This window comes from Bombina bombina, chromosome 6, assembly GCF_027579735.1.
Source record: "Bombina bombina isolate aBomBom1 chromosome 6, aBomBom1.pri, whole genome shotgun sequence".
Classification (NCBI taxonomy): Eukaryota; Metazoa; Chordata; class Amphibia; order Anura; family Bombinatoridae; genus Bombina; species Bombina bombina.
Genome location: NC_069504.1, coordinates 808,337,654 through 808,481,832, shown reverse-complemented (window position 1 = coordinate 808,481,832; position 144,179 = coordinate 808,337,654). Strand labels below are relative to the sequence as shown.

The 144,179-nt window shown below is 40.9% G+C and overlaps 1 protein-coding gene across 1 annotated transcript; it reads right to left on the bottom strand.

The window, feature by feature from the left end:
• Positions 1 to 23,530: 23,530 nt before the first annotated feature.
• NUDCD3 (NudC domain containing 3) lies at positions 23,531 to 132,734 on the bottom strand. The gene is made up of 7 exons (XM_053718149.1): positions 132,620 to 132,734; positions 122,742 to 122,943; positions 122,376 to 122,653; positions 88,465 to 88,597; positions 71,595 to 71,738; positions 25,697 to 25,885; positions 23,531 to 24,965 (listed from the first exon to the last, which is right to left on the bottom strand). Exons 2-7 carry the CDS (start codon positions 122,931 to 122,933, stop codon positions 24,855 to 24,857), a joined length of 1,047 nt encoding a protein of 348 aa, XP_053574124.1. The 5' UTR covers positions 122,934 to 122,943; positions 132,620 to 132,734; the 3' UTR covers positions 23,531 to 24,854.
• Positions 132,735 to 144,179: the final 11,445 nt, after the last annotated feature.

The following is a 144,179-nucleotide window of genomic DNA, read 5'->3' as shown; positions in this document are numbered from 1 at the left end:
GCCCAGCTGCAGGTAAAAAATAAATAAATGAAGAAATGAACAGCAGCCAATCAGCATCAACAGTGCTGAGGTTTACTGTGATCTCATTTAACTCTCATGAGAATTTCATTGTAAACTTCCTTACACTGAATAGGGAAATAACATGAGTGTGCACGAAAGCTCGCGCCTTCTGCTGTCCCAGGACAGACATACTGATTTGTTGCTTAGAAGTCCTTTACAATGGGATGTGGCTACTGAGAAACTTTTGAGGTAAAATATCTTTCTTTTTTTACATAGAGATGTTCAGATGATATTTATTTTCTAGTCAGCTTTTTACAGCTATACTGCATCACTTTCAAGTGTTTAAACATTTGGGTATTATGGCCCTTTAATCAATACAGGAGAATCTGGAGTGTGGAAATGAATAAAATGTGTATTCTCTATTCTCAGGGTACAGTACCCTCTAGACATCATGTTCCACTATATCCTTAAGATGATATCTGATTTTAGAAATTACTCTATGAGGGGTAGAAGACATAGCTAAAAAAATTATCTATAATTGGGTTCATGGTAAAGTAAAAATCTCCCCCATAATTAGGAAACATTTAGATGTTTCATGTATCCTATCAGCCAATTGTTTTTTGGTTCACGTTTGGAGTATATACACAGACCTGGGTCACTACATCATTATATAATTTCCTTAACTAATTTAATCAACTGGAATGAGATATCTTGTTATATCAGTATGGCAACTCCATTGGTCTTGGCTGTGTTGGAGGAGCAATAGGAATGTCCGAATTTATATTTGAAGGTTTTAGGTTCTTTGCCTAACTTAAAGTGCATTTCCTGGAGGAATACTAAATCTCCACGTTCATCCCTAATATCGCTTATGGCGATACTCCTTTTATTTAGACTATTTAACTCCTTAGCATTTACAGTTAGTTGTTTCGCACTATACATTACAGTAGAATAATGAACATAGATGTATTACTCGACAGTAGTGTATGAAACAGAATTTACTATATGAAGTCAGATTGTGGTGAGTATAACCCCCAAGAAGTGGAAAGCTCTATTGGTCACAGTTATTCATGTGTAGAGTCATAAACATAGTTCTTATGTAAATGTGCAAACAATTACATAAACATAACAAAAACAGTGTACTGTAAAGAAGTATACAGAGAACAAACAAGTAAAACATTTTTATTCACGGAGTTGTGGTGAACTACCAACTAGGGAGATCCCAGCGTTTAACTATACCAATATAAGACTAAATTAAACCGGATTTGATAAAGTATACTACATATAAATTTTAACCATTTAGGGTATCCTCTATGATTTATTGAACTACTGTCCAATAACAGAGGGATACAGAGAATAACCTTTTGTGGATAAAATATGACCATTTTTACGAGGTTTCATAATAAATAACAACCCGTCTCCTGAAAGTGGCTCTTCAGTCGGAGCCATATAATTGCATCAGCTCTGCATTACACAGTGATAAGGTGTTCTCTGTTGGAGTATTGACAATATGTCTTTGCGTTTCTTCAGCGAGACTTTTTGCTAGTGTGGGTGCTGATTTTGTGGCTGTTGGATGTCTTCCCTGTCTGGGAATTTGAGAAACGTTATGATGTCTGGGTGGTGCTTTCAGTGATGGAAGAGAGCATAAAGCCGTATAAGCCTTTTCCAGCTCAATTGGTGGGGCATGTGGGTCATTTTTAATACATTGGAACAATCCTTGAAGGTAATCAGGGAGAGCAGATGCCAGTATGGTCTCTGGTGTGCCACGTAGGCATAGATTGCTTCTTCTTCCGCAATTCTCTAAATCTTCTTTTCTTTCATGTAATTAGCAAGAGTCCATGAGCTAGTGACGTATGGGATATACATTCCTACCAGGAGGGGCAAAGTTTCCCAAACCTTAAAATGCCTATAAATACACCCCTCACCACACCCACAATTCAGTTTTACAAACTTTGCCTCCGATGGAGGTGGTGAAGTAAGTTTGTGCTAGATTCTACGTTGATATGCGCTCCGCAGCAAGTTGGAGCCCGGTTTTCCTCTCAGCGTGCAGTGAATGTCAGAGGGATGTGAGGAGAGTATTGCCTATTTGAATGCAGTGATCTCCTTCTACGGGGTCTATTTCATAGGTTCTCTGTTATCGGTCGTAGAGATTCATCTCTTACCTCCCTTTTCAGATCGACGATATACTCTTATATATACCATTACCTCTGCTGATTCTCGTTTCAGTACTGGTTTGGCTTTCTACAAACATGTAGATGAGTGTCCTGGGGTAAGTAAATCTTATTTTCTGTGACACTCTAAGCTATGGTTGGGCACTTTGTTTATAAAGTTCTAAATATATGTATTCAAACATTTATTTGCCTTGACTCAGAATGTTCAACTTTCCTTATTTTTCAGACAATCAGTTTCATATTTGGGATAATGCATTTGAATTAATCATTTTTTCTTACCTTTCAAAAATTTGACTCTTTTTTCCCTGTGGGCTGTTAGGCTCGCGGGGTCTGAAAATGCTTCATTTTATTGCGTCATTCTTGGCGCGGATTTTTTTGGCGCAAAAATTCTTTTCCGTTTCCGGCGTCATACGTGTCGCCGGAAGTTGCGTCATTTTTTTGACGTTATTTTGCGCCAAAAATGTCGGCGTTCCGGATGTGGCGTCATTTTTTGCGCCAAAAGCATTTAGGCGCCAAATAATGTGGGCGTCTTGTTTGGCGCTAAAAAAAAAATATGGGCGTCGCTTTTGTCTCCACATTATTTAAGTCTCATTATTTATTGCTTCTGGTTGCTAGAAGCTTGTTCACTGGCATTTTTTTCCCATTCCTGAAACTGTCATTTAAGGATTTTGTTCAATTTTGCTTTATATGTTGTTTTTTCTATTACATATTGCAAGATGTTCCACGTTGCAACTGAGTCAGAAGATACTTTAGGAAAATCACTGCCGGGGCTGGAGCTACCAAGCTAAGTGTATCTGCTATAAATTTTTGGTATCTGTTTCTCCAGCTGTTGTTTGTATTGCATGTCATGACAAACTTATTAATGCAGATAAAATTTCCTTTAGTACTGTTATATTACCTGTTGCTGTTCCGTCAACATCTAAATTTCAGAGTGTTCCTGATAAACATAAGAGATTTTATTTTTTAAATCCATTTAGAAGGCTATGTCTGTTATTTCTCCTTCTAGTTTACATAAAAGTCCTTTAAAACTTCTCTTTTTTTCAGATGAATTTTTAAATGAACATCATCATTCTGATACTGATAATGGTTCTTCTGGTTCAGAGGTTTCTGTCTCAGAGGTTGATGCTGATAAATCTTTGTATTTGTTCAAGATGGAATTTATTCGTTCTTTATTTTTAAAGAAGTATTAATTGCTTTAGATATAGAGGATTCTGGTCCTCTTGATACTGAATCCAAACGTTTAAATAGGGTTTTTTAAATCTCCTGTAGTTATTCCAGAAGTGTTTAATCTCCCTGATGTTTTTTCTGAAGTAATTTCCAGGGAATGGAATAATTTGGGTAATTCTTTTACTCCTTCTAAACGTTTAAGCAATTATATCCTGTGCCATCTGACAGATTAGAGTTTTTTGGGACAAAATCCCTAAGGTTTGGGGCTGTCTCTATTCCTGCTAAATGTACTACTATTTCTATGGCAGATAGTACTAAATTTAAGGATCCTTTAGATAAGAAAATTGAATCCTTTCTAAGAAAAGTTTACTTATGTTCAGGTAATCTTCTTAGACCTGCTATATTTTTACCGGATGTTGCTGCAGCTTCAACTTTTTGGTTAGAAGTTTTAGCACAACAAGTAACAGATCATAATTTTATAGCATTATTATTATTCTATAACATGCTAATAATTTTATTGGTGATACCATCTTTTGATATCATTAGTGTTGATGTCAGGTATATGTCTCTAGCTATTTTAGCTAGAAAAGCTTTATGGATTAAACTTGGAATGCTGATATGTCTTCTAAGTCAACTTTGTTTTCCCTTTCTGTCCAGGGTAATAATCATTTTTTCGTTCTTTTTTTCATAATAAGGAACAAAAGCCTGATCCTTCATCCTCAGGAGCGGTATCAGTTTGGAAACTTTTTCCAGTTTGGAATATATCCAAGCCTTATAGAAACCTATAGTCAGCTCCTAAGTACCCATGAAGGAGCGGCCCTTTTTTCCAGTTCAGCTGGTATGGGGCAGATTACGTTTTCTTCAAAGGAATTTGGATCAATTCCGTTCTCAATCTCTGGTTTCAGAACATTGTTTCAGAAAGGTACAGAATTGGCTTCAAGTTAAGGCCTCCTGCTAAGAGATTTTTTTCTTTCCCGTGTCCCAGTTAACACAGCAAGGCTCAGCATTTCTGAAATGTGTTTCAGATCTAGAGTTGGCTGGAGTAATTATGCCAGTTCCAGTTCTGGAACAGGGACTAGGGTTTTATTTTATCTCTTCATTGTACCAAAGAAGGTCAATTCCTTCAGACCAGTTCCGGATCTATCAATATTGAATCGTTATGTAAGGATGCCAACATTCAAGATGGTTACTGTAGGACTATTCTGCCTTTTGTTTAGTAAGGGCATTATATGTCTACAGTAGATTTACAGGATGTGTATCTGCATATTCCGATTCATCCAGATCATTTTTAGTGTCTGAGATTCTCTTTTTAGACAAGCATTACCAGTTTTGTGGCTCTACCGTTTGGCCTAGCCTCAGTTCCAAGAATTTTTTTCAAAGATTCTCGGTGCCCTTCTTTCTGTATTCAGAGAACGGGGTTTTGGTATTTCCTTATTTGGACGATTATCTTGGTATTTGCTCAGTCTTCTCATTCGAAGAATCTCATGCGAATCGATTTGTGTTGTTTCTTCAAGATCATGGTTGGAGGATCAATTTACCAAAAAGTTCATTGATTCCTCAGTCAAGGGTAACCTTTCTGGGTTTCCAGATAGATTCAGTGTCCATGACTCTGTCTTTAACAGACAAAAGACGTCTAAAATTGATTTCAGCTTGTCGAAACCTTCAGTCACAATCATTCCCTTCGGTAACCTTATGCATGGAAATTCTAGGTCTTATGACTGCTGCATCGGACGCGATCCCCTTTGCTCATTTTCACATGCGACCTCTTCAGCTCTGTATGCTGAATCAATGGTGCAAGGATTACACAAAGATATCTCAATTTATATCTTTAAAAACCGATTGTTCGACACTCTCTAACGTGGTGGACAGATCACCATCGTTTAATTTAGGGGGCTTCTTTTTGTGCTTCCGACCTGGACTGTAATTTCAACAGATACAAGTCTCACAGGTTGGGGAGCTGTGTGGGGATCTCTGACGGCACAAGGAGTTTGGGAATCTCAAAAGGTGAGATTACCGATCAATATTTTGGAACTCCGTGCAATTTTCAGAGCTCTTCAGTTTTGGCCTCTTCTGTAGAGAGAATCGTTCATTTGTTTTCAGACAGATAATGTCACAACTGTGGCATACATCAATCCTCAAGGAGGGACTCACAGTCCTCTGGCTATGAAAGAAGTATCTCGAATTTTTTTGGTTTGGGCGGAATCCAGCTCCTGTCTAATCTCTGCGGTTTATATCCCAGGTGTAGACAATTGGGAAGCGGATTATCTCAGCCGCCAAATGTTCCATCCGGGCGAATGGTCTCTTCACCCAGAGGTATTTCTTCAGATTGTTCAAATGTGGGAACTTCCAGAAATAGATCTGATGGCGTCTCATCTAAACAAGAAACTTCCCAGATATCTGTCCAGATCCCGGGATCCTCAGGCGGAGGCAGTGGATGCATTTTCACTTCCTTGGAAGTATCATCCTGCCTATATCTTTCCGCCTCTAGTTCTTCTTCCAAGAGTAATCTCCAAGATACTGAAGGAATGCTCGTTTGTTCTGCTGGTAGCTCCGGCATGGCCTCACAGGTTTGGTATGCGGATCTTGTCCGGATGGCCTCTTGCCAACCATGGACTCTTCCGTTAGACCAGTCTTTCTGTCGCAAGGTCCTTTTTTCCATCAGGATCTGAAATCCTTAAATTTATAGGTATGGAGATTGAACGCTTGATTCTTGGTCAAAGAGATTTCTCTGACTCTGTGATTAATACTATGTTACAGGCTCGTAAATCTGTATCTAGAGAGATATATTATAGAGTCTGGAAGACTTATATTTTTTGGTGTCTTTCTCATCATTTTTCTTGGCATTCTTTTAGAATGCCGAGAATTTTTTTCAATTATCTTTAATTCATCTTGCCTATGTTGAGTCGGGTAAAACTCCGCCTCAGAGGATTCAGCTCATTCTACCAGGTCAGTTTCTACTTCCTGGGCGTTTAGGAATGAAGCTTCGGTTGATCAGATTTGCAAAGCAGCAACTTGGTCCTCTTTGCATACTTTTTCAATTCTACCTTTTTGATGTATTTTCTTCTTCTGAAGCAATTTTTGGTAGAAAAGTACTTCAGGCAGCGGTTTCAGTCTGAATCTTCTGCTTATGTTTTTTATTAAACTTTATTTTGGGTGTGGATTATTTTCAGCAGGAATTGGCTGTCTTTATTTTATCCCTCCCTCTCTAGTGACTCTTGTGTGGAAAGATCCACATCTTGGGTAATCATTATCCCATACGTCACTAGCTCATGGACTCTTGCTAATTACATGAAAGAAAACATAATTTATGTAAGAACTTACCTGATAAATTCATTTCTTTCATATTAGCAAGAGTCCATGAGGCCCACCCTTTTTTGTGGTGGTTATGATTTTTTTGTATAAAGCACAATTATTCCAATTCCTTATTTTATATGCTTTCGCACTTTTTTATCACCCCACTTCTTGGCTATTCGTTAAACTGAATTGTGGGTGTGGTGAGGGGTGTATTTATAGGCATTTTAAGGTTTGGGAAACTTTGCCCCTCCTGGTAGGAATGTATATCCCATACGTCACTAGCTCATGGACTCTTGCTAATATGAAAGAAATGAATTTATCAGGTAAGTTCTTACATAAATTATGTTTTTTCTCCTGCAATGCTTCTATGTTTAATTATTGTACATTCACTTGAGTAGTAAATGCTCCCAGCATTTTATTAATATTAATATTCAACAGTTCAATAGTTATTTTGGATTTAAGTGATTTAAATTAGCGGGTACTTTTGCTATGTCATTTTTAAGTTGCAAAGCATATTCCACAGGGAGAGATATTTTAGAAAATGCAGGAGGTAGGATAGGGGCACCTGCTTGTTCTTGCAACCCCTCATATGCAGGAGGTGATTTCTCTGAATGTTGTAAAAAAGAGATGACTGATTTTGGTTGTGAATTGGATGCCTTCGCTACTTTAGAGTTCTTTTTTGAAGTCATCTTTAGAATTTGAACGATTACAAGATAAGAAACCCATGCAGCTTTAATTACTCTGCTTTATACGCCATAGGAGACAGATCACCTCCTGTATGTTACTGAGCAAGAGAGCTTAATTGTAATAAGGATTCCAAAATGTAGTATAATGAAACAGCAGTATGGCAACTATGAGGTATAAGGCAGAAAACATAGTCACTGTAGGTTAATTGATCGAAACCAGGCCCCTTCTAATTCATAGGAGCAGGTTCAGTGGTCTGGTTTTGCAGCAGACTGAGGAGTCTCCTAGATGGCTGTTGGTACTGAGGTGCCCACTCATTCCCAGGTAGATCCGGAGGAAGCATAGACCTAACATACAGCTGGTCTGAACTGTGCACTGTGGCCTAAACTGTGTGTGCTACAACATGGTGGCGATCTGACTGAAGCTTCTCCGAGAGGCCCTCTGTGGAGTTGTTAAGGAACGAAGAAAACTTTATTTGCCTCAGATGAGGTCATATTGGCTTCCAGAGGCTCTGTGAGCGGTTAGTCAATACGAAGCTTTAGACCACCTGAAATTCCTACTTTTCTATTCCGTGGCTATTTACCTGCAAATTCTGCCCCTATATTTTCTTTTGCACTTAAAAACAACCAACAGGCAAATTACACAGAAACAACAACACGAAAGACGTTTCTACCAAAAGCTGCCTAAGTAGCGAAAACATAAAAATTGTAAAATTTAGTTTAAAGGGACACTCAATCAAAATTAAACTTTCATTATTCAGATAGAGCATGCAATTTTAAACAACTTTCCAATTTACTTCCATTAACAAAATGTGCATAGTCTTTTTATATTTAAACTTTTTGAGTCACCAGCTCCTACTGAGCATGTGCAAGAATAAGTGTGTATGCATTTGTGAATGGCTGTCACATGGTACGTGTATGCATTTGTGATTGGCTGATGGCTGTCACATGGTACAGGGGTGTGGAAAAAGACATAACTTTTAAAATTGTCAGAAAAAAAATCTACTACTCATTTGAAGTTCAGACCAAGTGTTATTGCATTGTCTTGTTATCTTGCATTTGTTGATTATGCAAATCTACTGTGTTGACTGGTCCTTTAAGTGTGCAATTGTAGCTGTCTTGCAAATTTGGTCAACAAAAGCTTCATTCTTGAAAGCCCAAGAAGTAGCTATAGATCTAGGAGAATGAGCAGTAATCCGATTAGGAGGGGTCTGGCCTGCCTTCAAGTAAGTTCCACAAAACAAAAGCTTTAACCAAGAAGTCAGATACAGCAGAAGATTTCTGACCTCGCTTAGAACTAAAAAAGTGAACAAACTCAAAGTTTGTCTGAAATCCTTAGTATCATCAGCATAATAAACAAGGCTCTAACCACATCAAAAATGTGAAAAATCCTCTCTGAAGAATTAGGACACAAAGGGACAACAACTTCCCTGTTTAGATTATCCGAGGACACAGCCTTAGGGAACAAATAAATCACAATTTGGTTCTTAAGACTGCCTTATCTTGTTGAAAAATCAGATGAGAATCACAAAAAAGAGCAGAAAGTTCAGAAACTCTTCTAGCAGAGGAAATATCTAGAAGAAAAAGGACTTTCCAGGAAAGAAACATAACGTCCACCTTATGCATATGCTCAAATGGAAGCGCCTGCAAAACTTCCAGCACCAGATTAAAGTTCCAAGGTGGAGAAATTGGTTTAATGACAGGACTAATATGAACCAAAGCCGGAACAAAACTATAAATATCAGGAAAATTAGCAATTTTCTTGTGAAACAAAACAGAAAGAGCAGAACCCTTTATCCAAACCATTTTGCAATATTCTAGGAATCCTGAAAGAATGCAAGAAAAACTATTAACAAGACACCAAGAAATAAAAGTTTTCCAAACGTTATAATCCATTTTCCTGCTAATTGGCTTTCGAGCCTTAAAGGGACAGGAAACCCTATAATTTTCAATCATGGTTTGGACAGAACATAGAAGTAAATTTGAACGTTGTTTAACATTCTATTATCAAATTTGCTTCATTCTTTTGTTATTCTTTGGTGAAGGAGAAGCATTGCACTAATGGTAGCTAGAGGAACACATCTACTAGATCTACTGCCAGAAGACCCCAAATATCTACACTCTGATTGAACACTTCCAGATGAAGAGACCATTCCCCTGGATAAAGCAACTGACAGCTGAGAACATGTGCTTCCTAATTGAACACCCCTGTTTAATGCTCAAATTAAACAGCAATTGGTCTCTGCCCAAGAGAGAATTAGAAAAACTTCCCTCATGGCTAAAGGACTGTGAGTCCCTCCTTGATGGTTGACATAAGCCACGGCTGTGACATTGTCTGACTGGAACTGGAGAAAAGTTTCTCCTATCGGTAAGGGCCAAGCTTGAAGAGCTCTGAAAATTGCACAAAGTTCTAAGATGTTTATTGGCAACCTAGTCTCCCAAGGAGCCCAAACTCCCTGCACTGTCAGAGATCCCCAAACAGCTACCCATCCTGAAAGACTTCTATCTATAGTGATCACAGACCAAATTGGACGAGCAAAAGAAGCCCCCTGCAAAATAAGCTGGTGATCCTGGCACCAAGACAGAGAATATCTTGTTTTGAAATCTAGGTAAATCCTCTGAGACAACAGAGTATGATTTCTGCACCAGTGTTGAAGCATACAAAGCTGAAGTGGTCTCATATGAAAACAAGCAAACAGAATGGCATCCAATGCTGCAATCATAAGATCTAAAACCTCCATACAAAGAGCAACAGTGGGAAACTGGAGAGACTGAAGATTTTGACAGGGCAAAACAAACTTTAATCTTCTTCATCTGGAACCCTAGAAAAGTAACCTTTTTCTGTGGAACTAAGAACTCCTTAGCAAATTGATCCTCCAACCATGTTGACGAAGAAACAACAAAAAGTCTGTTGATGATAGTTTCTGCTAAATGTAAAGACAGAACTAGTACCAAGATATCGTCCAGGTAAAGAAACACACACCCTCAAAAGCTTCCTTAGTCTCATGAGACACATGAATATTGCTACTAGTAGAAGGCATATCTTGCACTGACCTTTTACGCTTACTTGAAGGCAGAACATTTCAGACACTGTAGCCTTAATAAACTCTTTCATGCCAGGAAAGATTTGAGCTGGACCTTCCTGTAATGAACAAACAGAAGAAGCGATAATACCTCTGGAAGCAAGTATTATTATTATCAGGTATTTGTAGAGCGCTAACAGGTTCCGCAGCGCTATGAACATAGGTGGTATATAAAAAAACAATTACAGGGATCAAATAGGTAGAGGGTCCTGCCAAAAGTTGACTGTTGTAGTCGGCTCTTATGAAGGTGGAATAGATTGGTCTGAATCCATCAAAACGTTTAGACAGGTATCACAAAAATAAGGAGGGGACACCTCAGCCGGTTTTCAATAAACACATGTAATATTTGTGTTCAGAAACTTCAGCATACAAGGGAGGATTAGGGACAGATTCAGAAGATTCCATAGTGAAAAACACAGACATAATAACCCCATTAAACATAGGAGCTCTTGGGGAAGGAGTATGCAATACCCCCTCCTGGGATCACATGATAGATGGAGGTGCTCAAGCAAATTGCAATTTAAAAGTAACAAAAAATGTCAAAACGCATGCACAAACCGATAAGCGCACCCATGAGCACACGTGCAGCCAGGAAAAAAACAATGGTACTGTACTTTACAAAAAAATCTGAGGTTTTAAAATTCTAAATAATAACAGCAAGGAGGATTAATCCAAGAGACCCCCTTACATATGAGCTGTAATTAATCTGATCACAGGCTATATAAAAATGGTATATTACAAAATTTCAGGTATGGGTTTTAAAAGAATGTTTATAGTCACTTACCTTGATAACAGGAAAACCAGTCCTATCATGAAAATATATCAGAAAAGGACACACTATAGGAATTAACTGCAGACCCAATAGGAGGAGGCAAAAGATGAATCCCTTGGGAGAATAGTGACTTACATTTTCATGGGAAAGAAAAAAATAAAGCACTCTAAACTCCTTAAACTTCCCTCTTGACAAACACTGTACTCTGATGGGAAAAGGGCCTCAACTCAGTCTAAGAACCCCTCTCAACAAAGAAATCATGTGCACATTCCCATTATTCACCTTCCTCCACTGGAAGCAAATTTTAGACTATATAACTACCATAGAGGTGGGAGTAGTTATATAGAGCTCTTGGGGTTTGGGAATCTTTGCCTCCTCCTAGTTGCAAGAAAGGTAGTTCATGTTAGTTCATGTGTGCTATATAGATAAAATTGTGCTCACGCCTGTGGAGTTACCTAGGAGCCAGCACTGATTGGATAAAATACATGTCTGTCAAAAGAACTGAAATAAGGGACAAGTCGGCAGAGGATTAGATACAAGGTAATCAGAGGTAAAAAGTATATTAATATAACTGTGCTGGTTATGCAAAACTGGGGAATAGGTAATAAAACATAAATTATACTTACCAGATCATTTCCTTTCCTTCTGTATGAGAGTCCACGGGTTCATTCCTTACTTGTGGGAAATACAGAACCTGGCCACCAGGAGGAGGCAAAGACACCCCAGCCAAAGGCTTACATACCTCCCCCACTTCCCTCATATCCCAGTCATTTTGCCAAGGGAACAAGGAACAGTAGGAGAAATATCAGGGTATAAAAGGTGCCAGAAGAATAAACAAAAATGTTGGTCCGCCCAACAGAGAACACGGGCGGGGGCCGTGGACTTTCCTCATACAGAAGGAAAGGAAATTATCTGGTAAGCATAATTTATGTTTTCCTTCTTAATATTAGGAGAGTCCACGGCTTCATTCCTTACTTGTGGGAAACATATACCCAAGCTCTAGGAGGACACTGAATGAAAACGGGAGGGTAAAAAGGAGAGGCGGACCCTATTCTGAGGGCACCACAGCCAGCAAAACCTTTCTCCCAAAAGCTGCTTCAGCCGAAGCAAACACGTCAAACTTGTAAAATTTTGAAAAACTATGTGAGGACCAGGTAGCCACCCTGCAAATCTGCCCATAGAGGCCTCATTCTTAAAGGCCCATGAGGAAGCCACAGCTCTAGTTGAATGAGCCTTAATTCTCTGAGGAGGCTTATGCCCCACTGTCTCATATGCTAAGCGAATAAGACTCCTCAACCAAAAAGATAAGGAAGTGGAAGAGGCCTTCTGCCCGCTACGCTTCCCAGAATAGACAACAAACAAAGAAGAAGTCTATCTAAATTCCTTTGTAGCTTGAAGAAAGAACTTCAAAGCCGGAACCACATTCAAATAATGAAGTAAACGTTCCTTTGAAGAGGAAGGATTAGGACACAAAGAAGGAACCACAATCTCCTGATTGATGTTGCAATCAGAAACAACCTTAGGGAGAAAACCTAACCCAGTACAAAAAAACAGCCTTATCAGCATGAAAAACTAGGAAGGAGGCTCACATTGCAGGGCAGCCCTCTTAGAAACTCTGTGCGCCGAAGCTATAGCCAGCAGAAAAAGAACCTTCCAAGACAGTAAATTAATGTCAACCACATGCATAGGCTCAAACGGAGCCCTCTGAAAAACTTTAAGAACTAGATTTAAACTCCAAGGAGGAGCAGTAGATCTAAACCAAGGCCTGATTCTAGACAGAGCATGAACAAAAGACTGAACATCAGAAAGATTAGCGAGCCTCTTGTGCAATAAAACAGAAAGAGTTGAAATCTGTCTAGCAGAAAGGCCCTTTCCCAGACTATCCTGGAGAAATGAAAGAATCCTGGAAACCTTAACCTTATGCCAGGGGAATCCACACTCTTCAGACCTGAATAAGTAGGTCCTCCACACCTTATGGTAGATGCGACGAGTAACCGGCTTTCAAGCTTGAATGATAGTATCATCAATATTATCTCTCAGAAAAACTTCTCTTAGCTAAGACTAAACGTTCAATCTCCATGAGGTCAGCCTCAGCGAATCTAAATTTTGATGAACAAAAGGACCCTGTTCCAGCAGATCCCTGCGACAAGGTAACCTCCATGGAGGAGATAAAGACATCCCCACCAGGTCTGCAAACCACGTCCTTTGCGGCCACGATGGAGCAATTAGTATTGCCGAAGCTTGCTCCTGCTTGATGCGTGCCACTACCCGAGGGAGAAATGGCATCTATTAGCTCTGCCTGAGGATCCCTGGACCACGACCCGTATCTGGGTAGCTTGGTATTGAGCCGGGACGCCATGAGATCTATCTCCGGTGTCCCCCAGAATTCCACAGATCTGGGGGAGAGATGCAGATCTCCGGCTGAAAGGATTGTCTGCTGAGGAAATCCGCTTCCCAGTTTTCCACACCCGGAATGTGGATCACTGACAGCGAGCAGCTGTGGGCCTCCGTCCATTCTAGAGTCCGAAATACTTTCCTCATTGCTAGGGAGCTTCTTGTTCCTCCCTGATGGTTGATGTAAGCCACCGAGGTTATGTTGTCCGATTGGAATCGGATAAACTAGGACAAATCCAGAAGAGGCCAAGCCTTCAGAGCATTGAAGATCGCTCAAAGTTCTAAAATATTGAACGGGAGGAGAGATTCCTCTAGAGTCCACAGGCCCTGTGCCTTTCAGGCACCCTAAACAGCTCCACATCCTGATAGACCTGCATCCGTAGTCACAATCTCCCAGGATAGTCTCAAAAAGGATGTCCCTTGGGACAGGTGATCTGGACAAAGTCACCAAGAGAGCGATTCTCTCGACTGGTTGTCCAGAGAAATCTGTTGCAACAGATACGAGTGGTCGCCGTTCTACTAATTCAGCATGCACAACTGAAGAGGTCTGAGATGGAATCTGGCGAATGGAATGATGTCTATGCTGGACACCAAGAGCCCAATTAGCATCATACACCGGGCCACAGAGGGCCCTAAAGGAGGTCTGTAGGGCAAGACAATTGGAAATTATTTTGTAACGTCTCTGGTCTGTAAGAAATATCCTCATAGATATGGAGTCTATTATCATACCCAAGAATTCTACCCTGGTACTGGGAACAAGAGAACTCTTTTCTAAGTTATCTTCCATCCATGAGATCGAAGAAGATCTTTTTAATGGGCCGCTGCCAGACGACAGGATGGTGCCTGAACTAGGATGTCATCTAAGTATGGCGCCACTGTGAGTAGAGCCCCCAGAAACCTTCGTAAAGACTCTTAGGGCAGTAGCTAGACCAAATGGAAGTGCGACAAACTGGGGAAGAATGGACCTTATCGTCTCCATCTTGAATGATGGGACCAACAGGAACTTGTTTAAGCATTTCAGGTCCAGAATCAGGCAAAAAGTTCCCTCCTTCTTTGGGACCACAAAAAGGTTTGAGTAGTATCCCAGACCTCTCTCTGCTAGAGGTACCGATACAATTACTCCCAGGAAGGAGAGATCCCTCACACACCCTAGAAAGGCCTCTCGCTTTTCTGGCCTTGAAGACAGGTTTGACAAGAGGAATCTGCCTCTGGGTGGTTGAGTTTTGAAACCTATCCTGTAACTCTGAGTGATGACCTCTAGGACCCAAGGATCTTTCACGTCCCCAAGCCAAGCCTCCAAAAAGAGCGATAGTCTGCCCCATACACGATCCAGAGACGGATCAGGGGCCGCCCCTTCATGCCGACTTTGGCTCGGCGGGCTTCTTGTTCTTCTTGGATTTATTCCAAGACTGAGTCCGTTTTCAAGTTCCCTTGGACTGTTCAGGCTTCGTGGAGGGCTGCTGACGTTGGGATTTATCCGAACGAAAATTAGGACCTTGTCCTTTAGGTTTGTTCTTCTTATCCTGCCGTAAAAAGGCACCTTTGCCTCCAGTGACCATGGATATGATTGAGTCCAGGCCTGGACCAAAAAGAGTCTTCCCCGTAAAAGGAAGGGAAAGAAGTCTAGATTTTGAAGTCATGTCCACAGACCAAGACTTCAGCACAGAAAAACCTGATGTCTCGGCATTCAGGCAAATAATTTTCATATTTGCATCACAAATAAAAGAATTAGCTACCCTCAAGGCCTTAATTCTTTCCTGGATCGCATCAAGGGGACCTTCCCCTCTAAATCAATTCAGATAAGGAATCGCACCGATAGGTAGCGGCTCCAGCCATCGCAGCAACCGCCACTGCCGGTTGAAATATCCTGCGTGCTGAAACATCTTTCTCAACAGAGTTTTTAACTTTTTAACCATGGGCTCCTTAAACGACAAACTATCCACCAGCGGGATAGTAGTGCGTTTAGCAAGTGTGGAGATGGCGCCATCCACCTTAGGGATGGAACTCAAATTGAGAGTCCGGGACCGGGAACAATTTCTTAAAGGAAGACGAAGGGGAAAAAGAAGAACCAAGTCTCTCCCATTCGTTCTTAATAATATTCGCCATCTTTACTGGAACCGGGAAGGTCTGTGACACCACCGTATCCTCGTAGACCTTATCTAGTTTAGGAATACAAGGCTTCTCAGGTAATTTAGGTTCTGGAACCTCTAAAGTAGCCAAAACTTCCTTTAACAGGAAGGGTAAGTGTTCGATCCTAAATCTAAAGTCTGGTTCCTCTGCAGCCGGAGGCCTAGAGGCAGCAGTTTCCGTCCAAGAAAGAGCATTCTCTGAAGTATCAGAGGTGTCCTCATCAGCAGATAATCTTGAATCAGATAAATCCAACAAATTAGTAGATGACCCCTGGGAAGGATAGCAATATTTGACCTTTAGCTTGCGCTTAGCAGGGCGAGGTAAAGCAGGTAAAAGAGAGGGGGAGAGAGAGCAAAAGAGGGGGGAGAGAGAGCGCAAAAGAGAGGGGGGAGAGAGAGCGCAAAAGAGGGGGGAGAGGGGGGGAGAGAGAGCACAAAAGAGGGGGGAAAGAGAGAGCGCAAAAGAGAGGCGGGAGAGAGAGAGCGCAAAAGAGATGGGGGAGAGAGCGCAAAAGAGATGGGGGAGAGAGCGCAAAAGAGATGGGGGAGAGAGAGAGCACAACAGAGAGGGGGGAGAGAGAGCGCAAAAGAGAGGGGGGAGAGAGAGCGCAAAAGAGAGGGGGGAGAGAGAGAGAGCGCAAAAGAGAGGGGGGAGAGAGAGAGAGCGCAAAAGAGAGGGGGGAGAGAGAGAGCGCAAAAGAGGGGGAGAGAGAGAGCGCAAAAGAGAGGGGGAGAGAGCTCAAAAGAGAGGGGGGGAGAGAGAGCTTAAAAGAGAGGGGGGGAGAGAGAGCTCAAAAGAGAGGGGGGAGAGAGAGAGCAAAAGAGAGGGGGATGGAGAGAGCACAAGGGGTGGGACCACTGTACTGCAAAAAATGGCCCGTGTGAACGGGCTTTAGGACTAGTTTTAAAATAAAAGATTAGGGAGGACAAATAACAGAATTTATGCTTACCTGATAAATTACTTTCTCCAACGGTGTGTCCGGTCCACGGCGTCATCCTTACTTGTGGGATATTCTCTTCCCCAACAGGAAATGGCAAAGAGCCCAGCAAAGCTCCGCCTACCCCAGTCATTCGACCGACGTACAGGAGGAAATATGCATAGGAGAAATCACATGATACCGTGGTGACTGTAGTTAGAGAAAATAATTCATCAGACCTGATTAAAAAAACCAGGGCGGGCCGTGGACCGGACACACCGTTGGAGAAAGTAATTTATCAGGTAAGCATAAATTCTGTTTTCTCCAACATAGGTGTGTCCGGTCCACGGCGTCATCCTTACTTGTGGGAACCAATACCAAAGCTTTAGGACACGGATGAAGGGAGGGAGCAAATCAGGTCACCTAAATGGAAGGCACCACGGCTTGCAAAACCTTTCTCCCAAAAATAGCCTCTGAAGAAGCAAAAGTATCAAATTTGTAAAATTTGGCAAAAGTGTGCAGTGAAGACCAAGTCGCTGCCTTACATATCTGGTCAACAGAAGCCTCGTTCTTGAAGGCCCATGTGGAAGCCACAGCCCTAGTGGAGTGAGCTGTGATTCTTTCAGGAGGCTGCCGTCCGGCAGTCTCATATGCCAAACGGATAATGCTTTTAAGCCAAAAAGAAAGAGAGAGGTAGAAGTTGCTTTTTGACCTCTCCTTTTACCAGAATAAACAACAAACAAAGAAGAAGTTTGTCTGAAATCTTTAGTGGCCTCTAAATAGAATTTTAGAGCACGGACTACGTCCAAATTGTGTAACAACTATCTCCTGGTTAATATTTTTGTTGGAAACAACTTTCGGAAGAAAACCAGGCTTAGTACGCAAAACCACCTTATCTGCATGGAACACCAGATAGGGCGGAGAACACTGCAGAGCAGATAACTCAGAAACTCTTCTAGCAGAAGAAATTGCAACCAAAAACAGAACTTTCCAAGATAATAACTTAATATCTACGGAATATAAGGGTTCAAACGGAACCCCTTGAAGAACTGAAAGAACCAGATTAAGACTCCAGGGAGGAGTCAAAGGTCTGTAAACAGGCTTGATTCTAACCAGAGCCTGAACAAACGCTTGAACGTCTGGCACAGCTGCCAGCCTTTTGTGAAGTAAAACAGATAACGCAGAAATCTGTCCCTTCAGAGAACTTGCAGATAATCCCTTCTCCAAACCCTCTTGTAGAAAGGATAAAATCCTAGGAATTCTAATCTTGTTCTATGGGAATCCTTTAGATTCACACCAATAGATATATTTTTTCCATATCTTATGGTAAATTTTTCTAGTTACAGGCTTTCTAGCCTGAATCAGAGTATCTATTACAGAATCTGAAAACCCACGCTTTGATAAAATCAAGCGTTCAATCTCCAAGCAGTCAGTTGGAGAGAGACCAGATTCGGATGCACGAATGGACCTTGAACAAGAAGGTCCTGTCTCAAAGGTAGCTTCCATGGTGGAGCCGATGACATATTCACCAGGTCTGTATACCAAGTCCTGCGTGGCCACGCAGGAGCTATCAAGATTACCGAAGCCCTCACCTGGTTGATCCTGGCTACCAGCCTGGGAATGAGAGGAAACGGTGGGAAAACATAAGCTAGGTTGAAGGTCCAAGGTGCTACTAGTGCATCTACTAGAGTCGCCTTGGGATCCCTGGATCTGGACCCGTAACAAGGAACCTTGAAGTTCTGACGAGACGCCATCAGATCCATGTCTGGAATGCCCCATAATTGAGTTATTTGGGCAAAGATTTCCGGGTGGAGTTCCCACTCCCCCGGATGGAATGTCTGACGACTCAGAAAATCCGCTTCCCAATTTTCCACCCCTGGGATGTGGATTGCAGACAAGTGGCAGGAGTGATCCTCCGCCCATTGAATTATCTTGGTCACTTCCTCCATCGCCAGGGAACTTCTTGTTCCCCCCTGATGGTTGATATATGCAACTGTCGTCATGTTGTCTGATTGAAACCTTATGAATTTGGCCTTTGCTAGATGAGGCCAAGCTTTGAGAGCATTGAATATCGCTCTTAGTTCCAGAATGTTTATCGGGAGAAGAGATTCTTCCCGAGACCATAGACCCTGAGCCTTCAGGGGTTCCCAGACCGCGCCCCAGCCCACCAGACTGGCGTTGGTCGTGACAATGACCCACTCTGGTCTGCGGAAACTCATTCCCTGTGACAGATTGTCCAGGTTCAGCCACCAACGGAGTGAATCTCTGGTCCTTTGATCTACTTGAATCGTCGGAGACAAGTCTGTATAATCCCCATTCCACTGTTTGAGCATGCACAGTTGTAATGGTCTTAGATGAATTCGTGCAAAAGGAACTATGTCCATTGCTGCAACCATCAATCCTATTACTTCCATGCACTGCGCTATGGAAGGACGAAGAACAGAATGAAGAACCTGACAAGAGCTTAGAAGTTTTGATTTTCTGACCTCTGTCAGGAAAATTCTCATTTCTAAGGAGTCTATTATTGTTCCCAAGAAGGGAACTCTTGTCGACGGGGAAAGAGAGCTCTTTTCTATGTTTACTTTCCATCCGTGAGATCTGAGAAAGGCTAGGACTATGTCCGTATGAGCCTTTGCTTTTGACAGAGACGACGCTTGAATCAGGATGTCGTCCAAGTACGGTACTACTGCAATGCCCCTCGGTCTTAGAACCGCTAGAAGGGACCCTAGTACCTTTGTGAAAATTCTCGGAGCAGTGGCTAATCCGAAAGGAAGTGCCACAAACTGGTAATGCTTTTCCAGAAAAGCAAATCTTAGGAACTGATGATGTTCCTTGTGGATAGGAATATGGAGGTACGCATCCTTTAAATCAACCGTGGTCATAAATTGACCTTCCTGGATGGTAGGAAGGATCGTTCGAATGGTTTCCATTTTGAATGATGGAACCCTGAGAAATTTGTTTAGGATCTTGAGATCTAGAATTGGTCTGAACGTTCCCTCTTTTTTGGGAACTATGAACAGGTTGGAGTAAAATCCCATCCCTTGTTCTCTTATTGGAACTGGATGAATTACTCCCATCCTTAACAGGTCTTCTACACAATTTAAGAATGCCTGTCTTTTTATTTGGTTTGAAGATAATTGAGACCTGTGGAACCTTCCCCTTGGGGGTAGTTCCTTGAATTCCAGGAGATAACCTTGAGAAACTATTTCTAGTGCCCAAGGATCCTGAACATCTCTTGCCCAGGCCTGAGCAAAGAGAGAAAGTCTGCCCCCCACCAGATCCGGTCCCGGATCGGGGGCCATCCCTTCATGCTGTTTTGGTAGCAGTGGCGGGCTTCTTGGCCTGCTTACCCTTGTTCCAGCCTTGCATCGGTCTCCAGGCTGGTTTGGGTTGAGAAGTATTACCCTCTTGCTTAGAGGATGTAGAAGCAGAGGCTGGTCCGTTTCTGCGAAAGGGACGAAAATTAGGCTTATTTCTAGCCTTAAAAGACCTATCCTGAGGAAGGGCGTGGCCCTTTCCTCCGGTGATGTCTGAAATAATCTCTTTCAAATCAGGACCAAACAGTGTTTTGCCCTTGAAAGGGATGTTAAGCAATTTTGTCTTGGAAGACACATCCGCTGACCAAGACTTTAGCCAGAGCGCTCTGCGCGCCACGATAGCAAACCCTGAATTTTTCGCCGCTAATCTCGCTAATTGCAAAGCGGCATCTAGAATAAAAGAGTTAGCCAATTTGAGTGCATGAACTCTGTCCATAATCTCCTCATACGAAGATTCCTTATCGAGCGACTTTTCTAGTTCTTCGAACCAGAAACACGCTGCCGTAGTGACAGGAACAATGCATGAAATTGGTTGAAGAAGGTAACCTTGCTGAACAAACATTCTTTTAAGCAAACCCTCTAATTTCTTATCCATAGGATCTTTAAAAGCACAACTATCTTCTATGGGAATAGTAGTGCGTTTGTTTAGAGTAGAGACCGCCCCCTCGACCTTAGGGACTGTCTGCCATAAGTCCTTTCTGGGGTCGACTATAGGAAATAATTTCTTAAATATAGGGGGAGGCACAAAAGGTATGCCGGGCCTTTCCCATTCCTTGTTTACTATGTCCGCCACCCGCTTGGGTATAGGAAAAACATCGGGGGGCACCGGAACCTCTAGGAACTTGTCCATCTTACATAATTTCTCTGGAATGACCAAATTGTCACAATCATCCAGAGTAGATAATACCTCCTTAAGCAGTGCGCGGAGATGTTCTAATTTAAATTTAAATGTTACAACATCAGGTTCAGCTTGTTGAGAAATTTTCCCTGAATCTGAAATTTCTCCCTCAGACAAAACCTCCCTCCTGGCCCCTTCAGATTGGTGTGAGGGTATGTCAGAAGCGTTATCATCAGCGTCCTCTTGCTCTTCAGTGTTTAAAACAGAGCAATCGCGCTTTCTTTGATAAGTAGGCATTTTAGATAAAATATTTTTAATAGAATTATCCATAACAGCCGTTAATTGTTGCATAGTAATAAGTATTGGCGCACTAGATGTACTAGGGGCCTCTTGTGTGGGCAAAACTGGTGTAGACACAGAAGGGGGTGATACAGTACCATGCTTACTCCCCTCATCTGAAGACTCATCTTGGGCACTATTATTATCTGTGGCATCATTGTCCCTACTTTGTTTGGACACCATGTCACAATTATCACATATATTTAAATGGGGAGACACATTGGCATTCATACATATAGAACATCGTTTATCTGATGGTTCAGACATGTTAAACAGGCTTAAACTTGTCAACAAAGCACAAAAAACGTTTTAAAATGAAACCGTTACTGTCACTTTAAATTTTAAACAGAACACACTTTATTACTGAAAATGCGAAAAAGTATGAAGCAATTGTTCAAAATTCACCAAAATTTCACCACAGTGTCTTAAAGCCTTAAAAGTATTGCACACCAAATTTGGAAGCTTTAACCCTTAAAATAACGGAACCGGAGCCGTTTTTACATTTAACCCCTATACAGTCCCAGGAATCTGCTTTGCTGAGACCCAACCAAGCCCAGAGGGGAATACAATACCAAATGACGCCTTCTATAAGCTTTTTCAGTGGATCCTAGCTCCTCACACATGCATCTGCATGCCTTGCCTTCCAAAAACAACTGCGCATTAGTGGCGCGAAAATGAGGCTCTGCCTATGACTAGAGAAGGCCCCCATCTGAAAAAGGTGTCCATACAGTGCCTGCCGTTTTTTAACAACAATCCCCAAGATTATAATAACTATAAAGCGCTATAATCTGTCAAATATGCTTAGCAAGTAATCGTTTTAGCCCAGAAAAATGTCTACCAGTTTTTTAAGCCCTTATAAAGCCTTTATTCTTTTACTTAATCTAAGAAAATGGCTTACCGGTCCCCATAGGGAAAATGACAGCCTTCCAGCATTACCAAGTCATGTTAGAAATGTGGCCATCATACCTCAGGCAGAAAAGTCTGCCAACTGCTTCCCCCAACTGAAGCCACTTCATCTCAACAGTCCTGTGTGGAAACAGCAATCGATTTTAGTAACGTCTGCTAAAATCATCTTCCTCTCACAAACAGAAATCTTCTTCTCTTTTCTGTTTCAGAGTAAATAGTACATACCAGCACTATTTTAAAATAACAAACACTTGATTGAAGAATAAAACTACATTTAAACACCAAAAAACTCTTAGCCATCTCCGTGGAGATGTTGCCTGTGCAACGGCAAAGAGAATGACTGGGGTAGGCGGAGCCTAGGAGGGATCATATGACCAGCTTTGCTGGGCTCTTTGCCATTTCCTGTTGGGGAAGAGAATATCCCACAAGTAAGGATGACGCCGTGGACCGGACACACCTATGTTGGAGAAATTAGGAACTTTGTTTTTACTTATTGAATAGTGTTTTGTGTATTTTTTTTTTATTTTGAATCACCAACCAATTGCATCAATAAGATGTTATGGTGTCACTATTTGTATATAGGTCTTATCTTGGAGCTACTGTCACTTTCATATCATTAGTTTACAGCCTGTAAGGGTTATATGAAAAAATATATCAAGTCAAAGCAATGAGACATAAAAGTACAAAAATTGTTCTAATGTGTTATATAAAAGCAACAATGCAATAATAAAATGCTCTGCAAGAGGTTAAAAGGGACATTAAGCCCAAAATTGTTATTTCATGACTCAGATCATACAATTTTAACCAACTTTCTAATATACTTTTATTATCAAATTGGCTTTATTCTTTTGGTATCCTTTGTTGAAGGTGCATCAATGCACTACTGGGAGTTAGCTGAACATATCCAGTATGCCAATGACAAGAGGCATATATGTGAATCAACCAATCAGCAGCTAACTCCCAGTAGTGTGCATTGCTGCTCCTGAACCTACCTAGGTATTCTTTTCAACAAGGGATACCAATAAAATGAAGCAAATTATATATCAAAAGTAAATTGACAAGATTTTTTTTTAAATTACATCATAAAAAGTTTAATTTTGACTTTACTGTCCCTTTAAACAAACAGACTCAGCTTCAGAGCAGCAATGCTCTATTGGGATCTAGCTGAAGACAACTGGTGAACCAATGACAAGGGGCATGTGTGTAGCGACCAATTACCAGTCAGCTCTAAGTAACTGCTCCTAGATATACTTTTCACCCAAGGATACCAAGAGAATGAAGTCAATTCGATAATAAAAGTCAATTGAAAATGTTCTTAAAATTGTATCTATCTCAATCATTAAGATTTAATTTTGACTTTCATTGTCCTTTAAAAATTTAAATATAAAATAAATAAAAATACATAAATATAAAAACATTAGCAATATGGTTTTGTATTCAATCACACTAATAGGTGACTTTAATAAGGAATTTGACCATGTTGTATAGGTAAAATATATTAAACAATTCATACAAACATAAGACTGTTTTAAAATGTTTTATAATACAAGTGTCCGTTTTTGTTTTTCTTTAAGTTACAGTGAATTCATTTGTGGTCAAATTGATTATAAGCTACTTTACAGAAAAGTAAATTGCTGATCCAGTGTATCTATTTGATAATGATATTATGACTTTAAAGAAATGTTATGAAAGTACCAGATATTAACCCCTACGTGGCGGTACAATAGTGTTCACATCGGAACAAAGTTCCGATGTAACACTATTAGTAAAAATCCATGTGATTGCGTGATTTCAAGGCTTGGATCGGATCATGGGGGAAAAGGCCTACGTGGCTAAGCACTACCCCCAGGCCGATCCTTGCCTTCATCAAAGGTGAAAGCTGCAGTATGCCATGTATTGTAGGACGTTCCATGCCATCCTAAAGGCGTTAAAAATCCAGCGCTGTTAGGCCGGCATGGAACGTTCTAACGGCGTGAAGAGGTTAAACAACTACACACAAAATAATTGTAATATAATAATAGAAATGAATGCGTTTCCAGGAAAGTCAATAACATTTCTGGAGTTTCTTTAAAAGACCACTAAACACCTTGTAATTTCAAGGTACGTCATGCAAAAGAATAACACATCACATCAGTCTAAACATTTTTAAAACAAATTTACATTTTGTTTGCTGCAATCGTTTCTTAGTAGCCACACTTCACACCCACTAGCCTTATCTGGTGGAAATAAGTAAGGCACAGTCATTGTATTAGTATAAACTGAATATTGTTTGCTAAAACCAATAAGGGGATATGTATGTACCAGGTTTAGCCTTGCAAAGTCTGAAGTGTGCGTTTCCAGTTCTGTGAATTAGAAAATCCACAATTTTCAGAGCTAAAAGTTGCATGAAAAAAAGCAAAATATATAATAAAATTATATTGCAAAGTTGTTTTACTATGTATAGCTAAACATTTTATATGAAGGTAACTCAAGGTGTTTACAGTTCCTTTAGCTGTTTTCCTACAAGTAACACAAATGCCTGCAAATACATTTCACAATTCATTTATGTAGATCCTCTGGACGGGGAAATATTTAACAAACACAAAATGTCTTTAGAATCTCCCTATGGTGTCCTTCTCAGAGAATCAATATAGACAGAAAGAGAGAGGAACCTGACATGTGCAAATGCTTGGTGAACACAAAATGTTATTAGGCAGAAGTTAGCCATCCGAAGAAATCACACCGTTCCAAGGTCTCAGCTGTGTTAAAAGAGCGGCTTTAAATAGGGATTCAAATTCCCAGATGTGACACCGTATTTTTAGCAATAGTTGGGATAAACTAGGAGAATCATTAGACACTCCTTTCTTCTCAAAACTGCACAGCCCCAGGTGAGATGTTAAACATGGATGGGTCAAATTTCTGTCCCCTAAATGGTGACCCATCTGCGTCCCAGCCCTTCTTCAGCATGTCATGGACTTTCTGCAGGAAGATAACAGGATGGGAAATTGTAAGCTAAAAAGCAGAGAAGCCTCAGTATATTAAACAAAAATCATATACTTTACTTGCGTAATCCCTGTATTCCCTTTAATTAGCAATTTACCAAATTAGAGGGTTTTTTTTTGTTTTTAATTGTCCTGTGCCCAAGAAATATTTATTTTTTGCTCGTATTCTTTTGCACTAACATGCGCTTCATGTTAACTTCAAAATCAACTGTTTTTGGGCAAGTTTTTACGTACCAAAACAAGCTTAAAGGGCCGCTATAGTAGAAAATTTAATTGGAGAATGCAATTTTAGCACTTAATACCTCTTCCTATACACCACTGCTAAATACAGTATAAATATGATTCCTTTATCAGCATACTGAGCTGTAAGTTATAGTGGGGACCCTACATGGTCTAGTGCAATGAGTCTAAGTGTTTTTCTACCCAATATAAGTAATGTATATTTATGGTATTTCTTTTTTACCCAACCACTGTACATTGGTAAATGTCGGAAGAGATACTTATACTAGAATTTAAATTCATTTAAGTGTATTTAAAATAAGTTTCCATGTGAAGTGAGTGTACGGTTACTAGTATATGGACAATGGACAAGGATGGAGAGGCAGGTAAAGAGCACTGTGCCTGAGCAGTTTGTAAAAGTGTAATGGATAAAGGAGTTTGTAAATCTACATGTGAGGGTTGCAGTTTTCCTTGCATGATGGGACATACCATCTCATGGCTCTGGGGTTTCCCCTGCAGTTTCTGGTGGTAGTCAAAGGTTAAGCGATCCAGCACTGCATGCTCTTCTTCGTCAACAGATGCCATGCTGCGTTCTTTGTTAATCTTGTCAATGTCTATCGTTTCTTCCCCTTCCAAAATAGCGTTCCACCAATACTCTCCACACTTGCTCAGACTAATCTGTGGGGGATAGCAACATTTCACAACATTAAAGGAACAGTAGGAAAGTACTCCCTGCATTTCTTGACAAGCAGGAGTTTTAAGTTCCATTTTAATTGGTTATCCTCTAGGGAATCTTATACTGCCTTGAGTATCTATAACCTTAGATAGCTTCATATGGTCCCTGACAGCAGGATTTTCTAGCCAGACATATGCAGCATAAAAGAACATCCAAATATTTCCATTATTTTTTTCCCCAGACAAAAGCACTCATTCCTTTAGGTCTGATTCTCTAAAGCTTTCTGCTCAAGCAAGATTATCTAAAAAGGTCTGGTAGTGTTACAAGGTTCTTCAGAGGAATTTGGAAGGGGAATATCTACCTTAAAAGCTGGTTAGCTCACTAAGGACCTGATGATATAAAGCTATCCACGCTAGTTAGATTATCTGAGAAGTCTTGTTGTTAGTATTATGAAGTCCCTTAAAGGAGCAGTCAACAGCAGAATTATTGTTGTTTAAAAAGATAGATAATCCCTTTATTACCCATTCCCCAGCTTTGCATAACCAACACAGTTATATTATTATACTTTTTACCTCTGTGATTACCTTGTATCTAAGCCTCTGCAAACTGCCCCCTTATTTCAGTTCTTTTGACAGATTTGCATTTAAGCCAATCAGTGCTGACTCATAGGTAAATTTACGGGCATGAGCTCAATTTTATCTATATGAAACACGTGAAATTATGCCCTCTAGTGGTGAAAAACTGTCAGATTAGAGGCGGCCTTCAAGGTCTAAGAAATTAACATATGAACCTCCTAAATTTAGCTTACAACTAAGAATACAAAGAGAACAAAGCAAAATTGGTAATAAAAGTAAACTGGAAAGTTGTTTAAAATTACATGCCCTATTTGAATCATGAAAGTTTTTTTTGGACTTGACTGTCCCTTTAAAAAATTTTTTGTTTTACCTTGAGAGCTGTTTATCTAGCTATGCCGGATTCTGGGTGTGAAGGAGAGACACAAACGTTACAATATAATGCTTGAAAAAGAGAGTTTGAGTGATTTCTCCCCATGGTAGCAAGTTTGTTTTATCATCAGGCTCTAAGAAGTATAGACAGATACATAACATTATGATGATCAATAAAATACTGAAAAGAGAATAAATAGAGAATGAATTACAGACCTTTATAATTATACAATAGTAAAGATAATACATAATAAAAATCATACTCATCCGGTTAAAAAGGTACAGGTATAGAACAGAGAACAAAGTGAGAGCAAAGAGACAGTGGTGTAGAACAGAGGGAGTTTCTGAGGAAAGGGTTTCTGGGTAGTAGCCATCATGGATAGCTACAACAGTGTCTTACACCAGAGAAGGTTTGTTAATCTGATCCATTATCTCCACAATTGTACAGCAAAATGCGAAACGGCTACAGAGCTATTTCTGCACTTGTGACCTTATCTGACTTAGCACCTATTTTCCCCCCCCCCTGAATCTTGGCCACATCCTCTGCTCTAGATTTGAAGCTTTCAAGAAATCTCCTACCTGCATGTTGGCCGCACATAACAACCAGATTGCACATTATACTCTATATAGATTTTTCTATTAGTTTGCCTTATGGAATCTCTGTTGTATCTGCTACTTTGCAGATTTTATGAGCTTCAATAGAAGCTTTACTTTTCCAGATAGGTAATAAATTTGACACAAATTATGAGAACATGCTTTAAAGCTATTTTAGTACGGCCATGAACTGTTGACTAAATAAGACTCAGAAACGGGAGTTGATTGAGTTAGATCACTGTACCAATTACTGGCATTGAGACTCTGTGTGACCTGTTTTTGCTCTGCAAACTACAAGTCATCCATGCTTGCTTCTTCTTCTGTCAAAGTCTACAGTTCTGCTTCCTAGTAAATGATCCTGTTGCCAATGTGCAACCACTCTGTGTTACAAATGCTATAGTAAGCATTGGGAAACCTAATTATTACATTGTGGATTTCAGGGCAGTGGCGTCACTAGGGGGGGGCGGGCCGCACCCGGGTGACACCCTCCAGGGGGTGACACCAAAAAAAAAAAAAAAATTTTTTATTTTTTTTAAATTTTATTGAAATTCAAAGAAATACAATGTTGAGATGCATAGATTTTTTTTTTATTAGAGGGGCTGGCATTTGTGAACATTGGTGGGACTGGGGAAGTTGTAGACACACAATTTTTTTGCCCCTTGAGCCAGTGCTGCAATTTCAACAAATAGTTTTCCCGGCTGCTTTTGCTTGTTTGTACTTTGCTTCTCCCCTGCCCAATTTCGCTATGAATGTTGTGGGCATGCCGTGGGGCTTGCAAAGTTGCACTGCTAGCCTAAACCTGCCTGCCTATCTGTGCTCACTGTTCAGTGACATGTGGAGCAGTGGAGTCACTCACTGCTGTGCTGTCTCTCTAAACGGGAACTGGCAAATCATGAGGGGATGCCTGGCACCTGACCGCATGACTGTTTGACACTGTCTTTAAAGTGAAGGAGCCACGTATGATGCCCACCAGACCATTACGGTTACGGTACACTAAGTGCACACTGAACAGGTAGGAGGGCGGGGGTCTGGGGGTGGGCAAAGTGCAGAGGTGATTGGCCATAAGAAGCGGTAGGCACGCGGCCCGGGGGTTGTGCACTGACAGGCTAGGAACAGAGTCAGAGAGCAGAATTTTCATAGTTTGCGCACCTAAAACTTTTCTTTAGTGATTTATTTTTAGGGTGCTCTGTTTATCTTTCATTTGATGCTCTGCTGAGCCAGGGAGCAGCTCTAGGCATGCACTTTATAATTAATGCAGTGCAGTTTACATATTTTGTAAGTGTGTGTCTGAGTTTTTGTGTGTGTGTGTGTGTGTGTGTCTGAGTGTTTTTGTGTGTGTGTGTGTGTGTGTGTGTCTCAGTGTTTTTGTGTGTGTGTGTGTGTCTGAGTGTTTTTGTGTGCGTGTTTTTGTGTGTGTGTCTGAGTGTGTTTCCGAGTGTTTGTGTGTGCATCTGAGTATGTTTTAAGTGTGTCTGAGTGTTTGTATGTGTGTTTGCCTGTGTTTTTGTGTGTGTCTGCTTTCTGGGGGGGGTGACACCATAACTTACCGCACCGGGTGACACCAACCCTAGTGACGCCACTGTTTCAGGGATGTTTGATACCTTTACGGCAGTGAGATTAAGGTTAACAGTGTTTTAAAGGGACATGCTACCCAAATGTTGAAACATTTGAAAGTGCTGCAGCATAGCTGTAAAAGCCTGACTAGAAAATATCAGCTGAACATCTCTATGTAAAAAAGATATTTTACCTCAAAATGTCCTAAGTATTCACAACCCATTGTAAAGGGCTTTAAGCAACAAATCAATATGTCTGTCCTGGGATCTGCAAGGGAATGAGCCTCATGCACACTCATGTTATTTCCCTATTCAGTTTAAGGAAGTTTACTATGAAATCTCATGAGTGAGTTAAGTGAAATCTCATGAGATCACAGTAAAATAGTTAATGACCTCAGCAATGCTGATGCTGACTGGCTGCTGTTAATTTCTTCTTTTTTTTAATCTGCAGCTGGACAGCAGCTGAAGTATAATTTTTTACACATGACTTACTCTGCTGAGCTGAGGAAATTGTGAGGTATAATATCTTCCTTTTTTACATAGAGATGTTCAGGTGATATTTTCCTGTCAGCTTTTTACAGTTATACTGCATCAGTTTCAAGTAATTAAGCATATGAGTATTATGTCCCTTTAACCTATTCTATTGTTTGGCGGCTCTGTTATTTCTCCGGGAACCCCTCTGTACTGGTTTTAGTTTGACAGAGTATTCTTTGCACTCCACACAATCATTGATAAACAGAATTAATTTGCTTATATCATCCAGTATCTTTAATTTTAAAGGGACATGAAACTCAAAATGGTTTACATCATTCAGATAGAGCATACAATTTTAATCAACTTTCCAATTTATTTCCTTTATCAAATTTGCTTCCTTTTCTTGGTAACATTTGTTGAAGGAATAGCAATGCACTACTGGAAGCTAGCTGAACACATCTGGTGAGCCAATGACAAGAGGAATATGTGCAGCCACCAACTAACAAAGGATACCAAGAGATTGAAAAAAAAGAGAAGCCATGAGATCCAGTTCTGGCTGCCCCCATTTGAGGATCAAACTGGAGAACACCTTCGGATGTAGTTTCCACTCCCTGAGATGAAAAGTCTGTCTGCTCAGAAAATCTGCTTCCCAATTGTCCACTCCTGGAATGTGGATCGCAGATAGATATCAGTTGTGGGTCTCCGCCCACTGAATAATTCTGGTCACCTCTACCATGGCCAAGGAACTCTGAGTTTCCGTCTGGTCGTTGATGTATGCCACTGATGTTATGTTGTCCGACTGGAACCTGATAAACCGGGCTAAAGCCAACCGAGTCCAAAATAAATAGAATAGCAGAACTCCAATGGATAATTCTCCAATTTTTATTTCATAGCCAACATGGAGTTAGCCAACATGGAGTTAGTTAGAGGCCCAACATGGAGTTAGTCAACTTAGGTTTCAAGTTTTGGAACATATTCCCCCCTGTAGACGAGAACAGCATCTTAAACAGAGAGAGGCATTCTGGATTTTTACTTTAAACTCATTATCACCATTGGGTATGAATAAGGATTATGATTTATCTGTTTTTTGTAAAGAAATGTATGATGTGTCATTAATTTTCTTTTTTTCTGAATGGATAGCATTGTATATAGAATTAGATGTTCCCCAGGCTTTGTGAAAATTTATGGTGATGAAAGAAAAAAAGAAAACAACAAGAAAAAAGAAACTAAGATGAATATACTTAAGTATTATTTTTTATAATATTGATTGTTGCTTCTGAATCATTGTGTAATATTTCACCTCTTTTTGTAAAGGTGAATAGGTAATTGACTTTTATGTAATAATATTAAGAGTTAGGATATGTATATATGCTAATGAGAAAATGTCACTATTATGGTGTAGAAAGAGTTAACTGTTGTCTGGTGGGTGTGTCCTAAGGGGTATTTAAGGAGGAAGTGGAAATGGTGTATTTATGGCATGATGGACATGTAGTCCGAAACGTTGCTGTCTTTTTGTGCTCTTGGCTATGAAATAAAAATTGGAGAATTATCCATTGGAGTGCTGCTATTCTCTTTATTTTGGATATATTTTTTGCTGGGTTGTACAGTGCCCAGCTATAGCGTGCACCTAATATTACTGCAGTGTGTGTTGGACTATTGTGATATTCTAAAGCCAACTGAGGCCAGGCCAGCAGAGCATTGAAGATCGCTCTTAGATCTAAAATGTTTATGGGGAGATCCGACTCCTCCCGAGTCCATAGGCCCTGAGCCTTCAACGAGCGCCAGACTGCTCGTTGTGGTCACAATAACCCAGGAGGGTCTGCGGAAGCAAGTCCCCTGGGAGAGGTGTTCCTGAGACAACCACCACGGAAGAGAGTCCTTTGTCGCCTGATCCAGATCTATTTGCGGAGACAGATTTGCATAGTCCCCGTTCCATTGTCTGAGCATGCATAATTGCAGAGGTCTGAGATGGCCAATTACCTCCATACATTGAGCCACTGACGGCCGAGGAGAGGACTGAAGGGCAAGGCAAGAGTTGAAAATCTTACATTTTCTGACCTCTGTCAGAAATATTTGCATTTCTTATTATGGTCCTCAAGAACACTACTCTTGTAGCTGGAATCAGATAACTTTTTCCCAGATTCACCTTCCATCTGTGGGAGCGAAAAGACAACAAGATCTCTGTATGAGAGTTTGCTTGTTGAAAAGACGGCGCCTGAACCAGAATGCCGTCCAGATATGGTGCCACTGCAATGCCCCGAGACCAGATCACTGCCAATCGAGCCCCCAGAACCTTTTAGAAAATTCTGGGGGCTGTGGCAAGGCTGAATGGAAGAGCCACAAACTGAAAGTGATTGCCCAAGAAGGCGAATCTCAGAAACTTGTGATGATCCTTGTGAATGGGAACATGAATGTATGCATCCTTTAGGTCTATGGTTGTCATGAACTGACCCTCTTGGACCAAGGGAAGAATGGAACGTAAAGTCTCCATCTTGAAGGATGGTACTCTGAGGAACTTGTTTAGACACTTCAGGTCTAAAATTGGCCTGAAAGTTCCCTCCTTTTTGGGAACTACGAACAGATTTGAGTAAAACCCCATACCCTGTTCCTGCGGAGGAACTGGAACTATTACTCCCAGAGCAGCAAGGTCCTTGACACAATGTAAGAACGCCTCTTTTTATCTAGTCTACAGATAATTTAGAGAGGAGAAACCTGCCTCTGGGAGGAAAAAAGTCTTGAATTCCATTTTGTACCCTTGGGATACGATGTCCACCGCCCAGGGATCCGGAAAATCTCGTAACCAGGCTTGAGCAAAAAGAGAAAGTCTGCCCCCTATTGGATCCGCTCCCGGATCGGGGGCCGACCCTTCATGCTGACTTGGAGTCAGCTGCGGGTTTCTTAGACTGCTTCCCCTTGTTCCAAGACTGACTAGGCTTCCAGGAAGACTTGGCTTGATCTTGGAGGAGGGAGAAGAGGGTTTACCTCTAAAGTTACTAAAGGAACGAAAATTACTCTGACGTCCTTTCTGCTTATTCTTTTTATCTTGACGAAGAAAAGATCCCTTCCCTCCTGTAACATCTGAGATAATTTCAGCCAACCCAGGCCCAAACAAGGTCTTACCCTTGTAGGGGATCGCCAAGAGTTTGGACTTAGATGAAACATCCGTAGACCAGGACTTCAACCATAAGGCTCTGCGAGCTAAAACCGCAAAACCAGAAATTTTTGCTCCCAGCTTAATGACTTGTAAGGAAGCATCCGTGATTGTAACATCCCTGTACCTTTAAATCCTAAATACCTCCCATTCTCTCCTCTCTCTAAATTCTCTCTTCCTGCTCATTCAAATTGCTCGATTATTCAGATTACCTGTGCCTTGTATTGCTCTCTAAACCTGAGAGTAGTTTCTGCTGCCTGAACTTTCATTACCATTGAAGCTCTGGAAAACTACTTCGACTTCACACAGATGCTGTCTGTGTTTTACCAGCTCTCTTCCTTTTATTGTTACCAGCAGTCCGGTTTCCAATGCCACTTTGAACAGACGCTGTTTGTGTATTTTTAACTCATTCAGGTCTCACCTGAGCCTCAGTCCGGATCTTCACTCCGCCTTCACAGACGCTGTCTGTAATCCTCCAGCTCACCTTATTCAGCTGCACGCTGTACGGTCTCACACAGACGCTGTCTGTGCTCTTCCAACTCACCTCATTCAGCTGCACGCTCTCTGGTCTTACCGCAAGTACTCTGTATATCAAACTGCCTTGTCAATCTTTTTGCATATTTTTTTACTCTGAACCATATCTACTTTGCATATCAATGTGCCTAAAGCTTCCTACTCTAAGATGCTACATTAACAGAGTTATTACAGCTAACTATTATTTGTCTATCAGTTATTACTTAACCATAACCCTACAACATAAACTGAAAGTACCGTAACTTACTCTGACTTGACATTGTCAGTGAGTTGTTTCAAAGTGAAACTTTGTTTCTTTCTGTTCAGTATCACTGCTACATCTCAGGCACTTGCTCATTTACCCTATTCAATAGTGAGCAGAGTATACCTGAATCCAGTAGCTACAAACTTACATTTATTTGTTCTCCGATTTGTTCTAGCCTAAAACAAAAGGTTGAGTGTTGACAGAATAATCAAGCCTAAAAATCTGTGTTTTTTTGTAATAAAGAGACTCGCTACCTAACGTGTGCAGCTACATCACCTCCGGAAGGTCGGGGATCCGCTCTGGAGGACATCACCAAAAGACAAGGCTGCAGAGTTTGGAGGAGCAGCAGCGGAGGTGCCTCACATCCAACAGCGGTCGGAACTTGCGGCTATACATACAGAGCAGACACAGGAAACCTAACTTCCATAGCCGTTTAAGTGCCTCACAGAATAGCTCCGGTTGTGCAAGCTGAGCCCAAAAGCTACGCCTACGACTAAGCCCAGCACTCATTTAGCTCCGGAGGGTCGGGGATCCGCTCTGGAGCCCAGCCGTATTCACACCAGCAGTCTGAACCCAGCTCTGAAGTTACTCCAAGGCGGCCCTTCCTGAATCAGACCATCGGCTTGTGAGTAATCTTTTATAGAGGTGGCCGAGGCCCCTTTCAATTACTAATAGCCACTTCCCTGCTTTATAATAAAGAATTTAACTTACAGCTGGGGCTAACTGTTTGGGGCCATATCGGGTGTCTCCTGAGTTGTGGCGCGAAAGTCGCCATCTTAAGCCTCCTACTACACAGCGCTGAACGGCGTATCCCACATTAATAACATAAGAAACAGCAAACCCTCTGCCCTAACGCTTGAAAGGCTTGGTGCAAAAAATTATTTGTCCTCCTTATCTGGAACTGGAGATTTTGCAGGTTGTTTACTCATTAACCTGCATGTCTCTAACATAGGGGAGTGTAAGACATTACAGGCCAGCTAGCCACGTGGACACAATTTCAGATAAAAGACACTTTCCTCACTGACTTTGTGAATTGCTGGGGAGTAAATTATTCACATTAGTGGGCTAACCTGGACTGAAAGGCTCCTGAAATTCTTAGACAAAGCACCCTCCCCCTACAGCCTAGTAAAGCACCAATATAGGAGGAATTATAGGTGCAAAGCAAGAGTGAGTGAACATAAGAAAAAGAGGACAGGAATAAGCAAGTTTATAGCTGCCTAGGTTGCTGATGCAGTTTACATAATAATACAACAATATCTTTCCTGTTCTGTATCTAAAACTCCACACTACTTCAGCCACCCCTGACCCCTCCTGAAAGCCAAGGCCTCTGTTTCTGCCAGCTGTGCAGGGGGGTGCGGATCCATAGTGTCTCTCCCCCCCCCTTTCCCGCTCTACCTCCTAGAGTGGGTCATACCCTACTTCCCTTTCCTGGCTGAGACCAGTGGTGGCACTTTCCCTGGGGAGAGACACGTCATATTAAGGAATATTAGCCCCAGAAGCTATTTACTACCCACCCCTCAGCCTGACCACCATGTAGCCACTGCTGAAATAGCCTTGTACTAGAGACATTCCTCACTTATCTAACTTATTTGGCTTGGCCATGAGGTGCTAAATTCTGCGGCACCCCTCCCCACTGGTGCGAAAAAGCTGTGCCTGCCAGGTCTCCCCAGCTGAGACCCTTCTTTTTTCTTCTATAAGACCTCTGATATACTATACACCTGCAACTAAAGGTCCTGCTATACAATGTCACAGCAAGCCAAAAGGAAGTCGAAGGGACCCCATCCCTCAAAGCATACAGTCCGGGATAATTTCAAACCCATTAGAGATCCTATACCGGACATTTCAGATGATGACAGATCCATTTCTCCACCTCTATCTGAAGGTAGGGCTAGTGTGAGGAGCTCGCCACCCTCCCGCACGCAGAATGAATTAATCACCATTGACTCTATAAAACTGCTATTGGACCAACAAACCCAATCCTTTGCAAAGCGATTCGACAAACTAGAGAGGTCTTTTGATGACCTAAGGAAGGACATTGTCACAGTCAACGAGAGAACAGATATTATAGAACGCAAACAGGAAGACCTACTAGTAGATCATACGAACTGAATTAGCTATACTCAAAATCTAGCAGACCAGGTGTCCTCACTGGAAGTGAAACTAGCAGACCTAGAAGACCGTTCCAGACGGAACAATATTAGAATACGAGGAATTCCTGAGTCTGTGGGCCCTCAGGAACTAGAAAAGTATGCCCAAGCACTCTTCAGAGCTATTATGGGTCCTGCAGGGGAACAGGATGCGAGAATTGATAGAATACATAGAGCGGCTAGACCGCAGAATCTCCCTATGGATAAACCTAGAGATACCATAGCCAGGCTCCATTACTATTCCTTCAAGGACAGACTTATGAAAGTGACTCTGAGACAACCTCAACTCCCAGAACAATTTAAGGACATTGCACTGTACCCACATCTGTCCTCCTTTACGCTTCAACAAAGGAGAAGCTTCAATGAATCCACCAGAGTCCTACGATTGCACCAAATCCGGTACAGATGGGGATATCCTACAAAGCTGATCATCACCAAAGATGGCGTTCAACACACAGCCCTTACTCCGCGGCAGGCTCAGGACCTGCTGAGGATTTGGAATTTGCCTTCTGGAAATGTGGATGGCGACCCTCCTCGCCTGCAGAGAGCGGGACCCCCGCTGAGACCGGGGCCCAGGCCTGGAACCCAGGCAGGCAGGAACCAGCTCGGCAAGATCCGGTTCGATGATCCAATCTCCTTCACCATCTGCAGAGGACTATCTCCTATCTACAACATGACTTCAATTGGTAGTGTTGCAGGCTAACTCTTGTTGGCCAGCTCTCTTTGAGTACTGAGACTGTTTCAAGTGCCTGACGTTGCCAGAGGACTGGTAACGTACCAAAGCGGGGCTAGATCGGACTCCCTGATAAGGAAAGTCCAAGCTCTTAAAAAACAGATTGAGGCTTGCGAGCTCGAGAGGGTTCAGAGAGGACTCTATCTTTTGAAATGTTCAAATGGTCCATTGAAGGACTAAGGCACTTGGGGGTTGTGCTCTCCCATGATCCCAAATTATGGGTCCCTTCTCAGAGAGTTTCAGCAGATGGTTACTGGCTGGAATGTCTCAGAGGTTTCATGGACGGGTAGGGTCGCGGCTGTGAAAATGCTCCTGCTACCAAAACTGATTTACTTCTTTAGGTGCCTTCCGGTTCCGGTCCCAGCATATCTCCTCAACCACTTTCAGTCTATCTTTACGAATTACGTATGGAAAGGGCGTCACGTGAGGCTTCCATTGACCCAATTACAAAAACCAAAAAGGTGCGGGGACATGTCTGTGCCAAATATCTCATTATACTACAAAGCTGCTATGCTCTCGCATATAGCTGCTTGGGGGGGCGAGGGATTGCTCCTCTGGGTGGTTCCAAATAGAGCAGGGATCGCTGCTCGCCGGAGTAGACTTGGCCGATCTTATTTGGATCCCGGACCATGCAGAGGTGCTGAGCGGAATTCACAGCCGCATAATCAAGACCTGCCTGAAACTTTGGAGGGAGCTGAGGTCACTCGACTCGGTCGCTCCGCACCCCTCCCCAATACACTCCATTAAGGCTCTACTATATTGCCTCCCTGACTCCCACCCCAAGAAATGGGAGGCCTTAGAGATCAGGCTACTGTCGGATCTGTATTGAGGAGACGTATTAGCTGTCCCCCCCTCACTTACCCGACGGACAATTTCCCTAGAGAGTTACAGTTTGAATACCTTCGTCTGGTTTCACTCCTCCTGTCCTGGGGATTTCAGAAATCGAACATGCGAGTCCTCACCAAGTGGGAGAGGAGATGGTTGGGGGGCAGACCTTTGCGGGGTTCCCTGTCGTTTCATTACAGAACTCTCCTTAACTCCACTCACTTCATGAAAACTCAGTCTACAGAGGATTGGGAGAGGGATTTGGGGGTGGTGGCTCCAGATGGGAAGTGGCAGCGTGCTCTCCAGGATGTCATTGCAGCGGTTCGATGCTCTAACTTGTTCAAATTATATCTTAAAATCCTACTTAGGTGGCATTGGGTCCCGACCAGGTTGCATAGAATATACCCCTCCCGGTCAGCCGACTGCGGGAGGGGCTGCGCACAGCGCGGTACACACCTACACATCTGGTGGGAGTGCCCCAAACTGGGACACTTTTGGACCCAGGTAGCGGAATTGCTCCAGAGGTTGGGTCTCACTGACACACTCACTGGAGATATGGCGCTCTTTCACCTTGGACTGCAGAACCTCCCAAAATCATCCCGATTACTAGGCGTTATTATCCTCCTGACCGCAAAACTTGTTATAGCCAGACAATGGGCAAAACATACCCCTGTCACGCTGACCCCAGTCCTAGAGTCCCTAGACTACATTCAAAAAATGGAAGAATATGCGTTGAGGGTCGCTATGATTTCTACTGCTCTATCTGGTTTGCATGGGAGGAGTATAGAAGGGCAAGAAATATCGGCAGTTCGGCGGGAAGCTGGGTTGATACGTAGTCCCTAAGACTGAACTGGCTTGATGGTGGCCGACCACTCCTCCAAGCCTGCTGGGAAATCTCCCTTTTTTTTTCTCCCTCTTCCCTCTCTTTCTCCTCCCCCGAGCCCCACCTCTCAACAGCAGTTCTTCGGGTTATCTACCCTCATTACCTCGATATGTCCATTAGATGTTTTACACTTTATAGTTCAAGAACTTCCATCCTGTATATCTTGGACGATTACACTTATGCAACACTTGGTTTCTATTTTATATGACTCACAATGAGAAATTTTGAATCTAAGAATTCTGTCTTCTGCTGAGTACCAGTTACCAGATCCCATGAGTGGATCTACTTTACATTGTTGACGTTTGAATGTTCTATTATTTAACAAAACAAATGAGGCATCACTAAGGTCAATACCATGTTCCCATTACTGTTCAGTGTATACATGTTTGTAATAAGGAATTAATGTCATTTACTATTATCTGAGATATTGTCCTTCACACTGTGACTGTAACTCTGACTTCTTTTATTGCCTCAATAAAAATATTTAAAAAAAAAATAAAAAAAATATATGTAATAAAAGACTTAATGTCTCCTAAACTGGGGAAAAAAAATTCTTGCAACCTATTATTCACAATGAAACCACGTACTTATACAACTGATAGAATACAAGTTTGCACTACTATTTCATATTTATCTGGGGAGCCAAGAATTTGGGCTGATCGATTCTTTGAGACAAATAACCTTATTTTGAATTCAATTGTAGATTTTTTTCTGCTATGACAATTTTATATGAAGACGTTAATAAACAGTTGAATGCTGATAACCATTTAAGAGCCTTAAAACAGGGAAAGAGGCATGTTGAGGAATATGTTACAGAGTTTCTGATGTGGTCAGCTGATTCTGAGTGGAATCAGATCAGTTTAAGAAACCAATTCAGGTTAGGTCTCGCTGAGACTTTAAAGGATGAATTATCACGAATAGAACTACTGAGTACCTTGGAAGAATTAATTAAATTAAGTATTAAACTTGACAAAAGAATTTGAGAAAGAAAAGCAGAAAGACTTTAATCTAAACCTTACACAAGAAAACTCCCAACTCCTTTCTCAGAAAAACCCATTTTAAACTACACGCCAATGTAGATTGGCACAGTTAAAGGTCTGTTAACACAGGAGGAAAAATCTAGACGCCGCATGGCAAATCTATGTCTATATTGCGCAAGTAAGGATCCTCTGGTTTCCAATTGCCCAGTTCTTGGCAGACAAAAACGGGGTAAGAATTTAATTATAAATTCAATTTCACATAATATTCCTTTATCCTATGTCTCATTGAGTTTATCATTACAGTGAGATCAGCAACAACTCAAGACTGAAGCAATGATAGACTCAGGAGCCTATGGGCTATTCATGGATCACACATTTGTTTCAGTTAATAAAATTCCCATTGTTCTGAAACAGAAACCTATCTATGTGAAAATTATTGGCGGTTCCTTGATTTGGAAGGGCCTTATAACACATCACACAATCCCTCTTCTTGTATCTACTTCTGAAGGACACACAGAACATCTATCATTCGATATCATACCTACTTCTTTACACTCAGTTATACTTGGCTACCCATGGTTGTCCAAACACAACCGTTATTGATTGGGAGGATAATAGGGTTACCCTCAACTCCCCTAATTGTCAAGACACATGTTTTCCCCAATTAAGTATTTCCAACTTAAACATAGTCATACCTCAAGAATATGAAGATTTGTCTGAAGTGTTTGACTTAAAAGAAGCAGATATTCTGCCACCTCATAGTATTCGCTAAACTTGAAAAATGTAAATTCCATGTTAACCGCATTAAATTCCTTGGATACATACTTTCCTCCAAAGGAGTAGAAATGGATCCTGATCAGATCTAAGCAATACTATACTGGCCCAGACCCAAAACAGTAAAAGCTCTACAAAGATTCCTGGGATTTTCAAATTTCTACAGGAAATTTATCCTCAACTTTTCTTTGATTGTTAAACCATTAACAAACTTGACAAAACAAAACCAAAAGTTTACTTGGAATTCAGATGCACAATCTGCTTTTGATGAACTCAAAAAATATAAATTATCTACAGCTCCTATACTACATCTACCCAATCCACAATATCAATACATACTTTAAGTTGATGCATCAAACACTGGTATAGGAGCTATACTTTCTCAAAGATCTAACCAGTCTTCTCCATTACATCCTATAGCATTCTACTCAAGAATCCTTCAACCAGCAGAAACCAACTATTCAGTTGGTGACAAAGAACTTTTTTTTTAATAAAATTTGCTCTAGAATCCTGGCGTCATTTGCTCGAAGGAGCTTCACAACTATTCCTAATATTTACTGATCATAAAAACCTTGAATATTTAAAGAAAAATACCACGCTATCTTCCAGACAGGTACATAGAAACATAGATATTTACGGCAGATAAGAGCCATAGGCCCAGCAAGTCTGCCCGATATTACCTAACAGTATAAACTTATCTAGTTTGTAGGATAGCCTTATGCTTGTCCCATGCATTTTTAAAGTCCCCCACAGTGTTTGTCGCTACTACATCTTGAGGAAGTTTATTCCATTAATCAATCACTCTTTCTGTAAAGAAGTGCTTCCTCAAATTACTCCTGAATCTACTACCCTTTAGCTTGAGATCATGACCTCTTGTTCTTGAATTTTCCATTTTATGTAAAATACCCGCAGCCTCAGTTTTACTAAGCCCTTTAACGTACTTGAAAGTTGCTATCATATCACCGCTTTCCCTTATCTCCTCTAAGCTATACATATTTAGGTCATTGAGCCTATCCTGGTAAGTTTTATTTTTTAGACCATGTACCATTTTGGTAGCCCTCCTTTGCCCAGATTCAAGTTTGTTAAAATCCTTCTGAAGATATGGCCTCTAGAACTGCACACAATACTCAAGATGAGGCCTAACTAATGATCTATAAAGTGGCATAAGAACCTTACTATTTCTGCTGCAAATTCCTCTACCAATACATCCAAGCATTCTGCTAGCCTTACTCGCTGCATTACTACATTGTTTACTAAGTTTTAAATCATCTGAAATAATAATTCCCAAGTCCTGTTCCTCATCTGTAACAGTCAGTAAAGTGTCATTGAGTCTGAAATTAACATTTTGATTTTTCTTCCCTAAATGCATTATTTTAGGGAATAAAAATCAAAATGTTAACGCTGGAGTCTATTTTTGATAGGTTTGATTTCCTCATAACATATAGACCAGGATCGAAAAACATGAAGGCTGACGCACTTTCTCGAGTCACTGAAGTTGTACCTAACTCTAACCCTCCAACGACTGTTATACCAGCTACGAATTTCTCGCCATTTTAACTACACTGGAGATGGATATTTTAAAATCTCTAGACTCCGATACTAATATTCCCATAAAGAGTCTTAACAAAAGCGCTACTGGTTTGTACTATCATGGTGATAATCTATATATTCCTTCAGAACTATGTCATTCCTTCTTGACACATTTTCATGATTCTCTTTTAGCAGGTTATCCAGGAATTAAGAAAACAATTGAACTGATCCGTAGATCTATCTGGTGGCCTCATATGGATAATCACATTGAGGAATAAGTAAAGACATGTCATACCTGTGCCAGGAACAAATCTGAGCGTAAAAAAACTTTGGCTTACTTACACCACTTTCTATACCAGAGACCCCTTGGACAGTAATGTTTATGGACTTCATTGTCGAACTGCCTACATCTCAACAACGTAATACTATTATGGTCGCAATAGATCACCTAACCAGACTAGCACACTTCATTCCCCTCAGACACCAACCAAGTGCTTTAGAAACAGCAAAGGCTCTTTTCTCACAAATTGTAAAGCTTCACGGTCTACCTAAAACCATCATTACTGATAGGGGAAGCCAGTTTACTTCAAAGTTTTGGAAGGCTCTCGGTAAAACTACTACAAATTGATTCTAGATTGTCCACTTCATTCTATCCACAGACTAATGGACTTACAGAAAGGACAAATCAAATTTTAGAGCAATATTTGAGATGTTACATTTCACACATCCAGGATGATTGGTTTACTCTATTGCCTATGGCTGAATTTTCTTATAACAATTCCTTAAATAGTTCGACTAAAATGACACAATTTTTTGCCACATATGGTCATCATCCAAACACCATTTCCATACCATCACTTTCCGATACTTCTCCTGCAGCTAAAGATTATGCCTCTAAAAACAAGAGTTCTCTTGACATTCTAAAATTACATCTCTCAGAGGCTAAGGCTAAACAAAAGACTTACCACAACAAATTACATAGACCAGCACCTACATACAAAGTGGGTGACTTTGATTGGCTTTCAACCAAACATTTACACATGGGAGTACCCTCAAAGAAATTAGCCAACCAATTCATTGGTCCCTTTCCTATTGAAAAGATCATCAATCCATCAGCAGTTGTTTTGACTTTGCCTAACTCTTATAGAATCCATTCAAGTTTTCATGTATCTCTTTTAAAACCTTATTCTCATCAGGACGACCCACGAAGAACTCATAAACCTGAACCTCCAATTCAATGTGGAGATCACTTGGAATACGAAGTTGAACGAATTCTCAATTCTAGACTTAGACTTCACCAATTGGAGTACTTGGTTAAATGGCGACACTATCCTCCTGAAGAAAATTCCTGGGTACCAGTTTCTGATATTCATACTCCAAGATTATTGGCTAAATTCCACAAGAGACAAACCATGTGCCGAATCCTCTGTGTGGATTCCTTGAGGAGGTGGATATGTAACATCCCTGTACCTTTAAATCCTAAATACCTCCCATTCTCCCCTTTAAATTCTCACTTCCTGCTCATCCAAACTGCTTGATTATTGAGAATACCTGTGCCTTGTATTGCTCTCTAAACCTGAGAGTAGTTTCTGCTGCCTGAACTTTCATTACCATTGAAGCTCTGGAAAACTACTTCAACTTCACACAGACGCTGTCTGTGTTTTACCAGCTCTCTTCCTTTTATTGTTACCAGCAGTCCCGGTTTCCAATGCCACTTTGCACAGACGCTGTTTGTGTATTTTCAACTCATTCAGGTCTCACCTGAGCCTCAGTCCGGATCTTCACTCCGCCTTCACAGACGCTGTCTGTAATCCTCCAGCTCACCTTATTCAGCTGCACGCTGTTCAGTCTCACACAGACGCTGTCTGTGCTCTTCTAACTAACCTCATTCAGCTGCACGCTCTCTGGTCTCACCGCAAGTACTCTGTATATAAAACTGCCTTGTCAATCTTTATGCATATTATATTGAAACATCTAGTAATACTCTGAACCATATCTACTTTGCATATCAATGTGCCTAAAGCTTCCTACTCTAAACCGATGCTACATTAACAGAGTTATTAAAGCCAACTATTATTTGTCTATCAGCTATTACTTAACCGTAACCCTACAACTTAAACTGAAAGTAACTTACTCTGACTTGACATTGTCAGTGAGTTGTTTCAAAGTGAAACTTTGTTTCTTTCTGTTCAGTATCACTGCTACATCTCAGGCACTTGCTCATTTACCCTATTCAATAGTGAGCAGAGTTCACCTGAATCCAGTAGCTACACACTTACATTTATTTGTTCCCTGATTTGTTCTAGCCTAAAACAAAAGGTTGAGTGTTGACAGTGATAAAGGAATTGGCTAACTTAAAGGCCTTAATCCTGTCCTGGATCTCCTCAAGCGGAGTATCTGTCTGAATAGAATCAGACAACGCTTCAAACCAGTAAGCTGCAGCGCTGGTGAAAGTGGCAATACACACGGCAGGCTGCCATTGGAGACCCTGGTGAACATACATTTTCTTTAGCAATGCCTTCAACTTCTTATCCATTGGATCCCTAAAAGAACAACTATCCTCTATGGGAATAGTAGTCCTCTTAGCCAAAGTGGAGATCACTACTTCTACCTTAGGAAACGTCTGCCACGGCTCCTTAAAGGAATCGGCTATAGGAAACATCTTCTTGAAAATAGGAGATGGAGAAAAGGGAATACCAGGTCTCTCCCACTCCCGTGCAATAATCTCTGCAACACGGTCTTGTACAGGGAAAACCTCTACTGTGGAGGGAACATCAAAGTACTTGTTCAGCTTACTAGACTTCTTAGGGTTGACTACGACAGTCATATCGGAGTCGTCCAAGGTAGACAAAACCTCCTTAAGTAATAAGCAAAGGTGTTCTAGTTTAAATCTGAAGGATACAACTTCAGCATCAGAAGAAGGAATTACACTGTCTGAGTCTGAGATTTCTCTCCTTAGACGCTACCGAAGTGTCTTCTTCCAACTTTTGAGAAGGGGCACCTTGGCAAGCCACAACTTGATCAGAAACCTTACTTACTGATTCCTTAAGTTTCCATTTACGCTTTCCCTGCAGCATGGGAAAAGCGGACAATGCCTCAGAAACTGCAGAGGATACCTGGGTAGCAATGTCCTGCAAAGAAAATCCTACCGGATTGTGAGAGGAAACACAGGGAACTGCATGTGTAGACTGAAAAGATTGGGACACTTGAGGAGAGAGCTGCAGCATATCTGCTACAGGAGACACCTGAAAAGCATCCGCCTTAGCTAGTGGTGGCTCATGATCAAAAATGTTATCCCTGTAACTCAAAGTTCTCTCAATGCATGAGGAACAAAAGGGGACTAGAGGTTCCAACTGGGAATCAAAGCACAGATGGCATGCAACAATTTGTAAAGCCTCTTGATCCATCCTTGCAATAATAATGTTGAGAGAATAAATAAACTTTTTCTTTTTAACTTGAGTAAGAGTACTGCGCCTTTAAATTATGTTTAAAGTGAAGGTCAATTTTTCTTATATACTATACTTATTTTAATAAAGAATGTTTAATTTATTTTAATCGCTTATTTCATATGTCCCAAAAAATATTCCTATACATATAAATAGTTTATTTATTATACCTCCGTTTTTGCCTTATCCTCCGCCCCCTCCACACTTCCTTATTCGATTGTGTTGACGTTGCTTTGTAGTTTCGAAGAGGACTACGCTCGTCCACCCGCAATCGTTTTGCACTGCGCATGCGTATCCTCCGATCCACGGCGCATGCGTTCCATAGGTGCCATAAATAACGTTCCAAATTCTGGGCACGGCTGACAGCTGCAGTGGCATGGGAGCAGGTATACTGTCAGCAACAATGAGCACCGACACTGTGCAGGACTAATAAAATAATTTATAGCAAGAATCAAGATAAATAACTTGAAAATAATTATATACAATTCAATAAGTATGTGAGATGTGCCGTGCTATTTAATTACCAAGTATTAGGTTTGCAAGCGGTTTGGATGTATTCCTAAACGAGACCAATGCTGACGAATCAATGTAAATAGTGTTAGAACAGAAAACGCATGCGCGTTACATGAACGAGCATGCCGATGATGATGCGCTGTTTCTATAAACGCATGCGCATAGGGTAACGATGACAAAAGGGAAAAGGGGCTGGACGCCATGGGGTTAAAATACCAATAGGACATCAAATATGTCAATCACAGAATGTTGTATGGCGGGCGGATTGTGAAGCATCAACGGAGCGGGTACAACAAGTGAAAAATAAAGGTTATTATTGTTTTTTAATATATTTTGGTGAATGAACATCATATTGATTTTTTAGTATACATTGAAATATGCGATCCTGGACGGCAGAATTGACCTTCACTTTAAATTCAGAGCCTCTTGTACAAAAGGAAACAAGATAGCGCAATAAACCCCAGGCAACCCCAAACACCTCAGCAGCTTTACTGAGGTGCCTACCTGTCCTGCAGCCTGAGGTAAAATCTCTCTCGCAAACGATCCGTTCCAGACCTGCGACGGCACAGCAATATACTTTTACAATGAAGCAGCCGACAAATGCTTAACTACCCCGCAGCCGACAGAGCAACTGAAAGCACGCCAACAGAACTAACTGAACTCTTACAAGGACCCTCCCCTTTTTTGTCTGGAGCGCTCCCAGCGGGGATAAAGACAAGTACATTGCTGCACTAACAGTATACACTAAAGTTCTGCCCGGATCTCAATCGGAGCAAAAGACATCACTGAGCCACCAATACTTAATAAAAATTATCCCCATCACAGTCTCCAGTGCCTGCAAAACTGCCTACTAATTAACCATCCACAAATTGGTTAATAATAAATGTCCCCCTGTTATCTTAAACAGCATTTAGCTGCTGAAGTGCCAAATTCTCCTTCCCAAAGAAAAATATATATGGCACTTACCTGAAGACAGACTGTCCGGCAGCAGGACAGCTCACATGGTTTGAGAGGATGCCGTACCTCACATGGACTTGTGGAAAAAGAAAGAATCTGAGTAAGCTTACTCAGGCTTTCTGATTAGGGCAGCAAAAACCTTGAGAAAGCGCAGTGAGGATTGTACCTCACAAGTTCCCAAGTGCTCAAAAGCCACCACTGCCCTACTGAAGAGACTGACGTGGACTAAGGCTAGACCCCAGAAAAGATCAGAGCAAACCTACTCTGCTATAAAATAATAAAATCTTGATTGAAGAAAACTTCGTATCAGACACCTAAAAATTAATCTCCTCCTTGCACTGCAGGCAAAGAGAATGACTGGGGTTTGTGGTAGGGAAGTGATACTTTTGATGCTCTTTGCCTCCTCCTGCTGGCCAGGAGTGAAATTCCCAACAGTAATTGATGATGATCCGTGGACTCACCGTGCCATTAGAAAGAAGTACTGAATAAATGAATGAATGTGTCCTGATCTGGGCAACACATATGCCTAGGATTTCAATATTTTGGGCCTAATACTTATTGTACACTATTTCTTATTTTTTTAAAACAAAAAGATAAAAGTGGTCTTCAGGTTAGACAGGCAGCATACAATGTGCGCCTGCAGTGAATGTGACACTTCATGACAGTGATTTACAAAATACAAAAATTGTCACAAGGAGGATAAACAAAAAACGAACCCCTTACGGTGCAAAACAGATCTGCAGCTCATCTGCAGATAATCACCATAAGGGGCTAATTTTTTATAGTAATAACAGTCCATGAGCTAGTGACATATGGGATATACAATCCTACCAGGAGGGGCAAAGTTTCCCAAACCTCAAAATGCCTATAAATACACCCCTCACCACACCCACAATTCAGTTTTACAAACTTTGCCTCCTATGGAGGTGGTGAAGTAAGTTTGTGCTAAGATTTCTACGTTGATATGCGCTTCTCAGCATTGTTGAAGCCCGATTCCTCTCAGAGTACAGCGAATGTCAGAGGGACGTGAAGAGAGTATCACTTATTGAATACAATGATTTCCCTAACGGGGGTCTATTTCATTGGTTCTCTGTTATTGGTCGTAGAGATTCATCTCCTACCTCCCTTTTCAGATCGACGATATACTCTCAATTTACCATTACCTCTACTGATAACCGTTTCAGTACTGGTTTGGCTATCTGCTATATGTGGATGGGTGTCTTTTGGTATGTATGTTTTTTATTACTTAAAAAACATACATACTGGTTTGGCACTTTATGCATTTATATAAAGTTCTAAATATATGTATTGTACTTATATTTGCCATGAGTCAGGTTCATGTATTTCCTTCTGCAGACTGTCTGTTTCATATTTGGGAAATATTAACATCTTTTAAAGAAATTTTTTTCTTACCTGGGGTTTAGTCTTTTTTCAATTGACTACTTCTTGCAAATTGCGGGCGGCATTAGGGCCACGGGTGCGTCAAATGCTAAACTTTATTGCGTCATTCTTGGCGCGAAAATATTCTTGGCGCGGAAAAATATGTCTATGGCGCAACTTCGTCATTTCCGGCGTCATACTTGACACCGAGACCTTTCACACGGTTGCGTCATTAGTGACGCGAGTGTGTCATTTCCGGTTATTTTTGGCGCCAAAAAAGTTTACGTTACGTTGTGCGTCATACTTGGCGCCAAACTTTTCATTATTTCAATACCCCATTGATGTTTGCCTCTTGCCTTTTTCTCTATCAGAGGCCTATGTTATTTGCATTTTTTCCCATTCCTGAAACTGTCATATAAGGAAATAAATAATTTTGCTTTATATGTTTTTTCTCTTACATTTTGCAAGATGTCTCAGTCTGATCCTGCCTCAGAAGTTTCTGCTGGAACATTGCTGCCTGACATCGGTTCTACCAAAGCTAAGTGCATTTGTTGTAAAATTGTTGAAATTATTTCGCAGAATGTCATTTGTAATAGTTGTCATGATAAACTTTTACATACAGATAGTGTATTTATCAGTAATAGTACATTGCCAGTTGCAGTTCCTTCAACTTCTAATGTGCATGATATACCTGTAAATTTTAAAGAATTTGTTTCTGATTCTATTTTGAAGGCTTTATCTGCATTTCCACCTTCTAATAAACGTAAAAGGTCTTTTAAAACTTCTCATTTAGTTGATGAAATTTCAAATGACCAACAACATAATAATTTATCCTCTTCTGATGAGGATCTATCTGATACAGAAGATCCTTCCTCAGACATTGACACTGACAAATCTACTTATTTATTTAAAATAGAGTATATGCGTTCTTTATTAAAAGAAGTGTCCATTACTTTGGATATTGAGGTAACCAGTCCTCTTGACGTTCAGTCTAATAAACGTTTAAATGCTGTTTTTAAACCTCCTGTGGTTTCTCCGGGGGTTTTTCCTATTCCTGAGGCTATTTCTGATATGATTTCTAAGGAATGGAATAAGCCAGGTACTACTTTTATTCCTTCTTCAAGGTTTAAAAAATGGTATCTTTTACCAGCAAAATCTATAGAGTTTTGGAAAAAAATCAGCCCCTAAATCCGCATGAAGGTGCGGCCCTCATTCCAGCTCAGCTGGTAGGGGGCAGATTAAGGTTTTTCAAGGATATTTGGATAAATTCTGTCCAAAATCAATGGATTCAGAGCATTGTCTCTCGAGGGTATCTAATAGGATTCAGAGTAACCTCCTGTGAGAAGATTTTCTCTCTCACGTATCCCAGCAAATCCAGTAAAAGCTCAGGCTTTCCTGAAGTGTGTTTCAGACCTGGAGTCTTCAGGGGTAATCTTATGCCAGTTTCTCTTCAGGAACAAGGTTTGGGATTTTATTCAAATTTATTAATTGTCCCAAAGAAGGAAAATTTATTCAGACCAGTTCTGGATCTGAAAATTTTGAATCGTTATGTAAGAGTACCAACTTTCAAGATGGTGACTATAAGGACTATTCTGCCTTTTGTTCAGCGAGGACATTATATGTCCACAATAGACTTGCAGGATGCATACCTTCATATTCCGATTCATCCAGAACATTATCAGTTTCTGATATTCTCTTTTCTAAACAAGCATTACCAATTTGTTGCTCTTCCATTTGACCTAGCAACAGCTCCAATAATCTTTTCGAAGGTTCTGGGTGCACTACTCTCTGTAATCAGAGAACAGGGTATTGCGGTGTTTCCTTATTTGGACGATATCTTGGTACTAGCTCAGTCTTTACGTACTGCAGAATCTCACACGAATCAACTAGTGTTGTTTCTTCGGAAACATGGTTGGAGGATCAATTTACCAAAAAGTTTCTCGATTCCTCAGACAAGGGTCACCTTTTTAGGTTTCCAGATAGATTCACTGTCTATGACTCTGTCTCTAACAGACAAGAGACGTTTAAAATTGGTTGCAGCCTGCCGGCACCTTCAGTCTCAGTCATTCCCTTCAGTGGCTATGTGCATGGAAGTTTTAGGTATCATGACTGCAGCATCGGACGCAATCCCCTTTGCTCATTTTCACATGAGACCTCTACAGCTTTGTATGCTGAATCAATGGTGCAGGGACTATACAAAGATATCACAATTAATATCCTTAAATCCCAATGTACGACACTCTCTGACATGGTGGATAGATCACCATCGTTTAGTTCAAGGGGCTTCTTTTGTTCGGCCAACCTGGACTGTGATCACAACAGATGCGAGTCTTTCAGGTTGGGGAGCTGTTTGGGGATCTCTGACAGCACAAAGGGTTTGGAAATCTCAAGAGGCGAGATTACCAATAAATATTTTAGAACTCCGTGCAATTCTCAGAGCTCTTCAGTTTTGGCCTCTGTTGAAGAGAGAACCGTTCATTTGTTTTCAGACAGACAATATCACAACAGTGGCATATGTCAATCATCAGGGTGGGACTCGCAGTCCCCAAGCTATGAAAGAAGTATCTCGGATACTTACTTGGGCGGAATCCAGCTCCTGTCTAATCTCTGCGGTACATATCCCAGGTATAGACAATTGGGAGGCGGATTATCTCAGCCGCCAGACTTTACATACAGGGGAGTGGTCTCTCCATCCAGATGTGTTTTCTCAGATTGTTCAGATGTGGGGTCTTCCAGAGATAGATCTCATGGCCTCTCATCTAAACAAGAAACTTCCCAGATACCTGTCCAGGTCCAGGGATGTTCAGGCGGAAGCAGTGGATGTGCTGACACTTCCTTGGTGTTATCATCCTGCTTATATTTTCCCGCCTCTAGTTCTCCTTCCAAGAGTGATCTCCAAAATCATCATGAAACAATCATTTGTGTTGCTGGTGGCTCCAGCATGGCCACACAGGTTTTGGTATGCGGATCTGGTTCCGATGTCCAGTTGCCCGCCTTGGCCACTTCCTTTACGGCCAGACCTACAATCTCAAGGTCCGTTTTTCCATCAGGATCTCAAATCATTAAATTTGAAGGTATGGAAATTGAACGCTTAGTACTAAGTCATAGAGGTTTCTCTGACTCAGTGATTAATACTATGTTATAAGATCGTAAATCTGTCTCTAGAAAGATTTATTATAGAGTTTGGAAGACTTACATTTCATGGTGTTCTTCTCATAAATTCTCCTGGCATTCTTTTAGAATTCCTAGAATTTTACAGTTTCTTCAGGATGGTTTGGATAAGGGTTTGTCTGCAAGTTCCTTGAAAGGACAAATCTCCTCTCTTTCTGTTTTATTTCACAGAAAGATTGCTATACTTCCTGATATACACTGTTTTGTACAGGCTTTAGTTCATATTAAGCCTGTTATTAAATCAATTTCTCCTCCTTGGAGTCTTAATTTGGTTCTGAAGGCTTTACAGGCTCCTCCATTTGAACCTATGCATTCTTTGGACATTAAACTACTTTATTGGAAAGTGTTGTTCCTTTTGGCCATCTCTTCTGCTAGAAGAGTTTCTGAGTTATCTGCTCTTTCTTTTGAGTCTCCTTTTCTGATTTTTCATCAGGATAAGGCAGTTTTGCGGACTTCTTTTCAATTTTTACCTAAGGTTGTGAATTCTAACAACATTAGTAGAGAAATTGTTGTCCCTTCCTTGTGTCCTAATCCTAAGAATTCTTTGGAAAGATCCTTACATTCTTTGGATGTGGTAAGAGCTTTGAAATATGTGGAAGCTACTAAAGATTTCAGGAAGACTTCCAGTCTATTTGTTTTATTTTCTGGTCCTAGGAAAGGTCAGAAGGCTTCTGCTATTTCCTTGGCTTCTTGGTTGAAAGTTTTGATTAATCAAGCTTATATGGAGTCGGGTCAGGCCCCGCCTCAGAGAATTACAGCTCATTCTACTAGATCAGTCTTCACTTCGTGGGCTTTTAAGAATGAAGCTTCAGTTGATCAGATTTGCAAAGCGGCAACTTGGTCCTCTTTGCATACATTTACTAAATTCTACCGTTTTGATGTATTTGCTTCTTCGGAAGCAGTTTTTGGTAGAAAAGTTCTTCAGGCAGCTGTTTCAGTTTGATTCTTCTGCTTTTGATTTAAGTTTTATTCTTTCAAAAATGAAAATAAACTTATTTTTTTGGGTTGTGGATTAGTTTTTTCAGCGGAATATGGCTGTTTTTATTTTTATTCCCTCCCTCTCTAGTGACTCTTGAGTGGAGATCCACATCTTGGGTATTGATATGCCATATGTCACTAGCTCATGGACTCTTGCCAATTCCATGAAAGAAAACATAATTTATGTAAGAACTTACCTGATAAATTCATTTCTTTCATATTGGCAAGAGTCCATGAGTCCCACCCTTTTTATGGTGGTTATGATTTTTTGTATAAAGCACAATTATTTCCAAATTTCCTTTGTTGATGCTTTCTACTCCTTTCTTTATCACCCCACTGCTTGGCTATTCATTAAACTGAATTGTGGGTGTGGTGAGGGGTGTATTTATAGGCATTTTGAGGTTTGGGAAACTTTGCCCCTCCTGGTAGGATTGTATATCCCATATGTCACTAGCTCATGGACTCTTGCCAATATGAAAGAAATTAATTTATCAGGTAAGTTCTTACATAAATTATGTTTTTTGTTTGCATTGTCCGTGTGTACCGGTATTTTTGTGTGTGTGATGTTAGTGTTTGTTAATGTCACTGTATGTGTAATATTACACATACAGTGAAAAAAAAAATAATTCCTCCCTGGTAGTCAAGTGGGGGAGCATTTGATCTGCACCAGCCACAGCTTTTGTCTGCACATTAACTCGCGCCACATGCACAGGGTACAATGAAAATAGCAGATGGTTAAATGGATGAAGTTTAGATTCAAAACCCCAAACAGTTCCTTGTGTCACGGGTAGCACTGGGTTATGAAAATCATTTAACATTATTTGTTTGCGGATACTTATGGTTAGTTCCCTTCATGCCATTCTAGTTAGACATATACGTTTCAACACATTGGCCGGGTCCTTTGCACTGCTAGCCCGCAGAAGGGCTAAATGTGGGGAAAATCCACTTGCCCGGTGAACAGAACTGCATGTCCCGGGTGTCAGGCCATATAAATTGCGCATTCCCTGCTTTACTATACTATACTATACTATACTATCTTACTGAGGGTAACATGTATACAAAAAGTATTCAAAATGATATAAAACTACCTTTAGGTTACATCACTGGTTTTCAAACCTGTCCTCAGGCCTCCCCACCAGGCTACATTTTCAGGATAACCTTGGATGAGAGCAGGTAAAATAACCATGTTTACTAATCAGCTAATTATTTCACCTGTGTTCTAGTTCAGATAGCCTCAAAATCTGGCCTGATAGGGAGGCCCGAGGACAGATTTGAAAATCAGTGGGTTACTTGTATAAGCTGTTTAATGACATGTATATATTGTCTAAATCAGGGTTCTTCAAACTTTTTTTCCCAAGACCCAGTGCAATGATACTTTATACCTTTGTGACCCTATTTGTATCCTTGGGAGACGATTTACTAACTGTCGGACGGACATTATCCGATGTAGCAATCATGTCCGCCTGACATCGTTGAATTCCGACAGCTGGTGAACTGCTTGTGCAATGCCGCCCCCTGCAGATTCGCTAGCAGGGTGTGTCAATTAACCCGATTGTATGAGATCGGGCGGATTGATGTCTGCAGCCTCAGAGGCAGGGGACGAGTTAAGGAGCAGCAGTCTTAGGACCGCTGTTACTTAACTCCCTTTTTCCGGCGAGCCTGAAGGCTCACGCGGAAACAGGGGTATACGGCCCCATTCGGGCCGTGATAAATCGGCTCCTTAGTCTGAAAATTTCTAAAGAATTATGTAACAAGATAGCTGCAATTTTTGGCAAAGTGAATACAATGTGTGTGTACAATATTCCTCATTGTAGTCAAACTCGAAAGTGTTGTAAAAGGTAATAGAACACACATCACAACCTCTTATATAACCCACACACACTAATACAATACACACACACACCACGCACACTCATACAATAAACACCACACACACACACACTCTCATACAACACACACCACACACTCATACAACACACACACACCTGACAAACTCTCATACAACCCACACACCCCACACACTTTCATGCAACACACACACACACACACACACAATCTAATACAACACACAAACACCACACACACTTTCATACAACACACACACACACCACACACACTTTCCTACAAGACACACACAGGTCACGACCCAGTAAACATATTGTTGCGACCAAGTAATGAGTCCTGACCCCTGGTTTGAAGAGCCATGGCCTAAATGACATAAGATATTGTTGTTTACACTTGGTTCCATCCGTTCTCCAAACTGTTTTACAGATGCAAATATTCCAATATCCAAACTAATCTTAAAGGGACAGTCAAGTCCAAAAAAAATTTCATGATTTAAATAGGGCATGTAATTTTAAACAACTTCCAAATTTACTTTTATCACCAATTTTGCTTTGTTCTCTTGGTATTCTTAGTTGAAAGCTAAATCTAGGAGGTTCATATGCTAATTTCTTAGACCTTGAAGACTGCCTCTAATCTAAATGCATTTTTACCACTAGAGGGCATTAGTTGATGTGTTTCATATAGATAACATTGAACTCATGCACGTGACATGATCTAGGAATGAGCACTGATCGGCTAAAATGCAAGTCTGTCAAAATAACTGAAATAAGGGGGCAGTTAGCAGAAGCTTAGATACAAGGTAATTACAGAGGTAGAACGTGTATTATTATAACTGTGTTGGTTATGCAAAACTGGGGAATGGGTAATAAAGGGATTATCTTTCTTTTTAACCAACAAAAATTCTGGTGTTGACTGTCCCTTTAAATCCAAACCTTTTCCGGTCTCAAGCAGTTTGGATAAAAGGTTTACTACCTGTACTAATATGGCGCAGGCGGGGGGGCTTGATTTAATTACATTCAAACATGTCAACTTTACTGTAATGGATAATATGGCATTCTCAGAAATATCAGTATGTTCAAGATAGAATATGTTTATTTCCTACAGATAAATATGACATTCTTAAACACATACGGCTTCTTGTACAATATGCTAAACAGTTATTAGTTCTGTAGTTGTAACAGTAGATTGAATGAGCTGGATCTACACATTTAGGTTAATCTGTTAATATCACATTATACACTTCTAAGATACATTTCACAAAAATCTTCATTTATTTGGGTTTCTCATTTCTGAACTAAGAATACTAAATTATGAAAACTTTCTTTTGTAGGCTGTTATTAGAACTTATATTTTTTTCCATTTAAAGAATTAAGCAACAAAATCTACTCAACTGATAGATTAGTCCACTGGAATCAAATACACAAACCTAAACATCCCAATAGTTAAAAGGGACAAAAGGGTCACATTTAAATTAATTTATTATGTGCTCAGAAAAATTTTTGCAATAAAATTTCACTTGCAAAGATTCAGATTTGACAGTATGGATGGGCATCCATTACTTATAACAAAGTCCAAAGAAGTGGCAGCATACTTTATTCATATAAGCACAAAGTTACGGAAACTTTTTCAGGATTGCTCCCATAATCATGCTATCCAACAGACTAATTAAACCTCAACATTTTATATGATAGCACCACTAGAGAAACCATCAAATATTTTAAGTCTTTAAAGCTCTTTATAGAGGATTACAAATAAATTCAGGATACATTTTTAGATAATACATTACATATCAATCCTAACCTACTCTAATCTAAATCCTTACATAATAATTACAAAACCAGGTATGATGCACATACACGCAAATACATTTGTTTTCCTCATTTTAATTCACAAAATAATTTCTTCACTCCACACTTACTTAAATTTAATATGACTGGTAGTAGCATTTAAATAATTCACAAAAGCTACAATGGTTCCAACGTCACCCAACTATATTCCAAAAATGTCATTTTTATAGTGCCACCAACTGACACCATATTGAATAAACCATCTATTTGGAAAAACTAATTTATCTTCATAAACATTCATTAAGATGTTTGCATAATTGGGGGCAACGTTTTAACCTATAGTTGTACCTTGATTTTGCAAATAATAAATTATTTTCAAACAAAAAATAATTATAATAAAGAGCTAACTCCATGAATTGTAAAAAAAAAAAAAAAAATCTATCTGTGGAAAATTGTAACAACTGTCTGAACCAAGAACTGCCCTAATAGCCCCATCACACTTTCATAGGTGATAGATTTATATAAGCTTTCAACATCTAAACTGAACAAAATACATTTATCTGATGGAAAAACTAAATAATCTATTTTTAGTAAAAAAAAAAAAAAAAAAATTTATGCTTACCTGATAAATTTATTTATTTCTTGACACGGTGAGTCCACGGATCATCATTAATTACTGTTGGAAATATCACTCCTGGCCAGCAGGAGGAGGCAAAGAGCACCACAGCAAAGCTGTTAAGTATCACTTCCCTTCCCACAAACCCCAGTCATTCGACCAAAGGAAACACAAGGTGCAGAGGTGCATATAACAAAAAACTGTCTGAAAAAACAGGGCGGGCCGTGGACTTACCGTGTCAAGAAATAAATAAATTTATCAGGTAAGCATAAATTTTGTTTTCTTTCTAATGACATGGTGAGTCCACGGATCATCATTAATTACTGTTGGGAATCAATACCCAAGCTAGAGGACACAGATGATAAGGGAGGGACAAGACAGGTAACCTAAACAGAAGACACCAGTGCTTGAAGAACCCTTCTCCCAAAAGAGGTCGCAGCCAAGGCAAAAGTATGTAGAGAGGACCAAGTTGCAGCCTTGCAAATCTGTTCCACAGAAGCTTAATTTTTGAAGGCCCAGGAAAAAGAAACGGTCCTCGTAGAGTGAACCGTGATTCTCTCAGTAGGCTGCCATCCAGCAGTTTCATAGGCCAAATAAATTATCCTCTTCAGCCAGAGCAAAAGAGCGAAAGATAAGTAGCCGTAGCTTTCTGGCCCTTGTGTTTCTCAGAGAAACAGACAAACAAAAAAGGAGACTGGTGAAAGCCCTTAGTCGCCTGCAAGTAGAATTACAGCGCATGCACCACATCTAGGTTGTGCAACAAACGCTCCTTATAAGAAGGGTTAGGACACAAAGAAGGAACGACGATTTCCTGATTAATATTCCTATCCGAAACAACCTTAGGAAGGAAACCTAACTTAGTACGCAGAACCATCTTATTAGAATGAAAGATAAGATAAGGGGAATCATACTGCAACGCCAAGAGTTCAAAGACACTCCGAGCAGAAGAAATGGCAAAAAACAAAACAAAACAAAAAAAACTTCCAAGATAACATCTTAATACCTAAGGAAATGGAGCCTGCTGTAAAACTCTAAAAACATGGTTAAGACTTCAGGAGGCGTAACAGATTTAAACACAGACCTGATTCTGACGAAGGCCTGACAAAAGGATTGCACGTCTGGCACATTCACCAGATGCTTAACAAAATTGACAAGGTAGAAATCTGACCGTTCAGAGTACTTGCTTACAAACCTTTCTCCAGACCCTCCTAGAGAAAAAACAAAATTCTAGGAATCCTAACTCTACTCCAAGAGTAGCCCTTGGATTCACACCAATACAGATATTTACGCAATACTATATGATAAATCTCTCTAGTCACAGGCTGAAAACCCACGCTTAGAAGGAACTAATCATTTAAACTCCAAGCAGAAAGCTTCAGAGAAACAAAATTTGGATGAGAGAAGGGACCCTGATCAGAAGGTCGTTACTCAGATGCAGTCTCCAAGGTGAAGAGATAACATCTCTTCTAGGTCTGCATATCAGGTCATGCGAGGCACACAGGGATAATCTGAATTACCTACGCCTATCCTGTTTGATACGAACAATAATTTGTGGAAGAGGAGCAAACCGAGAAACAGTGATGTCAGAATGAATCCCAAGGAAACGCCAGGGAATTTAACAGAGCAGCCTGCTGATCTCTAGACCTTTAACATAACTTGGAAGCTTGGCATACTGCCATCTCCAACTCCAGCACCCCCCATTGAGGGTTAACCTAGAGAACACCTCCGGTAGAAGCACCCACTCCTCGGAATGAAAAATCTGACTGCTCAAGAAGACCGCTCCCGGTATTCACTCCTGAAATGTGAATAGCGGATAAACAACGATGTGAGCGTCCGCCCACCGAACAAGGCAAAGGAACTCCAGGTTCCTCCTAGGTGGTTAACGTAACCGCTGAGACGAAATTGTACAACCAGAACTGGAAAAAACGGTTAAGACAAAGCCATCAGAGCAATGTAGATCGCTTTCAACTCCAAAATGGTTATGGGAAGAGCAGACTCCTCCCTAGTTCATAATCACCATCCAACAGGCTAGCGACTATGGTCACCATTACTCAGGAAAGTCTCCGGAAGCATGTGCCCTGAGACAGAAGCACCTGAGAACTGGAGAATGTAGGGAACAATCCCGCTACCTCTCACAAGATAAGCAAGCGCTCTACCACTAATTCTAGATCTATCCTGCAAGACAAAGCCACAGGATCCCCTGGTCCACTATCTGAACATGCATAACAGCAGACACTCAGATGAAATCGAGCCAAGGAATGAAGCAACCATCAGACCAATTACCTCCATATACTGAGCCACAGAAGGGCCAAACAGTAGAATGCCAAAAAAGGCTAGAGGAAAAAACCCCACTATTTTCTGACCCCTGTCAAAAAAAATATTTTCAGAGATAGAGAAACTTATATGGTCCCAGAGAAACTACCCCTGTAGCTGGAACAAGGGAATTCTTCAGATTCACTTCCACCCATGGAATGAAGAAAAACAACAAGATCTCTGTATGAAAGTTTGATTGTTGAAAAGATGGCGTCGGAACCTTATGACGTCCAGGAAAGTCATCACAGCAATTCACTGAAACCCGATCACTGGCAATATAGCCCCCTCTGAGAGCTATGGCAAGGCCAGAGGAAAGAGCCACAAACTGAAAGTGTTTGACAGAAAGGCTAAACTCAGGAACTTGAACATACACGTTCTCCAGGTCTATGGTCACCATGAACTGACCCTCTTGGACCAACTGGAACTATCCCAGGGAAAGGAGGTTCCAAATGCACTTCAAAAAATGCCTCACTGTTATCTGGCCTGCAGGTAAAATTGAGAGGAGGAACCTGCCTCTAGGATAAAGGTATGATTCTATGTAGAAAACCTGAGATACTAAGTCCATAGCCTATCTAGGACATTTCGCATCCTCTTGGAGACAAACCGAGAGATACAGCACCCCCTCACTTGACCAATTCCCGGAATGGGGGCAAACTCCTCTAGGACTATTCATCTTGTCTTGTGGTAGACACATATCAGAAAAAATACCTGACAGATCCGGACCAAACAAGGTCTTACCCTTGAAAAGGAAGTGCCAGAAGCTTGGACTCAAGGAAAAATCCACTGACCAAAATAAGGCCCCAACTCCCCGCGGGCTAGCACAGCTAAGCCAGATCTTGACTCTTGGCTTAAAAACCTGCATGGTAGCATCAGAAATAAAAGAATGGCTAGATAAAGAACCTTCGGTTCTAGATCTCCTCCAAGGGAGTCCCTAGTAATTGAAATCAGACAAGGCGTCACACCCTTAAGATGCCGCACTTGACACAGTGGTAACACAAACTTCCATGTAAGTCCATTGATCCTGAAAAGAGCAGCAATCCTCTCTAGGGAGGAGAAATGGTCCCTACTACTTAGGCACCGTGCGCCCTGATATTTAATGGAGATAGCGACAGGAAAACTTCCTAGCACGGTCTGGACCAGGAAAAACTTCCACAGAGGAATCCTGGTATTTATAAGGTTTACTAGGTTCTTAGGGTTGACAACGACAGGCGTATCAGAGTCGCTCCAAGGTAGCCAAAACCTCAATCAACAATACACAGTGGTTGTTCAATCTTAAATCTGAAGGATACTACTTCAGTATCAGATTAAGGAATTATACTGTCCGAATCTGAGATTTCACCCTCAGAGGCTACCGACGTATCCTCCACATCAGACCTATGAGGAAGGTGAGCCAGAGTAGCAGGAAATGGAACAGAAACCTTACTAGCTGAATTTCTAAATTTTCCTTTTGCGTATTCCTTTGAACATAGGAAAAGCAGATAATGCCGCAGATATCGCCAAAGATACCTGTGCAACAACTTTTGCAGGCAAAAAATAGGGGGGGGGGGGGGGGGGTAGGGACAGCGCTGAAACAGCGGATATTGATATCCTATTAGGTTCTAAGTAATGATATCTGAAGGGTGTGTATACAGAAAGTGATACAGAGAAATTTGTGATCGCATATTGCGGACTCTATTTCTTGCTAAATTGGAAAGACATTTTAGCCAGGTACCACGCTGTTTTTAATCTCACTTTTTTAGAGATAATCCCTGTATTAGATTCCACTTGGAACGGTTCCATTGTCTCTACTTTAAACGTTCCAATATGTTACTTGTATGTTCTTGTATAATACAATAGCATTGTGATAGGTTTTTTACAATTTTAGTGTACTATTAACTCTGATGCCGGCATCTTTATCATTAACTTTAACATTGATTTTAACATTGTTTCATATTAACATTCTGTTTCTAATATAAATACATTTGTAATATTACATTATCACTATAACTTTCTCTGTATCACTTTCTGTATACACACCCTTCAGATATATCATTACTTAGAACCCAATTAGATCATCTCTATCCGCTGTTTCAGCGCTGTCCCTACCCCCCCCTCCTATTTTTTGATCTTCCACTTGGTTTTCAGTTTTGGAGGACTGTTTACCCCTTAGGGATTAGCCTTTAGAGATCCACCTAGAGTGTAGTATATTAAATATTTGTAAACTTCTGCAGGCAAATAAGCTCCTCCAGGAGACTGAGAGGAATTGAAGGACACTATATGTGTAGCCATTAAGGCTTGGGACGGTTGAGGAGAAAGCTGTGGTAATGCCTAAAAACAGCATCATCCTAAGAGACATGAGGCTCAGAAAATCAAATTTGTCCATAGGAGCAGAACTCAAGCTCCAAAATCAAACTAACAGCACAAAAATCACATACTTTAAATAATTGTGCTGCCACTTCAAAAATAAATAAAAATGCCTTATATGAGAGGATATGAGAGGTAAGAAACCAAAGAGCAGCTCCCTGATCCAAGAATAATACCCCAAATTACTTAAAGGGACAGTAAACCTTAAAAAAAATGTTATATTACATTATATTAGCGCAAACATTGTAAAACCTAATATTCCCTTATAATTTTTAAAAGAAACGGCTGTTTTACACACCCGCTCTCTGTGATCTTCTGAGCGGGTCGGTTTGTTTTACACAGCGCATCGGGCTAGTTGTATAGTCACAGCCCGGCCCCACCGCGCCATTATACTAAGTGCAGCTCGCTCCCGCTGTCAGACACAGTATAATGGCGCGGTCGGGCCGGGCTGTGACTATACAGCTGGCCCGATGCGCTGTGTAAAACAAACAGACCCGCTCAGAAGATCACAGAGAGCGGGTCTGTAAAACAGCCGTTTCTTTTAAAAATTATAAGGGAATATTAGGTTTTACAATGTTTGCGCTAATATAACATTATTTTTAAGGTTTACTGCCACTTTAATGTTAAGATATTAAAGACTTTGGTAATGTTTTAAAAATGTGCTTGTTACTTTAAAATATTTCAATAATATTAAGCAACCTGCAATATAGAAATAAAAATAACTGTTTAGTTCTAGAACTGTATCATGCAGAGTTAGTGTTTCTCAGATCTAAACAAGAGAGCAGCTCCCGCCATGAAAAGGAGCATCGAGTGCACCGGGAACAACTTAAAACGCAGGAAGACTGAATCAACCCTACTAAACAAAGTCTCTCACAGAGACTGTAGGTCTAAGTACCGCACCATTCTCAGTGAGGAGAAAGTGGGCACTTAAGATCCGGAACAGAAAGCCGAAAATAGCGCCCCTCTTCTAGGAGGCGGAGCCAGCAGAACAAGGAAAATTAAGTTCGCTGTTAAAATCAACTGAACGCTTCATAGTCACAAAACCTCCATTAAAAATTAAAGCAGCAGAACAACTAGTCCTCCGGTACACCCAAACCCTTAAATTTCCACTGAAATACAGTGGATACCTCCGGATAACACTGCCTACAGCAGTAACAGTCCTACCACTGCCTGAATAATCCTTTCCTAAAGGAATAATCAGTCCCAATAAAGATGCAGTTTATTTTATTTCTTAAGTGCCCATCTCCTAACCTAGAAGACCAAAAAGGCACTTACCTGCATCTAGCCGACCGGCAGGAGGACAGCTCACCCCGCTTGAGAGGATGTCGCTCCTCACAGAGACCTGTGAAACTAGGAAAGACAGAGTAAACTTACTCAGGCTTTCTAAACCAGGGCAGCAACATGTTAGAAAAACACAGCAAGGTCCACCTCATAAGTTACTAACTGCTTTAAAGCCACCACTGCCCTACTGAAGAGGCTAACGAGTACGGCTAGACCCAATCCTGAGAGGAAAGAACGGAGCAAACCTACTCTGGTTTTTAAAATAATAAACTCTTGATTAAAGTAAAATAAAACATAATTTATGCTTACCTGATAAATTCCTTTCTTCTGTAGTGTGATCAGTCCACGGGTCATCATTACTTCTGGGATATTACTCCTCCCCAACAGGAAGTGCAAGAGGATTCACCCAGCAGAGCTGCATATAGCTCCTCCCCTCTACGTCACTCCCAGTCATTCGACCAAGGACCAACGAGAAAGGAAAAGCCAAGGGTGAAGTGGTGACTGGAGTATAAATTAAAAAATATTTACCTGCCTTAAAAACAGGGCGGGCCGTGGACTGATCACACTACAGAAGAAAGGAATTTATCAGGTAAGCATAAATTATGTTTTCTTCTGTTAAGTGTGATCAGTCCACGGGTCATCATTACTTCTGGGATACCAATACCAAAGCAAAAGTACACGGATGACGGGAGGGATAGGCAGGCTCTTTATACAGAAGGAACCACTGCCTGAAGAACCTTTCTCCCAAAAATAGCCTCCGATGAAGCAAAAGTGTCAAATTTGGAAAATTTGGAAAAAGTATGAAGCGAAGACCAAGTTGCAGCCTTGCAAATCTGTTCAACAGAGGCCTCATTCTTGAAGGCCCAAGTGGAAGCCACAGCTCTAGTAGAATGAGCTGTAATTCTTTCAGGAGGCTGCTGTCCAGCAGTCTCATAAGCTAAACGAATTATGCTACGAAGCCAAAAAGAAAGAGAGGTAGCGGAAGCTTTTTGACCTTTCCTCTGCCCAGAGTAAATGACAAACAGAGAAGACGTTTGTCGAAATTCCTTAGTTGCCTGTAAGTAAAATTTTAGAGCACGGACTACATCCAGGTTGTGCAGTAGACGTTCCTTCTTTGAAGAAGGATTTGGGCATAAAGAAGGAACAACAATCTCTTGATTGATATTCCTGTTAGTAACTACCTTAGGTAAGAACCCAGGTTTAGTACGCAGGACTACCTTATCCGAATGAAAAATCAAATAAGGAGAATCACAATGTAAGGCTGATAATTCAGAGACTCTTCGAGCCGAGGAAATAGCCATTAAAAATAGAACTTTCCAAGACAACAACTTTATATCAATGGAATGAAGGGGTTCAAACGGAACGCCCTGTAAAACATTAAGAACAAGGTTTAAACTCCATGGTGGAGCAACAGTTTTAAACACAGGCTTAATCCTGGCCAAAGCCTGACAAAAAGCCTGGACGTCAGGAACTTCTGACAGACGTTTGTGTAACAGAATGGACAGAGCTGAGATCTGTCCCTTTAAAGAACTAGCAGATAAACCCTTTTCTAAACCTTCTTGTAGAAAAGACAATATCCTAGGAATCCTAACCTTACTCCAAGAGTAACCTTTGGATTCACACCAATATAGGTATTTACGCCATATCTTATGGTAAATCTTTCTGGTAACAGGTTTCCTAGCCTGTATTAAGGTATCAATAACTGACTCAGAAAACCCACGTCTTGATAAAATCAAGCGTTCAATTTCCAAGCAGTCAGCTTCAGAGAAGTTAGATTTTGATGTTTGAAGGGACCCTGTATCAGAAGGTCCTGTTTCAGAGGTAGAGACCAAGGTGGACAGGATGACATGTCCACCAGGTCTGCATACCAAGTCCTGCGTGGCCACGCAGGTGCTATTAGAATCACTGATGCTCTCTCTTGTTTGATTCTGGCAATCAATCGAGGAAGCAACGGGAAGGGTGGAAACACGTAAGCCATCCTGAAGTCCCAAGGTGCTGTCAGAGCATCTATCAGGACTGCTCCTGGATCCCTGGATCTGGACCCGTAACGAGGAAGCTTGGCGTTCTGTCGAGACGCCATGAGATCTATCTCTGGTTTGCCCCAACGTCGAAGTATTTGGGCAAAGACCTCCGGATGAAGTTCCCACTCCCCCGGATGAAAAGTCTGACGACTTAAGAAATCCGCCTCCCAGTTCTCCACTCCCGGGATGTGGATTGCTGACAGGTGGCAAGAGTGAGACTCTGCCCAGCGAATTATCTTTGATACTTCCATCATAGCTAGGGAGCTTCTTGTCCCTCCCTGATGGTTGATGTAAGCTACAGTCGTGATGTTGTCCGACTGAAACCTGATGAACCCCCGAGTTGTCAACTGGGGCCAAGCCAGGAGGGCATTGAGAACTGCTCTCAATTCCAGAATGTTTATTGGCAGGAGACTCTCCTCCTGACTCCATTGTCCCTGAGCCTTCAGAGAATTCCAGACGGCACCCCAACCTAGAAGGCTGGCGTCTGTTGTTACGATTGTCCAGTCTGGTCTGCTGAATGGCATCCCCCTGGACAGATGTGGCCGAGAAAGCCACCATAGAAGAGAATTTCTGGTCTCTTGATCCAGATTCAGAGAAGGGGATAAGTCTGAGTAATCCCCATTCCACTGACTTAGCATGCACAGTTGCAGTGGTCTGAGGTGTAAGCGTGCAAAGGGTACTATGTCCATTGCCGCTACCATTAAGCCGATTACCTCCATGCATTGAGCCACTGACGGGTGTTGAATGGAATGAAGGGTGCGGCAAGCACTTTGAAGTCTTGTTAGCCTGTCCTCTGTCAGGTAAATCTTCATTTCTACAGAATCTATAAGAGTCCCCAGGAAGGGAACTCTTGTGAGTGGAACGAGTGAACTTTTCTTTTCGTTCACCTTCCATCCATGTGACCTTAGAAATGCCAGCACTAACTCTGTATGAGACTTGGCAGTTTGAAAGCTTGAAGCTTGTATCAGAATGTCGTCTAGGTATGGAGCTACCGAGATTCCCCGCGGTCTTAGTACCGCCAGAAGAGCACCCAGAACCTTTGTGAAGATTCTTGGAGCTGTAGCCAATCCGAATGGAAGAGCCACAAACTGGTAATGCCTGTCTAGGAAGGCAAACCTTAGGTACCGATAATGATCTTTGTGAATCGGTATGTGAAGGTAAGCATCTTTTAAATCTACAGTGGTCATGTACTGACCTTCTTGGATCATAGGTAAAATTGTCCGAATAGTCTCCATCTTGAACGATGGAACTCTTAGGAATTTGTTTAGGATCTTTAAGTCCAGGATTGGTCTGAAAGTTCCCTCTTTTTTGGGAACCACAAACAGATTTGAGTAAAACCCCTGTCCCTGTTCTGATCGTGGAACTGGATGGATTACTCCCATTAACAAGAGCTCTTGTACGCAGCGTAGAAACGCCTCTTTCTTTGTCTGGATTGTTGACAATCTTGACAGATGAAATCTCTCTCTTGGAGGAGAGTATTTGAAGTCCAGAAGGTATCCCTGAGATATTATCTCTAGCGCCCAGGGATCCTGAACATCTCTTGCCCAAGCCTGGGCGAAGAGAGAAAGTCTGCCCCCCACTAGATCCGATCCCGGATCGGGGGCCCTCAATTCATGCTGTTTTAGGGGCAGCAGCAGGTTTCCTAGTCTGCTTGCCCTTGTTCCAGGACTGGTTAGGTTTCCAGCCTTGTCTGTAGCGAGCAACAGCTCCTTCCTGTTTTGGTGCAGAGGAAGTTGATGCTGCTCCTGCTTTGAAATTACGAAAGGAACGAAAATTAGACTTTTTTCTAGTCTTGGCTTTGGCTTTGTCCTGAGGCAGGGCATGGCCTTTACCTCCTGTAATGTCAGCGATAATCTCTTTCAACCCGGGCCCGAATAAGGTCTGCCCTTTGAAAGGTATATTAAGCAATTTAGACTTAGAAGTAACATCAGCTGACCAGGATTTTAGCCACAGCGCCCTGCGTGCCTGAATGGCGAATCCTGAATTCTTCGCCGTAAGTTTAGTAAGATGTACTACGGCCTCCGAAATGAATGAATTAGCTAGTTTAAGGACTCTAAGCCTGTCCAGAGTAGCTGAACCAATGTTCTCTTCCAGAGACTCAATCCAGAATGCCGCTGCAGCCGTGATCGGCGCAATGCATGCAAGGGGTTGCAATATAAAACCTTGTTGAACAAACATTTTCTTAAGGTAACCCTCTAACTTTTTATCCATTGGATCTGAAAAAGCACAGCTATCCTCCACCGGGATAGTGGTACACTTAGCTAAGGTAGAAACTGCTCCCTCCACATTAGGGACCGTTTGCCATAAGTCCCTTGTGGTGGCGTCTATTGGAAACATTTTTCTAAATATCGGAGGGGGTGAGAACGGCACACCGGGTCTATCCCACTCCTTAGTAACAATTTCAGTAAGTCTCTTAGGTATAGGAAAAACCTCAGTACTCGTCGGTACCGCAAAATATTTATCCAACCTACACATTTTCTCTGGTATTGCAACTGTGTTACAATCATTCAGAGCCGCTAACACCTCCCCTAGTAATACACGGAGGTTTTCCAGTTTAAATTTAAAATTTGAAATATCTGAATCCAGTCTGTTTGGATCAGAACCGTCACCCACAGAATAAAGTTCTCCGTCCTCATGTTCTGCCACCTGTGACGCAGTGTCTGACATGGCCCTAATATTATCAGCGCACTCTGTTCTCACCCCAGAGTGATCACGCTTACCTCTTAGTTCTGGTAATTTAGCCAAAACCTCAGTCATAACAGTAGCCATATCCTGTAATGTGATTTGTAATGGCCGCCCAGATGTACTCGGCGCTACAATATCACGCACCTCCCTCTGAGCGGGAGATGTAGGTACTGACACGTGAGGCGAGTTAGTCGGCATAACTCTCCCCTCGTTGTTTGGTGAAATTTGTTCAATTTGTACAGATTGATTTTTATTTAAAGTAGCATCAATACAGTTAGTACATAAATTTCTATTGGGCTCCACTTTGGCATTGCAACAAATGACACAGGTATCATCCTCTGAATCAGACATGTTTAACACACTAGCAAATAAACTTGCAACTTGGAAATACAATTCAATTAGAATAATATTAAAACGTACTGTGCCTTTAAGAAGCACAGAAGATCTATGACAGTTGAAAATTAATAAATTGAAACAGTTATAGCCTCAATCCTTGTAAACAACACAACTTTAGCAAAGGTTTAATCCCATTAGCAAAGATAACAAATTCTGAAAGCAGGAAACAAATTACAGAATAAACGTTTTTTATCTCAGTCAAACTATAATTCTCACAGCTCTGCTGAGAGAAATTACCTCCCTCAAAATAAGTTTTGAAGACCCCTGAGCTCTGTAGAGATGAACCGGATCATGCAGGGAATACAATGAGTTGCTGACTGAAATATTTGATGCATAGTAAAAGCGCCAAAAAACGGCCCCTCCCCCTCACACACAGCAGTGAGGGAGAACAGAAACTGTCAGAAAAACAGATTAAGCAACTGCCAAGTGGAAAAATAGTGCCCAAACATTTATTCACTCAGTACCTCAGCAAATGAAAACGATTTTACATTCCAGCAAAAACGTTAAACATAATCTCTAGTTATTAAACAGCTTTATGTATTTCTTACAGTGTAATTCTAGTGAAGTACCATTCCCCAGAATACTGAAGTGTAAAGTATACATACATGACATTATATCGGTATGGCAGGATTTTCTCATCAATTCCATTGTCAGAAAATAAAAACTGCTACATACCTCTATGCAGATTCATCTGCCCGCTGTCCCCTGATCTGAAGTTTACCTCTCCTCAGATGGCCGAGAAACAGCAATATGATCTTAACTACTCCGGCTAAAATCATAACAAAAACTCTGGTAGATTCTTCTTCAAACTCTGCCAGAGAGATAATAACACACTCCGGTGCTATTTTAAAATAACAAACTTTTGATTGAAGATATAAAACTAAGTATAATCACCATAGTCCTCTCACACATCCTATCTAGTCGTTGGGTGCAAGAGAATGACTGGGAGTGACGTAGAGGGGAGGAGCTATATGCAGCTCTGCTGGGTGAATCCTCTTGCACTTCCTGTTGGGGAGGAGTAATATCCCAGAAGTAATGATGACCCGTGGACTGATCACACTTAACAGAAGAAATACACTCTTCTTCAGACACCGAAACTTTACCACCTCCTTGCAACACAGGCAAAGAGAATGACTGGGGTTTGTGGGAAGGAAAGTGATACTTAACAGCTTTGCTGTGGTGCTCTTTGCCTCCTCCAGCTGGCCAGGATTTATATTCCCAACAGAAATTAATGATAATCCATGGACTCACTGTGTCATTAGAAAGAAAACCACTAGTATCCTTACTGAAGGAATTAGACAATTCAACGTAAGGTCTTAAAATACGATCTAAGAAAATTAAAACATTAGTAAAGATGGAACCTGTATTGGCAACAATAGGGCACTGGGGGAGTCTTTAAATTTGTAGGAATTTTAGGGAGCGTATATAAAACAGGGGTACGTAAATGGTCTATATAAAAAAAGGTAATTACATCTTTTCCAATAAGATTGTTTAAAAATGCTATCTGAGAAATCCTTTGCAATTACTTCTGTATAGCCAAAATAGAACTAATTTTTATTTTTTTATAAACACTTTCCACATCAAGTTATTTAATTTCATTGATATATTTGTCCAAAATGACAATTGCCCCTCCCTTATCTCAAAAAAATACTTAAAAGGGACATTACAATAATTTATTTTCCTTTTTTCACCATGTGTTTTCCCTTCTAATTTATCCACATCATGTTTAACCAGATTAATAATCGTTTATACACTATGGTTAGACAGAGGGAATAAAAGTACTCTCATTGCGAAGTCCCAATTGATGAAGATGTAATATATCTCTACTATTATGAACACTATCACCTATTTTATCAAACAATGATGTTTTAAACTAAGATTGCGTAAAAAAAATAATCTAAATAACGACTTTATTCAAAACGACAAATTCATTTTGTGGGATATCAATTCCAGTACACTCTCCCCAGGGAATAATCCTGTTCATCTCTTACAAGCTTGGAGCGCTCACTCTCCTCAATTACTTTCTTCAATTTGACAACATTGAAGTTAACCTGGGTGAGTAATTTACTGGATGTTTTGTGTGTCAAAGAGTGTTTAAGCTCAGACTCCATCTCTGTTAATCTGCTTTGCGGAGTTTCAACTTCCTTATTTAAAGCAATCAACTGTGAGTACCATAATATCCACGGAGCATTTGTTAAGTATTTGATCAAATTTATCACAGTACTCTTTATTAATGTGTGGCGAGCACTCATGCACAGACCCCAAGGGATGCACTTAACTATGTGATACTAGTGGCATAAAGGACATAGGCCAATCTTTTCTTAGATAATTTCAATATTAATTCTGTTTGTGCCATTTTCAAAAAAAACCTTGAGCCTTTAGTCAAAATGGTCATCCTTGCTACTTCAAGGTCAGGGTAGGAAAAAGTGTTTAAACACTGTTGTGCTTCATCCATTTTCCAATATTGGATTAATAAACTACTGGTGATTGGGCTGCAAGTAGTTCAGACTATTCCAAAACCAGAAATCAGTCCAGCACTCAAGGCACTATGCACTCCACAAAGGGTTACTACTTAAAACCCCAGCATAATACAACAAAGTCCAAAGAAGTGGCAGAGCAGATATAAATTCTAATAAGAAAAGTGGTTCAGGGTATAGAACTTAACAAAATAAAGGTTATTTCCCTTGTTTGGGTTGTTCATGTTGTGGTAATATGATTAAGGGTTCTCTTTTTTTACCATCCTAGTAAGAAATATTCTATCAGGGGTTATTACACCTGTCAAACTCAGTTTGCTATTTATATGTTGGCGAGATGACTAGATGTATCCGTGATAGAATTATAGAGCATAAGAGTACCATCAGAACCAAAATTGATATGGCCCCAGTAGCTCACCACTTCCTACAAATGGGACATGGTGTTAAACAGTTGAGATTTCAAATCATAGATTTTGTCCCTAAACCCTGCAGGGGAGGGAATAGAGAGTTTATATTAAAGCAACGTGAATCATTCTGGATTCCCGAATTAGGTGCCCTGGAACCCTTAGCATTAAATAGGGATTGGGATCTTTTCAGTAATAAATTCTTTTACAATAATAAATAAAAAATTAAATTCTTTAGTCATAAATTCCTTTGCAAGATAGAAAATTATTTTATGAATTGAATTGAGGAAAACACATGCATTTGCGTGTATGTGTATAAGACCTGGATTTGTAAATATTATGTAATAATTTAGATTAGAGTAGGTTAGGATTGATATGTAATTTATTATCTAGAATTGTATGCTGAATATATTTGTAAAGCTCTATAAAGAGCTAAAATGTTTGATGGTTTTGGTGCCCTATAGTGGTGCTAACATATAAAATGTTTATGTACAATCAGTCTGTTGGATAGAATGATTAAGGGAGAAATCCCGAAACGCTGCTTTCTGTAACTTTGTGCTTATATGAATAAATATTGGTATACTGCCACTTCACTTTGTTGTATTATGCTGGGGTTTTAAGTAGTAACCATTTACGGCATGCATAGTGCCTTGAGTGCTGGACTGATTATTGATTTTGCATCTATAACAGCTCAGTGGCTTGTTCTATGGCCAGGTTACCACCTGGGATTAACTTATTTTAGCCCAATTGTGCTTTTCAGACAGGAAAACTCTTAAGAAGTATATCAGTCCGATCTTGCCTAGCAAAGTCAGTCCAGCCCCGAAATACCAGCCAATCCCTCTCCGAACAAGGGAAGTGGCATCTCCAGATGATCATTTCAGTCTCCTTTTGGACTCATCAGTGCGGTGCAGCCATATCACTCTAAGCACATTGGGCAAGGAGTCCACGTCTGGTTTCTCCCATTATCATTAGCGAGACTTTCCTCAGGGTCATAATACAAATACATTGAGAAAGAGAAGCTGTCTGCCAGGAACAAACAACAGCTCAGTGGCTTGTTCTAAGACCCGGTTACCACCGTTTAATACTTATTCATGCATTAAATATGAATGATTAACTTATTAAACTGGAGATAGACAACTATGAAATTATTGCGATGTAAACAATGTATTTTTAATGGTATATAGCCAAATCAGTAATTTTATGATCTAGCTGTAAAGCTAATCTAAAGAGTTATCATTCTAAAAATGAAACCTTTATCCGATTGTAAATATTAAGATTATAACAACCAGGAAGAACAAGTCTTCATGTAGAAAACCATGATTTAAATTGAGTCTTGCTGACTAGTGATTTAAATTGATTTGATTTAAATCAAATCCATTCTGCCAGGAATAGAAACCAACCAAGTCATTACTAGTACACAGATAATCCCAGTGAATGTCGGCTGAATATCACAGGAGAGGGTCCAATGGCATTTAAGGGAATGTCATATGTTAGAGAAGAGTAAATTGAAATATTGTATTTTTTCATCTTAAGAAGCTTCCCACGCATAATTCTATCACTGTGACAAGCAACTGCATATACACACTTAATGAATAAGTAGTCTTGTTTGAATATAGAGTAGATTTATACATCTATAAATAACTTGCAGTACTGAACATTGATTATCATTTTGTACTTTACACTCCAATCAGTACTTCACATTACATTGTACTAAGAATTATGCTCTATGTCTTACCGCAATGCACTTTCCAGGTTCCAGACTCCAGAGGGAGGTCTCTGCATTTATTTTGTGTGTAAAGTCTCCCTCCATCAAGACACGTTCTCCTCCTCCATCTTTTAGAGCAACACGAATACAAGTACTGCACAGATCTACCACCACCTAAATAGGAGGTTACAAGGATGAATTGGAGTTATAATATCATTAGAAAATAATATCTAGCAATGCGCAAACTACAGAACTGCAATCATAAAATGTGTAATTTCACAACCTCATATTTTTAAACTAATGGATTCAATTTTAACTTAGAAGCCTCAAGCCATGCTTGATGATCATCCCACTAAATATTTCATATTAAAGGACCAGTCAACACATTAGATTTGCATAATCAACAAATGCAAGATAACAAGACAACGCAATAGCACTTAGTCTGAACTTCAAATGAGTAGTAGATTTTTTTTATAACAAATTTCAAAGTTATGTATATTTCCACTCCCCTTGTACCATGTGATAGCAATCAGCCAATCACAAATGCATATACGTATAGTCTGTGAATTCTTGCACATGCTCAGTAGGATCTGGTGACTCAAAAATTGTAAATATAAAAGACTGTGCACATTTTTTTTTAATGAAAGTAAATTGGAAAGTTGTTTAAAATGACATGCTGTATCTGAATCATGAAAATGTAATTTAACCTGAGTGTCCCTTTAAAAGGGGAATGAAACCCCAAATGTTTCTTTCATGATGCAGATCATTATGAAGCTCGATTTATCAAGCCCTTCTCTCCCCTTTGACTGCAGGTTCGCACAAGCGAACCTGCAGATAGGATTTATCAAGCAGCTGGTTCCCTGTCCTGTTCTCCACCTCTTAGGAGGAGAATTTCAGCTCCTGCGCGCCTGCCAGAGGAGAAACCGAGCCGACAGGGGCAAATATATCTGCCCATGGATGATAAATTGAGCCCTATATGCAGGGCTGCCACTAGAAATTTTGGGGCCCCTGACTTAACCATTGATCAGGGCCCCCCCCCCTGCCTTTGACATGTGCAATTTTTGACCAAGTGACTAAAACGTATATGCACTTTATTCTTAAGTGTCTATTTAAACTTGGAAATGTTGTAAAGGTAGTAACATACAAACATACAAACACACAGACACTGAAACACACTCACACATAAGTATTCACATATAGACACTCTAGCAGACACGCAAAGAAACACACTTAGACACAGACACCCAAACAGACACTCAGCACTTGATTACATTGACCTGACAAGTAATGAGGAAGACTACAATTTTGTAAAGAAAACAGAATTTATGTTTACCTGATAAATTACTTTCTCCAACGGTGTGTCCGGTCCACGGCGTCATCCTTACTTGTGGGATATTCTCTTCCCCAACAGGAAATGGCAAAGAGCCCAGCAAAGCTGGTCACATGATCCCTCCTAGGCTCCGCCTACCCCAGTCATTCGACCGACGTTAAGGAGGAATATTTGCATAGGAGAAACCATATGATACCGTGGTGACTGTAGTTAAAGAAAATAAATTATCAGACCTGATTAAAAAACCAGGGCGGGCCGTGGACCGGACACACCGTTGGAGAAAGTAATTTATCAGGTAAACATAAATTCTGTTTTCTCCAACATAGGTGTGTCCGGTCCACGGCGTCATCCTTACTTGTGGGAACCAATACCAAAGCTTTAGGACACGGATGATGGGAGGGAGCAAATCAGGTCACCTAGATGGAAGGCACCACGGCTTGCAAAACCTTTCTCCCAAAAATAGCCTCAGAAGAAGCAAAAGTATCAAACTTGTAAAATTTGGTAAAAGTGTGCAGTGAAGACCAAGTCGCTGCCCTACATATCTGATCAACAGAAGCCTCGTTCTTGAAGGCCCATGTGGAAGCCACAGCCCTAGTGGAATGAGCTGTGATTCTTTCGGGAGGCTGCCGTCCGGCAGTCTCGTAAGCCAATCTGATGATGCTTTTAATCCAAAAAGAGAGAGAGGTAGAAGTTGCTTTTTGACCTCTCCTTTTACCGGAATAAACAACAAACAAGGAAGATGTTTGTCTAAAATCCTTTGTAGCGTCTAAATAGAATTTTAGAGCGCGAACAACATCCAAATTGTGCAACAAACGTTCCTTCTTTGAAACTGGTTTCGGGCACAGAGAAGGTACGATAATCTCCTGGTTAATGTTTTTGTTAGAAACAACTTTTGGAAGAAAACCAGGTTTAGTACGTAAAACCACCTTATCTGCATGGAACACCAGATAAGGAGGAGAACACTGCAGAGCAGATAATTCTGAAACTCTTCTAGCAGAAGAAATTGCAACCAAAAACAAAACTTTCCAAGATAATAACTTAATATCAACGGAATGTAAGGGTTCAAACGGAACCCCCTGAAGAACTGAAAGAACTAAGTCGAGACTCCAAGGAGGAGTCAAAGGTTTGTAAACAGGCTTGATTCTAACCAGAGCCTGAACAAAGGCTTGAACATCTGGCACAGCTGCCAGCTTTTTGTGAAGTAACACAGACAAGGCAGAAATCTGTCCCTTCAGGGAACTTGCAGATAATCCTTTTTCCAATCCTTCTTGAAGGAAGGATAGAATCTTAGGAATCTTAACCTTGTCCCAAGGGAATCCTTTAGATTCACACCAACAGATATATTTTTTCCAAATTTTGTGGTAAATCTTTCTAGTTACAGGCTTTCTGGCCTGAACAAGAGTATCGATAACAGAATCTGAGAACCCTCGCTTCGATAAGATCAAGCGTTCAATCTCCAAGCAGTCAGCTGGAGTGAGACCAGATTCGGATGTTCGAACGGACCTTGAACAAGAAGGTCTCGTCTCAAAGGTAGCTTCCATGGTGGAGCCGATGACATATTCACCAGATCTGCATACCAAGTCCTGCGTGGCCACGCAGGAGCTATCAAGATCACCGACGCCCTCTCCTGATTGATCCTGGCTACCAGCCTGGGGATGAGAGGAAACGGCGGGAATACATAAGCTAGTTTGAAGGTCCAAGGTGCTACTAGTGCATCCACTAGAGCCGCCTTGGGATCCCTGGATCTGGACCCGTAGCAAGGAACTTTGAAGTTCTGACGAGAGGCCATCAGATCCATGTCTGGAATGCCCCACAGTTGAGTGATTTGGACAAAGATTTCCGGATGGAGTTCCCACTCCCCCGGATGCAATGTCTGACGACTCAGAAAATCCGCTTCCCAATTTTCCACTCCTGGGATGTGGATTGCAGACAGGTGGCAGGAGTGAGACTCCGCCCATTGAATGATTTTGGTCACTTCTTCCATCGCCAGGGAACTCCTTGTTCCCCCCTGATGGTTGATGTACGCAACAGTTGTCATGTTGTCTGATTGAAACCGTATGAACTTGGCCCTCGCTAGCTGAGGCCAAGCCTTGAGAGCATTGAATATCGCTCTCAGTTCCAGAATATTTATCGGTAGAAGAGATTCTTCCCGAGACCAAAGACCCTGAGCTTTCAGGGATCCCCAGACCGCGCCCCAGCCCATCAGACTGGCGTCGGTCGTGACAATGACCCACTCTGGTCTGCGGAAGGTCATCCCTTGTGACAGGTTGTCCAGGGACAGCCACCAACGGAGTGAGTCTCTGGTCCTCTGATTTACTTGTATCCTCGGAGACAAGTCTGTATAGTCCCCATTCCACTGACTGAGCATGCACAGTTGTAATGGTCTTAGATGAATGCGCGCAAAAGGAACTATGTCCATTGCCGCTACCATCAAACCTATCACTTCCATGCACTGCGCTATGGAAGGAAGAGGAACGGAATGAAGTATCCGACAAGAGCCTAGAAGTCTTGTTTTTCTGGCCTCTGTCAGAAAAATCCTCATTTCTAAGGAGTCTATTATTGTTCCCAAGAAGGGAACCCTTGTCGACGGAGATAGAGAACTCTTTTCCACGTTCACTTTCCATCCGTGAGATCTGAGAAAGGCCAGGACGATGTCCGTGTGAGCCTTTGCTTGAGGAAGGGACGACGCTTGAATCAGAATGTCGTCCAAGTAAGGTACTACAGCAATGCCCCTTGGTCTTAGCACAGCTAGAAGGGACCCTAGTACCTTTGTGAAAATCCTTGGAGCAGTGGCTAATCCGAAAGGAAGCGCCACAAACTGGTAATGCTTGTCCAGGAATGCGAACCTTAGGAACCGATGATGTTCCTTGTGGATAGGAATATGTAGATACGCATCCTTTAAATCCACCGTGGTCATGAATTGACCTTCCTGGATGGAAGGAAGAATTGTTCGAATGGTTTCCATCTTGAACGATGGAACCTTGAGAAACTTGTTTAAGATCTTGAGATCTAAGATTGGTCTGAACGTTCCCTCTTTTTTGGGAACTATGAACAGATTGGAGTAGAACCCCATCCCTTGTTCTCCTAATGGAACAGGATGAATCACTCCCATTGTTAACAGGTCTTCTACACAATGTAAGAATGCCTGTCTTTTTATGTGGTCTGAAGACAACTGAGACCTGTGGAACCTCCCCCTTGGGGGAAGCCCCTTGAATTCCAGAAGATAACCTTGGGAGACTATTTCTAGTGTCCAAGGATCCAGAACATCTCTTGCCCAAGCCTGAGCGAAGAGAGAGAGTCTGCCCCCCACCAGATCCGGTCCCGGATCGGGGGCCAACATTTCATGCTGTCTTGGTAGCAGTGGCAGGTTTCTTGGCCTGCTTTCCCTTGTTCCAGCCTTGCATTGGTCTCCAAGCTTGCTTGGCTTGAGAAGTATTACCCTCTTGCTTAGAGGACGTAGCACTTTGGGCTGGTCCGTTTCTACGAAAGGGACGAAAATTAGGTTTATTTTTGGCCTTGAAAGGCCGATCCTGAGGAAGGGCATGGCCCTTACCCCCAGTGATATCAGAGATAATCTCTTTCAAGTCAGGGCCAAACAGCGTTTTCCCCTTGAAAGGAATGTTAAGTAGCTTGTTCTTGGAAGACGCATCAGCTGACCAAGATTTCAACCAAAGCGCTCTGCGCGCCACAATAGCAAACCCAGAATTCTTAGCCGCTAACCTAGCCAATTGCAAAGTGGCGTCTAGGGTGAAAGAATTAGCCAATTTGAGAGCATTGATTCTGTCCATAATCTCCTCATAAGGAGGAGAATCACTATCGACCGCCTTTACCAGCTCATCGAACCAGAAACATGCGGCTGTAGCGACAGGGACAATGCATGAAATTGGTTGTAGAAGGTAACCCTGCTGAACAAACATTTTTTTAAGTAAACCTTCTAATTTTTTATCCATAGGATCTTTGAAAGCACAACTATCTTCTATGGGTATAGTGGTGCGTTTGTTTAAAGTGGAAACCGCTCCCTCGACCTTGGGGACTGTCTGCCATAAGTCCTTTCTGGGGTCGACCATAGGAAACAATTTTTTAAATATGGGGGGAGGGACGAAAGGAATACCGGGCCTTTCCCATTCTTTATTTACAATGTCCGCCACCCGCTTGGGTATAGGAAAAGCTTCTGAGAGCCCCGGGACCTCTAGGAACTTGTCCATTTTACATAGCTTCTCTGGGATGACCAAATTGTCACAATCATCCAGAGTGGATAATACCTCCTTAAGCAGAGCGCGGAGATGTTCCAACTTAAATTTAAACGTAATCACATCAGGTTCAGCTTGTTGAGAAATGTTCCCTGAATCTGTAATTTCTCCCTCAGACAAAACCTCCCTGGCCCCATCAGACTGGTTTAGGGGCCCTTCAGAACCATTATTATCAGCGTCGTCATGCTCTTCAGTATCTAAAACAGAGCAGTCGCGCTTACGCTGATAAGTGTGCATTTTGGCTAAAATGTTTTTGACAGAATTATCCATTACAGCCGTTAATTGTTGCATAGTAAGGAGTATTGGCGCGCTAGATGTACTAGGGGCCTCCTGAGTGGGCAAGACTCGTGTAGACGAAGGAGGGAATGATGCAGTACCATGCTTACTCCCCTCACTTGAGGAATCATCTTGGGCATCATTGTCATTGTCACATAAATCACATTTATTTAAATGAGAAGGAACTCTGGCTTCCCCACATTCAGAACACAGTCTATCTGGTAGTTCAGACATGTTAAACAGGCATAAACTTGATAACAAAGTACAAAAAACGTTTTAAAATAAAACCGTTACTGTCACTTTAAATTTTAAACTGAACACACTTTATTACTGCAATTGCGAAAAAATATGAAGGAATTGTTCAAAATTCACCAAAATTTCACCACAGTGTCTTAAAGCCTTAAAAGTATTGCACACCAAATTTGGAAGCTTTAACCCTTAAAATAACGGAACCGGAGCCGTTTTTAACTTTAACCCCTTTACAGTCCCTGGTATCTGCTTTGCTGAGACCCAACCAAGCCCAAAGGGGAATACGATACCAAATGACGCCTTCAGAAAGTCTTTTCTATGTATCAGAGCTCCTCACACATGCGACTGCATGCCATGCCTCTCAAAAACAAGTGCGCAACACCGGCGCGAAAATGAGGCTCTGCCTATGATTTGGGAAAGCCCCTAAAGAATAAGGTGTCTAAAAAAGTGCCTGCCGATATAATCTTATCAAAATACCCAGATTAAATGATTCCTCAAGGCTAAATATGTGTTAATAATGAATCGATTTAGCCCAGAAAAAGTCTACAGTCTTAATAAGCCCTTGTGAAGCCCTTATTTACTATCTAATAAACATGGCTTACCGGATCCCATAGGGAAAATGACAGCTTCCAGCATTACATCGTCTTGTTAGAATGTGTCATGCCTCAAGCAGCAAGAGACTGCTCACTGTTCCCCCAACTGAAGTTAATTCCTCTCAACAGTCCTGTGTGGAACAGCCATGGATTTTAGTAACGGTTGCTAAAATCATTTTCCTCATACAAACAGAAATCTTCATCTCTTTTCTGTTTCAGAGTAAATAGTACATACCAGCACTATTTTAAAATAACAAACTCTTGATTGAATAATAAAAACTACAGTTAAACACTAAAAAACTCTAAGCCATCTCCGTGGAGATGTTGCCTGTACAACGGCAAAGAGAATGACTGGGGTAGGCGGAGCCTAGGAGGGATCATGTGACCAGCTTTGCTGGGCTCTTTGCCATTTCCTGTTGGGGAAGAGAATATCCCACAAGTAAGGATGACGCCGTTGGAGAAAAGGAGATTTAGAAAACAAAATATGGAGTTCTGATTATCTTTTTATAAAGGAAGATGCCAACTAAATGATGACAACAGCATGCAGTGGCTGAAAGGAAGGGCCCTGAACTGCCTAAACAATAATTTAAAGGTTAAATGGTGGATTGGTGACTTCTGGAAAGGTCTCGTTAGTCTCAAAGTCTTTATAAAGATGTGAATAATCATTAGTAAGGTCAAAATGTCCTAAAAAGGAACAGACAATGGACACACAAACTTGCACATACACCCAAGGAAACACCGACAGAGACAGCCTCAGAAAACACACAAAGACATACATGCACACACCCTCAATAAGACATCCACAGAAAACACACAAAGACATACACACGCCCACACAGAGACACCCACAGAAAACACACACCCTCACAGAGACATCCACAGAAAACACAGACATACATACATACATACACACCCTCACAGAGACATCCACAGAAAACACAGACAAACACACACACCCTCACAGAGGCATCCAGAGAAAATACACAAAGACAAACATACACACACCCTCACAGAGACACCCATAGAAAAAGCTCAAAGACATATGAAGACACCCTCACAGACATCCACAGAAAATGCACAAAGACATACACAAAGCCTACCTGATGACAATTCCCTGTCACCACTCAAGGGGGCGCTAGTATACACAGAAATATATATAATGCTAAATCACTATGCTCAATTAGCACTCTGCTGTAGTACCCACTGGTGGCTGCCAAAATGTAAAAAAAAAAAAAAAAATTTTTTTTTTTTTAGTTCTTGCCTCATGGGGCCCCCCTGGCCCATTGGGCCCCTGAGAGGAGTCACCCCTGTCACCCCCTGATGGCGGCCCTGCCTATATGACAGCAGTTTTGCAAGAATACAATACATTTGCAAGAGCACTAGATGACAGCACTTTTTCCTACCACGTAGTGCTCCAGAAATGTGCATGCTAGCTACCTAAATATCTTCAACAAAAAATAACATGAGAACGAAGCAAATTTGATAATAGAAGTAAACTGGAAACTTTTTTTTTTTAAATTGTATGCTTTATCTAAAATCACATCTTCCCATGATTCTGTTATTAAAATTTGCTTTGTTCTCTTGGCATCAATTGTTGAAAAGCATACCTAGATAGGCTTAGGAGCTGGGAGCTAGCTACTGATTGGTGGCTGCAATCTATATCTGTTATCACCGGCTTATTTGTTAAGCTAGCTCCCAGTAGTGCAGTGCTGCTCCTTCAATAAAGGACACCAAGAGAATGAAGTAAAACTGATGACAGAAGTAAATTGGAAAGTAGTTTAAAATTGTATGCTTTATGTGAAAGGAACATTTTGGGTTTCATGTCCCTTTAACTGGTGGCAATGTTACTTTAAAGAGACATAAAGCTGCAACAACACATTGCTCTACTGCATTAGAGAATTTTGTTATTGCACGACTGCTATCCTATACTGGTGTTTCATTTCTACAAGAAAGCTCTACTAGTCTGGAGTGGAACATTGCTGTAGAACCATGTTTAGCTTAACACTGACACTGTAGAGCTGATTTAAAGAAAAAACAGAATTTATGCTTACCTGATAAATTTCTTTCTCCTACGGTGTGTCCGGTCCACGGCTTCATCCTTACTTGTGGGAATATTCTCTTCCCCAACAGGAAATGGCAAAGAGAGCACAGCAAAAGCTGCCCATATAGCCCCCCCTCTGGCTCCGCCCCCCAGTCATTCGACCGACGGTTAGGAGAAAAAGGAGAAACTATAGGATGCCGTGGTGACTGTAGTGTATAGAAAGAAAATGTTTTAAACCTGACTAAAAGCCAGGGCGGGCCGTGGACCGGACACACCGTAGGAGAAAGAAAATTTATCAGGTAAGCATAAATTCTGTTTTCTCCTACATTGGTGTGTCCGGTCCACGGCTTCATCCTTACTTGTGGGAACCAATACCAAAGCTTTAGGACACGGATGAAGGGAGGGAACAAGTCAGGTTACCTAAACGGAAGGCACCACGGCTTGCAAAACCTTTCTCCCAAAAATAGCCTCCGAAGAAGCATAAGTATCGAATTTGTAAAATTTGGCAAAAGTGTGCAGAGAAGACCAAGTCGCTGCCTTACATATCTGATCAACAGAAGCCTCGTTCTTGAAGGCCCATGTGGAAGCCACAGCTCTAGTAGAGTGAGCTGTAATTCGTTCAGGAGGCTGCCGTCCGGCAGTCTCATAAGCCAATCGGATGATGCTTTTCAGCCAAAAAGAAAGAGTGGTAGCAGTAGCTTTCTGTCCTCTCCTCTTACCAGAATAAACGACAAACAAAGATGAAGTCTGTCTGAAATCCTTTGTTGCATCTAAATAGAATTTTAAAGCACGGACCACATCTAAATTGTGTAACAAACGTTCCTTCTTCGAAACTGGATTCGGACACAGAGAAGGAACAACTATTTCCTGGTTAATATTCCTGTTGGAAACCACTTTTGGAAGAAAACCAGGTTTGGTACGCAAAACAACCTTATCTGCATGGAATACCAGATAGGGTGGATCACACTGCAAAGCAGACAATTCAGAAACTCTTCTACCAGAAGAAATAGCAACCAAAAACAGAACTTTCCAAGATAGTAACTAATATCTATGGAATGTAGAGGTTCAAACGGAACCCCTTGAAGAACTGAAAGAACTAAATTTAGACTCCATGGAGGAGTCATGGGTCTGTAGACAGGCTTGATTCTGACTAAGGCCTGTACAAAAGCTTGTACATCTGGCACAGCTGCCAGGCGTTTGTGTAACAAAACAGACAAAGCAGATATCTGTCCTTTTAGAGAACTCGCTGACAAACCTTTATCCAAACCCTCTTGGAGAAAGGAAAGAATCTTAGGAATTTTAATTTTACTCCAAGAGAATCCCTTGGATTCACACCAACAGATATATTTTTTCCATATTTTATGGTAAATTTTCCTAGTCACAGGTTTTCTGGCTTGGACCAGAGTATCTATAACTGAATCTGAAAACCCACGCTTAGATAAAATCAAGCGTTCAATTTCCAAGCAGTCAGCTGCAGAGAGACTAGATTTGGATGTTCGAATGGACCTTGTACTAGAAGATCCTGTCTCAAAGGTAGCTTCCATGGTGGAGCCGATGACATATTCACCAGGTCTGCATACCAAGTCCTGCGTGGCCACGCAGGAGCTATCAGAATCACCGAGGCCTTCTCCTGTTTGATCCTGGCTACGAGCCTTGGAAGGAGAGGAAACGGTGGAAACACATAAGCTAGGTTGAACGACCAAGGCGCCACTAATGCATCCACCAGTGTCGCCTTGGTATCCCTGGATCTGGACCCGTAGCGAGGAACCTTGAAGTTCTGACGAGACGCCATCAGATCCATGTCTGGAATGCCCCATAATTGAGTTAACTGGGCAAAGACCTCCGGGTGGAGTTCCCACTCCCCCGGATGGAAAGTCTGACGACTCAAATAATCCGCCTCCCAGTTGTCTACTCCTGGGATGTGAATTGCAGATAGATGGCAGGAGTGATCCTCCGCCCATTTGATGATCTTGGATACCTCTCTCATCGCCAAGGAACTCTTTGTTCCTCCCTGATGATTGATGTAAGCTACAGTCGTCATGTTGTCCGACTGAAATCTTATGAATCCGGCCTTCGCTAGTTAAGGCCAAGCCCGGAGCGCATTGAATATCGCTCTCAGTTCCAGGATGTTTATCGGGAGAAGAGACTCTTCCCGAGACCATAGACCCTGAGCTTTCAGGGAGTCCCAGACCGCGCCCCAGCCTAATAGACTGGCGTCGGTCGTGACAATGACCCACTCTGGTCTGCGGAAACTCATTCCCTGAGACAGGTGATCCTGAGTCAACCACCAACGGAGTGAGTCTCTGGTTAACTGGTCTACTTGAATCTGGGGAGACAAGTCTGCATAATCCCCCGTCCACTGTCTGAGCATGCACAGTTGCAATGGTCTTAGATGAATTTGAGCAAAAGGAACTACGTCCATTGCTGCAACCATTAAACCTATTACTTCCATGCACTGAGCTATGGAAGGCTGAGGAATAAAGAACTTGACAAGCCTTTAGAAGCTTTAATTTTCTGACCTCTGTCAGAAAAATCTTAATTTCTACAGAATCTATTATTGTTCCCAGAAAAGGAACTCTTGTAGACGGGGACAGGGAACTCTTTTCCATGTTCACCTTCCACCCGTGAGACCTGAGAAAAGCTAATACAATGTCTGTATGAGCCCTTGATCTGAAAAGGGATGACGCTTGGATTAGGATGTCGTCTAGGTAAGGTGCCACTGCAATGCCCCTCGGTCTTAGAACCGCTAGAAGGGACCCTAGCACCTTTGTGAAAATTCTGGGAGCAGTGGCTAAACCAAACGGAAGAGCCACGAACTGGTAATGTTTGTCCAGAAAGGCGAACCTTAGGAACTGATGATGATCTTTGTGGATAGGAATATGTAGGTACGCATCCTTTAAATCCACGGTAGTCATGTATTGACCCTCCTGGATTGTTGGTAAAATCGTTCGAATGGTTTCCATTTTGAACGATGGAACTCTGAGGAATTTGTTTAGAATTTTTAAATCCAGAATTGGTCTGAAAGTTCCCTCTTTTTTGGGAACTACAAACAGGTTTGAGTAAAACCCCTGACCTTGTTCCACTGTTGGAACTGGGTGTATCACTCCCATCTTTAATAGATCTCCTACGCAATGTAAGAATGCCTGTCTCTTTATCTGGTCTGAAGATAAGCGAGACATGTGGAACCTTCCCCTTGGAGGAAGTTCCTTGAATTCTAGAAGATAACCCTGAGAGACTATTTCTAGTGCCTAGGGATCCTGAACATCTCTTGCCCAAGCCTGAGCAAAGAGAGAAAGTCTGCCCCCTACTAGATCCGGTCCCGGATCGGGGGCTACCCCTTCATGCTGTCTTGGTAGCAGCAGCAGGCTTCTTGGCCTGTTTACCCTTGTTCCAGCCTTGCATTGGTTTCCATGCTGGCTTAGCCTGGGAAGCGTTACCCTCTTGTCTAGAGGCTGCAGAGTTAGGAGACGGTCCGTTCCTGAAGTTGCGAAAGGAACGAAAATTAGATTTGTTCTTAGCCTTGAAAGGCCTATCCTGTGGGAGGGCATGGCCCTTTCCCCCAGTGATGTCTGAAATAATCTCCTTCAATTCTGGCCCAAAAAGGGTCTTACCTTTGAAAGGAATATTAAGCAATTTTGTCTTGGATGACACATCCGCCGACCAAGATTTTAGCCAAAGCGCTCTGCGTGCCACAATTGCAAAACCTGAATTTTTCACCGCTAATTTCTCCAATTGCAAAGCGGCATCTAAAATAAAGGAATTAGCCAATTTTAGTGCGTGAATTCTGTCCATGAATTCCTCATATGGAGTCTCCTTATTGAGTGAATTTTCTAGTTCCTCGAACCAAAAAGACGCCGCCGTGGTGACAGGAATAATGCACAAAATTGGCTGAAGAAGGAAACCTTGCTGAACAAATATCTTTTTAAGCAATCCTTTCAATTTTTTATCCATAGGATCTTTGAAAGCACAACTGTCCTCAATGGGAATAGTCGTGCGCTTGGCCAACGTAGAAACTGCTCCTTCAACCTTAGGGACTGTTTGCCATGCGTCCCTTCTGGGGTCGACAATGGGGAACATTTTCTTAAATATAGGAGGTGGGACAAAAGGTATACCTGGCTTCTCCCACTCCTTGTTCACTATGTCCGCCACCCTCTTGGGTATCGGAAAGGCATCAGCGTGCACAGGGACCTCAAGGAATTTGTCCATTTTGCACAATTTCTCTGGAATTACCAAAGAGTCGCAATCGTCAAAAGTAGTTAGCACCTCCTTAAGCAGGGCGCGGAGATGTTCTAACTTAAATTTAAACGTCACGATATCAGGTTCTGCCTGCTGAGAAACTTTTCCTGAATCAGAAATTTCTCCCTCAGACAGCCCCTCCCTCACTGCCAATTCAGACTGGTGTGAGGGTATTACAGATAAACTATCATCAGCGCCCACTTGCTCTTCCTCTGTATTCAAAACTGAGCAATCACGCTTTCTGGGAAGTGTTGGCAGTTTGGATAAAAGATTTGCTATAGAATTATCCATTACTGCAGTTAATTGTTGCATAGTAACAAGCATTGGTGCGCTAGATGTACTAGGTGTCGCCTGCACAGACATAACTGGTGTTGAGACAGAAGGAGAGGATGATGAACTGTCCCCACTACCTTCATTTGAAGAATCATCTTGGGCAACCTTATTAAATGTGACATTACTGTCCTTACTTTGTTTGGACGCCATGGCACAATTTTCACATACATTTAAAGGGGGATTCACCTTGGCCTCCATACACACAGAACATAATCTATCTGAAGGTACAGACATGTTAGACAGACTTAGTCAGGCTATTAATGCAAAAAAAATGTTTTTAAACAAAACCGTTACTGTCTCTTTAAATAATAAACAGAGTACACTTTATTTCTGAATGTTTGAAAAACTATGAAGGAATTATCCGATCTTTACGAAATTTGCACCCTAGTGTCTTAATGCTTTGAAAGTATTGCACACCAAGTCTTTAACCCCTTAAATGAGCAAACCGGAGCCTTTTGCTGCGGCTTTACCTTCCTTGGGGGTTATTCACCACAGAAATAAGCCTCTTAGAATCGTTTTTGTGGCCACAGGACCCTCTCACATGAAGCTGCATGCACTGCTTCCAGAAGTAACTGCGCAATTAAGGCACGAAAATGAGGCTTCCTCCCTCTGCATACCAGAGTGAAGGGGCCTTCCTGACTAGATTAGGTGTCTAAACAACTGCCAGGCGTAATAAAACGTTCCCAAAAGTGTTTCCAAGTCTCAAAACACTCCAAATATCATATAAATATTATATAAATCATTCGATTTAGCCCACAATAGTGTCAACCAGTATATAGCCCATTTATAAGCCTTCATTCTGTCTAAGAAAATGGCTTACCGATCCCAAAAGGGAAATGACAGTCTTCTAGCATTACTATGTCTTGTTAGAAAAGAGACTAGTCATACCTGGAGCAGAAAAGTCTGCAAACTGTTCCCCCCAACTGAAGTTCTCTGGGCTCAACAGTCCTGCGTGGGAACAGCAATGAATTTTAGTTACTGTTGCTAAAATCATACTCCTCTTTTAACAGAACTCTTCATCACTTTCTGTTGTAGAGTAAATAGTACAAACCGGCACTATTTTAAAATAACAAACTCTTGATAGAAGAAATAAAACTACAACTAACACCACATACTCTTTACCATCCCCGTGGAGATGCTACTTGTTCAGAGCGGCAAAGAGAATGACTGGGGGGCGGAGCCAGAGGGGGGGCTATATGGGCAGCTTTTGCTGTGCTCTCTTTGCCATTTCTTGTTGGGGAAGAGAATATTCCCACAAGTAAGGATGAAGCCGTGGACCAGACACACCAATGTAGGAGAAAGTAAAAAGTCAAAATTTCATGTCTACAGCATGCATTTTTAAAGACTTTCTAATTTACTTCTGTTATCAAATAGTGCACAGCCTTTTTATTGCACACTATCTGGTGGCAAAGGCTACTACCGAGTATGTGCAAAAGTTTACAATGTATACATACAGAAGCCTGTGATTGGCTGATGGTTGTCACATGATACAGGGGGCCAGCAAAAATGACGTAAATTTGGAAATGTGTCAGAAAAAAAAATCTACTGCTGATTTAAAATTGTGCTATTGCATAGTCTTATTATATTGTTAGTTATGCAATTATACTGTATTTAATGGGATTTGAAGGGGTTAAATACGGAAGTAGGCAAACAATAGTATAATAGTTAGATTCTTTAACGCATTAAGGGCTAGATTACAAGTGGAGCCCTAATTAACGCTCTAGGTCGAGCGTTAATTGCGATACAAGAAAGCTTTTTGCGCGTGTCGTGTGGGCGCTCACATATTTCCCCAATAGAGAAAAAAATGGAAATAAAACACACTCTCACGTAAACCTGATCACATGTTCTCATGTGCGCTAACATGACATGAAAATATAAATATTTCACATTCCAATGTTCTGCACATAGAAGATTATCTTCTATTTATTCATAAATAAATATTTTTACAAATATCTGATTTTTTTTTTGGTACAACATATAATTATCTATATATATGCATGATCACATATACAGTCATCTGAAAAAGAAAGTACACCCTCTTTGAATTCTATGGATTTATGTATCAGGACATAATAACAAATCAGTTGGTCCTTAGCAGGTGTTAAAATTAGGTAAATACAACCTAAGATGAAGAAAAACACATGACATAATACACTGTGTAATGATTTATTTAATAAAAATAAAGACAAAAATAGAGAAGCCATGTGTGAAAAACTACTTTCAACTCGTAAAACCAGAAATAAGCCCGACAAGCACAAACACCCGCAATAAACCCCTTATCGCTCACGTGCAAACTTTTGCGCTCCACTTGTAATCTGGCCCTAAATACATTTTCTTGGCAACTACCATGCCCTCTGAAAAAAAACATTTAAATAATATGCATTTGGACTCATGCTTTGTTTTGTGTTAAAAACAGTTCTAAATATTTATTCAATATTAGAGACTCTACCACCCTCTGCTGGAGGCCAGTGTCTGTTACATAAATCTGTATTGGTAAAGATAGCAATGAACTAATAACTTCATAAAGAATTGTTAGACTTCTGAGATATATATAAGAGGCATACTCTGGATTCAAATCCTCATTACAGCATTCTTTAGGAAATAGGTACTACCAAGAACTGGGCACAAAGCAGCAATCTTCTCAAAATTGAATCCCATTCTTACAACTAGGAATAGACAATCTAGCGCAGTTAAAAAAAAGAGAGACTCTAAACGGTCTACAATACATTTCGACAACCCTACAGATGGTATATTCTAGTTTTTTTTTTTGTTTTTTTTTAAACACACCACATAATTGCTGCACCCAAAATAAATAAATACATAAATCAATCAGGTATCATCCCCCATGAGCTATATTAATCTAGTTTGTATAAATGCAGCAGTATTGCAGATGTGTCACCATATTTGCATCAAATCAAGAAAAAAAAAGACAAAATCAGCCTCCCAAGTATCTGATATATGAAGGTGGCAACGGGGAAATCTTCGAAGAGATGTTTATTTGTATTGAATCCAAAAGAAATTTTCCTGTGAAAGAACTTACCTTTCGCAACCTGTCATCATCCTTAAAGGGACATGAAACCCAAAATTTTTCTTTCATGATTTAGATAGAGAGTACAATTTTAAACAACTTTCCAATTTTCAACTTTTAATTAATTTGCTTCCTTCCCTTGTTATCCTTTTGCTGAAATGTTATCTAGAAAAGCTCAGGAGCATCAAATAACTTAGTTTCTAGCTGCTGATTGGTTGCTGCATATTTATACCGATTGTCATTGGCTCATCAATTTGTTCAGTTTGAAACCAGTAGTGCATTTCTGCTCCTTCAACAAATGATACCAAGAGAATGAAACAGATTAGATAATAGAAGTAAATTAGAAAGTTGTTTAAAATTGTATTCTCTATCTAAATCATAAAAGAATTTTTTTGGGTTTCATGTCCCTTTAATGTAGCAAACCAACGTTACCTACTGGCATGGATAGGCAGTGTATTCTCTGTGGAAGGAAGTGTTTGTTTTTTTCTTTCAAAACAAGAGATCAAGCTCTCTAAACTATACTACTGGGCACTTTGTGTTAGCAACCAAGCGTGTGCTGCTTACCTGCCGGCCTTTCACAATGTCTTTAGGCACTGGGACTTTAATCTCTATATCTGAGTAGTCCTGAGACCATATGTAGTTTTTACGAACAGCTCCATTGTAACTGTCAGAGTCTTCTTGGAAATCATCTTCGGCCCTGAAAGACAAATCACATTTAATAGTTACAGAGCGAAGAGAGGTGGCGTTCCTTAAGTTACCCCTAAAAGGCAGTTTATTAATATATCTTTTAATAACACTGACACAAATAATTTTTATAAAAGAAGGATAATACTGTGTTTTAACCCAGGTAAGCTGATTAATTTGTAATGAGCGTGTTCACAGCCTTGTATATAACGGTCTTCAGTGATAATCAGGATATAACCCCTTGTCAAGCTTGTAACAGATGAAATCCTTAGTTAATGCAATGTAAGGACTCACCTGCTGCGACCAAGTAAACTCCGTCAGACGAGTATCCACTGTGTGCGGAAATGGAGCCGTCCAGGCGCTCCAACTACTCGTCACCTCCCAAGGAATGGTCACTCGATACAGCCGCTACTCGTCAGGTACTGCGTCTGCAAGCACCTCAGCTGCGCGGCTCCTCGTTAAACCGGTTCCGGTCTGCCTCCAGGTGCAGACATCCAATGGGAATCCGTATGTTGGGTCGAATGCTGGGTGGTCAGCCAATCATATGCAAGGAAACGTCTTTTTGAGAAAGGTATCACCAAAGCTGCTGTGTTTTCTCCAAAAATGAAAAGAGCACTTTGTCCGCCCTTGGTTGCCTCTAAGATGCTGAAGGATAGAGGGTATCAGAAAAGGATTCCTTGTAATCTTTGGAGGGTAATCAAGTGAGAAAAAAGGAGGTCGATCCCAATATCCATAAAGTAAAAATTAGCCTTTATTTTCCAATTTAAAATGCAAACATGATACACACACAGAAAGTATCAGGTTTTACGCGTTTCGGCTGGTCCCGTACTCATAAACCTGATTAGGCACAGGTGAGTGCCCGCTTAAAAAGGTTACAAAAAAGATGGTTATTGGTTGGTGTTCAGCACACCCCTGTTAACCATTGAAGTACTGAAAGCACACAATGAATTAGTCGCTTTAGATAAAAGTAAGGAGATGGAAATATGCAAAAAAATAATAAAATAATATATGCAATACTATACAATACTGTATGCAGGGGTCTGTAATTAACAGATAAGATAGACAGGTGATAGATGGCCAGTGCATTAAATATTAATACACATATATATAAAAGCTGTGGAATACACGTTGATTATGGGTAAAAGACTAACTTATTTGTTGCTATGTTTACAAAACAAAACAAAAAGATTGTTTAGATAATAAGATGGTAATACAAGTATGATAAAGCATAATAAAGCAGCCTTCTGGTGCATATATATATATATCTTAAGCTAGACACATTATTGGTTAAAAACAATGGTTAACAGGGGTGTGCTGAACACCAACCAATAACCATCTTTTTTGTAACCTTTTTAAGCGGGCACTCACCTGTGCCTAATCAGGTTTATGAGTACGGCACCAGCCGAAACGCGTAAAACCTGATACTTTCTGTGTGTGTATCATGTTTGCATTTTAAATTGGAAAATAAAGGCTAATTTTTACTTTATGGATATTGGGATCGACCTCCTTTTTTCTCACAAATAATTTTTATCACATTGTTAAATATTGATGTGATATTAATAATTAGGGGCGCGATCCGATATACGGCGTAGTTTTCGGCGCAAGCGAGGGAACCTGCGCCGCCCGTAATTTCACCTCCAAACTCGAGCTATCCAATATACTGCGCTGTCAGATGCTAAAGTGGCGTAAGTATGAAAAACCAGCGATCAACTAAAATGTGCGCAAATACACATTTTAGTCGTCGCAAGTACTTACGCCAGTATTTTGTTCACGTACAGTCTCAATAAAGAGTAGTTTTAGGCAAATTAGCTACGAATCGTAAAAAATAACCGCCAGTTCTAAAAGATGCGCCACGTAATTACGCAATTCAAAATCCATACATAAACCCATGCGCAGCCGCCATTTTCTTTAGTGTGTTTGGTTGGTTCTTGGAGCTACAGCACACTACAGTGAGTATAGTGATAATTAGTAAGAGCAGTGAGAGAGGCGCATTTCATCAGTTAGTAAGGTCGGATTTTTGGATTTGTGTTTAAGCCTGTACATTTACTTACACTTTTTTTACATATTGCACACATTTTGCATACATACATATACAAAATACACAACACTTTTTTTTATATAACACCTCACACATTTTATTTATCTTTTACAGTGTGATAGGCTGAGTGTTTGGTTGTGATTGTGTGTGATTGAAGTGGGAGTGAGTGTGAGTGTGTGTAGTTTGAGGATGACAGGGAGAGCTAGGGCAGAGGGGAGGGGAGTTGCAGGGAGAGGATTATGAACAGGAAGAGCAGCAGGGTCCCAGTCAGGGAGTAAGTGGAGTGGGGAGAGGGAGAGCCAGAAGGGAGGATGGGAGTGGGGTTGGCCCAAGACCAGGCACACTCAGAAGAGGGACAGAGGGTGCACATGGGGATAGAAGGGGGGAGGAGGGAGAGGATAGGGAGGAACCCACACCAGGGACATCCCAGGAAGCCAGGAGGCCACGGACGATGAGCGCATGAGGTGCCCAAACTTTTCTTTTGCTGAAAATCTAGCGCTAGTCCAGGCCGTCATGGAGAACCACACTGCCCTCTTTGGCCAAGAGAAGGGAAAAGGAGTTGGCCGAAGGCGTAAGGCTGCATGGCTGTTGGTCGAGGATGCAATCAACAGCGTGGCCCAGCAGAGGAGGAATGTCGATGGGCTAAAGAAAAGGTGGAACGACTGCAAGAGGTGGGTGGAGAAAATGGGCCAAGAAGCCATGTACCAGAGGGGAACAGGGGGTGGTCCTCCCCAGGAGGCTGAATACAATGAATGGCAGGAGATCATTTGCAGGTCCCTGAGCGTCACAGCAGTCCGTGGACTTCCAGGGGCTCGTGACTCAGGGGCTGCAACATCAGCACAGCATGCTGGTGAGTAACATCCCACACACCAGTATTATATGTATTTGAGATAGAACATCCTTTAATGTCACACATTCATGTACACAATGAGGGGCATGGTATTTGGCCTACTAACAAAAACATCTACAATTAGATTTCACATTAAAGGGACATTAAACCAAATCTTTTTATGTCATTATTCAGATAGAGAATATAGTTTTAAACAACATCCCAATTTACTTATATTATCTAATTTGCTTCATTATTCTGATATTCTTTGTTTATTAAATATCAATGCACATGGGTGAGCCAATCACATGAGGCATTGATGTGCAGCCACCAATCAGCAGCTTCTGAGCCTATCTAGATATGCTTTTCAGCAAAGAATATCAAGAGAATTAAGCAAATTAGGTAATGGAAGTAAATTACAAAGTTGTTTAAAATTGCATGCTCTAGCTGAATCATGAAAGAATAAAAATGGGTTTAATGTCCATTTCATGCTACTTAACACATTGAAATTCATGATATGAGGTGGAATAGTGAAATACTAACATGTCTCAGAGTAACACAGGCCACAAGCCACATGTAGAGTTTTCAGTAAATGGACACTATAGCCATCACAATACTTTTAGCTCAAGAAAGCACGTTATGTGCCTACATCAGGCTAAAGGAAATTGTGTGACCATAGTGTCACTTAACCCCTTAATGACAACTGACGTACCAGGTACGTCCTGCAAAAACTTGCAGTTAGTGACAATGGACGTACCTGGTACGTCAGTTGTCTAAGAGAGTGCTGGAAGCGATCGCAATCGCTTCCAGCAGCTCTCAGGGTACTGCAGTGATGCCTCGATATTGAGGCATCCTGCAATACCCTTTAAAAAGCATCCGATGCAGAGAGAGCCACTCTGTGGCCCTCTCTGCACCGGTAGCGATGGGGCCGTTCGTTGGTGGGTGGGAGCTTACAGGGAGGAGGGTGGGCGGCCCATCGCTACCCGGCATCCGGTTCCTTCAAGTGCATTGTGCACGCCGGATGCCGGGAGCGTGCGGGGGGGGGGGCTGCGTGCATGCGCGCGCGCAGCAATCACTGGCACTGCCACCAATGAATTTTGGTAAGAGGGAGGGGGGCAGCAAACAGTTAAAATTTTTTAATAATAATAGGATCTGGTAGGGTTAGGGGGGTGGGGGTACTGGGGGGGGGCAGCTACACTACAGAAAAAATGAAAAAAAAAACATTTAAAAAAAAAAAAAAAAAAAACACTTTATTTTTTGAGGAAAACTGGGTACTGGCAGACAGCTGCCAGTACCCAAGATGGTGGCAATTAGGTAGGTGGGGAGGGTTAGAGAGGTGTTTGGGGGGGATCAGGGAGGTTGGGGGTTAAGGCAGGGGTCCATCACAGCTGAATAATTAAAAAAAAAAACAAAAAAAAAAAAACACCTTTTATTTTAGTACTGGCAGACTTTCTGCCAGTACTTAAGATGGTGGGAACAATTGTGGGGTGGGGGAGGGAAGAGAGCTGTCTGGGAGGGATCAGGGGGTGGGATGTGTCAGGTGGGAGGCTAATCTCTACACTAAAGCTAAAATTAACCCTGCAAGCTCTCTACAAGATACCTAATTAACCCCTTCACTGCTGGGCTTAATACAAGTGTGGTGCGCAGCAGCATTTAGCGGCCTCCTAATTGCCAAAAAGCAACGCCAAAGCCATATATGTCTGCTATTTCTGAACAAAGGAGATCCCAGAGAAGCATTTACAACCATTTGTGCCATAATTGCACAAGCTGTTTGTAAATAATTTAAGTGAGAAACCTAAAATTGTGAAAAATTTCACTTTTTTTTTGCTCGCATTTGGCGGTGAAATGGTGGCATGAAATATACCAAAATGGGCCTAGATCAATACTTTGGGTTGTCTACTACACTACACTAAAGCTAAAATTAACCCTTCAAGGTCCCTACAAGATCCCTAATTAACCCCTTCACTGCTGGGCATAATACACGTGTGGTGCGCAGCTGCATTTAGCGGCCTTCTAATTACCAAAAAGCAACGCCATAGCCATATATGTCTGCTATTTCTGAACAAAGGGGATCCCAGAGAAGCATTTACAACCATTTGTGCCATAATTGCACAAACTGTTTGTAAATAATTTCAGTGAGAAACCTAAAGTTTGTGACAAAATTTGTGAAAAAGTGAACAATTTTTTTTATTTGCTCGCATTTGGCAGTGAAATGGTGGCATGAAATATACCAAAATGGGCATAAATCAATACTTTGGGTTGTCTTCTAAAAAAAAATATATACATGTCAAGGGATATTCAGGGATTCCGGACAGATATCAGTGTTCCAATGTAACTAGCGCTAATTTTGAAAAAAAGTGGTTTGGAAATAGCAAAGTTCTACTTGTACTTATTGCCCTATAACTTGCAAAAAAAGCAAACAACATGTAACCATTGGGTATTTCTAAACTCAGGACAAAATTTAGAAACTATTTAGCATGGGTGTTTTTTGGTGGTTGTAGATGTGTAACAGATTTTGGAGGTCAAAGTTAGAAAAAGTGTGTTTTTTTCCATTTTTTCCACATATTTTATATATTTTTTATATTAAATTATAAGATGTGATGAAAAAAAATGGTATCTTTAGAAAGTCCATTTAATGGCGAGAAAAACGGTATATAATATGTGTGGGTACAGTAAATGAGTAAGAGGAAAATTACAGCTAAACACAAACACTGCAGAAATTTAAAAATAGCCATTGTCATTAAGGGTAAGAAAACTGAAAAATGGTCCGGTCATTAAGGGGTTAAAGAACACATTTTCTCCATCACTGACATGTACACATAACTATTGTATGAAACACATACATGTATACTTTGCATATTAAAATCCCTCATATCACAAAGTGCACATGCATGTTATAGAGTTTGACATGAGAATGAGTATAGGCCCTAGCATGTATCATGTATGCCCTCATGGATATATATATATGATTGTACTAATACCTCTCATCATTTGACTCCTCCACAGAACCTCCTGTCACCAGGGTGCAAACGGGCATGCATCCACCGCAACCACCAGTCCAGAGAATGCCTCCACCGCAGCCACCAGTCCAGAGATTCCATCAACAAGGACAGTATGCTCCCAGGCATGAGCTGGGTTGGATTGCCTCTGTTGAGGACCCAGACGTCATGCCACCAACATTGGAAGACGAGCCCTGGCCGGAGGATTATTCTTTTGGCTTTGAGGGGGAGCCAAGTCAGGCCCAAAGGGTAGATGTCTTTACCCCCCCCAATATCAGGACAGTCAGGGCTTTTATGCACAGGACATGCAAACTGGACATGCTGAGTCGTCGCACACCAGTCAGCAATGGGACTACCAGTCCACCCGGAGAGCTCCACCATCCGCTTCCCTTGGAAGAGCTCCAGTATCTGAAGAGGAGCATATAGCTGTCATAGTTCCTCCTGCAGCACCAGCTGTCATAGTTCCTCCTGCAGCACCAGCTGTCATAGTTCCTCCTGCAGCACCAGCTGTCATAGTTCCTCCTGCAGCACCAGCTGTCATAGTTCCTCCTGCAGCACCAGCTGTCATAGTTCCTCCTGCAGCACCAGCTGTCATAGTTCCTCCTGCAGCACCAGCTGTCATAGTTCCTCCTGCAGCACCAGCTGTCATAGTTCCTCCTGCAGCACCAGCTGTCATAGTTCCTCCTGCAGCACCAGCTGTCATAGTTCCTCCTGCAGCACCAGCTGTCATAGTTCCTCCTGCAGCACCAGCTGTCATAGTTCCTCCTGCAGCACCAGCTGTCATAGTTCCTCCTGCAGCACCAGCTGTCATAGTTCCTCCTGCAGCACCAGCTGTCAATAGTTCCTCCTGCAGCACCAGCTGTCAATAGTTCCTCCTGCAGCACCAGCTGTCATAGTTCCTCCTGCAGCACCAGCTGTCATAGTTCCTCCTGCAGCACCAGCTGTCATAGTTCCTCCTGCAGCACCAGCTGTCATAGTTCCTCCTGCAGCACCAGCTGTCGTAGTTCCTCCTGCAGCACTAGCTGTCGTAGTTCCTCCTGCAGCACCAGCTGTCGTAGTTCCTCCTGCAGCACTAGCTGTCGTAGTTCCTCCTGCAGCACCAGCTGTCATAGTTCCAGGTGCAACAGCAGCTAGAGGTGAACCTGCGCCTATAATCCCTGCTGGTGAACAGCCTGTACATCCTCTGTATTCTGCCCTGGGCGACGAATACATTTCCCTCCAGAGGAGGCTCATAGCAAGCTGCGAGTGAAGAGACCAACGCAGGTTTTACAGAAGCCAACAGACTTTACTCCAGCGTTCCATTGAGCTGCAACGGGACATGGCAGCATCTTTAAGTGGTATAGTCCAAAACCAGTCTCAGATGATGAGAGTTATTTCGGATATGCAGATGCAGACTGACAACAGAAGGCGGGAACAAAAACAACTGTTGGGTGTGTTGGTGGAGCATTTCACACACCAGCAGGACACTGCCTCCAGCCTCTCATCTGTGGCCAGCACTCCAGCTGAATCATCTGAATCCGCACAACCCAGAAGAACCAGGAGATCCACTCCAGTTACCTCAGAACCCTCATCCAAGAAGCAAAGAAAAAAAAAAATATTCTTATAGTTGACCATAAATCTTGTCCTCTGTTATTTAACATATAATTGTCATCCACATCTATGTGAGGTGTGTTTTAGAACAGTAATATTGTTAAAACATAATACCTGTGTGGAAATGGCCGAAAAAGGAATTATTATCATGTTTATGACATATTCCTGTTCTATAAACCACATCACATAGTTGTGTATGAAGGGTACATATAGCAATATTCACTTATAAGATGTAAATCAAGGTTTCTCACATCCAATATAAATTGACACATGGGTATATCTAACTAATAATGTATTTACAGAAGGTGTGAACATAAGGTATAAACATCCATTTTCATCATTCTTAAAGGGACACTGAACCCAAATATTTTCTTTCATGATTTAGATAGAGCATGAAATTTTAAGCAACTTTCTAATTTACTCCTATTATCAAATTTTCTTTATTCTCTTTGTATCTTTATTTGAAATTCAAGAATGTAAGTTTAGATGCCGGCCCATTTTTGGTGAACAACCTGGGTTGTCCTTGCTGATTGGTGGATAAATTCATCTACCAATAAAAAAGTGCTGTCCAGAGTGCTGAACTAAGAAAAAAGCTTTTCAATTAAAGATAGCGAAAGAACGAAGAAAAAATGATAAAATGAGTAAATTATTAAGTTGCTTAAAATTGAATGTTCTATCTGAATCACAAAAGAAAAAATTTGGGTTCAGTGTCCCTTTAATGATAGTCAATAAATCATAGTGACCTAAACATGAATTCAACAAATGAGAAATATACAGTAATTAGGGTGGTTAAGGGAAGGGGGTTGGGATGTAGTATTTTCACTTACATGCAGTGGAAATCCGCAGTAGGTAATTCTGCAAGACATGATATATACACATGCAATGGTTGGTGAGGTACTGTCAAACATCATAATACATGTGAATGTTACGGTTTACTGTACTTATGAACAAGTAACTTACAGGTGAAGTATTCCCGGATGACATAATCCCTCACTTCATTCCCCCTCAGTGTCCCCCTGTCCACATCCTTAGGTACAGGAACCAGCTGCTGCTGCTGCTCTTGATCAATGACCCCCAATAAACGTGTGTCCACAGCAATGTTATGTAGAATACAACATGCATTGACAATGGAACACACTTTGTTGGGGTTATACTGTAGAGCTCTGCCTGTAACATCCAGACACCTGAATCTGGATTTTAATAGGCCAAAGCTCCTTTCGATGACATTCCTTGCTCGTATGTGGGCCTCCTGGTACCTGAGTTGTGGCTCTGTAAGGGGGTGCACCAAGGGGGTTAATAGCCATGGTTTGCAGCCGTACCGTGTGTCACCTGTCATGTAACATATGTATTCTGATTACTACAGGTACATCATGTGCTTAAAGGGACATAACATGGATTTCATTTAAAAGATATATTTAACCAAAACATTAAATTGGTGCATTGTAAGCAATCTACTTTTATGCCAGGATTAGTCTTGACCAAAATTCTATTTTAAAGGACCAGTCAACACAGTAGATTTGCATAATCAGCAAATGCAAGATAACAAGACAATGCAATAGCACTTAGTCTAAAATTCAAATGAGTATTAGATTTTTTTTCCTGACAATTTTAAAAGTTATGTCTTTTTCCACTCTCCCTGTACCATGTGACAGCCATCAGCTATTCACAAATGCATACACACCTATTCTTGCACATGCTCAGTAGGAGCTGGTGACTCAAAAGGTTTAAATATAAAAAGACTGTGCACATTTTGTTAATGGAAGTAAATTGGAAAGTTGTTTAAAATGGCATGCTCTATCTGAATAATTAAAGTTTAAAGGAACAGTCTAGGCCAAAATAAACTTTCATGATTCAGATAGAGCATGTAATTTTAAAAAAAATTCCAATTTACTTTTATAACCAATGTTGCTTTGTTCTCTTGGTATTCTTAATTAAAAGCTTAAACTAGGAGGTTCATATGCTAATTTCTTAGACCTTGAAGGCCACCTCTTTTCAGAATGCATTTTAACAGTTTTTCACCACTAGAGAGTGTTAGTTCACGTATTTCATATAGATAACACTGTGCTTGTGCACGTGAAGTTATCTGGGAGCAGGCACTGATTGGCTAGACTGCAAGTCTGTCAAAAGAACTGAAATAAAGGGGCAGTTAGCAGAGGCTTAGATACAAGATAATCGCAGAGGTTAAAAGTGTATTATTATAACTGTGTTGGTTATGCAAAACTGGTGAATGGGTAATAAAAGGGATTATCTATCTTTTAAAACAATAACAATTCTGGTGCAGACTGTCCCTTTAATTTTGATTGAGTGCCCCTTTAATGATTCAGATAGAACATGCCATTTTAAGACAATGTACTTTTAAGTGAAAACATAATTTATGCTTACCTGATAAATTCCTTTCTTCTGTTGTGTGATCAGTCCACTGGTCATCATTACTTCTGGGATATTATCTGCTCCCCTACAGGAAGTGCAAGAGGATTCACCCAGCAGAGTTGCTATATAGCTCCTCCCCTCTACGTCACCTCCAGTCATTCGACCAAAGACCAACGAGAAAGGAGAAACCAAGGGTGTAGTGGTGACTGAATTATAATTTAAAAAATATGCACCTGCCTTAAAAACAGGGCGGGCCGTGGACTGATCACACAACAGAAGAAAGGAATTTATCAGGTAAGCATAAATTATGTTTTCTTCTGTTATGTGTGATCAGTCCACGGGTCATCATTACTTCTGGGATACCAATACCAAAGCAAAAGTACACGGATGACGGGAGGGATAGGCAGGCTCATTATACAGAAGGAACCACTGCCTGAAGAACCTTTCTCCCAAAAATAGCCTCCGAAGAAGCAAAAGTGTCAAATTTGTAAAATTTGGAAAAAGTATGAAGCGAAGACCAAGTTGCAGCCTTGCAAATCTGTTCAACAGAGGCCTCATTCTTAAAGGCCCAAGTGGAAGCCACAGCTCTAGTGGAATGAGCTGTAATTCTTTCAGGAGGCTGCTGTCCAGCAGTCTCATAGGCTAAACGTATTATGCTACGAAGCCAAAAGGAGAGAGAGGTAGCAGAAGCTTTTTGACCTCTCCTCTGTCCAGAATAAACGACAAACAGGGAAGAAGTTTGGCGAAAATCTTTAGTTGCCTGCAAGTAGAACTTGAGGGCACGAACTACATCCAAATTGTGTAGAAGACGTTCCTTCTTTGAAGAAGGATTTGGACACAAGGATGGAACAACAATCTCTTGATTGATATTCCTGTTAGAGACAACCTTAGGTAAGAACCCAGGTTTAGTACGCAGAACTACCTTGTCTGAGTGAAAGATCAGATAAGGAGAATCACAATGTAGGGCTGATAACTCAGAGACTCTTCGAGCCGAGGAAATAGCCATTAAAAATAGAACTTTCCAAGATAACAATTTTATATCAATGGAATGAAGGGGTTCAAACGGAACACCCTGTAAAACGTTAAGAACTAAGTTTAAACTCCATGGCGGAGCAACAGGTTTAAACACAGGCTTGATCCTAGCTAAAGCCTGACAAAAGGCCTGGATGTCTGAATTTTCTGACAGACGCCTGTGTAACAAGATGGACAGAGCTGAGATCTGTCCCTTTAATGAGCTAGCCGATAAACCCTTTTCTAAACCTTCTTGTAGAAAAGACAATATCCTAGGAATCCTAACCTTACTCCAGGAGTAATCTTTGGATTCACACCAGTATAGGTATTTACGCCATATTTTATGGTAAATCTTTCTGGTAACAGGCTTCCTAGCCTGTATCAGGGTATCAATAACCGACTCAGAAAAACCACGTTTTGATAAAATCAAGCGTTCAATTTCCAAGCAGTCAGCTTCAGAGAAGTTAGACTTTGATGTTTGAATGGACCCTGAATCAGAAGGTCCTGTCTTAGAGGTAGAGACCAAGGCGGACAGGATGACATGTCCACTAGATCTGCATACCAAGTCCTGCGCGGCCATGCAGGCGCTATTAGAATCACTGATGCTCTTTCCTGTTTGATTTTGGCAATCAATCGAGGAAGCAGTGGGAAGGGTGGAAACACATAAGCCACCCTGAAGTTCCAAGGTGCTGTCAAAGCATCTATCAGAACCGCTCCCGGATCCCTGGATCTGGATCCGTAGCGAGGAAGTTTGGCGTTCTGGCGAGACGCCATGAGATCTATCTCTGGTTTGCCCCAACGTTGAAGTATTTGGGCAAAGACCTCCGGATGAAGTTCCCACTCCCCTGGATGAAGAGTCTGGCGACTCAAGAAATCCGCCTCCCAGTTCTCCACACCCGGGATGTGGATTGCTGACAGGTGGCAAGAGTGAGACTCTGCCCAGCGAATTATCTTCGATACTTCTATCATTGCTAGGGAGCTTCTTGTCCCTCCTTGATGGTTGATGTAAGCTACAGTCGTGATGTTGTCCGACTGAAACCTGATGAACCCCCGAGTCTTTAACTGGGGCCAAGCTAGAAGGGCATTGAGAACTGCTCTCAATTCCAGAATGTTTATTGGCAGGAGACTTTCCTCCTGACTCCATTGTCCCTGAGCCTTCAGAGAATTCCAGACAGCGCCCCAACCTAGAAGGCTGGCGTCTGTTGTTACAATTGTCCAGTCCGGCCTGCTGAACGGCATCCCCCTGGACAGATGTGGCCGAGAAAGCCACCATAGAAGAGAGTTTCTGGTCTCTTGATCCAGATTCAGAGTGGGGGACAAATCTGAGTAATCCCCATTCCACTGACTCAGCATGCACAATTGCAGCGGTCTGAGATGTAGGCGTGCAAAGGGAACTATGTCCATTGCTGCTACCATTAAGCCGATCACCTCCATGCATTGAGCTACTGACGGTAGTTGAATGGAATGAAGGACACGGCATGCATTTAGAAGCTTTGTTAATCTGTCCTCTGTCAGATAAATCTTCATTTCTACAGAATCTATAAGAGTCCCCAAGAATGGAACTCTTGTGAGAGGAAAGAGAGAACTCTTCTTTTCGTTCACTTTCCATCCATGCGACCTTAGAAATGCCAGAACTAACTCTGTATGAGACTTGGCAGTTTGAAAGCTTGAAGCTTGTATCAGAATGTCGTCTAGGTACGGAGCTACCGAAATTCCTCGCGGTCTTAGTACCGCCAGAAGGGCACCCAGAACCTTTGTAAAGATTCTTGGAGCCGTAGCCAATCCGAATGGAAGGGCTACAAACTGGTAATGCCTGTTTAAGAAGGCAAACCTTAGATACCGGTAATGATCCTTGTGAATCGGTATGTGAAGGTAAGCATCCTTTAAATCCACTGTGGTCATGTACTGACCCTCTTGGATCATGGGTAAGATTGTCCGAATAGTTTCCATTTTGAACGATGGAACTCTTAGGAATTTGTTTAGGATCTTTAAATCCAAGATTGGCCTGAAAGTTCCCTCTTTTTTGGGAACCACAAACAGGTTTGAGTAAAACCCCTGTCCTTGTTCCGACCGTGGAACCGGATGGATCACTCCCATTAATAATAGATCTTGTACACAGCGTAGAAACGCGTCCTTCTTTATTTGGTTTGTTGACAACCTTGACAGATGAAATCTCCCTCTTGGGGGAGAGGATTTGAAGTCTAGAAGGTATCCCTGAGATATGATCTCTAGCGCCCAGGGATCCTGGACATCTCTTGCCCAAGCCTGGGCGAAGAGAGAGAGTCTGCCCCCCACTAGATCCGGTCCCGGATCGGGGGCCCTCGGTTCATGCTGTCTTTGGGGCAGCAGCAGGTTTACTGGTCTGCTTGCCCTTGTTCCAGGACTGGTTAGGCTTCCAGCCTTGTCTGTAACGAGCAACAGCTCCTCCCTGTTTTGGTGCAGTGGAAGTTGGCGCTGCTCCTGCTTTGAAATTCCAAAAGGGACGAAAATTAGACTGTCTAGCCTTAGCTTTGGCTTTGTCTTGAGGTAGAGCGTGGCCCTTACCTCCTGTAATGTCAGCAATAATTTCTTTCAAACCGGGCCCAAATAAAGACTGCCCCTTGAAAGGTATATTAAGTAATTTGGACTTAGAAGTAACATCAGCTGACCAGGATTTTAGCCACAGCGCCCTACGTGCCTGTATGGCGAATCCTGAGTTCTTAGCCGTAAGCTTGGTTAAATGTACTACGGCCTCCGAAATGAATGAATTAGCTAGTTTAAGGACTCTAAGCCTGTCCGTAATGTCGTCTAGCGTAGATGAACTAAGGTTCTCTTCCAGAGACTCAATCCAAAATGCTGCCGCAGCCGTAATCGGCGCGATACATGCAAGTGGTTGCAATATAAAACCTTGTTGAACAAACATTTTCTTAAGGTAACCCTCTAATTTTTTATCCATTGGATCTGAAAAAGCACAGCTATCCTCCACCGGGATAGTGGTACGCTTAGCTAAAGTAGAAACTGCTCCCTCCACCTTAGGGACCGTTTGCCATAAGTCCCGAGTGGTGGCGTCTATTGGAAACATCTTTCTAAATATTGGAGGGGGTGAGAACGGCACACCGGGTCTATCCCACTCCTTAGTAACAATTTCAGTTAGTCTCTTAGGTATAGGAAAAACGTCAGTACTCGCCGGTACCGCAAAGTATTTATCCAACCTACACAGTTTCTCTGGTATTGCAACGGTGTTACAATCATTGAGAGCTGCTAAGACCTCCCCTAGTAATACACGGAGGTTCTCCAATTTAAATTTAAAATTTGAAATATCTGAATCCAATCTGTTTGGATCAGAACCGTCACCCACAGAATGAAGCTCTCCGTCCTCATGCTCTGCAAGCTGTGACGCAGTATCAGACATGGCCCTAGTATTGTCAGCGCACTCTGTTCTCACCCCAGAGTGATCACGCTTGCCTCTTAGTTCTGGTAATTTAGACAAAACTTCAGTCATAACAGTAGCCATATCTTGTAATGTTATCTGTAATGGCCGCCCAGATGTACTAGGCGCCATAATATCACGCACCTCCCGGGCGGGAGATGCAGGTACTGCCGCGTGAGGCGAGTTAGTCGGCATAACTCTCCCCTCGCTGTTTGGTGAAATCTGTTCAAATTGTACAGATTGGCTTTTATTTAAGGTAGCATCAATACAGTTAGTACATAAATTTCTATTGGGCTCCACCTTGGCATTGGAACAAATGACACAGGTATCTTCCTCTGAATCAGACATGTTTAACACACTGGCAATAAACATGCAACTCGGTCACAATTTTATTTAATAAAAAACGTACTGTGCCTCAAAAAGCACTAAACGATTAAAAGACAGTTGAATAATGAACTGAAAAACAGTTATGGCATCACTCTTAACAAACAACACAACTTTTTAGCAAAGGTTTGTTCCCATTAGTAAAATAACACTAATTAAATTTTAAACATAAAAATTACAGAGTAACGTTTTAAATCACAGTCACTATATAAGTCTCACAGCTCTGCTGAGAGAATCTACTTCCCTTCAAAGAAGTTTGAAGACCCCTGAGTTCTGTTAGAGATGAACCGGATCATGCAGAAAACTGACTGGAAATTTTTGATGCGTAGCAAAGAGCGCCAAAAACGGCCCCTCCCTCTCACACACAGCAGTGAGAGAGAAACGAAACTGTCATAATTAACACAAGCAAACTGCCAAGTGGAAAATAATGCCCAAATACTTATTCACTCAGTACCTCATTAATGCAAACGATTCTACATTCCAGCAAAAACGTTTAACATGAAAAATACCTAATAAAAGGTTTAATGTACTTTTACAGAGTAATTCCGGTGAAATACCATCCCCAGAATACTAAAGTGTAGAGTATACATACATGTTCATTATAACGGTATGGCAGGATTTTTTCATCAATTCCATTCAGAAAATAAAAACTGCTACATACCTCAATGCAGATTCAACTGCCCGCTGTCCCCTGATCTGAAGTTTTTACCTCCCTCAGATGGCCGAGAAACAGCAATATGATCTTAACTACTCCGGTTAAAATCATAAGAAAAAACTCTGGTAGATTCTTCTTCAAACTCTGCCAGAGGGGTAATAACACGCTCCGGTGCTATTGTAAAATAACAAACTTTTGATTGAAGTTCTAAAAACTAAGTATAATCACCATAGTCCTCTCACACCTCCTATCTAGTCTTTGGGTGCAAGAGAATGACTGAAGGTGACGTAGAGGGGAGGAGCTATATAGCAACTCTGCTGGGTGAATCCTCTTGCACTTCCTGTAGGGGAGCAGATAATATCCCAGAAGTAATGATGACCCGTGGACTGATCACACATAACAGAAGAAAACCTATTTATAGTATACTGTCCCTTTAAAGGGACATGAAACACACATTTCTTCAGAACCTGCAATTTTCTGCAACTTTATAATTTACTTCTATTATGTCATTTGCTCCATTCTCTTGATATCATTTGCTGACAAGCATATTAGATATGCTCATTAGCTGCTGATTGGTTGCACATAGATGCCTCATATGATTGGCTCATCTATGTGCATTTATATTTTTTCAACAAAGGATATCTAAAGAATAAATCAAATGAGATAATAGAAGTGAATTGTAATGTTGTTTAACATTGTATTCTCTATCTAAAACATGAGATAATTAATTTGTGTTTAGTGTCCCTTTAGTAGAAATATACAGACAGAATGAAGGTACTCACCAAGCAGCCATCCTCCCAAGAGTGTTCCATTTTCAAACATCTGGAATAAGGAGGTCTGGCGCAGGATGTAGGAATCATGTGCACTCCCCGGAAAGCCTGCATACACATGTATGAATTTTAGAGTGGTATCGCAGACCATCTGGCAATTCAATGAGTAAAACCCTTTCCTGTTAATATAGAGGAGTGGCTCCTCATGTGGGGCCACGATACGCACATGTGTGCAATCAATTGCCCCCATGACATTGGGAATACCCCCCAGTCGATAGAAGCCTTGTTTAAGACGGTTCCATTCCTGGGGAGTACGTGGGAAATGAATGCATCGTTGTGTCTGGTTATCTAGAGCAGTCAAAACCACCCCTAGAATCCTGGAGAAGGTAGACTGCGCTAGGCCAGACACAAGCCCCACTGTTGAATGGTATGAGCCGGATGCCAGGAAGTGTACAACACACAACAGCTTCTGCATACCAGTCAGAGCTCGGTTCCTATTCGCTTGAGGGTCAATATCATCCTTCAAGATCTCATATAGGTCAATGAGGCTTGCAGATGTCAAGCAATATTTTTCCCTGACCTCCACTTCTGTCATCCCAAACAGGGTGACCCTAACCCTGTGTATGCTTGGTGCTCTTCCCCTCTGCTGATGCCTTCGTCTTATAGGCCCTGCTGACCTATGGCCAGCTGCAGCAACAGCAGCATGGGGAGCACCAGGAACAGGGACAACAGCAGGAGGAGCAGGGACAGCAGGAGCAGGGACGGCTACAGCACCATGACCAGGGACCTCAGCAGCAGGAATAACATCCAAAACAGGGGCTTGTAGGGGTTCCAGTACCCCTTGTGCCCCACAACGCTGTCTCTCTCTGAAAACAATATACTGCAAGGGAAACATGGTGGCTAATGAGGGTGTGCATTGGCAGGTGTTTTAAGGCTGCAGGTGAGAGGTTGTGCTGTTTGTGATTGGTTTGACACACTTGGGCAGGAATAATAAATGCTTTTAAGAGGTTAACTATTTGTGATCAAGCTGCTGATATGTATGTTGTTAAGCATGCATTTGTAAGGCCTTCAGAGAGTTATGTTGGTTTCTAAGTCAGTGCAAGTGTTCCTGCGCCTGCAATTTGTGGCGAGATGAGAATGGAGTAGATTTTCTGAAAAGTCCTTACGCTGTATATTGGATACCAAACTGCGCGTGTTTTGTATGTCAGTCTACGGGTCAAAAAACGACGGGCGAAGGCAGAAATATACGCGCGTAAATTCAAAGTTACGCCGTATATAGGATACCAAACCGGCGCAAAATTTGGCGTCATTGGCGACGATTTATATCGGATCGGGCCCTATAAGAGAATCATCTTCAAATACCATTTGAGTATCAGTTCTCCAAACTGTCCTAGCACACTTGTGAGTTTTATTTGTCGTTTAATGACTAATACCAGACACTTTCATTTGTCCTGCAAGTTGTCCTTTTAGTGTATTTGAAGGACATTAGTTGAAATACCTTTTATAATCATGTGAAAAGAGCTTAGTGAAGCAATTTGAGGACGAAGTTGTTCTGGGTGCAGAAAAACGTTTCCAGAGCCAAACAGCAACTAGGCTGAATACTTCTAAGGGAACCAGAAAAATTGCAGACTGAAGACATTTTCTAAAATTAAATTATTTTCATTGAAAGCAAAAACCAGGCAGACCTAAAGTGACATCATCATAAGACCAATATATCAAGCTAACATTATTACTGAATAGAACAGCATCAAGAATTCAAACCCAACAGAACCAGGAACGTCCTACTCCAGTAAACAAAAGTTAAAAGACAACTGGCAAAAAAGCAGTCTTTATAAGAGAGTAGAAATCGCTAAATCACTTCTTGGTTTAATAAAAAAAAAAAAAGAATAATAATAATAAAAAAAAAAGAAAAGAAAGAAAGAAAAGCAAGTGTAAAGGTTTAGCATTAGACAAACAATGCAGAAATTCGACAATGAAAGACTGAGACAACACCATTTTTACTGACTGATCAAAATTTGAAATATTGGTTGTGCTAGTGTAGTTTAAAGGGCTATAATACCCAAATGTTTAAATACTTGAAAGTGATGCAGCACAGCTGTAAAAAGCTGATTAGAAAATATCACCTGAACATCTCTATGTAAAAAAGAAAGATATTTTACCTCAAAAGTTCCTCAGTAGCCACCTCCCATTGTAAAGGATTTCTAAGCAGCATATCAGTATGTCTGTCCCAGGATAACTGAAAGGATGAGCTTCGTGCACTCTCATATTATTTCACCAATCAGGTAAAGGAAGCTTACTATGAAATCTCATGAGAGTTAAGTCAAATCTCATGAGATCACAGTAAGAGTTCATGACCTCAGCACTGCTGATGCTGATTGGCTGCTGTTCATTTCTTCATTTTTTTAATTTTTTTACCTGCAGCTGGGAGCAGCTGAGTATAACTTTTTACACAGAACTTACTCTGCTGAGCTGAGGAAATTGTGAGGTAAAATATCTTCTTTTTTACATAGAGATGCTCAGGTGATATTTTCCTGTCAGCTTTTTACAGGTATACTGCATCAGTTTCAAGTGATTTAGCATATGAGTATTATGTCCCTTTAACTCACAATTAAATATAGTGCAGGAAATTTTCAGGTGTAGAGTTACACTGCCTAAAAGTTGGCGAATTGCACAAGATCAGCAACACATTGATGAAAAAGAAATACCACTCTATGCTGCAGAAGCACGACATCCCTCCCGACTTTTAAAGTTGAGTGGAAGAGGATTCCTTTTCCAACAGGACAGCAATCAAAGCATACATAAAAGCTGTGCCAAGCATAACTGAAGTCTAAAGAAGAGCAAGGTGTGTTAAAGGGATACTAAACCCAAATGTCTTTCATGATTCAAATAGAGCATGCAATTTTAGGCAACTTTCTATTTTACTATTATCATTTTTTCTTCATTCTCTTGCTATCTTTATTTGAAAAGCAAGAATGTAAGTTTAGAATCCGACCCGTTTTTGGTTCACAACCTGGGTTGTGCTTGCTGATTGGTGGCTAAATGTACTCACCAATTAACAAGTGCTGTCCACAGTCCTAAACCAAAAAATTGGCTGGCTCCTTAGCTTAGATGTCTTATTTTTTAAATAAAGAAAGCAAGAGAACAAAGAAAAATTGATAATAGGAGTAAATTAGAACGTTGCTTAAAATTGCATGCTCTATCTGAATCATGAAAGAAAAAATGTGGGTTTAGTATCCCTTTAATTTATATGGGTATCCTTCTACAATAACCAGACCATAAACAACTGGGAACATAAAAGGCAAAACACACTGTGATATCTCTAGACCCTAAATGAGATGGTTTAAAGGACTGATGGAATAATGTGGATTGTCATTATTATATAAATGTTTTATTTTCAGTATGAACAAAATGATGTATTCTTGTTTGAGAAATACTATATATGACAAATAGAAATTGTTGTAGTGGACTCAGAGGTGTGTGAACGTTAGCAAGTGTGTTATATATAAAATCATATTACAGCTGCATATTAGTGCAGTAGGGCTGTTCAATGTTAAAGGGATATAAAACAGTATGTTTCATTGTTGTAATAAAGAGAAGCACTAAGCACTGGGTTATGCTTAGTAGAAAGCATTGCAATATGTATTATTCATTATTTTAATTTTTTTTACTTTATTTGTGGAGGGTCCTTCCTGTCACTGCCCCACAAGAGGGCTGTGGTCTATATAGGAGGGGGAAAGGAGCATCTTTTCCTTTGAAGTATTGCTAAGAGACACTTATAATAGCTGCAGCTCAATAGAGGACTTTCTTGCAAACATCATGTGACAGCAGAACATAAGTTTTGTAATGGCAGTTCTCTTAGCTAGCTGAAGGCAGCGGCTACACTGAGAATTTCTAAATAATCATTCAGCAAGAAAACAAGCAAGCTGTTTGCTGTTTTTAAACACATTCTCTTTTTATGTTTACTTTGATTTAACTTTTTTTTTTACTAAATAAGCAGTTGCATATCTCTTTCCTGTTTTTCAGACACTTGTATCCTGACTTTTTTTTTTTTTTTTTTTTAAACAAAACACCTTAAAGGGCCACTAAACCCAAAATCTTTCTTTCATGATTCAGATAGAGAATAGAAAATTAAACAACATTACAATTTACTTCCATTATTTATTTTGCTTCATTTTTTAAATATCCTTAGTTGAAGAAAAAGCAATGCACATGGTGAGCCAATCACACAAGGCTTCTATGTTCAGCAACCAATCAGCAGCTAGTGAGCATATCTAGATATGCTTTTCAGCAAAGGATATCAAGAGAATAAAACAAATAAGATAATATAAGTAAATTAGAAAGATGTTTAAAATTGCATTCTCTTTCTAAATCATAAAAGAAAAAATGTGGGTGGCATGTCCCTTTAAGTGAATGGAAATTTCAATTAAATTGGTTGAGTATTTTTGGAATCAGGTGTTAAAAAAATACTTATCTGTATATCTTAAAGGGATTATAGAAATTTTAACATATAAAAAGCCCTTGCGCCATTAACAATTTTTTAATTACAGAGTCAATCAGAAGCTGCCGGGCTCGGTTTGGCCAAATTTTTTCGAAAAGACTATTAGAGGAAATTCGTTTCTTAGAATATTTACATTACTTTTGTTTAACGGATGTAAATGTTCCAAAGCTGCAGGTGAAAAAAAGTTCACATGTAGCATGCTGGAGAGCTGCGTAACCTGGTCCTTTTCTTCACAGAGCCCCAGTCGCACGAATAGGAGAAGGTCCTTTAGTGCAGGCCCAGGAAGTCGCCGCGCTAAGCCTCCTATTAGTGTAGCTGGGGATCTGTGATGAAGGGTTAGTGTGGCGCAACAACACGCAAAAGCTAAGTATTTTAACCATTTAAAGGAAACAAATTAATACTGACAAATTTCTTTAGAGGAAACAAAAACTAATATCCCTGTTTCGTCATGAATTTGCACGTCTGTTCATCATGCAGTGTCACAGGAAAGAGATCGTTTCTGTAAGTGACAACCTTGGCATGATGGGTCTTGTTTTCTATTTTTAAAGCTCACCAAGTAGAAGACAAGAGGATCCCTTTCTCCCATTGAACAAGGGAAGTTTTCTTTTCAGATGTTACAGTACAGCTACAGCACTATATGTGTTTATATTTTTTGTTAAAAGGGAAAGAAATGTCAAAACAAAAATAGACCTGGGTGCATTTTAATTAGGACCATTTTTGCAATATACTTCCATTAGCAAAAATGCTTCCATCGAAAGTTATGCACATTTCAGTTTTGACCTACCCCTCTGTTACTTTCTGAAGGCTGCTCTGAGCAAAGAAAAAAATGTTGTGTTATGTTTTTTTCTTAATCTGACATGCAGTAAAAAAACAAAAAAATGCACACACATTATATATATATATATATATATATATATATATATATATATATATATATATATATATATATATATATATATATATATATATATATATATATATGTTAAATATATAGCAGACTAGGGGTGCCAGGCAAAAGAGTTTATAATAATACAAAATTTGTTAGAAATAGGTTCATAAAAACCAACAAGTCTATTATAGGCAGCACTGATTTATTAAGTGAAAATTATAATGACCCAATGTAGGGCTGAGAGACATATGGGGGGGACACATGAATTGAAAACCCGCACTCAAAGTTATTAGACTAGTGCATTCATTTATTAAAATACCAAAAAAACACAGTTAAAAGGGACATGAAACCCACATTTTTTCTTTCATGATTTAGAAAGAACATGCAATTTTAAACAACTTTCTAATTTACTTTTATTATCTAATTTGCTTTATTTGCTTTTCATCCTTTGCTGGAAAGCATATCTAGATAGGCTCAGTAGCTGCTGATTGGTGGCTGCACCTTGTGTGATTGGCTCACCCATATGCATTGCTATTACTTCAACAAAGGGTATCTAAAGAATGAAGCAAATTTGATAATAGAAGTGAATTGGAATGTTGTTTAAAATTGTATTCTCTATCTGAATCATGAAAGAAAACTTTTGGGTTTAGTGTCCCTTTAAAGTACAAATCGACACTAGGTGACCAGTCATAGTAAAACAGAAACCCCTAAAAATAAGGTACCTTCCCAGGAGGTATAATGATACCACAACAGTCCAGACAAAAAAAGTGTGCAAACTAATAAATGTCTCTGTAGATATATATTAATGTTGTTATGGTGAAATTAAAAACAAAGTTCTCCTTGGGGGATGGATAATATGTACTTGCATATAGGATACTGTGTAAATTAGAGGGAGCTATTATTCTTCATGTGACCCCTGTATACAGAAAGAGTCATTCAACATTGCACATATATGAAAGTAATATCCCGGTAGTTGGTAATGATCAATAGAGCCGGGTCGCCTGGGTGGTGTAAGCAAAGTCTCAGGAATTAAGCTTCCAAAGGTTTATGGATACTTGTATCAGGCTTGTTAACATACCTGACCCATCCTTAGACGGTCCGTGCTTTCCCTTTGGGTTGTCAGAAGACGCTGGCATCCATCCAGCATGTCCTGCTATGTGCAGATATTAAATCACTCACCCTTGCGATCACCGGTTTCCGTAATAAGTAAGAAAATTAATGTACAGGTGTCAACAAACAGTCTCAACCTTTATGCTGGTCTGCAGACAACGGTCATCACGTCAGATATGTGGGGTTCAGCTGCTACCCCCTGTTGCAGTGTAACTTCTGCTACACGCGTTTCACCCGCACTTAATGAATTTGAATCGGGCTTTGTCAGGCCGTGTATCTCATTAGGATTGGTTAATGCTTTTTTATTTACATCAGCTCCTGTGACGTCAGGGGTAAAATAGTAACAATGTAGCTGTGGTATCCACTCTGGGTGGTGTAAGCAAAGTCTCAGGAATTAAGCTTCCAAAGGTTTATGGATACTTGTATCAGGCTTGTTAACATACCTGACCCATCCTTAGACGGTCCGTGCTTTCCCTTTGGGTTGTCAGAAGACGCTGGCATCCATCCAGCATGTCCTGCTATGTGCAGATATTAAATCACTCACCCTTGCGATCACCGGTTTCCGTAATAAGTAAGAAAATTAATGTACAGGTGTCAACAAACAGTCTCAACCTTTATGCTGGTCTGCAGACAACGGTCATCACGTCAGATATGTGGGGTTCAGCTGCTACCCCCTGTTGCAGTGTAACTTCTGCTACACGCGTTTCACCCGCACTTAATGAATTTGAATCGGGCTTTGTCAGGCCGTGTATCTCATTAGGATTGGTTAATGCTTTTTTATTTACATCAGCTCCTGTGACGTCAGGGGTAAAATAGTAACAATGTAGCTGTGGTATCCATATTGGATTGGGCATTGCAACATTTGTTGCCTAAGTATTAATGAGATATATTTATCTTCTGATTCATTTATCAACAAGAATCATCAATGTATATGAAGTATAAATGGCAAACTTTTCTTACTTATGCGCCATGACAAAATACAAATCAATAAATTACTATTTAAATCAATAATTCTATATATGCAATAGTGATGACAGGTCCCAGAAAATTCAAAGCTATATTTATCCCATGGTAACAATATTTGCTCATCTATGTTTATATTTACATTCCTTTGTTATAGACATTTAGGTAGCACAAACTAACAAAATATAGAGGATATCATTTGCTGGAATCAGGAGACTAATGTATATGATATAGATAATATACATCTCAAAATGTCAGATATTTATCAGTTGTATAGAAATCATTCTAGTAGCCTACAGTAAATCCAAAACAAGATATGTTAAATAAGGAACAAATCAATCTCTCTCACTCTCTCTCTCTCTCTTATATATATATCATACTCGAATTATCAACAAAATAAATCATACTAATAGTGGTTTACAAGAAAGGAGCATAGTTTTTCTCCTCATTTAGGCCACTAGGGGTTAGTGCTTTTAAATTAAGAAGCCACTTGCACTCTTTTTGCAATAAAAAATTATCTATGTCGCCTCCGCTACCTTTTAGGTCCACCTTTTCCAGATCCAGAAATTTTAGTTCATCTTTATTGCTTTGATGAAAAGCTTGAAAGTGTCGTGCTACACTGCTAGTTGTAATTTCATTGTCTATATCTCTCTTATGTTCTTTAATCCGTTCTTTCAGTTCTCTATAGGTTTTACCTATATAGTACATGGGACAATTACAGTATACTATGTACACTATATCTTCAGATCTGCAATTAATTTTACCAATAATATTGTGGGTTAGCCCCCATTTATCCACCAAGTATAAGCCTTGTTGCATATTTTTGTAGACCGAACATCGTCTGCATTTCACATTGTCATTTTTTTGGGAAACTTTTTTAAGCCAATTCTGTCCTTCATATCTAATGTAATGACTAGAAACTAATTATCTTTTATAATTGGTTGATTTTCTTGGTGTCATGAGAGGTCTGACTCCAACTATTTGTTTTATTTCATTATCAATAGTTAGAACATCCCAATGTTTCTGCATGATTACTCTTATGTCATTCCATTTATTGTTATATTGACTAATGAATCTGATAGTTGGTTCTAAAACAGTGGCTTTATCTTTGTATAATAACTCATCTCTTGTCTGTTGTTTTGCCGTACTGTATGCTCTTTTTAACACAGTATGTGAATACCCTCTTTGAAGAAATCTATTTTTTAAATTCTCAGCTTCCTTTTTGAATTCTGACATCTCAGAACAATTCCGCCTATGTCTTAGATATTGGCCTTTAGGGATATTGTTAATAAGAGAAAAAGGGTGATGACTATAAGCTCTTAGAAGGGAATTTCCAGCCATAGGTTCGCTAAATGTGTTTGTCACTATTTTATTATTTGATATTGTTATAGTTAAATCTAGAAAATCAATAGTTGTTTTACTGCAAGTATAGGTGAATTTTAGATTTAAATAATTTTTATTGAGATTAAGCATAAAGGAATCAAGTTCTTGTTATGTACCTTGCCATAGGACCAAAATATCATCAATAAATCTCAGCCAGAAATCTATGTATCTTCCATATATATCATCATTATCAAAGATATAGTCTTTTTCCCATTTTCCAAAGTACAGACAAACATATGTAGGGGCACAGCATGTCCCCATGGCTGTACCTAGAATTTGTTTATAGTATTTATTGTCAAATGTGAAATAATTGTGCTCTAAAATAAAATGCAGAAGTGTTCCTACATATTTGGTATGTTCTTCATATTGGGGGCCCCTTTGCTTTAGAAATTCAACAGCTGCCAAAATACCCTTCTGATGAGGAATCGAGGAGTATAGGGCCTCAACATCAATGGCTGCTAGAAGGGTATTTTCATTTGCTAAAATCCCATCAAGTTTCTTCAAAGTATCTTGAGTGTCTTTGATATATGAAGTCACCAATGATATTCTAAGGCAATAATCTACATAAATTGAGATCCCTTCAGTCAAACCACCTTGGCTGGAAATGACTGGTCTACCAGGTGGTGGGACCCGATTTTTGTGGAGTTTGGGTATGGTGTAATAAAAAAGCATTAACCAATCCTAATGAGATCCACGGCCTGACGAAGCCCGATTCAATTTCATTAAGTGCGGGTGAAAAGCGTGTACCAGAAGTTACACTGCAACAGGGGGTAGCAGCTGAACCCCCCATATCAGACCTGATGACCAATGTCTGCGGACCAGCATAGAGGTTGAGACTGTTTGTTGACCCCTGTACATCAATTTTCTTACTTATTACGGAATCCGGTGATCGCAAGGGTGAGTGATTTAATATCTGCAAATAGCAGGACATGCTGAACGGATGCCAGCTTCTTCTGACAACCCAAAGGGAAAGCACGGACCGTCTAAGGATGGGTCAGGTATGTTAACAAGCCCGATACAAGTATCTGTAAACCTTTGGAAGCTTAATTCCTGAGACTTTGCTTACACCACCCAGGCGACCCGGCTCTATTGATCATTACCAACTACCGGGATATTACTTTCATATATGTGGAATGTTGAATTACTCTTTCTGTATACAGGGGTCACATGAAGAATAATAGCTCCCTCTCATTTACACAGAATCCTATTCTATATGCAAGTACATATTATCCATCCCCCAAGGAGGACTTTGTTTCTAATTTCACCATAACATTAATATATATCTACAGAGACATTATTAGTGTGCACACTTTTGTCTGGACTGTTGTGCAGTGGCGTCACTAGGGTTGGTGTCACCCGGTGCGGTAAGTTATGGTGTCACCTCCCCCCCAGAAAGCAGACACACACAAAAACACAGGCACACACACATACAAACACTCACACACACTTAAAAACATACTCAGATGCACACTCAAACACTCAGAAACACACTCAGACACACACACAAAAACACTGAGACACACACATACAAAATATGTAAACTGCACTGCATTAATTATAAAGCTCATGCCTAGAGCTGCTCCCTGGCTCAGCAGAGCATCAAATGAAAGATAAACTGAGCACTCTAAAATAAATCACTGAAGAATAGGTTTAGGCGGCAAACTATGAAAATTCTGCTCTCTGACTCTGTTCCAAGTCTGTCCGTGCACAGCCCCGGGCCGCGTGCCTACCGCTTCTTATGGCCAATCACCTCTGCACTCTGCCCACCCCCAGACCCCCGCCCGCCCTCCTACCTGTTCAGTGTGCACTTAGTGTACCGTAACCGTAAAGGTCTGGTGGGCATCATACGTGGCTCCTTCACTTTAGAGACAGTGTCAGACAGCCATGCAGTCAGGTGCCAGGCATCCCCCTCACGATTTCCCAGTTCCCGTTTAGAGAGACAGCACAGCAGTGAGTGACTCCACTGCTCCACACGTCACTGAGCAGTGAGCACAGATAGGCAGGCAGGTTTAGGCTAGCAGCGCAACTTTCGCAAGCCCCAGGGCATGCCCACAACATTCATAGTGAAATTGGGCAGGGGAGGAGCAAAGTACAAACAAGCAAAAGCAGCCGGAAAAACTATTTGTTGAAATAATCAAGGGGCAAATAAATTGTGTGTCTACAACTTCCCCAGTCCCACCAATGTTCACAAATGCCAGCCCCTCTAATAAAAAAAATCTATGCATCTCAACATTGTATTTCTTTGAATTTCAATAAAATGTAAAAAAAAAAAAAAAAAATGTTTTTGGTGTCACCCCCTGGAGGGTGTCACCCAGGTGCGGCCCGCACCCCCCCTAGTGACGCCACTGCTGTTGTGGTATCATTATACCTCCCGGGAAAGTACCTTATTTAGTGGTTTCTGTTTTACTATGACTAGTCACCTAGTGTCGATTTGTACTTTAACTGTGGTTTTTTGGTATTTTAATATATGAATGCACTAGTCTAATAACTTTGAGTGCGGTTTTTGAATTCATGTGTCCCCCCATATGTCTCTCAGCCCTACATTGGGTCATTATAATTTTCGCTTAATAAATCAGTGCTGCCTATAATAGACTTGGTTCTTATGAACCTATTTCTTACAAATTTTATATATATATATATATATATATATATATATATATATTTATATTCGTATGCAAAAGTTTAGGCACCCCTGACAATTTCCATGATTTTCATTTATAAATAATTGGGTGTTTGGATCAGCAATTTCATTTTGATCTATCAAATAACTGAAGGACACAGTAATATTTTAGTTGTGAAAAGAGGTTTATTGGATTAACAGAAAATGTGCAATATGCATCAAAACGAAATTAGACAGGTGCATACATTTGGGCACCCTTGTCATTTTGTTGATTTGAATACCTGTAACTACCTAGCACTGATTAATTGGAACACACAATTGGTTTGGTGAGCCCATTAAGCCTTGAACTTCATACGAGGAAAATAGCATTCACAAAAAAGAAAAATAGCATACACAAAAAATAGTGTTCACAAAAATTGGCGTACATAAAAAATGTTCAAATGTTCAACCGGTTATATGTAAGTGAATCCAGTAGTGTTTCCTCCAAAGTGACGTGTAGAAATATAACGTGAAGTCAATAATAGTAGAATGTAAACGTTGAGTGGGTCAAATTATTGTGGTTCAGCTGCTAAATTAAAAAATTGTAAATCCGTGAGGTGTAAAAATAAAAATAACTTGTGAAAAAATCCACGTGGAAAACTTGAATTCAAATGATAAACAAAGGTCAAAAAATCAAAAGACAAAAATCAAAAGACAAAAATATCAAAAAACAAAAATAGAAAATCAGTGATAATATTAAAAAGCACTAAAGATCTAGTGAAAACAAATCCTTAATTCAGATGTTAAAAATCCTTGGTAAGATCCATAACAAACAAATACATCGATAAAATACCTAAAAGGGAACAAAAGAGAAACAAATAGTGCAACACTGTGTATGATATATAATATAGGTAATTAAAACCAAGCTCACCAGTATGCCAACGCGTTTCGGCCTAGACTAGGCCTTTCTCAAGAGTTAGTCTTGAGAAAGGCCTAGTCTAGGCCGAAACGCGTTGGCATACTGGTGAGCTTGGTTTTAATTACCTATATTATATATCATACACAGTGTTGCACTATTTGTTTCTCTTTTGTTCCCTTTTAGGTATTTTATCGATGTATTTGTTTGTTATGGATCTTACCAAGGATTTTTAACATCTGAATTAAGGATTTGTTTTCACTAGATCTTTAGTGCTTTTTAATATTATCACTGATTTTCTATTTTTGTTTTTTGATATTTTTGTCTTTTGATTTTTGTCTTTTGATTTTTTGACCTTTGTTTATCATTTGAATTCAAGTTTTCCACGTGGATTTTTTCACAAGTTATTTTTATTTTTACACCTCACGGATTTACAATTTTTTAATTTAGCAGCTGAACCACAATAATTTGACCCACTCAACGTTTACATTCTACTATTATTGACTTCACGTTATATTTCTACACGTCACTTTGGAGGAAACACTACTGGATTCACTTACATATAACCGGTTGAACATTTGAACATTTTTTATGTACGCCAATTTTTGTGAACACTATTTTTTGTGTATGCTATTTTTCTTTTTTGTGAATGCTATTTTTCTTTGTTGACAGCTATTGTGTGCACTCAATCACTCACTTAGGTTGTTTATATTATTGAATGTACATGTCCTTCTAACTCCTCATCACTGGCTCACTAAGTCAGCGTCACATGCTTTACTCCATTGGATATTTTTAGATATTTTTAGATTTGTTTATTATATATTTTTTTGTTAAGTCAGACATGGATCCATGCGTCTGATTGCCATTTGTAAATTTTTATATGTATTAAAATGTACTTTTTACTAGCCTTTTAAGCTTTTTAGCGCTTACTCTCTCCCCATTTTAACTTTTATATTGTTAGCCTACTAGGAGGCTATATAGTTAGTAAGCTTAAGGCCCTGGGTGTAGCGCTCGGTCCACTTCTCCTGTCCTTGAACTTCATAGACAGGTGCATCCAATCATGAGAAAAGGTATTTAAGGTGGACAATTGCAAGTGGTTGTTCTCTTTGACTCTGAAGAGTGGCAACATGGGGGCATCAAAACAACTCTCAAATGACCTGAAAACAAAGATTGTTCAACATTATGGTTTAGGGGAAGGCTACAAAAAGGTATCGCAGAGATTAAAGCCGTCAGTATTCATTGTGAGGAACATAGTGAGGAAATGGAAGACCACAGGACACAGTTCTTGTAAGGGCCAGAAGTAAAATATCGGAGAGGCAAAGGATGGTGAGAACGGTCAAAAACAGCCCACAGACCACCTCCAAAGACCTACAACATCATCTTGCTGCAGATGGTGTCACTGTGCATCGTTCAACAATTCAGCGTATGGGAGAGTGATGTGGAAGAAGCCTTTTCTGCACACACGCCACAAACAGAGTCGCTTGAGGTATGCAAACGCACATTTGGACAAGCCAGCTTCATTTTGGAAGAAGGTGCTGTTGACTGATAAAACAAAGATTGAGTTATTTGGTCATAACAAGGGGCGTTATGCATGGCGGCAAAAGAACACATCGTTCCAAGACAAACACTTGCTAGCCACAGTAAAATTTGGTGGATGTTCCATCATGCTGTGGGGCTGTCTGGCCAGTGCCGGTACTGGGAATCTTGTTAAAGTTGAGGGTCGCATGGATTCCACTCAATATCAGCAGATACTTGAGAATAATTTTGAGGAATCAGTCACAAAGTTGAAGTTACGCCGGAGCTGGATATTTCAACAAGACAACGACCCAAAACACTGCTCAAAATCTACTGTGGCATTTATGCAGAGGAACAAGTATAAAGTTCTGGAATGGCCATCCCAGTCCTCAGACTGAATATCATTGAAAATCTGTGGGGTGATTTGAAGCGGGCTGTCCATGCTCAGCAACCATCAACCTAACTGAACTGGAGATGTTTTGCAAGGAGGAATGGTCCAAAATACCTTCATCCAGAATCCAGACACTCATTACAGGCTATAGGAAGTGTCTAGAGGCTGTTATTTCTGCTAAAGGAGGCTATACTAAATATTGATGCAATATTTCTGTTGGGGTGCCCAAATTATATATAGGCTGAAACGCGTTGACCTTCTTTACGACATATCAGCCAGAGTTTACTTAGAACGGTGAGCACATTTCCTAAATAGTTCCTTTTTTTGTTATGTGCAGCTATTTGTTTTCTTTTCTACAGGTTTTTCTCCATATCTCTGATCCATTAACATTAACTTTTGTCTTTTGGGACACTTAATCCTGAACTTTTTTTTGGGTACACTACACTACTAATCCCATTAATTTAGGCACTAGTATTCCTTTTTTGGCCACCTACCTATTTTTTGGTCACTTACTCATTTTTGGACACTATTAGCTACTAATTTGTTGGACATTTTTACTTATTTTTGGACACTATCATATACTTTTATTGTGTACACAGTAATCTTATATTCACAAGATTGGCCAATCTATCATACACTTGTCCCCCCACAGATATATTTTGGGGGATATTTATATCTATCACAGCCGTAACACTCATCATATGTGTCTATAGGATCCCGCTATTGTTATTACGGTTTTATTTATTGTGTGTATATGTTGTGACAGGTTTTAATTAAATGTGGCTTCTAATATAACGGTATTTGCCTTAAACACTATCTGCTTAACATTACTCGTATTCTTATTTGTGCTACGGTCACATTGTAGCGCCTAGCCAGTATTAGTTCATTGTATCAGTTTTTTCCCCTCAGCCAACCTCTTTTAGCCCTCCTTTACATTTGTTCTCTTTAATAAATTAATAACAATATTACATAATTCTTACAACCATCACACACTAGTCCTTTCCAAACGTACTTTAGCCTCCTCTGGGAGGTGCTCCTTCTCATACGTTTTGCTTCTATATCTAGAACGATCTAGTTAGGTAATCGTTCCTTTCTGAAGTGAGTTTGTACATTTAACATTTGGCGCTGTCCTCTATATAGATTTTCTACTTTTTGTAATTTATCTTAGACATGTGCATTCAGCAGTTTCGTTAACCCTTTGAGTGCTAAGCACTTTCCCACCTTGGTACTAAGCTGACATGAGGGTTTTTTAATTATTTTTTTTTCAGAACCCCAAGACTTATACAGTTTGAAACATTAGGCGATTACCTTTCCAACGGTGAGTCTTGGGGGTCTGTATCTGCTTAGATGCCTGAGATACAGGCTTCTAAGCAGCATGCCCTCTTTACCTATACTTATTGTATTTTTTTAATAAAGTTGTGTGGTGACGTCATTACTCGTAACTTCACCACGCAAAACATAAAGCTCCGGCGATGCCTGTCATTGTACAGGCCCGATCGCCAGGGTAGCAGCAGCTACTGAGCCTACCTGGATATGCTTTTCAGCAACGGATATAACAAGAATTAAGCACATTAGATAATAGAAGTAAATTAGAAAGTTGTTTAAAATTGCATGATCTTTCTAAATAATGAAATAAAAAAATTTGAGTTTCATGTCCCTTTAACTGCCAAATGCGGGAGAATGTGGCTGCTTGAAGCATTCAGCTCTTTTCGAAAACAGATTTCTTCTTGTGTTCTTGTGAAAATGCAACACACTAATATATATATATATATATATATTTTAGTTGTAGAGGTGTGTGGAAAAGCGCTCAGCTTAAATAGGCAAGATAGGGAAAAAAGAGACATTATAGAAAATATATAGTGTAGTACTGTAATTTTATTCACCTTCATATACCTAATCGATATGAGGTATATAAATATCCCAGTGGGGAACTGTGTCCCTGTCCTAGAAAAATAAATGATCAACTCAAAGCAATATCAAAGTATATGAGCCGATGCCTTACATAAGAAAATAAGTAAAAATACTCCAGGCAATAGTTGTATAACCTTGTCCTGCAGCAATTCCCAAACACAAAGTCAATTGAATTCACTCAACTTGTCTCAGGCCTGGAGTTTCCAGTACCAATCCTAAGGAAGAATATGTGTATGCTCCTCACATACAAACCGCGACTCCAGGCAGCTACATGCAAACACTCTTGCAACCGGAGTCACTAACACGCATGGAGTGTCTGTACTGCAAAGGATCACTCCGCAAGTAGTCCAAGTCAAAGAAAGAAAGTACGGTACAGCAGGGTGGGTAAGAATGAAAAAACCTCACTTTATTCTTGATATTAAAAATGGCTACACAAGCAGACAGGGAATGGCGTTTCCAAGTAGGACGTCTACTTGGAGATGACATTCCCCGTCTGCTTGTTTAGCCATTTTTAAAATCAAGAATAAAGTGAGTATTTTTAATGGTCACCCACCCTTTTAGTATCCCCCTGCCAGCAAGTCACAATCTTCTCTGCCTGTGTCTTTGGTTTGGTTTTTGTGCTCGAAAATGCAATTAATATATATTTTCTCAGTACAGAAAACCTTTCAGTGCTTGTATTGTTTGTCTTTGAGCTGTTCTGAACTTAAAGATGAACTGTATTGTTAAAAGGGACATAAAACCCATTTTTCTTTCACAATTCAGTCAGAAATTACAATTTTAAAAGAACTTTCCAATGTACTTATATTATCAAATTTTCTTTGTTTTCTTGTTATCCTTTGTTAAAAAGCTGGATGGTAAATTTAGGAGTGTGCACATGTCTGGAACACTATGTGGCAGCAGTTTTGCAACAATGTTATACATTAGCAAGAGCACTATTTCCAGTCATGTAGTGCTCCAGAAGTGCACAATACCTATCTAGATATCTCTTCAAGAAAGAATAATATGAGAAGTGAACAAAGTAAATTTGATAGTAAAAGTAAATCTGAAACTTTTTTTGTTTTAAATTGTATTCTCTACCTGAATCATGAAAGAAAAATGTTGGGTTTCATGTCCCTTTAACCTATTTCTATGCATAAGCCTGGACACACAAACAATTCCTCTGATTAACGCTTCTATGGAGTATAAAAATAATTTACTACATATCATGTAAGAAATTCCTTGTTTAAAATGCTTTTATGTCAGTACCCATGTTTCTACATTTCTAGGTTTCTTTTTAATGGACTTTTAAAAATGTATGCTACTGGGTGTATCTAACTATTTATTTAACCACAGCAAAAGATGTTACACACATAGTTAAAGTCAGCTCCAGAGAAGCAATACACTTCCACTCCTGAAGTAAGCCAGTGAGCCAATCAGAAATGGCATGAGTATTGCACCCAATAACTGGACCAAGTTTATTGCCAATATGGAGGGGACTTTAATTAAATGTAACCCCTTTCCAGTAATGAAACACATAGGAGTGTGATTTTTAAAGAGATGAAAGGTTGCAGTGCACACTCACTTGTGTTCCGCAGCTGCTGCTCCTGTTGAGTCTTCACTGACCTCTGCTTCTTTTGTTTTTTCCCCAGCCTCCAGCAATCTTGAATCGGCCTCAGCCTCCTTTTTTTCTTGCTGAGTAGATACCTCCACAGTTTCTGTCTCTATGACCACTTCCTGAGTTGGCGGTAGTGTGCCCTTCTCTGTACCCCTCTCCTCAACCTTCTTCATAAGTTTTTCCTGCAGCCCTTGTACTCTCTTCTCGTGATCCTTTAGCGCCAGCTGCTCGTACATTTTGAATGTCTGTGAAAAAGCATCGATAGGTGACTTGCCCAGGGTATAATACTCATTGATACCCATATAAAATAGTAATTTAAAATAAAATACTCACCTGTAATACCATATTTTGAGCAATGCCTGGGGGAAATCCCAAGCGATCCTGGGGGTTGAGAAGAAGCCTGTAAAAATCAGTCTTACGATATAGGAAGCCAAAATAAATATTTAGAAAGTCCTGGATGTTTCCAACGTGCTGTAGAATTCCAAGAAGGGCATGGTCATAGCGTTCAGACAGTTCTGGCTCCATCCTGATTACACTGCAAATAGAAAAAAAGTCTAAATGTGGCTCAAAAAGCTGTCAAACAAGAGTTTCAGAGAAGCTGAGGGTATCACACAAATTGGTCAAGATGTCTTTTTTTAAAGTGATGGTAAATTTGAACGTTTAACAAATGCTAGGATTTACCATCACTAAAAATAATGATGAGGTTAAAGGGACAGTCTAGTCCAAAATAAACTTTCATGAATCAGATAGGGTATGTAATTTTAAACAACTTTCCAATGTATTTTTATCACCAATTTTGCGTTGCTCTCTTGGTATTCTCAGTTGAAAGCTAAACCTATGTAGGCTCATATGCTAATTTCTTAGACCTTGAAAGCCACCTCTAATCTGAATGCATTTTGACAGTTTTTCACCACTAGAGGGTGTTAATTCATGTGTGCCATATAGATAATTACGCCCATGGAGTTACCTAGGAGTCAGCAGTGATTGGCTAAAATGCATGTCTGTCAAAAAAACTGAAATAAGGGACCAATTTGCAGAGGCTTAGATACAAGGTAAACACAGAGGTAAAAAGTGTATTAATGTAATGTGTTGGTTATGCAAAACTGTGTAATGGGTAATAAAAAGGGATTATCTAACTTTTTATACAATAAAAATTATGTCCCATTACGTAATTATTTATTAAAAAAGGGTGCTATAAACTCACCCTGTCTTTGCCCCGACAACTCTAAAGTCAGAGCTTTCAGTCGCCTACGGCACAGTGCTCTTCTACCAATGAGGTGACGTTTCCACCTCTAAACCAATTACCGTGCTAGCATACAGAACACGGTCAGATGACACGCACAGCTATTGGTTTAGAGGCAGAAACGTAACCTAATTGGTAGAAGAGCGCTGTGCCGTGGGCGGCCCGGAGGCTCTAACTTTAGAGCTGCTGTGAAAAAGGTCTATTACACCAGGTTTGTGCAAGACATGCTTGAGCATTACATACATATATGGTATGAGCTTAATTCATTTGAAGCTTACTAATAAGAACAACTTTCAATCAGATCATTCCATTCAAAATGCCAAAGATCACAATTTGACAGACATAAAATCATACTTTTGCATCATCAAGGCCACTCTCAAAGGGAAATCAGCAAACAAACTGTATACTCAATATGTGGTATTTAAACTGTTATAAAGAAATTTGAAGAATCAGGAGAGGTCAAGGACAAAAAAAAAAAAAAAAAAAGACTGGAAGACCAAGAAAACATTTCAAAATCTGATGAGAAGTTTCTCAGAGTTTCTTCTTCTAGAGACCTAAAGAAGTCTAGCAAGAACCTGGCTCAGCACCTGGCAGCTTTATTGGGATGCCGAGTTGACCCTTCTTCAGTCCGAGGATGATGGATCAGGAATGGTCTTTGTGGAAGGGTAGCAGCCAAGAAACCACTTATTCGGAAGAGGAACAGGGTGAAAAGACTAAGATATGCTAAAGCTCACAAAGATTGAAATGAAGATCAGTGGAAAAGAGTATTATGGAGTAACAAATCCAAGTTTAATTTTTTTGTGTACAATCATTGACAAAATGTGAGAAGAGATGGAAGAATGAATGCTTGCTGCCTTCAGTGAAACATGGTGGAAGGTCTGTCCTGGTTTGGGGCTGCATTTCTGCAAGTGGTGTTGGCGATTTTGTCTGAACTGATGGGATCATGAATACTGAAAAGTACAGACAGGTTTTAATTCATCATGCTATTCCTTCTGGAAAGCGCCTGATAGGGAATGGTTTAATTTTTCAGCATGATAACGTTCCTAAGCACACTGCTAATGCAGTGAAATCATATTTAGAGAAAAAACATAATTTATGTAAGAACTTACCTGATAAATTCATTTCTTTCATATTAGCAAGAGTCCATGAGCTAGTGACGTATGGGATATACATTCCTACCAGGAGGGGCAAAGTTTCCCAAACCTTAAAATGCCTATAAATACACCCCTCACCACACCCACAATTCAGTTTAACGAATAGCCAAGCAAGTGGGGTGATAAGAAAGGTGCGAAAGCATCAAAAAATAAGGAATTGGAATAATTGTGCTTTATACAAAAAAATCATAACCACCACAAAAAAGGGTGGGTCTCATGGACTCTTGCTAATATGAAAGAAATGAATTTATCAGGTAAGTTCTTACATAAATTATGTTTTCTTTCATGTAATTAGCAAGAGTCCATGAGCTAGTGACGTATGGGATAGCAGATACCCAAGATGTGGAACTTCCACGCAAGAGTCACTAGAGAGGGAGGGATAAAATAAAGACAGCCAATTCCGCTGAAAAAAATAATCCACTACCCAAATCAAAAAATTGAAATTATAAGCAGACGAATCAAACAGAAACAGCTGCCTGAAGTACTTTTCTACCAAAAACTGCTTCAGAAGAAGAAAACACATCAAAATGGTAGAAATTAGTAAAAGTATGCAAAGAAGACCAAGTGGCCGCTTTGCATATCTGATCAACAGAAGCTTCATTCCTAAAGGCCCAGGAAGTAGAAACTGACCTAGTAGAGTGAGCCGTAATTCTTTGAGGCGGGGACTTACCCGACTCCACATAAGTATGATGAATCAAAGACTTTAACCAAGATGCCAAAGAAATGGCAGAAGCCTTCTGACCTTTCTTGAGACCAGAAAAAAAAACAAATAGACTAGAAGTCTTTCTAAAATCTTTAGTAGCTTCAACATAATATTTCAAAGCTCTAACTACATCCAAAGAATGTAACAATCTTTCTTTAGAATTCTTAGGATTAGGACATAATGAAGGGACAACAATTTCTCTACTAATGTTGTTAGAATTCACAACCTTAGGTAAAAATTGAAAAGAAGTCCGCAACACCGCCTTATCCTGATGAAAAATCAGAAAAGGAGATTCACAAGAAAGAGCAGATAACTCAGAAACTCTTCTAGCAGAAGAGATAGCCAAAAGGAACAATACTTTCCAAGAAAGTAATTTAATGTCCAGAGAATGCTTAGGCTCAAACGGAGGAGTCTGTAAAGCTGTCAAAACCAAATTAAGACTCCAAGGAGGAGAGATTGGCTTAATAACAGGTTTGATACGGACCAAAGCCTGTACAAAACAATGAATATCAAGAAGATTAGCAATCTTTCTGTGAAAAAGAACAGAAAGAGCAGATATTTGTCCTTTCAAAGAACTTGCAGACAAACCTTTATCCAAACCATCCTGAAGAAATTGTAAAATTCTAGGAATTCTGAAAGAATGCCAGGAGAATTTATGAGAAGAACACCAAGAGATGTAAGTCTTCCAAACTCGATAATAAATCTTTCTAGAGACAGATTGCCAAGCCTGTAACATAGTATTAATCACTGAGTCAGAGAAACCTCTATGACTAAGAATTAAGCGTTCAATCTCCATACCTTCAAATTTAATAATTTGAGATCCTGATGGAAAAAAGGGCCTGGAGATAGAAGGTCTGGCCTTAACGGACGTGTCCAAGGCTGGCAACTGGCCATCCGAACGAGATCCGCAAACCAAAACCTGTGAGGCCATGCTGGAGCCACCAGCAGTACAAATGAGCGCTCCAATAGAATTTTGGAGATTACTTTCGGAAGAAGAACTAGAGGCGGAAAGATATAAGCAGGATGATAATTCCAAGGAATTGACAACGCATCCACTGCTTCCGCCTGAGGGTCCCGGGATCTGGACAGATACCTGGGAAGTTTCTTGTTTAGATGAGAGGCCATCAGATCTATTTCTGGAAGTCCCCAGATTTGAACAATCTGGAGAAAAACCTCTGGATGAAGAGACCATTCGCCCGGATGTAACGTCTGGCGACTGAGATAATCCGCTTCCCAATTGTCTACACCTGGGATGTGAACCGCAGAAATTAGACAGGAGCTGGATTCCGCCCAAACAAGTATCCGAGATACTTCTTTCATAGCTTGAGGACTGTGAGTCCCCACTTGATGATTGACATATGCCACGGTCGTGACATTGTCTGTTTGAAAACAAACAAATGATTCTCTCTTCAGAAGAGGCCAGTACTGAAGAGCTCTGAAAATCACACGGAGTTCCAAAATATTGATTGGTAATCTCGTCTCCTGAGATTTCCAAACCCCTTGCGCTGTCAGAGATCCCCAAACCGCTCCCCAACCTGAAAGACTCGCATCTGTTGAGATCACAGTCCAGGTTGGACGAACGAAAGAGGCCCCTTGAATTAAACGATGGTGATTCATCCACCACGTTAGAGATGATCGAACATTGGGATTTAAGGATATTATTTGTGATATCCTTGTATAATCCCTGCACCACTGGTTCAGCATACAAAGCTGGAGTGGTCTCGTGTGAAAACGAGCAAAAGGGATCGCGTCCGATGCAGCAGTCATGAGACCTAAAATCTCCATGCAAAATGCTACCGAGGGGAACAATTGAGACTGAAGGTTTCGACAGGCTGAAACCAATTTCAGACGTCTCTTTTCTGTCAGAGACAAAGTCATGGACACTGAATCTATTTGGAAACCTAAAAAGGTTACTCTTGTCTGAGGAATCAAGGAACTCTTTGGTAAATTGATCCTCCAACCATGTCTTTGAAGAAACAACACAAGTTGATTCGTATGAGATTCTGCAGAATGTGAAGACTGAGCAAGTACCAAGATGTCGTCCAAATAAGGAAATACCGCAATACCCTGTTCTCTGATTACAGAGAGAAGGGCACCGAGAACCTTCAAAAAGATTCTTGGCGCTGTTGCTAGACCAAATGGAAGAGCAACAAACTGGTAATGCTTGTCTAGAAAAGAGAATCTCAGGAACTGAAAGTGATCTGGATGAATTGGAATATGCAGGTATGCATCCTGTAAATCTATTGTAGACATATAATGCCCTTGCTGAACAAAAGGCAGAATAGTTCTTATAGTTACCATCTTGAATGTTGGTATCCTTACATAACGATTCAATATTTTTAGATCCAGAACCGGTCTGAAAGAATTCTCTTTCTTTGGTACGATGAATAGATTTGAATAAAACCCCAGACCCTGTTCCAGAACTGGAACTGGTATAATTACCCCAGCTAACTCTAGGTCTGAAACACCTGAGCTTTTACTGGATTGACTGGAATGCGTGAGAGAAAGAATCTTCTCACAGGCGGTCTTACTTTGAAACCTATTCTGTACCCTTGTGAAACAAGGTTCTGAATCCAAAGATTGTGAACCGAATTGATCCAAACATCTTTGAAAAATCGCAACCTGCCCCCTACCAGCTGTGCTGGAATGAGGGCCGCACCTTCATGCGGATTTAGGGGCTGGTTTTGACTTTCTGGAAGGCTTAGATTTATTCCAGATTGGATTAGGTTTCCAACCGGAAACCGTTCCTTTAGGGGAAGGATCGGGCTTCTGCTCCTTCTGACGAAAGGAACGAAAACGATTAGCAGCCCTGTAATTACCTTTAGATTTTTTACCCTGAGGCAAAAAGGCACCCTTTCCACCAGTAACAGTTGAAATTATAGAATCCAACTGAGAACCAAACAATTTATTACCTTGGAAAGAGAGAGAAAGCAAAGTTGATTTAGAACTCATATCTACATTCCAGGACTTAAGCCATAAAGCTCGTCTAGCTAAAATAGCTAAAGACATATACCGGACATCAACTCTAATGATATCAAAAATGGCATCACAGACAAAATTATTAGCGTGTTGAAGAAGTTTAACAATGCTATAAGTGTTATGATCTGTTACTTGTTGCGCTAAAGTCTCCAACCAAAAAGTTGAAGCCGCAGCAACATCAGCCAAAGAGATAGCAGGTCTAAGTAGATTACCTGAACATAAATAAGCTTTTCTCAAAAAAGATTCAATTTTCCTATCTAAAGGATCTTTAAACGAAGTGCTATCTGCAGTAGGAATAGCAGTACGTTTGGCAAGAGTAGAGATAGCCCCATCGACTATAGGGATTTTATCCCAAAATTCCAGTCTATCAGATGGCACAGGGTACAATTTCTTAAACCTTGGAGAAGGAGTAAATGAAGTACCCAGACTATCCCATTCCCTAGCAATCACATCTGAGATAGCATCAGGAACGGGAAAAACTTCCGGAATTAACACATGAGGTTTATAAACCGAATTTAAACGTTTAGTAGTTCTAGAATCAAGAGCACTGGACTCCTCCATATCTAGAGCAATCAAAACTTCTTTAAGCAATGAACGAATAAAAATAAATATGAAGATTTATCAGAATCAATATCTATAGTAGAATCTTCCGAACCGGAAAAAACCTCATCAGAAACAGATAAGTCAGAATGATGGTGGTCACCTAAAAATTCATCAGAAAAATGAGAAGTTTTGAAAGACCTTTTACGTTTATTGGAAGGAGGAATAACAGACAGAGCCTTCTAAATAGAATTAGAAACAAATTCTTTAACATTAACAGGAACATCCTGAACAACAGATGTTGAAGGAACAACAACAGGTAAAGGATTATTACTAATAGAGACAGAATCCGCTTTGGAAAGTTTATCATGACAGCTTTCACAAACCACAGCTGGGGGAACAGATACCACAAGTTTACAACATATACACTTAACTTTGGTAGGTCCAGCATCAGGCAGCGTCTGTTCATTAGAGGATTTAGATCCGGGGGCAGGATGAGACATCTTGCAATATGTAATAAAAAGAAAAAACATATAAAGCAAAATTATCAAATTCCTTAAAAGACAGTTTCAGGAATGGGAAAGAATGCCAAATAAATAAGCTTCTGGAAACCAGAAGTCATGATAAAAAAATGTTTAAATAAAGTGAGTAAAATATACGCCCACATTTTTTAAAAAAAATTTTTTGGCTCAAAAAAATGTCTGAATACGCATGCGTAACAGAATACAACTTCCGGTGAAACGTCACCGGAAATGACAATTTTTTGCACCAAAAAAGTACGCGCAAAAAAAATGACGTAAAAAGAAACATTTTCTGCCCCCGCGAGCCTAACAGCACACGGGAAAAAATGGCCAAATTAAAATTTTTCAAGGTAAGAAAAAATAAAGTAATGCATTATCCCAATAATGAAACTGACAGTCTGTATAGAAAAGGAATACTGAATACCCTGAATCAAGGCAAATATAAGTTTATAGACATATATTTAGAACTTTACAAATAAAGTGCCCAACCATTAGCGCAGAGTGTCACAAAGAATAAGATTGACTTAACCCAGGACACTCCTCTACATGTAGTAGATAGCCAAACCAGTACTGAAACGAGAATCAGTAGAGGTAAAGGTATATAGAGTATATCGTCGATCTGAAAAGGGAGGTAGAAGAAGAAATCTCTACGACCGATAACAGAGAACCTATGAAATTGATCCCCTAGAGGTAGACCATTGTATTCGAATAGGCAATACTCTCTTCACATCCCTCTGACATTCACTGCACTTTGAGAGGAAAACCGGGCTTCAACCTGTTGCGAAGCGCATATCAACGAAGAATCTTAAGCACAAACTTACTTCACCACCTCCATGGGAGGCAAAGTTTGTAAAACTGAATTGTGGGTGTGGTGAGGGGTGTATTTATAGGCATTTTAAGGTTTGGGAAACTTTGCCCCTCCTGGTAGGAATGTATATCCCATACGTCACTAGCTCATGGACTCTTGCTAATTACATGAAAGAAATATAGCTGATCAAACACAGATAGTCATGGACTGGCCTCCACAGAGTCCAGACCTGAATATTATAGAGGCAGTATGTTATCACCTAGACCGAGAAAGAAATAAAAGACAACTAAATCTAAAGAAGAACTCTGGGAAGTACTGAAAGAAGCCTGGTATAATATACCAGAAGATTACTTCAGGACAGTCTACCCAAAAGAGTTCAAGATGTGCTTATTGCCAAGGAAGGGCACACTAAATACTGACTTTTGCCTAAAGAAGTAATTTTGTTATGAAAATTGTGTTTATATTTTGTGAACATATTTCCTGTATTTTCTGTTTGTATCTTAATAAAGAAACCGAAAAATAAATATGGATGGTCATTAAAACTTTTCTAAAACAAATCTAATGGTGGTCTAAGACTTTTACACAGTACTATATATATATATATATATATATATATATATATATATATATATATATATAGTAATATTCTAATCCATAAGTCACATGTTCTAATTCTTTAGGACATTAAATGTTTGCATTATTTACCCTAGGTATGTGTTTATCACAACGCAAAGGGGTAAAGTCCTGCTCGGTAGCCACAATTATTACTGCTCATTAACAGAGCACAGACACTGATTGGTGGGTTATGCCACTGACGCTGCTCTCTGGCTCAGCAGCATTAGTCTGTTTGCTGTTTCAGTGCCAAATATTAGCTCTGTGTTTAACCCCCTTTGTTATAATGAAATATAAAATGCAATTTTTTGCATTAGAATATTCCTTGAAGCATTGTATAAATTCCAGTAGTTTTAGAGTAATTAATATATGGAAAAAAAATTTGCTTGATGAGGAAAGAAGAATTTTTAGATAGATGTTTTTAAAAGGTTTTCCTAGCTTGGTTATCTAAAAATTCCCTTATAATATGGAGATATAAAGAATTTCAAGTTGTGCACGCGTTAAATAAATATAAATATAAATGTGTCACTTACTTTCCTGTGTTCTGTCGAGAACTCCAATCTGACGTCACTTCCGGTATTTCCATACATCTGATTGGCTGTGTCCAGTGAGTCACAGGATTCACAAACAATAAGATAGGCCCTGTAATCGCCTATCTTCACTATCTATTTTGCCTCCGCTTGGGGGGGTTCAAGGTTTACTTGGGGTGTATGCCAAAGGGTCTTCGGTGGCCCCCCAGACAGAGGCAAAACAGATTTTAAAATAAAAGAGTCACCAGAAGTGACGTCAGATTGGAGTTTTTGACGAATTGGAGTTCTCGACAGAACACCTGCACTTGTCTGTATAGAGACTGTGTTGCCCGAGTAATAAATTGCAACAGAATGAACAAATTCACTTTAGCTTGTTGTGAAGGGAGATTCCAAAATGAAGTCAATCTTGCCAGCAGTCACAAATAGATATACATATCAAGGCAGCTTTTTACATTGGGATAATAATACCACAGGACATGGGGCAAAAAGGAACTGTCCCAGAAAATGTTGGATGATTGACAAGCATGGGTTTGCCCTTGGAAATCAACAGTAGTGACATTGCATTTTATATAGCAATTTAGACTAAAGTGCAGAATAAATTCAAGTATGGAAATAACTGATTTTTATTATAACAACAATAATAGAATACTGAATAATGTACCACTTGGTACAACCCAATAATCTGCAGTAATGCACAGCCTCTAAAATCGTGTCACCTCAACCTTTTTAATAGAAATAAGAAAAACGAAAAGCAGTCACTGAAGGTTTATACAACATGCAAAAGTGTCTAAAGAGTTAATACCTACTATATCCCTTTAATGATCACAATGATTGTGATGGATAACTACATGATTATGTCCGCTAGAACTAATGCATAGTAACAATATATAATATAACCTAAATATAATTGTCAATGCACATTTACAATAAAATAGAAATAATGAAAACATAAACTCAGAAATGTGCCTACAAGCATGAGTGTATGTATCCCGTACCCGCTTAGATACATACAGTTCCGTATACATATGCTGTATACTAAATTATACAAATATATGACTGCAACGTAAAATACAAATAATTCCTATACTACGAAGTGTTGCAGAATATATATTATGACTCACATTTATAAAGATCCAGTGTCTCTGAGGTACAAACTATTTCCGGGGCAATCTTATAACAGTTACAATAGCTTCCAATCTTCCCGAATCTTCATTCAGCGTTTTGATCCAAGTTCCCTAACTAAAAATGGCCACTGTTGCATTTCAATCACGTGATCTGTGCGCCTCTTTAGACAAGAAATGCAAAGTAATTGGAAACGAAGACCAAATTTAGGGTTCCGTAGAAAAATCGCACACGTAAACATCGATACAGTACCGATATTATATATATTATAAATGGAGAACATTGTTGAAGTGCTGTGTTCAATTCAAATAGTAACATATTTACAAAGATACCCAAAAAAGTGAAATACTTTAGATGCATGACATTGATATAACTGGTAGTGCAAATGAGTTCACTCAAGTATTTTCTTCAAATATGGTAAGTTACAGTGCCACAGAGTGTCGCAGCTACTGATAGGGTTGCCAGGTGCCCACTTAAAAATAGTAGACAATCTGTAGATACCTGGGCATGATGGTCTGTGGGGGTCACACAATGCTCCCCCTCCCAAAGCTCTACCTTATTTATACCCCACTTTTGATTCTACCATGTACATTTTTCACAAGCAGTCATTTAACCCATTTTCTGCCAGTAAAATAAAATGTAGTATTTGTACCTATTTGTAACACATCTAAACAGCAGAAATGTCACCCCCTTGAAAGCTTCTCACTTCTTTTTTGCTCCTTATTTGTAATGCATTGAGGCATAGGAGGCCTTTTACATTTAACTCTGTTTAACCCCTTAAAGGGCCATTAAACACTTTGAGATGGTAATATAAAATGATAAACTGTATATATAAAATCATTTCTGCAATATACTTTCATTATTTATTTTGTCCCCCTTTCCTGTAATTCCATTCTGAAATTGTGAGCTTTTCAGTTGCTGTTAGAAATGGAAGTGCAAAACACTGTTATATTCCACACAGCCATTAGCTGCACACTCTAGTGAATTATTTATAACTATCTCTAATTGGCCACAGCAGAGAAGGTAACCTACGTTACAACATGGCAGCTCCCATTGTTTTATAGACACTACAATTTTACACTTATTTTGTCAATATTTAAACAGGTAATGAAACTTTAAAAAATACATATATATGTTATTCTCAGCCTAGTATTTTCTTTGAATGCATCATTCTATCTAGCATTTATTTAGTGTTTAATGTCCCTTTAAGAACCAGTGACGTACCCTGTACGTTGCTAGTCTTTCTATGGGGATTGTGTAATTAATAGTGCAGTCTCGCTGCTGGCAGCGGGACCCACACTATTTGAAACAAGAAAACCCTTAATAGTACGTCACAACCATTAAGGGGTTAAAAACTGGAGATTTAAGTGTCCAGTATTTTTGTGAAGATTTTACTGGACAGCTTGCTAAAATACTGGACTGTCCGGTTGAGTACTGGACACATGGCAACCCGATACAAATACTAGCTATGGGCTAGATTACGAGTGGAGTTGTAGTTTGCACTCATGTTCAAGCATTAAAACTGCTAGAAGTATTTTTTTGCGCTCAAAGATTCAAGCTCGTATTACCAGTTGAAAGTAAAAAGTTTGCTCTCTCATGTTTGTAACGTAACGATAACAAATAGACTTTGAGAATTTGCAAATGCAAAATCACATTCCCCATAGACTTAAATGCAGTTGGAAAAAAAATTCTATTTATTGTTCACAAGATATTTAAATATATATCTGACAGATATTTGTACACACATATACATATATATATATATATTTATATATATAGGAATATCTATTTAAAAATACATAGAGCATACCCCCCTTTGTGCAGAACATTGGAATGTGAGATATTTACAGTAAAAACACAGTTTAACACTTTATTAAATACTAGTCCTAAAGCCCGTTCACACGGGCCATTTTTTGCAGTACAGCGGTCCCACCCCTTGCGCTCTCTCCCTCCCCCTCTCTTTTGCTCTCTCTCCCCCCTCTCTTTTGCTCTCTCTCTCCCCCTCTCTTTTGAGCTTTCTCTCTCCCCACTCTCTTTTGAGCTCTCTCTCTGCCCCCTCTCTTCTGCGCTCTCTCCCCCTCTCTTTTGCACTCTCTCTGTCCCCCCTCTCTTTTGCGCTCTCTCCCCTCTCTCTTTTGCTCTCTCTCTCCCCCACTCTCTTTTGAGGTCTCTCTCCCCCTCTCTTTTGCGCTCTCTCCCCCTCTCTTTTGCGCTCTCTCTCCCCCCTCTCTTTTGCGCTCTCTCTCTCCCCCCTCTCTTTTACGCTCTCTCACTCCCCCTCTCTTTTGCGCTCTCTCTCTCCCCCCATCTCTTTTGCGCTCTCTCCCCCCCCTCTCTCCCCTCTCTTTTGCACTCTCTATCCCCCTCTCTTTTCCGCTCTCTCTCTCCCCCTCTCTTTTGTGCTCTCTCTCCCCTCTCTTTTGCGCTCTCTCTCCCCTCTTTTGCGCTCTCTCTCCCCCTCTCTTTTACGCTCTCTCTCCACCCCTCTCTTTTGCGCTCTCTCTCCCCCCTCTCTTTTGCGCTCTTTCCCCTCTCTTTTGCGCTCTCTCTCCCCTCTTTTGCGCTCTCTCTTCCCCCTTCTCTTTTGCGCTCTCTCTTCCCCCTCTCTTTTGCGCTCTCTCCCCCCTCTCTTTTGCTGTCTCTCTCCCCCCTCTCTTTTGCTGTCTCTCTCCCCCCTCTCTCTTTTGCTGTCTCTCTCCCCCTCTCTTTTGCTGTCTCTCTTCCCCTCTCTCTTTTGCTGTCTCTCTCCCCCCTCTCTTTTGCTGTCTCTCTCCCCCCTCTCTTTTGCTGTCTCTCTCCCCCTCTATCTTATGCTGTCTCTCTCCCCCCTCTCTTTTGCTGTCTCTCTTCCCCTCTCTCTTTTGCTGTCTCTCTCCCCCCCCTCTCTTTTGCTGTCTCTCTCCCTCTCTCTATCCCCCCTCTTCTGCTCTCTCTATTCACCCTCTTCTGTTCTCTCTCCCCCCTCTCTTTTGAGCTCTCTCTCCCCTCCTCTATCTCCCTTCCCCTCTCTCCCCCCTCTCCCTCCTCCCCCTCTCTATCTCTCTCCCCTCTCTATCTCTCCCCCTTCTATTGCGCGGCCGCGCCCCCTTCACACCCGGTCACGCCCCCTTTACGGCAATTCACGCCCGGCCACGCCCCATTCACGTCGGTCACGCCCCCGCTCACGCCCACTTCTGCCGCAGATCAGCTAGGGACTCAAAGGCCAGGTGTGTTTGTCCTCGTGCTGTCTCTACTGCGCATGACAGCTTCGGACAAACACACTTGGCCTTTTATTATATAGAATGAATATTGCATAAATGTTTTTTTTCATGTTTTCATCTACTTAACCCCTTAGTGACCAGACCATTTTTAAGTTTTCTTACCGTTAAGCACCAGGGCTATTTTTACATTTCTGCAGTGTTTGTGTTTAGCTGTAATTTTCCTCTTACTCATTTACTGTACCCACACATATTATATACGTTTTTTCTCGCTATGAAATGGACTTTCTAAAGATACCATTATTTTCATCATATCATATAACTTACTATAAAAAATTTTATAAAATATGATGAAAAAATTGACCTCCAAAATCTCTTACGCATCTACAACCACAAAAAACACCCATGCTAAATAGTTTTTAAATTTTGTCCTGACTTTAGAAATACCCAATGTTTACATGTTCTTTGCTTTTTTTGCAAGTTATAGGGCAATATGTACAAGTAGCACTTTGCTATTTCCGAATCATTTTTTTTTTCAAAATTGTAACGTAACACTGATATCTGTCAGAAATCCCTGAATAACCCTTCACATGTATATATTTTTTATTTTTAGTTGATAAACCAAAGTATTGATCTAGGCCCATTTTGGTATATTTCTTGCCACCATCAATCAATGCGATCAAATAAAAAAAATCGTTAACTTTTTCACAAACTTTTTCACAAACTTTAGGGTTCTCACTGAAATTATTTACAAATAGCTTTTGCAATTATGGCACAAATGGTTATAAATGCTTCTTTGGGATCCCGTTTGTTCAGAAATAGCAGGCATTTATGGCTTTGGCATTACTTTTTGGTTATTAGAAGGCTGCTAAATGCCGCTGCGCACCATACTTGTATTATGCCCAGCAGTGAAGGAGTTAATTAGGTAGCTTGTAGTGTGCTTGTAGGGTTAATTTTAGCTTTAGTGTAGTGCATTAGACAACCCAAAGTATTGATCTAGGCCCATTTTGGTATATTTCATGCCACCATTTCACCGGCAAATTCGATCAAATAAAAAAAAATGTTAACTTTTTCACAAACTTTAGGTTCCTCACTGAAATTATTTACAAACAGCTTGTGCAATTATGGCACACATGGTTGTAAATGCATCTCTGTGGTCCCCTTTGTTCAGAAATAGCAGACATATATTGCTTTTGCATTGCTTTTTGGTAATTAGAAGGCAGCTAAATGCCGCTGCGCACCACACTTGTATTATGCCCAGCAGTGAAAGGGTTAATTAGGTAGCTTGTAGGTTTAATTTTAGCTTTAGTGTAGAGATCAGCCTCCCACCTGACACATTCCACCCCTGGATCCCTCCCTGACCCCTCTCAAACAGCTCTCTTCCATCCCCCACCCCACAATTGTCACCGCCATCTTAAGTACTGGCAGAAAGTCTGCCAGTAGTTAAATAAAAGGCTTTTTTTAAAAAAAAATATATATATTCTAGAGTGTAGGATCCCCTTTAGCCCCCAACCTCCATGATCCCCCTCAACAGCTCTCTAACCCTCCCCCCTTTACTTATTTGTTGCCATCTTGGGTACTGGCAGCTGTCTGCCAGTACCCAGTTTGTTAAATGTTGAGCCTTTTTGAGTTTTTTTTTTCTGTAGTGTAGCTGCCCCCCCTCAATACGCTACCCCTTTCTCAGATCCCTTTCCCAACATGTATCCCCCCTCTCCCTCCTTCCATTTCACAATGTTGTTCCATAGTGTAGCGGATCCCCCCCGCACGCCTGCACGCTCCCTCCCACCTCCAGTGCACTCTCCCGCCTCCCGTGCACGCTCCCGCCTCTCCCATCTGCCCGGCACTTATCAATGGATATCCTCCAGCGATGTGCCAACCACCCGCCTCCCTGCTATTGCTCCTACCCACCAACGATCGGCACCATAGCTGGCCGATGCAGAGAGGGCCACTGTCAGGGTTTTTTCCCTGTTGTGTTTGCCATGTGCTGCTGGCAGCCATTTTACTCACCTCTCTTCCTGACTATGGTGCATTGTGTGGGGATGCTGCTCATTTCCTGCACTACCTTTTATGGCCAGACTGGTGTGCATCATCCATGTGAGACAGGATGCAGTCTCAGAATTGTGATGTCATCACTTATTATTTAAAGGGCCTCTGTTCAGTATGCTTTGCCTTTGCGTTTTCTCAGACCTGTTTGTGAGAGTTCCTGTGTATTACCTGGCTGCCTGACGTCCTTCCTGGTTCCTGATCCCTGGCTTGTTCCTGACTCTGCTGTTTTCCTTGTTCCTGATTCCGGCTCATCTGACTATTCGCTTTGGCTCCTGACTCGGCTCGTCTGACTACTAGCTCTGGTTTTGACTCCTGGCTTGTTATTTGACTTGTGAACTTTTTATTATTTTTTGCTATTAATAAAGGTGTGATTATTTTTGCACTTCTCGTCTCAGTCTGATTCCTGGCACCCTGACATTACGCAAAGGCCATGAATCCTGATTTTGCTAATTATCCACCTTTACCTGCCATCATTTCCAGGATGGATGTACAGGATCACCGCTTGGATCAATTTGCACTAGCCCTGCAAACCCTGCTGACTCGCACTGCACATTTGGACCAAAGTGTCCCGCAAGTTATGGCTGCTCCTGTTTCCGCTGCTGCACCTATGCCTAACAGGAGCATGTCCGGTTTTGCACCTCTACCTCAGCGATATGGAGGCGATCCTATTCAGTGCAGAGGGTTTTTGAACCAGGTGGGCATTTACTTTGAGATGTTACCTCAGGCGTTTCCCTCTGACAGAGCTAAGGTGGGATTTCTCATCTCGTTACTCTCTGACACACCTCTTGCCTGGGCTAATCCCTTGTGGGAGACTAATAAACCTGTGATTTCAAATTACCCTGAATTTGTGGCCTTTCGAAGGGTATTTGATGTTCCGGCTCGCTCCTCCTCTGCTGCTAAACGACTCATGTCCATTCAGCAAGGTACAAGATCTGTTGCTCAGTATGCTATTGAGTTCCGTACGCTTGCCGCAGAGGTAGGTTGGAACAATGAAGCCCTTGTTGCCGCCTTCTTTCATGAGCTCTCTGATGCGATTAAAGACGAAGTTGCTGCCAGAGATTTACCAGAGGATCTCGAGGCATTGGTGTCTTTTTTGATCCTAATTGACATCAGACTCAGAGAGAGGCCGTCTTTCAAGGAGCGCTTGCGGAAGCCTCCTGTTCCGTTGTCTCCTACGTGTTCGTTCCCACCCATGCCTCCCTCTCCTCCCATGCCTCCTGGTCCCGAATCACCAGGTACTGCTGAGCCGATGCAGTTAGGATTCATGCGTCTCTCCGCAGCAGAGAGGGCCTTTAGGAGGAGGGAGGGGCTCTGCCTCTATTGTGGGTTACAGGGCCACCTTTTGAAGTCTTGTCCTACACGGCCGGGAAACGCTCACACCTAAGGTCCTGTCGGGGGCAGACCTTGGGTGGTTTATCCTCGTCCCCGGAACCGCTTAAGGAGAAACCTTTGGTCACGGTTGTCCTTTCCTGCTTCCTTTATCTGCCTGGTTGCCCCTCTGTATCCCTTTAATTTGCTAAAATACACTGGTATGCATCTCTCCTGCTTCCTTTATCTGCCTGGTTGCCCCTCTGTATCCCTTTCATTTGCTAAAATACACTGGTATGCATCTCTCCTGCTTCCTTTATCTGCCTGGTTGCCCCTCTGTATCCCTTTAATTTGCTAAAATACACTGGTATGCATCTCTCCTGCTTCCTTTATCTGCCTGGTTGCCCCTCTGTATCCCTTTAATTTGCTAAAATACACTGGTATGCATCTCTCCTGCTGTCTTGATTTATGATTTATTTTTTTTTTAGATTTGTTATCAGTTCCTTTGTACAATATCTGTGTGCTTCCCAACCATTTGTCTTCCCCCAATCTAATTTGCAAGTGTGTATAACACCAGTCTCCTAACTAGTCTGCCTGTGCACAGCTGTCCTGATTCAAATCATTACAATTTATATAGAAATAAGTGAACACTTGGCTCTCTGATGCCTTGGCTCTTTGTGCCCTGTGTTACAAGTGCCGAGTTAAGAACTGGAGTTAGAAACTGGAGGGGGAAATTGCAGTCCCACTAACAGGTAAAACTTACTAACTATACACCTGCACAATGCTTTCCATGTCTTTTCTGCTATTTCTGTCTGCCCTTTTCCTAAAAATCACTGCACTTCCCTGTAGCAACAATAACCCACACACTATCCTTATCTCACCCTCCCTTCTCTCATCCCCTATGCTCTCCTCTCATGAACTACTTTGTCTCCTTAGAAATACTTCCCCATCTAACTCTCCTGTGTCTAATCATACCCGCTCCTACAAGTCCCCCTCTCACCTTCTGTCACTCACACTCCTCCTACTGCTTGCTGCTGGTGACATCTCTCCTAACCCTGGCCCTGCAGCAATAACCACACTTTTACACTCTCACTCAGTCCCCCACTGCAAAAACTTTAGGTCACGCAATCCTAACAATCTCATTTCTATTAACACACAGCGCTTATCCCCTCTCTTTTCTTGTGCTCTCTGGAATGCACGCTCTGTCTGCAACAAACTCACAACTGTTCATGACCTTTTTATTTCTAATGCTTTCAATCTTCTAGCAATTACTGAAACCTGGTTATCATCTTCTGACACTGCTTCCATTGCTGCTCTCACACACAGTGGTTTCCACTTTAGCCACACACCTAGGCCAGGTGATAGACATGGTGGCGGTGTTGGAATCTTACTCTCCCCCTCCTGCTCCTTTCAGCACCTGCAGCCTCATCCATCTCTCTCCTTTTCCTCCTTTGAAGTTCACTGCATCCGACTATTCTCCCCCTCTCTCTCAGGGTGGCAGTTATCTATCGCCCCCCTGGACCAACCTCCCAATTCCTTGATAACTTCGCTGCCTGGCTTTCTCACTTTCTCTCTACAAATACACCTGCTTTAAACCTGGGGGACTTCAACATCCCCATTGATAACCCATCTGCCCCTGCTGCCTCTAAACTTCTCTCACTCACAAACTCCTTTGGTCTCTCACAATCCACCATATTCCCTACTCACCGCGACAGACACTCTATTGATCTAGTATTCTCCTACCTCTGCTCTCCCTCTGACGCCACCTGTCTCCCATTTCCCATCTCAGACCACCATCTGCTCACCTTTAAGCTTAATATACAGGCTAAACCTACTTCTCCCCCTCATCCCCGCACCTGTAGAAATCTGCACACTGTGGATCCTCTACAACTCTCCAACCTTATTCAAAAACACCTCCCCCACACTTCCACAATATCCTGCCCTGACCTTGCTACAACCCACTATAACAATACTCTCTCCTCAGCACTGGACACTTTCACTCCTCCCCAAATACGCAAAACCCCACGTCGTCAGCTCCAACCCTGGCACTCCAACCAAACACGCTACCTGCAAAAGTGCTCCCGTGCTGCTGAACGTGCCTGGAGGAAATCCCGCTCTGAATCAGATTTCCTTCACTATAAGTTCATTCTTTATTCTTACTCCTCTGCCCTTCACTTAGCCAAGCAAACCTACTTCTCTTCTCTTATATCTACTCACTCCACAAACCCCAAACGTCTCTTCTCCATTTTCAACTCTCTCCTTTACCCACCTTCACCACCCCCTTCATCTGCCTTTAGTGCTCAAGATCTGGCAGACTACTTTTTCAACAAAACAATTACTATCCAAAGTAATATCCCAACACAAGTCTGCAACCTTCCATCTCCGCCCCCGGCAACCCCCTCCACCACTCTCAGCACCTTCCCCCCTACCTCTGAGAACGAAGTGAGTTCCCTATTGTCTTCCTCACACCTCACTACCTGCCCACTTGACCCTATCCCTTCCACATCTAATACCGTCTCTGTCTTCTACCCTCACTCCAGCTCTTACTCACATATTTAACCTATCCCTTACTACCGGTTCATTCCCATCTTCCTTCAAACATGCAAAGGTCACCCCCATCCTCAAAAAACCCTCCCTCGACCCCAATTCTCCTGCAAACTACCACCCCATATCACTGCTTCCGCTAGCTTCAAAAGTCCTGGAAAAACTAGTCTTCGATCGCTTAACCCACTTCTTGTCCTCCAACTCACTGCTTGACCCCTTACAATCTGGCTTCCGTTCCCAACACTCAACTGAGACTGCCCTCACCAAAGTTACTAATGATCTTCTTTCTGCTAAAAAAAACGGCCACTACTCAATACTTATCTTACTTGATCTGTCTGCTGCCTTTGACACAGTTGACCATCCCCTTCTCCTACGGACTCTCAGCTCCTTTGGGCTCTCTGACACAGCCCTTTCCTGGATCCACTCTTATCTCTCTAATAGGTCCTTTTCTGTCTCCTTTGCTGGTGGCGACTCCTCTCCATTGCCTCTGTCTGTTGGAGTACCTCAAGGCTCTGTTCTGGGTCCCCTACTCTTCTCTATTTATACATCCTCACTGGGAAAACTTATCAGTAGCTATGGCTTCAACTACCACCTCTATGCTGATGATACCCAGATCTACCTATCCGCCCCTTCACTCTCTCTTTCTGTCCTTGCTCACATCGGTGTCTGCTTATCTGGCATTCCTTCTTGGATGGCCTCTTACCACCTAAAAATCAATATGTCCAAGACTGAGCTCCTTCTAATCCCCCCCTCTAATTCTACCCCGGTTCCTAACTTTTCAATCACTGTTGGTGATACCACTATCTCCCCATCATCCCAAGTCCGTGTCCTAGGAGTTACACTTGACTCCAATCTGTCCTTCATTCCCCACATCCAATTGCTATCTTCCTCCTGTCGCAACCATCTACGCAATATCTCCAAAATCCGTCCATTTCTGAGTGCTGAAACTACTAAACAGCTAATCCACTCCCTGGTAATCTCCCGACTTGACTACTGTAATAACCTACTAACTGGCCTCCCTCTCTCCCGCCTCTCCCCTCTTCAATCAATCCTAAATGCCTCTGCTAGGCTAATCCACCTCTCCCGACGCTCTGTATCTGCTGCACCTCTCTGCGAGTCCCTTCACTGGCTACCCATCCACAGCAGAATTAAATTCAAAATTCTCATCCTGACCTACAAAGCCCTTACCAACGTAGCCCCCCCCACCTGTCCTCACTCATCAAGAAATATACCCCAGCCCGCCCCCCTAAGATCCAACAATGACCTGCTCCTTGCATCTTCTACCATCACCTCCTCCCATGCCAGGCTACAGGACTTCTCTCGTGCAGCACCAACCATCTGGAATGCACTTCCCAGAGCTGTTAGACTTTCCCCTAACCTTTCCTCCTTTAAATGCTCCCTAAAGACCTTTCTGTTCATGGAAGCCTATCTCTAAATCAGTAAAAAATGAATTCTACCTGCCTAACTGCTGCCCCATCTAACTCCACACTAACATCATTCTCACCTTTGCAGTCCCCACCTCCTGTTTCTCACCCTTCTACCATCTAGATTGTAAGTTCCCACGGGAACAGGGCCCTCAATTCCCCCTGTATTTGTTTTGTTAAACTTTGGTGTCTTCTATATTGTATTGTACTGTACTTTTATCTTTGTACCCATGGACAGCGCTGCGGAATCTGTTGGCGCTTTATAAATAAAGAATAATAATAATAATAAAATAGTCACTCAGGCTCTTGTTGACTCCGGTGCTGCAGGCTATTTCATTGACAGTGGTTTTGTATCAAAGCACTCCATTCCTGTTTTGCCTCGGTCCGTTCTGCTTGCTATTGAGGCCATTGATGGCAGGCCCCTTCAGCCCGCACTCGTTACTCACGAAACTGCTCCGTTGTCCATGGCTGTTGGGGCTCTCCATTTTGAAACCCTCCAGTTCCAGGTGATAAACTCTCCACATTTCCCAGTTGTTCTGGTTTATCCCTGGCTCCAAAAGCACAATCCCAGTCTCGACTGGCGCAGGTCCGAAATTTTGTCGTGGTCCCTGCAATGTATTTCCACTTGTCTTCTGAAACCAGTTAAAGTCTTGTGCACTTCTTCGGTATCTCAATTGCCAGAGGAGTACCGAGAGTTCCTAGACGTGTTTGACAAGGTGCGTGCCGGTACGTTGCCTCCTCACCGGTCTTACGATTGTGCCATAGACCTGCAACCCGGAGCCATTCCTCCTCGGGACCGGGTGTACCCTCTGTCTGTTGCAGAGAATTGTGCTATGGAGGAGTATGTTGCTGATGCTCTGTCACGGGGGATCATTCGCAAATCCCGCTCTCCTCTTTGTGAAGAAAAAGGGTGGCGAGTTAAGACCATGTATCGATTATAGGGGTCTTAATCGTCTTACCATTAAGAATGCTTACCCTATTCCGCTCATTACGGGACCGCCTCAAGGGAGCTACGGTCTTTACTAAACTTGATTTTAGAG

Bases quoted from the DNA above. Each gene is read 5' to 3' on its own strand.
- NUDCD3 (XM_053718149.1), bottom strand. From the start codon at position 122,933: ATGGAGCCAGAACTGTCTGAACGCTATGACCATGCCCTTCTTGGAATT. The intron at 88,598-122,375 runs GTGAGTGTGCAC...TTTGTCTTTCAG, and splicing joins GCAGCAGCTGCGGAACACAA to GGCCGAAGATGATTTCCAAG. The intron at 24,966-25,696 runs GTATGTCCCATC...ATCTTCCTGCAG, and splicing joins AACCCCAGAGCCATGAGATG to AAAGTCCATGACATGCTGAA.